Here is a 139,248-nt window from a genome sequence, read left to right on the forward strand (position 1 = left end):
TGTGTGTGTAGTGATGTGTGTGTGTGGGGTGTGTGTGTGTGTGTGTGTGTGTGTGTGTGGTGATGAGAGCCACGAAGGAGGAGTATTCTCTTGAGATCTGAGTGATCATGGAGGTCGTGTGTGTGTGTGTGAGTGTGTGTGTGTGTGTGTATGACGTGATGTTCATGTTGAGACCTAGAGATTGAGAAGGAGACTGTCATGTGGTCCACTGGTAAAGAGTTCCAGGCATAGACAACGGCCCAGATGAAGCTTCAAGGTGTAAGAATTTGACCTTTTCAAATAATCAGTGTTTCTGGAACAGAGATGGAGTGGGGTGTGGACCAGTGTGCAGAGTTGGATTTTCAGAGTTAAAGGCCCCACAGGGCTTTAAGTGGTGCACTTTAAGAAACTGTTGTATATTTATTCCATCATATTTATTGTTTTCCTTTACTTCAACAAAATTGCTATATTGTTATAAACAGCCTCACTGCATACTTTGTGTTCTATTTTCAGTAATGCCAGATGACAAAACATTTCTTGAGTCATTGTGGCTCCAAGTTTTAATTTGGAGACACTTTGCTCTTCTGAGCAAAGCAGCACTTAGATTCAGAAGTGAATCACAAATTTTATGCATCACACTCAAAAATTGCAGTGGGGTCACATAAGAGTTCCTGTAGAAATTACAAACATTTTAATTTTATCATACAGTTACCAGTTTTTTAAAGCAGCTTTATTGAGGTGTAATTGACAATGACTGGCATGTAGTAAAGTGTACCATTTGTAAGGTTTGATATATGTACATATCTATGAAACTATCAACCTTAAGGTCTTGAACATTCATCACTGTCCACCGTCATGAGAGCATACACTTAAAAGATGACCTGCCCCACCTTGCACTAGTCAGCTGCTGAGCTGGGCCCAGAAGCTTATTCTGCTGTGTCCTAATTTTGTTCTCTTCAGGAAATAAACCCATTAGCACCCTTGGGTGTGATGCTTGCTCTACCATTCTCTAGCTGTGTGACCTTGGGCAAGCTACTTAACTTCACTGCCTCGGTTTCTCATCTGTGAAAGATGGTCTGTGAGGCATATATAAGATTATATATATGATGATACATGCACATATATAAATTATCCAAATGAAAAGCCCTTAAGATAGTACTTGGCACAGGATGCAATAAATATTGGCCCTTGCTGTTTGATGCAGAGAGCTGTGTAAATGCATTTGCCTAGAAGTATCACACTGGGGAATACAGAAAGCCTCGTAGGATGGAAAGCTGAAATCTGTCTCCCTTCTCCAAGGGAACTGAACTGAGACACTCACCAAATGATGATGCTGTTGTCGGATACCGTGTGTGTCTAGTTAATGCCACTCTTAATAGTTTCTTCAGATCTGTGCATGTCCTGGGCTGGTCCTATCTCATGTTAAGTATGGTGCCTAGCAAATTACAGACTCTCCCAGACCAGGAGGGAGGAGCTGGCGTCTCCCTTAGACACTCAGGCTGTCATCAATTCCTCTCTCTCTCTCTCCCCATTACCAGAGGCTGTGGCTGCTGTTCAGAGAAGTCTCCCAGGTCTGTCCTCTGGCTTAAGGCAAGCCCTGTCCTCCTTGCCTTGCCCCCTCTAAGCGTTCTCCTTCCTTGCCAGCTACTTATGCAGCAGCCAAATGGTGAAATTCCAGAAGCTCAGTTCTGTTCCAGTCACAGCCCAGGTCTAAAGCATCTGATGGATCCCTGAACAGGATAATCAAATCCAAATCCTTTCCCTTGGCATTGAAGTCTCTCCATGGTCTTAACCCGGCTCACCCTTCTTGGCTCCAAGTCCCACTCAGAACCCTTATTTGTACTGTCAGAATAGCGCAGTGCTGTTCCCCAGCTCAGGACTTGGGAGAACAAGCCTGGAATTTGTTCAGAAGCAGAGAGACGCTGCAGTTCTATTATGATGACGGGGACATAACATTTAAAGAAACATGGACATCTCAGTACCTGGCTTTGAGCTGTTCTCAGAACGGACACCATCTTTGAAAAAAATATGTCAGGAAACACATTAGAGAGGAGTTTGAGATTTTCTGGGCAGGGCCTTAAAAGACGACGGCAAATCACCTGGCATGACACACAGGAAGACTTTTTACATCCTGAGGAAGGAGTGTGGAGAAGAGAAGAGGGCAGAGAGCTGGTAAGACGAAGAGCGGCTTGAATGATGGGGGCTGTCAGCACCTCTGTCTCCTGACCTCCTCCACACCCACCCATCTTTAGCCTCTAAACTCACAAACATGGGCAGGGGGGTTGTGAGTGAGTAACATTAATGCATGTGTGCAAGGGTGTGTGTGTGTGTGTGTGTGTGTGTGTGTGTAGGGTAGATCTGGAAGAAGGGGTTGAGCACATTATACAGGGACCCTTAGCCTCTGGGAAGCATAAAAGTTTTCGGGAGAGCTCTAGAATGCTACAGGCTGTCCAGTTTGGGGGATTTGAGCCTATTTTACCTGCTTTCATGATCATTTAGTTTCATTTATAATTGTTATTTTTGTCATTACCAAAAAAAATACCCTCTAAAAACCTTCTGTGAGAAACACAGAAGAAAAAACAGAATTTTGCTGCAAAAAGAGATCCTTTAGAAACGCTTGCTTGTCAGAAATATATTTTTCTTTTCTGGTTAGCTGACAAGTGGTTTGTGGAAGAGGGCCCTAGGAAACATCAGGCTCTGAACAAAGAAACGAAAATGGCCAGTAACCATCCTTTGGAAGTTCAGCCTCACCGCTCATCAAAGAAATGGAAGTTTAAACAGCAGCAAGGCATATTGTTTGCCAGCAAGGGCCAGGAGAGGCTGAATCTCTGCAGAAACCTCTGGTCGCTGTGCAGTGGAGAGAGAAAGTGCCATGAGGCCAGGTGACAGGTGTCTCGAACCTGGGTCCACGTCCCACTTGCAGCATTCACAAGAAGCACATCCCGCTATACACCCAGAGACAGGAGGCAGAGCTCAGAAAATTCCCCCCGTTAACCTGAGAGGGACCATCATAACCCCCAAAAGGCCAAACTTTTATCATATTAAGAGTTTTGTGTACTTTGTTAAAATATACATTATACATAGTAAAATTCTCAGTCAACTGATCAGTGACCACCACCCAGATGGAAAGAGAACATTTTCATCACCCTAAAAGGTTTCATGACAGTAGTCACGCCTTACCCATGGTTTCACTTTCCACCATTTCAGTTAACCTACGGTCAAAGTTTTAATATCCAAAAAATTCCAAAAATAACTCGAAAATTTTAAATTGCATGCCATTTTGAGTAGCATAATGAATTCTCACACCATCCTGTGTATCCCACCTGCTAGTCACTTAGTAACCATGTCTGTTATCAGATCAGTTGCCATAGTATTGCAATGCTTGTGTACAGGTAACTCCTATTTTACTTAATGGCCCCAAAGCCCAAGAGTTCAGTCGCTCAGTCGTGTCCGACTCTGTGACCCTATGAACCGCAGCACGCCAGGCCTCCCTGTCCATCACCAACTCCCGGAGTTCACCCAAACTCATGTCCATCGAGTCGGTGATGCCACCCCACCATCTCATCCTCTGTCGTCCCCTTCTCCTGCCCTCAATCTTACCAGGGTCTCTTCCAATGAGTCAGCTCTTTGGAACAGGTAGCCAGAGTATAGTGATGCTGACAGTTGAGATAACACCAAAGAGGCCATAAAGTGCCTCCTGAAAGGGAAAAGGAAAGGTCTCAATCAGAAAAGAAAACAAATTTTATGCTGAGGTTGCTGAGATCTAAGATAAGAAATAATCTTCTATCAGTGAAATTGTGAAGAAGGAAAAAGAAATTTGAGCTAGATTTGCCGTCACCCCTCAAACTGCAAGAGTTATGGCTGAGATTTCCCTGGTGGCCCAGTCGGTAAGGCTCTGAGCGCCCACTGCAGCGGGCACAGCTCTGATCCCTCATCCGGGAACTAAGATCCCACATGCATTGCAGCACGGTCAATAAAATAAAATAATAAATGTATTATTTTAATAAGAATAATAAATATCCTTTTAAAAGAGTTATTAAGAAAGAAAAAAAAACTTAATGGTCACGGTACATGACAAGTCTTAGAGCAGGTGGAAAAGGCATGAAATTTGTACAATAAGGAATTTTGAGAGAGAGGACGTTCACAAAAATTTTACTATAGTGTATTGTAGCCATTTCCTTCTCCAGAGGATCTTCCTGACCCAGGGATCAAACCCAGGTCTCCTGTACTGCAGGTGGATTCTTTCCCATCTGAGCCACCGAGGAAGCCTTACACATGTTTCCATCCAGTTTCAAACTGGGGACCTTTTGCTTGTGAGACAAATGATAAGAACTACACTATGGAAATGCTCACCTTAATTGTATTTTATTATTGTTGTTATCAATCTCTTAATGTGCCTAGTTTATAAATTAAACTATCACAGTTATATATGCATGGGAAAAAAATAGTATATGTGTGGCTCAGTATTGTCTCTGGTCTCAGGCATCCACCGGGGATCTTAGAACGAACGTGCCTACAGATAAGAGGCAAGCACTGCATTCTGAGCTGTCACTGCAGATGGGCTCAGCTCTTACTGTTGAACTCCACATCCATGGGGCCATATAGTATGTATATTTTTTGGTCTGGTTACTTTTGCTCATTGTATATTTGAGATTTATCCATGGCTATATATGTATCAGTAGTTCATCTGCACTGATGAGAAGCATTCTGTTGTTTGGATAGAATGCTGCTACTGCTAAGGCGCTTCAGTCATGTCCAACTCTGTGCGACCCCACAGACGGCAGCCCACCAGACTCCCCCGTCCTTGGGATTCTCCAGGCAAGAACACTGGAGTGGGTTGCCATTTCCTTCTCCAATGCACGAAAGTGAAAAGTGAAAGTGAAGTCGCTCAGTAGTGTCCGACTCTTAGCGACCCCATAGACTGCAGCCCAGCAGGCTCCTCTGTCCACGGGATTTTCCAGGCAAGAGTTGTTTATCCATTATCCTGATGATGGACTTTTGCGCTGTTTCCTATTGTAGTCTGTCATGAATAAAGCTGCTGTACAAATCTTTGTTTAAACATATGTCTTCCTTTCAGGGCTTCCCAGGTGCCCTAGTGGTAAAGAACCCAACTGCCAATGCGGGAGACATAGACACAGGTTCAATCCCTGGGTTGCGAAGATTCCCTGGAGGAGGGAACAGCTACAACACACTGCAGTAAAATTTATGTGAATGTCATCTCTCTTAAAATTCCTTACTGTACACATTTCATGCCTTTTTCACTTTCACTAAGCACTCCAGTATTCTTGCCTGGAGAATCCCTGTGGACAGAGGAGCTTGGCAGGCTCCCGTCCATAGCATCACGAAGAGTCAGACGTGACTGAAGTGACTTAGTGCGCACACATGCGTGCACATGGCTTTATTTCTGATCAGCAAATACCCAGGAGCGGGCTTACTCAGTCATAGCATAGGTGTATATTTAATTGCTAAACAGTTTTTCCTAGTTACTCCTTTCTGGGGCTTCCCCGTTGTCTCAGCAGTAAAGAATTCTGCCAGTGCATGAGACAAGGGTTCAGTTCCTGGGTTGGGAAGATTCCCTTGGAGAAGAAAATGGCGATCCACTCCAGTATTCTTGCCTGGGAAATCCCTTGGACAAAGGAGCCTGGTGGGCTATACAGTCCATGGGGTTGCAAAGAGTTGTATGCGACTGAGTGAGTAAACAATAGCAACCCCCCATTATATATGTCCACCAGCAAAGTGTATGAGTTCCGGCTGCCTGTATCTTTGTCAGCACTACATTTTGTCAATGTTTTTAACTTTAATCCTTTGTGGTGAATGTGTAGTCATACATCATGGTTTTAATCTTCATTTCCCTGAGAACTAAAAATGCTGAGCAACTTTTTATGTCCTTACTGTTTCAGAATTTACTGGGGCAGATCAAGAATGCAGAAAATAATGGAGTGAGATCCCCTGAGGGCAAAACACCTCCAAATGGAGGAGTGGATTTTCTTTTCTATCCCTTTTGCTTCTATGCAGTGATCCCAGGAGCCAAGGGAGAAGTGGAGGCAATTCTTGGCAGCCATGGTAGGGTGACAGTGGCCAGCCTGCCTGGCTATGCAGTAGTTGGCGTATCTGTTGCTCCCTGCTTCTTTGCTCCCTGGAGCATCTTGAAAAACCTCATTCTCAAGGCTGGGGCCCCTCATTCTGTCAGTTCCGTAAGGCCTTCTATAGCCTTCCTGTTGAGTGGGGCAACATTACTGATTCCTGGCTAATGGAAAGTGAAGGGAAGGTACAGACACAACTTCAGGCCCACAAAATCCTCCTGTGTAATCCTCCACTCTCTTCCTCTGTCTGCAGGCTGCTTATTGACTGCTGACCTCCTCGGAAGCCACGTGTGGAATGGTGGAACCACTTTGGGCCTGGGCATCTCTATGGCTGTGTGAAGCAGAGTTCCCCCCCCCACCCCCGCTGCTCCCCACCAACACACATACCCATACCTCTCAGGAACAGCCATTTGGGGCTTTATATGTGCAATAAGTAAATCTATGCTATGTAAGACTATTGCAATTTGGGGACTTTCCTAATACTATATCCTAACTGATAGAGACCACCAAAGCCAATTTCTGTTGCCTGCCATCAAAAACTCTGACTGATAAAACATATCTGGCCAGGAACTTCAGAGAGCCCATTGGATTAGCAAAAGTCATGACCCTAGGCTCTAGAATCATGACCTTAGGCTCTAGAGTCTTCCCTGAGCTACACTGCCCCCACCCCAGCAGTTCCTTCAGCTGTCCCTCATGTGTCAAGATCCTTCCCTGCCCCCCAGGACCCTTCCTCAGAGTCCTGTTTGTCAACAGCCACTCAGAGCAGGGCCCAGAGCTGAACACACTGTGAAAGGCTGGACCTCCTGGCACCCATGGTTAGCACATCTACGAGGCACTGGCAAGTCCACAAACGCAGGCCCCAGGACACTGGCCTGTGCCCCTCCCTCTGCTCTGATCCCTGTCCAAGCCTCCGCCTCCCAAGGCCTCATGGGCAGGGCCCTGGGTAGAAGGACCCCAGGACACAGTCTCTGCACCACCATTGGAGGCTCTGCTCTCCAACGGCTCCCAGTCCATTTTATATATGCTTTGTTTAGTTTGGGTCAGCAACGTGTCTGAATGGTCAGATAGACATCTCCTTTGGCCTGGTCCCAGCAGAACACCTAGCTAACCCAGGGAATTCATGGGGTACAGGGAAAGCAGATACGCCTACTAAGGGCTGGGTACTTTTTTTTTTTTTTTGGCTGTACCATAGTGCATGTGGAATTTTAGTTCCCCAAACAGGGATTGAACTTGTGTCCCATGCAGTGGAAGCGTGGTCCTAACCACCAGACCACCAGGGACGTCCCCAGGCACCTTTTACTTAAACTTCATACCTGTCCAGAAGAGAGGGGACACTCACTTCATTTCACCAGTGAGGAAACAGACTCAGAGAGGTTCAGTAGCTTGTCCAAGCTCACACACAACTAAGACAGGAGCACTGCCAGAATTCTAACCCAGACTAAATGATCCCAAGCCCACCATGTTCTTTCCAGGCCACCTCACACCTGCTTCTGTGGCCAAGGTCAGATAGCTGGGCCGTAAGTAACAGGGCCAAATCTTCACATGACCACTCTAACAAGGGAACAGAAAAACAGCTCCAGCTCCGACCAAACCTTAGATTCTTTTCTTTCTTTTTTTAAATGAGGAGTCAGGTTAACCATAGTTCAAGCATTTTGCTGAGTTTCTGAAAAAATTGTATAATTCACATACATTCCTAATTTTGGAATAAGGAGCCGAGACCTGAAAAGAGCCCATAGCTTGCAGGGTCACATACCATCTTCATGCAGGAAGGTAGTCTAGAACCTGAGCCTTGTAATTCCCAGCCACCAAAATGCCCTAATTACTATAGTAAGCTCATGAATAATTAAAAAAAAAAAAAACTTCTCATTGCAATATAATACATCCATGCTGCCGCTGCTATTTAGTCACTCAGTCATGTCCGACTCTTTGCAAACCCATGGACTGTAGCCCACCAGGCTCCTCTGTCCATGGGATTTCCCAGGTAAGAATACTGGAGTGGGTTGCCATTTCCTTCTCCAGAGGATCTTCCAAACCCAGGGATTGAACTCCCATCTCCTGCTTGGCAAGCAGATTCTTTACCACTGTGAGCACCTGGGAAACCCCATAATATACCGGTAGAAAATACAAAAGTCACGAGTGTGCAGTCCAGTGAATTATCACAAAGTGAGCACTTGTGTTTTACCCCTGTCTAGAATTGGAACATCGCCAGCTCTCCAGAAGCGCCCTGTGGTGCCTCTCAGTCACTGTGCACTCCCACTCCCCCAGCCCCCAGGGGAACGAACCGCTATTCAGATGTCTAAAACAGATCCACTTTGCCTCTTTGTAAACCCAGTATCAACAGAGTCAGGCAGTAGGTATTCTTCTGTGCCTTGCTTCTTTTGCTCAATATTAAGTTGGTGAGAATTATCAGTGTTGTTGGGTTGAACAGTAGTTCATTCATTCTCACTGCCATCCAGTGTGCGGTCCATTCTCCTATAGCAGCCATCTGCCCCACTACTGATGGACATCTGGGGGCACCAGAGGTCACTGCCGTCCTGCCGTGAGCCTTCCAGTGTACATGCTTTGATGCATGTGTGTTCATGCTTGTGTTAGGTACACCCCTAGGAGTGAAATTGCTAGTGGGCTGGGGGTGGCTTGCTCCTCTTGCCTTCCCCCTGCAACCACCCCCCGACCCAAGACACAGACACAATAGAGACTCCTACTTGTTGCTTTGAGAAATCCCCTGTGGGCCCTGCCCACACACATCCCCTGTTGCCCATGAGACCCTCAGGCTGCACTGTGGAGGCTTGGGCACAAATTTGCTGCAATGCAGCCATACCTTTTCTACCTCTCACACCTTTGTTCCTAGAATTCTCACACACACCCCCCCCCAACCCCCTGGCTGGCTCTGGCACATCTGCTGAGAAGTGCTCTCCTCAGAGCTCTTCAGATAACTCCTTTTAAACAAAGGCCCTACAATTGCCAGTCGGGAACCAGTCCTGTTCAGCCTGCCAGTTAGTGATAACCGCAGCTCATCTTACACCAGCCTCTACCCTGATATGGGGGCTGGAGCAACTGTAGCTCCTCCCAGGGCAGGGACTGCAGAGTTCCTCTTGCCATTATCTCCCTGCGGCTCATCATGGTACGTGGGAGGTGCTCATAAACTTTTGTGGGATTGGATCCAGCTTTCTAAAATGACAATGGGGTGATGCTGCTGAAAGTCCTGGTAACCTGTGCTGTGCTCAGCCTCAGCTCTGTGTCCGTTTCCTACAGCTGCTGTAACAGATTGCCACAGATTGAGTGGCTTCAAACAACACATATTCTCTTCCAGTTCTGGAGGTCAGAAACCTCCAGTCTTGCTGAACTAAATCAAGATATTGGCAGGACTGCATCCTCCTAGAGGGTCTAGGGGAAGGATCCATTTCTTCATCTTTCCCAGTTTCTAGAAACCGCTTGCATTGGCTCTTGACCCACTCTTCCCATCTTCAAAGGCAGCAGCACAGCATCTTCAAATCTCTTTTCATCTTCTTCTATCATCACATCCCCTCCTCTCATTCTGGTCTTCCTGTCTCCCTCTTATAAGGACCCTTGTGATTAGAGTGGGTTCCTGCATAATCCAGGATAAACTTCCTGTCTCAAAACCCTTCACTTACCCACATCTGCAAAGCGCCTTTAACTTGTAACATATTTGCAGGTTTGGGGTATTAGGACATGGACATCTTCAACAGCCATGATACTGCCAGCCACAAGCCCCAAGCCCTTAGCCTGCCAGTCAGGGCTGCAAACCTATGAACTTGCATTTCCTTCTGGTCAGTCCACACCCACACCCTCTTCTCCTGGCCCACATGCTCCTCCCTGGCCACTCTGCATACGTGGCACTTTTCTACCTCCCACACTTGTATTCCTAGAATTCTCACACCCCAGAACCTAGTGCCTCTCATCCAGTCTCTCCTTCAAGCCCCCACTGAAAATTCAGCTTCCCAGGAAGCCATTCCTGATCCCCCAGATGAGAGTGGCCTCCCCTCCTGGGTCACACCAGGGCGATGGCTCTGACAGGCAGCATTGCTCAGGTTCAAAGCCTGGCTCTGTCATTTGCTACCTGTGTGACCTCAGGCAAGTTAACGTCTGTGTGTCTTAGTGTCTCTTCATATATAACATCTATAATTTAGAAAAACATTTAATGAATAATAGTGGTGCTTTTATAAGGTTGTATAAGGGTTAAATGAGACAATGTACATAAGATGCTTCAGCACAGAGCCTGGTATGCAATAAAAACTTGATTTAAAAAATAGAAAAATTGTCCTGGGGACTTCCCTGGCTGTCCAGTGGGTAAGACTCGGCACTTGCACTGCAGGGGGTGTGGGTTCATTCCCTGGTTGGGGAATGAAGATCCCACATACTGCACAGTGCAGCCAAAATATAATAAAAATTAATTTTTAAAAAAACTTGCATTATTTAAAAGGAAGAAAGGAAGTCCTATTTCCATTGTTACTGGTGTGCAAGGCTGTAACTCATAAGTAGACCAGTGTTACTCATCCCTGTGCCCCCAAGGGGCCCCCTGGCACAGTCACAGATGCTGGGTGATCTGCATGAGAGGGATGGAGGGATGGATGCGTGGCCGCATTTATTTGCCATTATCTAGCTGAGTGTGATCAGACCCTTGGAGCCAGCAGGAGAAGTAGGCTCCTATGGCCCCAGGCTGAGCAGAAGTGACAGTTTAGCTGTCAGGGGCAGACAGGCGTCTCCATGGAACGTATCAAAGAAAGCTGGAGAATGTAGGGGTATCTGGAAAGCGTCCCAGAGAAGGTGAGTGTGGGAAGCTTGGAGTGAAGCGAGGCAAGGGGCCAGCTGGCCTCTCTCCCTGGGCCCTCCCTGTCTGTCTGCCATTTTATATCACCTTCTCCAGCCTCCCAGGCCCTGCAGTGCAAATGTTCTTTCAAACAGTGGCAAAGCCCAAGAGAAGTTGGTTTATAGGTGCTGAGAGGGTCTCTGGGGTTGAGATGGCTTTTTTGTGACTAGGGGTCCACAGAAGGCTGATCAAGGCTGTTCCCACTCAGCCAGGGTTGGGGCTGTTTCCTCCAGGCCTTCTTGGTGGCGGGGGAGAAGAGTCAAGGTCTGTCAGGGCTCTGCCTCAGAAAGACCCCCATAAAGAAAAGAGCTCCTAAAATTCTACCAGGGCAAGAGTGGTCTATTGGGGTGACCAGATTCCTATTTGGGAAAAGAAAAAAAAATCATTTTCTAGACACTTGGGCAACATTACAGAAAAGAGGCCCAAGTTCACTCACCTGAAACTCTGCCCTGCACTGAGTGTCTCTGGGCTTTCAGAGAACAAGCAGGGAAGACCCCGTTCCTGGGCCACCACACCTGCTCACCATGTGGCCGCAGAGGCCTCCTCTGGGCTCCCACCACAGCCCGGCTGGCCCTCGGCACTGGAGACCAAGGCCTGGATTGAAGGTCACACTGCCTGTGTTCTGATCCCACGTCCGTGAGAGCTAGCTGTGGGGCCTCGACATGTTCCACCCCTCAGAGTGTCCCTCCCTGGAGGATGGGTGATAATGCCTCCTGGCAGGGCTATCATGAGGCACGCATGAGCCTTGGATGAGGGTGCTTGGCAAGGCTCTGGGCACACACAGCACCAGGGTAACCTGCCTTCTGCCCTTGCTTCAGAAGGCTGGGGCTCCCAGCACCATTAGAAAGCCCTCACTCGCACCTGACTGTGAGCTTCTCTGGGTGCAGCTAGGGCCCTCTGGAGATCAAGGAGCAGGTCCTGGGAGAGAAGAGTGTCACCCCAACCCTGACAGGAGAGAGCCCCAGCCCGGCTCAGCCAAAGACTCTTCATCCCCCACAAAGGGCTCTTCACCCCCCACAGCCTGGCCTTGGAGGTTTGTCGTTGAGCAGCACACTGGGTCTGAGCCGGGAGCAGATTCTCCATGCTCGGGGGTTCAGCCCTCCTGGGGAGCAGCGCCGACCTGTCCCAGCCTGCCTGGGCCTGACTCCTGGCTGCCCGGGCCACTTGCCGGGATGCTGAGGCCTTGGCCGACTGTCTGTTGTTCCCACTCCTGGCCATCCCCTGGGGAGGTCACAGACACAGCCAGTCCAGGCAGATGCTGGCGAGGCCCCAGGCTCAGAGGAGACCCCACTGCCCGCTCCCTGATGTTGGGGTGTGTCCCAGAGGAGGGTCTTCCCAGGCCAGCGCTCAGGCTCAGAAAGGAGGACCTGTGTGCCCCTCCCCGCAGGGCACCCCTCTGTCCCTGTCCAACGCCACAGCCGCCTTCCCTTATGTCAGCCAGCTTATTTCCCCTCTCTGGACCTCAGTTTCCTCATCTGCGAAATGGAGGCAGAAAGCTGGAAGACGTCGACTCCCGGCCTTTCAGGTCTGAAGTCACGGACCTCACCCGAGTGCTCGCTGGGTTTCCGGGTTGAACTTTTGGAGCACCCTTGGCTCCTGCCCAGGGGAGGAGCCTCAGAAACAGTTGTGTATACCTTATAGTTACTGTCAGGTGAGGAAACGGAGGTTCTGAGACGTGACGGCCGTGTCCAGGGTCACACAAGCTGAAAACAAGTCATGCTGGCTCTCAGCCCCTTGCCCACCGCGGCCCACTCTCCCACCCTTAGGGGCACCAGCCCAGTGGGGTGCAACCCAGGCCACAGCGAGCACCCTCAGCCCTGAGGTTGGAACTGATGAGAGACCCTGAGGAAAGTTGTCCAAACCTCTGTTTTTCTCATGATGGCCTGCCTCTGTCCCAATTTACAGTTTCCCCGGGCTTTAGGGTAACAAAAATAATAAACATTCGTTCTTACTGAAAGCTTCCACTCTGTTGTAGGTGCTTTCTGTGTATTAACTCAGTATGACCCTAAGAGTTAGGAATTATTGTGACTCCATTTTACAGATAAGAACGCTGAGCCACGGGCTTCCCAGGTGGCACCAATGGTAAAGAATCTGCCTGCCAATGCTAGGAAACGTAAAATACCCGGATCTGATCCGTGGATAGGGAAGGTCCCCTGGAGGAGGGCATGGCAACCCACTCCAGTATTCTTGCCTGAAGAATTCCATGGACAGAGAAGCCTGGAGGGTTATGCAGGCTTGGAGGGTCACAAAGAGTTGGACACAACTGAAGCAACTTAGCATGCATTCACATTGAAGCACAGAGAGGTTAAGTGATGTGCCTAAGTCACACAGCTTGTAAGCAGCTGTCTCATCCCCATGTTCCCTAGAGAACAGAGCCTAAAGCAAAGCTTATGCTCTAAGGAAGGCTTTGCTGGGAGTGCATTGTAGGGCACAAAAGTGAGGAGAGGGGAAAGAAGGAAGGAAGAAAAGGGAGGAAAGCAAATACAAGGTAGGTAGAGCATTTCTGAGCTGGACACAATCCCACAGGAGAACACGGCTCTTTGCTACATCATGGAGGACGTCTGGACAGGCCCTGTGCTCTGCTCCTGGGAACATTTTGTTGAGGGGAGGAAGGGAGGGGACTCACTGCAAACTTTCTCCTGTGTGTCCAGAAGAAGGAGCCCAGGCAGAGTGAGGAGTGTGGTGACCAGGAAGGAGAAAGGACAGGAGAGGTGAGAGCCAGCCATCCATGTGGCAGACCGGATCCGGGTCCCAGCCAGCACCCTGCATCCTCCCGTGTTTAGTTGTTAACCTTGTCTTGGATTGTGTGGGTCATTTTGCTGTCCTTTTTGCTTCAGTTGGTATCATTCAGGGTTTCTGGTCCCTGGCAACCAAGAGTCCCCATTTTACAGATGAGCAGACTGAGAGTCCAAGTGGTAAGGTGACTCAGCCTGGGTCACATAGCTAATCCAGAAACCAGTGTGCTCAAACTTGGCCTGTCCCATCCAGACCCTGAGCATGAGGGTCACGCAGCCCTCCCTCCAGGCCTCTCTAGGTGAGGGAAGATCAGGGTAAGGGGAGAAGGTGTGTCCTCTGCAGACGTGGGGCCGGCATCTGGGTCTGCTCCCTTCCTTCTTCTCTGCCCTAACTTCTTCCACCAAAGGACTTGGTCCTAGGTGGCCCCGTCACCCCTTCCAGTCTTCCCCAACTTGTTATCTATAGAGTTGTCTATGCTCCTATGTTCCTCTGCTCTTGCCTTCAGAAAAGTTCTACCCTGGTGGCCTGAGTCTCTGAGAAGCTGAGTCCCTGGAGAGGAGACTGAACCTCAGAAATCCCTGTCTTCTGTCTGCAGCTGGAGAAAACTCGGCTCTGATTCCAGGACCGAACTCTGCATCCCCGCTCCCCCATTCATCACAGACAGGGACCCACCCGAGAGGATGTGGCTGCAGCCCGGGGCCACGGCGCTGTCCGGTGTACAGGGGTCTCACAGCTGAGACCTTGGGGCCCGATGTCCAGGGCACACTGCGGTGGCTGACACAGGTATCCCTTGGGGATGGAGGAAGACAGTTTCTGTGGGTGGGGATGGTGATGGCAAGATCCATGGATCTTGAGAAAAGAGAAGTTGGGAGGCACTGTGGCCAGCAGGGGTCAGCAGAGGCCCGAAGGTCTCCTGCCCTTCCAAGCCCTGGGCCCACGAAGCCTCAAGCCAGAGCCCCCAGGATGCAGCATTTCAAAAAAAAAAAAAAAGTTACATATGTAACACATATACATGGTAACAAAAATGTAGCCCAGAGGAACTGATACAGAAAATATACAGCGATGCTCCCCCTCCCCAAGCCCAGAGGCACCTGGTGGGGTGGGTGTGGGAGGTGTTTTGTATTGAAGTGAAGTCAAGTCGCTCAGTCGTGTAGGATTCTTTGCGACCCCATGGACTGTAGCCTACCAGGATCCTCCCATGGGATTTTCCAGGCAAGAGTACTGGAGTGGGTTGCCATTTACCTCTCCAAAGGATCTTCCCCACCCGGGGATCAAACCCAGGTCTCCCGCTTTGTAGGCAGACGCTTTACCGTTTGAGCCACCAGGGAATTTATTCATTTATTTTTATTGAAGTATGTTGACTTACCATATGGTGATACTGTATGATATCTCTCATATGTGGAATCTAAAAAATAATACAAATGAATGTGTACACAAAATGGTAACAGACTCACAAACAAATTCATGGTTGCCAAAGGAGACTGGGAGCGAGGAGAGACAAAAGAGAGGCATGGGGTTAGCAGAGACAAACTGTTTGGGTTTCTCTAAACTGTTTTTGTTCTTTTTTTCTAGCTGTTTCTTTAAACTTTTTTTAAGCTTTTTAAAAAGTTGAATTATAGTTGATTTACAATGTTGTGTTAGTTCTTTGAGGTATATGGCATAATGATTCAATTATATATAATTCTTTTTCAGGTTCTTTTCCATTATATGTTATTACAAGTTATTAAATATAGATATAAATACAAAATATAAATATCCCTGTACTATACAGTAAATCCTTGTTGCTTATTTGTAAAGATTTCTAGGTTTAGGGCTTCCTGGTGGCTCGGTTGGTAAAGAATCAGCTTGCAATGCAGAAGACCTGAGTTTGATCCCTGGGTTGGAAAGATCCCCTGGAGAAGGGAATGGCAACTCACTCCAGTATTCTTGCCTGGAGAATTACACGGACAGAGGAACCTGGCAGACTACAGTCCATGGGGTTGCAAAAATTCAGACACGACTGTGACACTCACTCACTCATTTCTATGTTTATCTATAACATCTCTTGAGAGGGCTCTACTGGTTTCAAGCATGTGCTTCTCTCTCTAGAGTTCGATTTGTATTTGCAAAGGACACCTGTGAACAATGATTGCGTTCATATACTTAGCTCCCCTCCACACTTCCTTCCAGTGCTTGATCACTGACTCCAGTTTTTTGTTCTACTATTCATTTCCTTAGCTCTAAACAAGGCAGTGGCAGCCCACTCCAGTCCTCTTGCCTGGAAAATCCCACGGACGGAGGAGCCTGGTGGGCTGCAGTTCATGGGGTCGCTAAGAGTCGGACACGACTGAGCGACTTCACTTTCACTTTTCACTTTCATGCATTGGAGAAAGAAATGGCAACCCACTCCAGTGTTCTTGCCTGGAGAATCCCAGGAACGGGGAGCCTAGTGGGCTTCCATCTATGGGGTCGCACAGAGTCGGACACGACTGAAGTGACTTAGCGGCAGCAGCAGCAAACAGCATCTTATCTCTCTTATCTCTTGTTCCATCCACCTGCCACAGTATCTTAAAACCCTCAGTGTAAGATGAAGGTCTGAGAGAACCCTAATCCCATCTATCCTGTGACTTCTGTCAGCTGGCCCTTAACTCTGACTTTGTTCAGATGAATAACATTTACATTCTTTAATGAAAACAAAATTCAAATTTCCAAGATTTTCTATAGCAGTTTCCAAAAGTATCCCATGAGTAAATATTATATATGTATATTATTATATATAACTTATATATCAAATATTATAAATCGAACCTGGGCTCCCTGCATTGTGAGCGTGTGGTACATGGACAAATACTTTACAAAACTGTTTTACATTTATTATGTATGCATGTATATAATGAGTCCTTCAGTATTTGTTTTCACAAATCTAATTGCTTAGGATGAAGCTAGAGTCAATTCCTAAATGTTAAAACTGAGTTAAGGTGAAGAAAAATATTAAATGATGGTAAACACCCAAGGCATGCAGATGTAGGAAAAATCATAAAAGGGCTAAGAAAGTGATTGGAAAACTGGTTTTGATTCTCAAATTAAAAAACTATTAATAGCAAGCACAGCAATTGCTTTGCTATGACAGTACTTCTCCTCTGCTGAGCCCAGCAGCAAACCACAATGATGTTTCCTTCTGTAATTGGGTGTCCCGGAGCCTAGAGACACCATTGCTTCTCAAGAAGCAACGTGCCAGCACTGAGAACACTGTATGGTCAGGCCATTCAAGATGGCTGTTCTCTTGCTCTCTGTACATCCCCTGCTAGACTCGTCCCTGCTTCATTCACGTGACTATCCAATCCTCTTAATTATAGGCCTTGCTTAGTCCCTGGTAACTAATTAGCCCAGCTGATGTCTGTTCCCCCTATTAATGGTAGCCTCTTCTCCCCAGTGTAACAGAGAGGGCTGCCACTTTCTGCTTGCCAGGTGCCGCTCACAGAGTGAAGTTGTCCCAGGACTCTTTGAGACATATAAGATCCCTTGCCTAATAGACCATCGATGTCTCTGCCACAAACTTCAGGCTCTTTCTTCCGTCTCAAGGCTGGGCAACTAGCCGTCTTGCAGACCTGCAGGATGCAGCCCAACCCACATATCAACCCTGTCCTCTTCCACTTAATTGTCTCCAAGTGTTTCACTTTCATTGTTGCACCATTTATTTCTGCAAGTTGTTTCTCTCAGTGTAATCACCCTTCTTTTTTTTTTGTCTCAAACAGCACATCTTCAGGTTTAATCATTGTCCCAGTCATCCCACTGGTTACATGGAGGGGCCCTTTTTGCCTGGAGACACCCAAGAACTATTGATTATGTTGCAGTGGTTAGAGGCCACATCTACACTCACAGATCAGAAGTCCTTCAGTTGATCTGCCACCGCCCCCCCACCCCGCCACAAGCCTCCTCCAGCTTGTGGAAGCCTGTGCCCCAGCTGGCCTGTGTGGGCATGTGTGCTTCAGGATGCTAGCGAAAGGAACACTTGCAGAGATGGGGCAGACACAGTGGGTCCAGCGACCTACCTCGAGGTCTTGGAGGGCCTCCTAGGGAGGCAGGGTTAGATGTAGCACTCCATGGGGATAAGAACACCAATAGTGGAGGCATCAGGGAACTTTTAATTTTCTTATATATACAAAATCTTATTTTTTATTTTCTTTTGTTTTCTTTTTTTTTTTTTTTGCTACTGTGTTTTGCTTTGATGTTTCATTTTTTTCTGATATATTTTTATTTTTCTAATTTTATCTTTTATTCTGTTGTTCTGCTCTTTTCTGTTTGTTGTCTGGTTTTTTTTGTTGTTGTTATCTGTTCATTTGATATTTTTGTGTTGTTTAATCTTGCTTTTATTTATTTTATTTTTTATTTTTGTTTTTGTCATTTTTATGTGTTTGTCTTTTATCCTCTTAGCTTTTCTTTCAGTTTTTAAAATTTTGTTTTCTGTTTAGGTTAGTTACTGGTCTTGATTTAGGAGCTCATGTTTCTTTGGGTTACTTGTTTTTGCTTTCCTTTTTTTTTGCTTGTTGGTTTGTTTTTTGGTTGCTTGGATTTGTTTTTGCTGTTTGTCTAGGATTATATTTTTCTGTTTGCTTTCTTTTTTGTTTGTGTGTTTGTTTTTCTTTTTTGTTCTGTTATATTTTTATCATTTGTTTTGGCCTTTGTTTGTTTGGGGAGGTTTTGTTTTTGTTGTTTGTTTTTTGCACAAACCCATGACTTGGAGGGTCTTCCCAGAGCAGGGGTCAGGCCTGAGCGCCCATGATAGTGCCTGTCCAAGCCACTGGACCACCAGAGAACTTCAGACTCCAAGGAATAGTAATCAGTGTGAGCTCTCCTGAAGGTCCTCATCTCAGCACCAAGACCAGGTTCCTCCCAACTGCCTACAAGATCCAGTGCTGGATGCCTCAGACCTAGCAATCAGCAAGACAGGAAAACAGCCCCATCCATTGCCAAAATATGAAACAACAGAAAAATATGTCACAGATGAAGAACTAAAGTAAAAACTTACTAGGCCAAGTGAATGAAGAGGAAATAAGCAAGCTACCTGAAAAAGAATTCAGAGAAATAAAAGTAAAGATGATTCAAAATCTTAGAAATAGAATGAAGAGTATAAGCTGAGAAAATAATGTTTAACAGGGACCTGCTTATTTAACTTCTATGCAAAGTACATCATGAGAAATGCTGGGCTGGAAGAAGCACAAAGCTGGAGCCAAGATTGCCAGGAGAAATGTCAATAACCTCAGATATGCAGATGACACCAACCTTATGGCAGAAAGTGAAGAGGAACTGAAAAGCCTCTTGATGAAAGTGAAAGTGGAGAGTGAAAAAGTTGGCTTAAAGCTCAACATTCAGAAAACGAAGATCATGGTATCCAGTCCCATCACTTCATGGGAAATAGATGGGGAAACAGTGGAAACAGTGTCAGACTTTATTTTGGGGGGCTCCAAAATCACTGCAGATGGTGTTTGCAGCCATGAAATTAAAAGACGCTTACTCCTTGGAAGGAAAGTTATGACCAACCTAGATAGCATATTCAAAAGCAGAGATATTACTTTGCCAACAAAGGTCTGTCTAGTCAGGCTATGGTTTTTCCAGTAGTCATGTATGGATGTGAGAGTTGGACTGTGAAGAAAGCTGAGTGCCAAAGAATTGATGCTTTTGAACTGTGGTGTTGGAAAAGACCCTTGAGAGTCCCTTGGACTGCAAGGAGATCCAACCAGTCCATTCTAAAGGAGATCAGTCCTGGGTGTTCTTTGGAAGGAATGATGCTAAAGCTGAAGCTCCAGTACTTTGGCCACCTCATGCGAAGAGTTGACTCATTGGAAAAGACTCTGATGCTGGGAGGGAGTGGGGGTTGGAGGAAAAGGGGATGACAGAGGATGAGATGGCTGGATGGCATCACTGACTCAATGGATGTGAGTTTGAGTGAACTCCGGCAGTTGGTGATGGACAGGGAAGCCTGGCATGCTGCAATTCATGGGTTTGCAAAGAGTTGGACACGACTGAGAGACTGAACTGAACTGAACTGAGAAGAACAAATAGTGATGAACAACGCCATAACTAAAATTAAAAATATATACTAGAGGGAATTTACAGCAGAAAAACTGAGACAGAATGGATAAGTGAGCTGGAAGATCGAATGGTAGAAATAACTGCTGCAGAGCAGCATAAAGGAAAAAGAATGAAAAAAAAAAAATGAAGACAGTCTCAGAAACCTCTGAGACAACATTAAATGTACCAACATTCAAATTATAGGGGTCCTAGAAGAAGAAAGAGAAAGAATCTGAGAAAATATTTGAAGAGATTATCCCAAACATGGGACAGGAAATATCCACCCAAGTCGATGAAGTGCAGAGTCTCATATAAAATAAACCCAAGAAGAAACATACCAGGCACATATTAAGGACATTAATAAAAATTAAATATAAAGAAAAAATATTAAAAGCAGCAGGGGAAAGTAACAAATAACATATAAGGGAATCCCATAAGGTTATGAGCTGACTTTTCAGCAGAAACTCTGTAGTCCAGAAGGGAGGGGCAGGATATATTTAAAGTGATACAAGGGAAAATCCTAAAACCAAGATTACTCTACCCAGCAAGGATTTCATTCAGATTCAGTGGAAAAATCAAAAGCTTTATAGACAAGCAAAATTTAACAGAATTCATCACCACCAATCCAGCTTTACAATAAATAATAAAGGAATTTCTCTAGGCAGGAAACACAAGAGAAGAAAAAAGACCTAAAAAAAACCAAACCCAAAACAATCAGGAAAATGGTAACAGGGACATCAGTTCAGTTCAGTTCAGTCACTCAGTCGTGTCTGACTCTTTGCAACCCATGAACTGCAGCGCGCCAGGCTTCCCTGTCCATCACCAAATCCCAGAGTTTACCCAAACTCATATCCATTGAGCCGGTGATGCCATCCAACCATCACATCCTCTGTCATCCCCTTCTCCTCGCCTTCAATCTTTCCCAGCATCAGGGTCTTTTCAAATGAGTCAGTCCTTCACATCAGGTGGCCAGAATATTGGAGTTTCAGCTTCAACATCAGTCCTTCCAATGAACACTCAGGACTGATCTCCCTTATGATGGACTGGCTGGATCTTCTTGAAGTCCAAGGGACTCTCAAGAGTCTTCTCCAACACCACAGTTCAAAAGCATCAATTCTTCAGCACTCAGCTGTCTTTATAGTCCAACTCTCACATCCATACATGACCACAGGAAAAACCATAGCCTTGACTAGATGGACCGTTGTTGGCAAGGTATGTCTCTGCTTTTTAATATGCTGTCTAGGTTGGTCATAACTTTCCTTCCAAGGAGTAAGCGTCTTTTAATTTCATGGCTGCAATCACCATCTGCAGTGATTTTGGAGCCCCCCAAAATAAAGTGTGCACTGTTTCCACTGTTTCCCCATCTATTTCCCATGAAGTGATGGGACTGGATGCCATGATCTTCGTTTTCTGAATGTTGAGCTGTAAGCCAACTTTTTCACTCTCCTCTTTCAGTTTCATCAAGACGCTCTTTAGTTCTTCAGTTTCTGCCATAAGGGTGGTGTCATCTGCATATCTGAGGTTATTGATATTTCTCCCAGCAATCTTGATTCCAGCTTGTGCTTCATCCAGCCCAGCATTTCTCATGATGTACTCTGCATATAAGTTAAACAAGGAGGGTGACAATATACAGCCTTGACATACTCCTTTTCCTATTTGGAACCAGTCTGTTGTTCCATGTCCAATTCTAACTGTTGCTTCTTGACCTGCATACAGGTTTCTCAAGAGGCAGGTCAGGTGGTCTGGTATTCCCATCTCTTGAAGAATTTTCCACAGTTATTGTGATCCACACAGTCAAAGGCTTTGGCATAGTCAATAAAGCAGAAAGAGATGTTTTTCTGGAACACTCTTGCTTTTTCAATGATCCAGCAGATGTTGGTAATTTGATCTCTGGTTCCTCTGACTTTTCTAAAACCAGCGTGAACATCTGGTAGTTCATGGTTCACATATTATTGAAGCCTGGCTTGGAGAATTTGGAGCATTTTGAGCATTACCTTACTAGCACGTGAGATGAGTGCAATTGCGCAGCAGTTTGAGCATACTTTGGCATACCCTTTCTTAGGGATTGGAATGAAAGCTGACATTTTCCAGTCCTGTGGCCACTGCTGAGTTTTCCAAATTTGCTGGCATATTGAGTGCAGCACTTTCACAGCATCATATTTTAGGATTTGAAATAGCTCAACTGGAAGTCCATCACCTCCACTAGCTTTGTTTGTAGTGATGCTTCCTAAGGCCCACTTGACTTCATATTCCAAGATTCTTCACATCCTGCGTAGCACTGGAGTGGAGAGCAGCAGCTGCGCAGTGCTAGAGTGGCTGAGAGGAGATACTCCACATCCAAGGGCAAAGGAGAAGCCCCAGCATGACAGTAGGAGGGGCAAATTTGTGTTCAGAATCAAATCCCATTCCCGCCAGAGACACTAAGAGGGCTCAAACAAACTGTGAGCACCAGGATCCAGGGACCTCACAGAGACTGGGACAGAACAGTGTTTGAGCATCTCCTGTGGAGGTATGGGTCAGCAGGGGCCTGCCACAGGGACCCGGGCTCTGGCTGCAGCAGACCGGGGTATGCCATACGCCCTCTTGGAGGAGGTTGCCATTAACTCCACTATAGAGCTCCCAGAACTTACACAGGACTGGGAAAAAGACTCTGGGAGGGCACAAACAGAACCTTGTGCACCAGGACCCAGGAAAAAGGAGCAGTGACCTACAAGAAACTGACCCAGACTTGCCCATGAGTGTCCAGGAGTCTCTGGTGGAGGCGTGGGTTGGTGGTGGCCTGATGCAGGGTCGGGAGCACTGAGTGCAGCAGTACATACATGGGATGTTTTGAAGGAGGTCGCCATTATCTTCATTACCTCCACCATAGTTTCCCCCCAGGTAAATAGCAGGAAGGGAACACAGCCCCACCCATCATCAGAAAATTGGATTAAAGATTTACATGGCCCCGCCCATCAGAACAAGACCCAGTTTCCCCCTCAGTCAGTCTCTCCCACCAGGAAGCTTCCACAAGCCTCTGATCCTTCTCCATCAGAGGGCAGACAGGCTGAAAACCACAGTCACAGAAAACTAACCAATCTAATCACATGGACCACAGCCTTGTCTAACTCAGGGAAACTATAAGCCATGCCGTGTAGGGCCACCCAAGACGGACGGGTCATGTTGGAGAGTTCTGAGAAAACATGGTCCACTGGAAAAGGGAATGGCAAATGACTTCAGTATTCTTGCCTTGAGAACCCCATGAACAGTATGAAAAGGCAAAAAGTTAGGACACTGAAAGATGAACTCCCCAGGTCGGTAAGTGCCCAATATGCTACTGGAGATCAGTGGAGAAATAACTCCAGAAAGAATGAAGAGGCAGAGCCAAAGCAAAAACAACACCCAGTTGTAGATGTGACTGGTCATGGAAACAAAGTCCGAGGCTGTAAAGAGCAATATTGTATGGGAACCTGGAATGTTAGATCCATAAATCAAGGCAAATTGGAAGTGGTCAAACAGGAGATGGCAAAAGTGAATGTCGACATTCTAGGAATCAGCGAAGTAAAATGGACTGGAATGGGTGAATTTAACTCAGATGACCATTATATCTACTACTGTGGTCAAGAATCCCTCAGAAGAAATGGAGTAGCCATCATAGTCAACAAGAGTCCAAAATGCAGTACTTGGATGCAATCTCAAAAATGACAGAATGATCTCTGTTTATTTCCAAGGCAAACCATTCAATATCATGGTAATCCAAGTCTATGCCCTCACCAGTAATGCTGAAGAAGCTGAAGTTGAACAGTTCTATGAAGACCTACAAGACCTTTTAGAACTAACACCCCAAAAAGATGAACTTTTCATTATAGGGGACTGGAATGCAAAAGTCGGAAGTCAAGAAACACCTGGAGTAACAGGTAAATTTGGCCTTGGAGTACAAAATGAAGCGGGGCAAAGGCTAATAGAGTTTTGCCAAGAGAATGCACTGGTCATAGCAAACACCCTCTTCCAACAACACAAGAGAAGACTCTACACATGGCCATACCAGATGGTCAACACCAAAATCAGACTGATTATATTCTTTGCAGCCAAAGATGGAGAAGCTCTATACAGTCAACAAAAACAAGACCAGGAGCTGACTGTGGCTCAGATCATGAACTCCTTATTGCCAAATTCAGACTGAAATTGAAGAAAGTAGGGAAAACCACTAGGCCATTCAGGTATGACCTAAATCAAATCCCTTATGATTATACAGTGGAAGTGAGAAATAGATTTAAGAGACTAGATCTGATAGACAGAGTGCCTGATGAACTATGGAATGAGGTTCATGACATTGTACAGGAGACAGGGATCAAGACCCTCCCCATGGAAAAGAAATGCAAAAAAGCAAAATGGCTGTCTGAGGAGGCCTTACAAATAGATGTGAAAAGAAGAGAAGCAAAAAGCAAAGGAGAAAAGGAAAGATACACCCATTTGAATGCAGAGTTCCAAAGAATAGCAAGGAGAGATAAGAAAGCCTTCCTCAGTGATCAGTGCAAAGAAATAGAGGGAAACAATAGAATGGGAAAGAGTAGAGCTCTCTTCAAGAAAACTAGAGATACCAAGGGAACATTTCATGCAAAGATAGGCTCAATAAAGGACAGAAGTGGTATGGACCTAACAGAAGCAGAAGATATTAAGAAGAGGTGGCAAGAATATACAGAACTGTACAAAAAAGATCCTCATGACCCAGATAATCATGATGGTGTGATCACTGACCTAGAGCCAACAGGGACATACATATCGATAATTACCTTGAATGTAAATGGATTAAATGCTCCAACCAAAAGACAGATTGGCTGAATGGATACAAAAATAAGACCATATATATGTTGTCTATAAGAGATCCACTTCAGACCTAGGACATATACAGACTGAAAGTGAGGAAATGGAAAAAGATATTCCATGCAAATGGAGATCAATAGGAAGCTGGCGTAGCAACGCTCATATCAGACAGCATAGACTTTAAAATAAAGACTGTCAGAAGAGACAAGGAAAGACACTACATAATGATCAAGGAATCATTCCAAGAAGAAGATATAACAATTGTAAATATTTATTCACCCAACATAGAAGCATCTCAACCCATAGGGCAAATGTTAATGACCATTAAAGGGGAAATTGACAGTAACACAATAATAGTTAGGAAGTTTAACACCCCACTCATACCAATAGGCAGATCATCCAGTCAGAAAAGTAATAAGGAAACACAAGCTTTAAGTGACACATTAGACCAAGTATACTTAATGGATATTTATAGGAAATTCCATCCAAAAGCAGCAGAACATACTTTCTTCTCAAGTGCACATAGAATATTCTCCAGGATAGATCACATCTTGGGTCACAAACCTAGCCTCAGTAGATTTAAGAAAACTGAAATCGTATCAAGCATCTTTTTTTACCACAATGCTATGGGGTTAGAAATCAATTAAATAGGAAGAAAACTGTAAAAAAAAAAAAAAAAACCATAGACACATAGAAGCTAAACAATATGCTACTAAATAATCAAGAGATCACTAAAGAAATTGAAGAGGAAATAATACATCAAAACAAATGACAATGAAAGCCCGGTGACCCCAAACTTATGGGGTGCAGCAAAGCAGTTCTAAGAAGTAACTTTACATCAATACAGTTCTACCTCAAAAAAAATACAAGAAAAATCTCAAATAAACAACCTAACCTTACACCTAAATGAGAACAAACAAAATTCAAAGTTAGTAGAAGGAAAGAAATCACAAAAAGCAGAGCAGAAGTAAATGAAAGAGGAACAAAGAAAACAACAGCAAAGATTAATAAAACTAGAAGCTGGTTCTTTAAGAAGATAAACAAAATTGATAAAATTTTAGCTAGACTAATCAAGAAAAAAAGGAGAGGATGCAAATCAATAAAAATTAGAAATAAAAAAGGAGAAATTACAACTGACACTGCAGAAACACAAAGGATCTTAAGAGATTACTACAAGCAACTATATGCCAAGAAAATAGGCAACCTGGAATAAATGGACAAATTCTTAGAAAAGTACAACCTTCCAAGACTGAACGAGGGAGAAATAGATAATATGAACAGACCAAACATAAGTAATGTAATTGAAACTGTGATTAAAAAGTCTTCCAACATACAGAAGTCCAGGACCAGATGGCTTCACAGATGAATTCTATCAAACATTTAGAGAAGAACTAACATTCATCCTTCTCAAACTCTTGCAAAAATTGTGAAGGAAGGAACATTCCCAAGCTCATTCTACAAGGCCACCATCACCCTAATACCAAAACCAGACAAAGATATCACAAAAAGAGAAAATTATAGACCAATATTACTGATGAACATAAACACAAAATACTAACAAACAGAATCCAACAACATATGAAAATGACCATACACCATGATCAAGTGCGATTTATCCCAGAGATACAAAGATTCTTTAACATGTGCAAATCAACCAATGTGGTACACCATATTAACAAATTGGAGAATAAAAACTATCTCAATAGATGCAGAAACAGCTTTTGACAAAATTCTACACTGATTTATGATTAAAAAAAAAAACCTCTAGAAAGTGGGCATAGATGGAACCCACTTCAGCATAATAAAAGCCATGTATGACAAGCATCATTATCAATGGTAAAAAATTGAAAGCATTTCTTCCAAGATCAGTAACAAAAGAAGAAAGTCCACTGTCACTACTATTATTCAACATAGTTTTGGAATTCCTGACCATGGCAATCAGAGAAGAAAAGGGAAAAAAAGGAATCCAAACTGGAAGAGAAGTAAAACTGTCACTGTTTGCAGGTGACATGATACTGTATATAGAAAAATCCTTAAAATGCCACCAGAAAGCTACCAATATTAATCAATGAATTTGGTAAAGTCACAGAATACAAAATTAATACAAATGAATCTCTTGCATTCTTATACACCAACAACAAAAGATCAGAAAGAGAAATTAAGAAGACAATCCCATTTATCATTTAACAAAAAGAAAAAATACCCAGGAGTAAATTTACCTAAGAAGGCAAAAGACCTGTACTCAGAAAACCATAAGATGCAGATGAAAGAAATCAAAGACATCACAGATGGAGCGATATACCATGTTCTTGGATTAGAAGAATCAATATTGTGAAAATAACTATACTTCCCAAAGCAATCTGCAGATTTAATGCAATTCCCATCAAATCACCAACAGCATTCTTCATAGAATTAGGATAAAGAATTTTACAATATGTGTGGAAACCCAAAAGACCCTGAACAGTCAAAGCAATTTTGAGAAAGAAAAACAGAACTGGAAGAATTTGGCTCCCAAACTTAAAACTATACTATAAAGCTACAGTAATCAAGACAGTATGTTACTGGCACAAAAACAGACATATAGATCAATGGAACAGAGTAGAAAGCCCAAAGATAAACCCATGCACCTGACGTCACCTCATCTATGTTAAAGAGGCAGGAATATACAATGGAGAAAAGACAGTCTTCAGTAAATGGTCCTGGGAAAACTGGAGAATTACAGGTAAAAGAATAAAATTAGAGGGACTTCCTTGGTTGTCCAGTGGTTAAGACTCTGAACTCCCAGAGCAGGGGGCCTGGGTTAGATTATCTGGTCAGGAAACTAGACCCTGCATGCTGCAACCAAGACCCAGCTGAGCAAAAAAAAAAAAAAAGGAAGAAGAAAAATGAAATTAGAACACTCCCTAACACCAACACCATACACAAAATAAACTCAAAACAGATTAAAGAACTAAATTTAGGCTGGACACTATAAAACTCGAAAAGTTAAAGTGAAAGTCACTCAGTCCTGTCTATTTGTGACCCCATGGACTATACATTCCATGGAATTCTCCAGGCCAGAATACTGGAGTGGGTAGCCATTCCCTTCTGCAGGGGATCTTTCCAGCCCAGGTATTGAACCCAGGTCTCCTGCATTGCAGGCAGATTCTTCGCCAGCTGAGCCACCAGGGAAGCCCTTAAAGGGAAACATAGGTAGAATGGTGTTTGACATAAATTGCAGCAAGATCTTTTTTGGCCCACTGATAGAGTAGTGAAAATAAAAACAAAAATAAATAAATGGGGCCTAATTAAACTTACAAGCTTTTGCATAGCAAAAGAAACCATAAGCAAGACAAAAAGACAACCTTCAGAATGGAAGAAAATATTTGTAAATGAGGCAATTGACAAGGGATTAATCTCCAAAATATACAAACAGTCCATGCAGCTCAATATCAAAAAAACAAACATGGGCAGAAGACCTAAAAAGATAAATCTCTTTTTAATATCTTTAATATCTTTATCTATTAAAAATTTTAATTTAATATCTTTAAATATCCAAAGAAGACAAACAGATGCCCAAGTATCACATGAAAAGATACACAACAATGTCATTCATTATTAGGGAAATGCAAATTAAAAAACTACAATGAGATTTCACCTCACACTGGTCAGGATGACCATCAGCTACAAAATCTACAAAGAATAAATGCTGAAGAGAGTGTGGGAATGTAAACTGATATAGCCATTATGGAGAACAGTATGAAGGTTCCTTAAAAAAACAAAAAACAGGTCTACCATATGACCCAGCAATCCCACTCCTGGGAATATACCTAGAGAAAACCATAATTCCAAAAGATACCCCAATGTTTATTAGCAGCACTCTTTACAATAGCCAGGAAGCAACCTAAATGTCCATCAACAGAGGATTGGATAAAGAAGATACAGTACGTATGTATATACAGTGGATTATTACTCAGCCATAAGGAATGAAATTGAGCCATTTGCAGAGACATGCATGGACCTAGAGACTGTTACACAGAGAGAAATCAGGAAAAAAAAAAAAGATACCATTTACTAATGCGTTCAAATCCTGAAAGATGATGCTGTGAAAGTGCTGCACTCAATATGCCAGCAAATTTGGAAAACTCGGCAGTGGCCACAGGACTGGAAAAGTCAGTTTTCATTCCAATCCCAAAGAAAGGCAATGCCAAAGAATGCTCAAACTACCGCACAATTGCACTCATCTCACATGCTAGTAAAGTAATGCTCAAAATTCTCCAAGCCAGGCTTCAGCAATACGTGAATGGTGAACTTCCAGATGTTCAAGCTGGTTTTAGAAAAGGCAGAGGAACCAGAGATCAAATTGCCAACATCTGCTGGGTCATTGAGAAAGCAAGAGAGTTCCAGAAAAACATCTATTTCTGCTTTATTGACTATGCCAAAGCCTTTGACTGTGTGGATCACAATAAACTGTGGAAAATTCTTCAAGAGATGGGAATACCAGACCACCTGACCTGCCTCTTAAGAAACCTGTATGCAGGTCAGGAAGCAACAGTTAGAACTGGACACAAAACAACAGACTGGTTCCAAATAGGAAAAGGAGTATGTCAAGGCTGCATATTGTCACCCTGCTTATTTAACTTCTATGCAGGGTACATCATGAGAAACACTGGGCTGGAGGAAGCACAAGCTGGAATCAAGATTGCTGGGAGAAATATCCATAACCTCAGATATGCAGATGACACCACCCTTATGGCAGAAAGTGAAGAGGAACTAAAAAGCCTCTTGATGAAAGTGAAAGTGGAGAGTGAAAAAGTTGGCTTAAAGCTCAACATTCAGAAAACGAAGATCATGGCATCTGGTCCCATCACTTCATGGCAAATAGATGAGGAAACAGTGGAAACAGTGTCAGACTTTATTTTGGGGGGCTCCAAAATCACTGCAGATGGTGATTGCAGCCATGGAATTAAAAGACGCCTACTCCTTGGAAGGAAAGTTATGACCAACCTAGATAGCATATTCAAAAGCAGAGACATTACTTGGCCAACAAAGATCTGTCTAGTCAAGGCTATGGTTTTTCCAATGGTCATGTATGGATGTGAGAGTTGGACTGTGAAGAAAGCTGAGTGCCGAAGAGTTGATGCTTTTGAACTGTGGTGATGGAGAAGACTCTTGAGAGTCCCTTGGACTGCAAGGAGATTCAACCAGTCCATCCTTAAGGAGATCAGCCCTGGGATTTCTTTGGAGGGAATGATGCTGAAGCTGAAACTCCAGTACTTTGGCCACCTCTTACGAAGAGTTGACTCACTGGAAAAGACTCTGATGCTGGGAGGGATTGGGGGCAGGAGGAGAAGGGGATGACAGAGGATGAGATGGCTGGATGGCATCACTGACTCGATGGACATGAGTCTGAGTGAACTCTGGGAGTTGGTGGTGGACAGGGAGGCCTGGCGTGCTGCAATTCGTGGGGTTGCAAAAGTCGGACATGACTGAGCAACTGAACTGAACTGATATGTGGAATCTAGAAAATGGTAAAGACGAACCTATTTGCAAAGCAGAAACAGAGATACCGACATAGAGAACAAATGTATGGACACGAAGCAGGGAAAGGGGAGTGGGGTGTACTGGGAGCCTGGGATAGACATATACGGGCTTCCCTGGTAGCTCAGCTGGCAAAGAATCCACTTGCAATGCAGGAGATCCCAGTTCTATTCCAGGGTCGGGAAGTTCCCCTGGAGAAGGGATAGGCTACCCACTCCAGTATTCTTGGGGCTTCCCTGGTGGCTCAGACAGTAAAGAATCCTCCTGCATTGCGGGAGACCTGGGTCGGGAATATCCTCTGGAGAAGGGAATGGCAATCCACTCCAGTATTTTTGCCTGGAGAATTCCACAGACAGAGGACCCTGGCAGGCTACAGTCCATGGGGTCGCAAAGAGTCAGACATGACTGAGCAACTAACACTTTTCACTTTCACATATACATATAGTTGATTCACTTTGTGGTACAGCAGAAACTAACACAACATTGCAAAGCAACTATACTCCAAGCTTTTTTTGAAAAGTTGTTCATTTGACCAACATTTATTTAGCACTTACCCTCTACCAGGCACTGTTTTGTTTTCTTTTTTTTAGAAGTGGAAAGGTTACATTTTATTTTCCAAAATGACCTCACAGGCCTTCTTTTTAGGAACCCAGTTTTAAGCAGTTGTATAATTATTTTTTTCAGTTAATTTTTATTGGAGTATAGCTAATTTACAATGCCCTGTTAGCTTCTGTGCATAGCAAAGCGGATCAGTGTACATTTATCCACTCGTTTTTAGATTAGTTCCCCATGCTATGCAGAAAGTTCTTATTAGTTGTCCATTTTATAGATAGTAATACTAGGCATTGTTCTTAAGAAAGGAACTAAAGAGACAGAATTGCTACCTTGTAGGAGCCTGCATCCTAGGGGACAGATAGATGTTGACACACAGAGTATCCTGAAATGAGATGATGGTGAAGGCATGGAGGAAAAATAAACAGAAAGAGAGTGGGGTGCTGGGTGGGGGTATAGGTTTAGCTGCAGTGGTTGAGGAAGGCCTCACTGAGAAGGTGATTATCTGAGTGAATGCTGAAGGGATGAAGAGGGAGTTAGACGATACGTGGGGACAGTGTGTCCCAGGCTGAGGGAACAACCTGTCCAAAATCTGTGGGCAGGAGGTAGCATATGAGCAGCAGGGAAGGGACGCATGGGAGGTGAGCTCAGAGAGGGGGTCAGGGCCAGATCAGACAGCCCTGTGGCCCCATGTGAGGATTTTGGCTTCTGTTCTGATAAGAGAAGCCTTAGACAGTTCTGGCAGAGTGCAGTATGCTCTCAGACTTCAGTCAGAACAAGGCCTTTGAGGCCTCAGCCCTGACTGGGGCGGGGGAGGTATGTGATCTGAGACCCACTGCTCAGGGAGGCTCACGGGGGCCCAGGGCCCAAAGGCTGGTCATCCACATCTGATGGGGTTGGGGCCTCCCCATCAGCACACCCTGTCCTGAATCCCTCTAGCTCCTCCCTTCCCATGTACTCCCTCAACTCTCACTCCACCTCCTCTCTTTTCTTATCTAATCTCAGGGGGAGGAACAACTGCTTCTGTGCACTCCTTTGCATCAACATGTTCTAGGTCAGATGTTTCTGGGAACCTCTGTTTCTGCCTTAGTGTGGACCAGTGGAAGGAACGTGGTGCCCACTGGGCCCCAGGGGAAGGAAAGAGGCAGAGAGGTAGGCACCAGATTATCATCAGAGACACAGCAGTGCCTCAAGAAAGCCCCAACCCACCCCGTCTCCCCAGTCTTCTAGTCCTCCTTACCCACAACTCCAAGAAGCATTGATTATTGACCCCCATAACTATGACAAAGCTCAGGCTCAGAGAGGTTTGATCCCTGCGTTGGGAAGATCCCCTGGAGAAACGCATGGTAACCCACTCCAGTATTCTTGCCTGGAGACTCCCTTGGTTAGAGGAGCTTGGTGGGCTGCAGTCCATAGGGTTGCACAGAGTTGCACACGACTGAACTGACTTAGCATGCACGCAGGCTCAGAGAGGTGGGGCCCTAGCCCAAGGTCATTCAGATCATAAGCAGAAGATGCAGAATTTGAACCCAGATCTGTTTAAATGCGAAGTTTGGGGTTTCCCACGTCCTGTGGTTCCTCACTGTCAGATACAGATCCTGAGGGTCTACAAAGAGCTAGAAGCCTTTTCCCCAAAAAAGGCAAACACACGCACACACACACAACATTGCCTGTGATGTCAGGGGATTTCCAGAGTCTAGTTAAGAACACCCATACCATCCTTGGGCTGTCTGTCTGAAAGGCACTCAGTGGGCTGGGCCCTCCTTGCAATGCAAAGCCCTTGGCCCCCAGAGCATCCTAGAGATCCCTAGAGTTCCTAGCCAGCAACCACATCCCCCTGCCTCCCACGTAGCCAAAGCAAGAGGAGAGTCCTCCAGCTGATGCAGAAAACATTTTAGCCTCACACACACACACACACACACACACACACACACACACACACGGAAGGAACAGATATTCCCAGTCAACAAACTGGGCAAAATTGAAAGTTTATTTTTCCGTAACTCCATGAATTTTTAAAATCTCTTCCCACTTCCTCCTATGACAGAATAATTAATGCATCCATTCCACACACAAAAAACTGTCATTTTCCAGTTTAAACTAAGTCGAGTCCCAGCAGTTCCACTTCTAGGGATTTATCTTAGAGCTAGACCAACTCGAGTGTGTATGGTGCAGAAATAAGATTGTTTCAGCAAAAGACTGAAAACAACCTCGATGTTCATTGCACAGGACAGATTAAATGCATCCCGGCCAGACCATCCATGGAATGCTGTACATCCCAACAAAAGCACTAAGAAGCCCTCAATACAATAGGAAAGGTTCTCCAGAGAACATTGTCAAGTATGAGAAACAAGATACAGAACTGTATACTGTGTTATCATTTGTAAATGTCTAGAATACTTCTGTGCTCAGTTGCTTCAGCCATGACTCTTTGTGACCCATAGACTGCAGCCCTCCAGGCTCCTCCATCCATGGCAAGAATACTGGAGTGGGTTGCCATGCCCTCCTCCAAGGGATCTTCCCAACCCAGAGATCCAACCTGCATCTCCTGCATTTCAGACAGATTCTTTACCTCTGAGCCACAGATGAAGCCCCTAGAATACTTCTAGAATGATGCAAAAGCAAGTTTTAACAGTGGTGGCTCTGGGAGAAGAAATGGGTGAGCAAAGGAGGGAGAAGGATGGAAGGAACCTTCATGCTTTTCACTGTGAAGTTCTCTGTGCCTCTTTTAAGAAAAGAATTTACTGAGAAAAAATTCACGTAGCATTACCATTTTAAAGTGCACAATTCTGTGTCATAGTGTGCTTCACCATGGTGTGCGTCACCGTTCTGTGTAGCCAGCACCTCTATCTATTTCTAAAACATTCCATCACCTCAAAAAGGAAACTTTGTGCCCGTTAAACAATCAACTCCCTTTGTACGTTTTATGTTCCTGCTTTATCAGTGAAGGTCCCCATAAGAAAGAGATGGCCCACTCAGAAGGGCAGTTAGAGAGGGGAGGGCAGAGTAAAGGGGGCCACAAAGGATGGGAAAGCCACAGCAGAAAGTTGGACCACTCCTGAGGTCCCAAGCCGTCTGGACAGGAGGTCAGACAGGACCTTCAGCTGCCAGGACCAAGAGGAAGCTGCTGCCAAAACTGCAGCCAGGGGGGAGAGAGCAGGAGGAATCAAATTCCCAATCTCCGTTCCGCTGCTGTCTGTATTGGCCTAACTCGACCAGAGGCCAGGGGCCTCGGAGATGCCCGTACAGGTCAGCTCCCGGGGGACCAAGCCCGTGGAGAGGGAATCCGGTGGCAGAGGCCGACTAACCAGCACATGGTTATAGACACTTTTTCAAGTGAAGTTAGGTAAACTGTTTTTAAAGCTCAGCGAAATCAGACTTTGCTGCTCCCTGTCCCACACCTTCTGTATGAGATCTGTGGTCCTGGGCCTCAGGTGGGGTCAACTCTTCCTGCTGGACCCACTGAGTACGCATTCCCCCATCAGCCTCTGTGGCCAGCGTGCTGACCCTGCCCTCTGCTCATGTGGACCCTTGCTCCACTGCTGCACCGAGGGGGGCCGCCCAGGCCCTCTTGGTTCCGGTGCCCTGGGCCTCCTCCTCCTCCGTGGCCTGTGCTTCATACTCTAGGGCCTTGTCACTTTCTTGGGAAGCCTCAGGCCCTACTAACTTCTTCCCTTCTTACTGCACAGGAAATGTACCCTAGGGAGCTCCTCTCTGAGCCCCACTCAGAGTCTGGCTTCCTTTTTGAAGTTTCTTCCCTTCTCAGCTCTCAAGATCCCTAAGAATCTGAGGGATGGGGCTGGGGGAGGGAGAATTTATTCTGCCACATTGCACATCTTTCCAAATCTTTTCAGGCTTTCATCTTAACCAAAGCTTTTGAGCTTAAGAATTAGATGTCTTTTTTCTCTGATTCAGTATCCCCTTGCGGCAGGGGAGTGGGGAGGCTCACCACTTAGCACTCACAATGATGTCCTTCTCGGCATACCCAGTAAGCCCATGAGCATGACTCGGCCCATCACCTTCTCATGTCCAGCTAGAGCTGGTAGCCACCTTGGCTAGCCTCCAAGCCATCACTCTTGTGATCTAAACAGTCAATTTGAGGCCCAGAGAGGGACAGAGGCCTGCCCAAGTTCACAGGGAGAAGAGGTGAGTGGAAGATTCAGGCCTCAAAGCCAGACTTCAGGCCTCCTGTCTAACGTGCCTTCAATGTATTGGGAGACAGCACCCTGGGGTCCACACCCTGAATTTTCATGAATGCTGACAAATTCTTTCTCAGCCACCTGTATCCACCGGTTAAGACGGTATTACCTGTGACCCAGCTGAACCTACTAACCACTTTTGGGGACATCTCGCAGGAATCTCCACTAATGCCTCCTGTAGACAGTTTATATTCAGCAGAATTATGTTCCCCCAGAAGTCATGCCCACCCACAGCCTCGGAATGTGACCTTATTTGAAAATAAGGTCTTTAGAGATATAATTTTTTAAGATGATGTCATATTGGATGAAGATGGGTCCTAGTCTGATGACTATCGTCCTTAAGGAGATATAGGGGCAAAGACATAGAGCAGGAAGACAGTCATGTGAAGACTCAGGCAGAGATTGGACAGATGCAGCTATGAGCCAAGGAACCTCAAGGATTGCTGGGAGCCACCAGAAGCCAGAAGAGAAAAAGAAAGATTCTTTACTGGAACCTTTAGAGCAAGGCCTTGCCAACGCCTTGATTTCAGACTTCTGGCCTCCAGAACTGTAAGAGAATACATTTCTCTTTTAAGCCACCCAGTTTGTGGTACTTTGTTCTGGCAAGGACTACCCAAGGGAGATTCCTGGTATTCTGAGAAAGCCCTCAGTTCGCCCTGCTGTATGTGAATTTCCCACGTTTGTTTACAGATGCTTGCAAACCCACCATCAACACCCTGCTTTCCTTTAACTGAAGGAGCAGATCCACACTTCTACTAGGTGGCCTTGGTGGTCATGCTTCTGGGTCCCTTATTACATCTGCTTCTGTGCAAATGCTCCTGTCAACTATACCGAAATCCTCTGTGTTGGCAATGTCTCTCTCCTTCCCCCAGACTGGAGTTCCTTGAGGGCAGGAGCCACGGGTCCTGCTCAGAGCTCCAGCCTTCAGCACAGAGCCTGGGGGAGGTGGGTTGAGAGGGTAAAACCCCTTCCTGGGTGCTGTGTCAACAGTGAGGCAGGTTTGCAGGGTGAGGTTAGCAGCTACTGCAGGATCTTAATCCAGACTGGTGCTGAGAACCCCTTGTGCTCTGACATGGCCTCTTAAAGCCAGTGAGGAGGTTTTCTGGGGACCCAGAAGCCCTGAGCCCATTGGCCAGACTTCCTGGGAGAACCAGAGCAGATTTGCATGAAAAAGAACACTGGCTTCATTGAAATTCTTCTCGTCTTGAGTGAAAACAAAGCCACAAAGAAAAGGAAAGTTTTAATCTTGAGCAATTTCACCGTTGAGGAGTGTTTTGAGTTTCTAAAAATGGAGAGGAAATGGCTCTCTTTGGGCCACTCCGGTCGCCGCCTCCCCCGGCCCCGGGCCCGCCCCCCTGCCCCGTCAAGGCCAACCTCCCAGGCTGAGGGAGACCGCTCTCTCTGGCAGATGCCCGAGGCTGGTGCCACACAGTTCTGGAGCTGGACGCAGCTGTCCCCCCTAGAACCCCAGCATGCCGGACAGCAGAGCAGCCCCGCAGGAGAGCCTGCTGGATGCAAGCCTGGGGACCACCCAAGAAAACTTGGGAACCAGGTAAGTCGGAGGTCGGGTCTCTGCCCACTGAGCCCATGGCCAAGTTCTGGACTTGACTCTGCTGTGCGACCCTGAGCAGGCTGCTTCACTCTCTGAGCCTCAGTCTCTTCATCTAGGAAACGAAAGAAAGGGGCTGGATGATCGCTAAATGGGGTAAGCCCTGGAGTGGGACATGTGTACTCCCCTGCGTGGCCCAGAGGGGCTCGACCGAAGAACGAGGGCATGAGTAGGGGGCTGCAGTTGGATGGAGGAAGAAGTTAGCAGACAATAAGAATGTTTCCCTGTCTTCTCAAGGGGGAACTTTGGCATGTGGGGTCAATGTCAGACAAGGACAGGGAAAAGCCAAAGAGTCCGGCTCCAGCTTGCTGTGTGACCTTGGTGGGTCCCTGCCCCTCTCTGGGCTGCAGCTTCCCTGTCTGGACATGAATGCAGGAGGTGACATTTCCCCAAAGCCCTTCTGCTGTATGTATTCTACTAATCTGGGTTTCCCTGGTGGCTCAGTTGATAAAAAATTCACCTGCAATGTGGGAGACCTGGGTTCAATCCCTGGGTTGGGAAGATCCCCTGAAGGAGGGCATAGCAACCCACTCCAGTATTCTTGCCTGGAGAATCCCCATGGACAGAGGAGCCTGGCGGGCACATCCCAATGGGGTCACAAAGAGTCAGAAATGACTGAGCGACTCAGCGCAACCTGTGATCCAGAGGAGGCAGATTCAATTTGTCAGTCATCACCAGTGCCCACTCTGGCCTAGGCCCTCCCCATTCAAGGATGGGGGATCCTGAGAAGTTGGGACCCAGTCCTGGCCCCAGGATTCCCCAGCAAGAGGGCAGGGAGAAGGCAGATACACAGACCTCCAGATGCCTGTGATCTGTGCCCAGGAGGGGTACAGGCCCAGAGGAGGCGAGAGGGGCTTCTAACAGTGGACTGTTTTGTTTGTTCTGGGGGGCGGGGTGCTGCACCGGCTTCTTAGTTGTGGCATCAGGATCTGTAATTGCAGTGTGCGAACTCTTAGTTGCAGCATGTGGGATCTAGTTCCCTGACCAGGGATTGAACTCAGGCCCCCTGCTTTGGAGTCTTAGCCACTGGACCATCGCGAAAGTCCGGAACATCAGACAGGCCTTGGATGGCCAGGAGGGCACTGACATTCAGAGAGGAAGAGCCGTGCAGCTAGAGGGAACAGCGTTGGGATGGTGAGAAGATGCGAAGAAAGATGTGGAACTCAGGGAGGGGCGAGGTCTGGCTGGCTGCAGTGCGCAGTGCAGAAGGGGAAAAGGACAAGGGAGAAATGCCAGGGGCTGAGCCCTCTGGGGAGAAGTTGCCAGTGTTTGAGATGCACAGTGAATGGCCATTGTTCTCATGGGAGTTATGAGGAAGGAAAGATGGAGCAAATGAAAGAAATGTCAATGTGATGGACAGACAGAGGACCACCCCCTCACCCCCACCCCGAGGCTGAGGGTCTGGGCCCTGCCCTGGGTCTCCAGAGAGCCCAGAATGGACTCCTTTCCTCACAGAAGCAGAGGCACCTTACCTGCAAAGCCTCCAAGACCTTGAGGTCCAGCCCCTCCCTGGACGTGGGCCACATGCAGAGGGTCAATAGGATTCAAGGGGGCTGGCTGGAGCTCCCTCACCCTGGGGAATGGGCTCACAGAGGCGGGGGCTTCTTTTGCAGACTCTATGAAAGGGAAGCCGAGCCGGGAAGGGTAGGTATATGAGGGGGCCTATGAGGGAAGAGAGGGCAGAAAACTCAGAAGGTCAGTCCCCCTCTTTTCTTGCTTAGCAACTTGGGTAAGTTGTTTAGCTTCCCTGAGTCTCGTTATCACTCTGTTCAACTCTCTGTTCAAAGGAAGACAAAAGCCTGACTTCTGTTGACCTTGCAGAAAATCTGTGCAGAATCTATCAGCTGGTGTGTATGAAATGCTTCCAAACGCACAAGGGCCACCCCTCACAGGCACAGTGAACCTCCTAGGCCTTGCAGAATAGCTACAAGGAAGGAGCTTTGAACCCTTGTTTAACACGTTCTAAAGTCAGCAGCCATTACCACGGCTGTGATGCTCCTCGTCCCTCCAGGCCGGCCCCAGGAGCACAGGGCTCCATCTCAGGCTTGCCCATCTCCCCAGGCCTTGTGGCCCCTGGCAGGCTGCTGCTCCTGGGGGAGGGTGGGTCTGCACTCCTCCAATAGTCTGGGAGAGGCCTTATCTTTCCCCTCTCCCCTTTCCCAGGGTTTTGGAAGGAAGGCCAGAGATCGGGGAGCTGGAGACTGAGAACAGAGGAGGGTTTGCATGCCAGGCTCACCCAAATGAGTTTCCTTTTGTATCACACCACTTGCAGGACTGGAGGGAGGGAGCTTCTGCGGGGCTGGAGCTGGGGCGGGTCTGATGCTGACCTGGCAGCTTGTGCTCTGTGTCCGTTGAGGCCACAGTTGTAGACTGTGCTGTCCATCAGGGGTACCCATCGGATATGTCCAGAGTCCTGTTAAACTCTTGGTCCAGTAGAGACACCAGCCTCCCTGAGCTGGAAGAAGTCCAAATTGGAGGAAGGACTTTAAAAGAACCAGAGAAGGAGACAGTTCATTCTGGTTTTGAAGGGCCGTGGATGCCCTGGTGGCAGGCAGGGGCATTCTGTGGACAGAAGGTGTGGTTGTGGAAGAGTTAAGGTGGCCATCAGACCAGTTAGATTGGGCCAGACTAACTGCTAGGTCTGGACAGGCCGGTGTGGCCAGACTAGGGGCCACCAGAGTCAGAAGAAGAGGCAAAGAGGAGACTTGGGAGGCACGGATGCAGCAGAAGCAGAAGAGGAGCCTAGTTTGTGGAGGTGGCTCTGGCAGCCGTGAATACATGCTGGAGTTGGGTGGGCTGGAGGCAGACGCCAGAGGAAGGGAAACTGCAGAGTTGAGTGTGGCCCAGGGGAGGACAGTGAACTCTGAACTGACCGTACTCCTGGACTCCCAGCTGCCTTTCCCAGCTCTGACTGCTCAAAGACTGGGTGCAGAGAGGAGACTCCTTGGAGTCAGGGGTGTGGGGCAGGCACAGGAGGCTGCTGCAAGCCTGGTGAAGAAGGCTGCTCTCACTGCTAAAGCTTCCTGTGGATGGTGGGGAGTGAGCTCCCCATCTCTGGGGTATGCAAGTCTGGGAGGAACAAACAATCACAGTGCAAATACTATGGAAATTATACAGGCATCCTTGAGAATATGGAATATCCAGGGCCTTCCAGTTTTCCCAACTTCCTTCCCCTCACTTCCCCATGATACAAAAAATGGTTATTCTAGTAGAATTACTTTCTTTTTCATATTTTGGATTCTTTGCTATTTATTGGTTTCCATAAGTATCCATTCGTCTATTGAAGATTCTTTCTTGTTGGGACTTCCCTGGTGGTCCAGTGGTTAAGACTCTGTGCTTCCAATGCAGGGTGTGCAGGTTCGATCACTGGCTGAGCAACTAAGATGCCACATGCTTCCTGGTATGGCCAAAATTTAAATAAATAAATAACAGCAGTGTAGTCTTCAAACTCAAAAATATATAATATTTATTGTTGAATAAATATTGTCCCAGAGGACATGGGAGTATATTATAAGTGCCACTGGGAGGCAAGGTCAGGAGTCCTAGGATAAAGGGCGGAGCACATCCCAGAAATCAGAGTCCGTGGGGCAAAATAGCCCTGTCCCAGACATCTGAATACAGATCTGGAGGCCTTCAGGTCAACCCAGGCCAGTGCTGAGTTTTTGCAGGGCCTACAGAGTCGTTAACTGGGAACAGTAGAACCCAGGCTGGCCTGGAGTCAGAACACTGAACCGGAAGCTGACTCACTCTGTCCCCAGGCAAGTTCCCTATTGACAGCCTCTCAGGCCAGTGAAGTTTTTCTTTAGGTCATTGAGTCTAACCCAACATTCACATATTATCAACCTACCCTGACTTGAATACCTCCAGGGACGAGGAACTCATTCACTCAACTCTTTGTCCCTGCAAAAGACAGGGACAGTGGTGGGAGAAAGTCCTGTATCACATTTGGTTCTAGGCGTGCCCCCTGCATCCTGGCTCTATAGCCCTTCTCCACAGGCAGCCCTGGTTCCTTGCAAAGGAGCCTGTGAGGAACATTTGAAGTCAGGGCTAGGAAGGTACTTTGGAAACTGCAAAGGTTGTGACCATGTGAAGGACATCTAGAACCTAACATGGACTCTAGCCCCAAGAAGCTGTAACATAAGAATTTACATCTGCAAAATGTAATGGGTTGTGTTTTTATTAATGGAAGCAAATTTTTCACTAGATGGCTTTTGACAAAAAGTATATACCCATGTAATCAACAACTCAATAGAAATATAGAATATTTTCATCATTCCAGAATGTTGTCTGTGCTTCCTTCTAGTCAACTCTCACCCCTACTCATCCTTAAATAACTAGATTTGGAAAGCCACTGTTCTGTCTGCTCTTGAACATCATACGAATGGAATACACTGTATGTGCTTTGCTATGCCTGATTCCTTTCACTAATCACAGTGTCTACAAGATTCCTCCACACTGTGAAGTGTTTCAGTAGTAGTGTTGTTTTCTACTGTTGGGTAAATTGCCGTCATGTTGCTATACCACAATTTGTTTATCTGTTCTCTTGTTGAGGGGATTTGGGTTGTTTCTGGTTTGGAGATTTTATGAATAAAGCTACTGCAAACACTCTTGTATAAGGTTTTTTGTGGACACGTATACTGATTTCCTTGGAGAAGTCTCTAGGTTGTTGTATCAAAAGATCAGTTCAGTTCTGTTGCTCACTCATGTCCAACTCTTTGTAACCCCATGGACTGCAGCACGCCAGGTTTCCCTGTCCATCACCAACTCCCAAAGCTTGCTTAAACTCAAGTCCATCGCATCAGTGATGCCATCCAACCATCTCATCCTCTGTCATCCCCTTCTCCTGCCTTCAATCTTTACCAGCATCAGGGTCTTTTCTAATGAGTCAGTTCTTCACATCAGGTGACCAAAGTATTGGAGTTCCAGCTTCAGCATCAGTCCTTCCAATGAATATTCAGGACTGATTTCCTTTAGGATGGACTGATTGGATCCTCTTGCAGTCCACGGGACTCTCAGGAGTCTTCTTCAACACCACAGTTCAAAGCATCAGTTCTTTGGCGCTCAGCTGTCTTTATAGTCCAGCTTTCACATTCATACATGACCACTGGAAAAACCATAGCTTTGACTAGATGGACCTTTGTTAGCAAAGTAACATCTGTGCTTTTTAATATACTGTCTAGGTTGGTCATAGCTTTTCTTCCAAGGAGCAAGCATGTTTTAATTTCATTGCTGCAGTCACCATCTGCAGTGATTTTGGAGCCCCTCAAAATAAAGTCTGTCACTATTTCCATTGTTTCCCCATCTATTTGCCATGAAGTGATGGGGTGAGATGCCATGAACTTAGTTTTCTGAATGTTGAGTTTTAAGCCAACTTTTACACTCTCCTCTTTCACTTTCATCAAGAGGCTCTTTAGTTCTTCTTCACTTTCTGCCATAAGGGTGGTGTCATCTGCATATCTGAGGTTATTGATATTTCTCCCAGCAATCTTGATTCCAGCTTGTTCTTCATCCAGCCCAGCGTTTCTCATGATGTACTCTGCATAGAAGTTAAATAAACAGGATGACAATACACAATCTTAACGTACTTCTTTACCTATTTGGAACCAGACTGTTGTTCCATGTCAGTCAAAAGATAGGTATACATATAAGGGGATTAAACGAGTCAATCCTAAAGGAAATCAATCCTGAATATTCATTATAAGAACTGATGCTGAAGCTGAAGCTCCACTACCTTGGTCATCTGATGTGAAGAGCCAAGTCATTGGGAAAGACCCTGATGCTGGGAAAAATTGAAGGCAAAAGGAGAAGGGGGCAGCAGAGGATGAGATGGTTAGATAGCATCACCGACTCAATGGACATGAGTTTGAGGAAATTCCAGGAGATAGGGAAGGACAGGGAAGTCTGCCATGCTGCCATCCTTGGGGTCACAAAGAGTTGGACATGACTTAGCGACTGAACAACAAATACATGTATAAGGAAGCCACCAGAGATTTTCCAAAGTGGTCCTAGCATCCTCACAGGAAGTTTCTGTTGCTCCACATCTTTGTCATCATTATCTATTGTTACTCTTTTTCAATTATAGCTTTTCTGGTGAGTGAATGGTGGTATTTCATTGTAATTTAAATTTCCCTGATAATGATGTTGAACATATTTTCATGTGCCTGTTGGCCATCTCTGCATCTTCTTTTGTGAAGTATCTATCCAAAACTTTAGCCCATTTTGTAATTGGGCTTTTATTATTAAAGCTTTTAGTATTGATTTGTAGAGATTTCTCCATAAATTCTTGCTATCAGTCCCTCTATGAACACATAGAACTCTTTCTCTATACGTTCTATGAGAAGCTTTATGGTTTTAGTTTTTATATTTAGGCCCATGATCCATCTCAAATTAATATTTTCCTTTTTCTCACATATTTATCCAGTGCTTCAAATGCCCTTTGTTGAAAATGATTTTTTTTTCTATATTAAATTGTTATGGCCCCTCTGTTTAAAAAAAAAAAAAAAAAAAAGCCAGCTGGCTACATGTATGAGTCTATTCCTGGATTTACTTCCACTAAACTATTTTTCTATCTTTACGTCAATACCACACTGTCTTCATTACTATGGCTTTATACTAGGTCTCGCATCAGGTAGTGTTTGTCTTTCAACTTTGTTCCCTTTTTTTTTTTTTAATAAACAAGATTGTTTTGGCTATCCTGGGTGCGGTAGACAGCCTCTAAGATGTTTCTCAGTGACTCTTCCCTTTTGGATTCTTGTGTAATTCCATATCCTTGAATGGGGACCAAAGTACTACTAGCTTATTTCTAAGAAGCAGAATATGGCAAAAGTGATGGGATTTCACTTCAGAGGTATGGTTATAAAAAGACCATGGTTTCATTTTTACTGCTTTCTCTCATTTTCTCACTTTCTCTGAGGGAGAGGCCCAGGTCTCTGGCCATCAGCCAGGGAGGGATTGAGATCCTCAGCCCAACAACCTGCAAGAAACTGACTTCTGTCCACAACCGCATGAGTTAAACCTTCTGCTGAGACTGACAGTTTGATGACAATGTTATGAGAGATTTTGAGCCAGAGGCACTCAGCTAAACCTAGATTCTTGACCCATAGAAACTGTAAGATAATAAATGCCTATTTTTTAAAAGTCACTACACTTGGGGATGCTTGTTATAGTATAATGGGTTAATAACACAATAGCTCCTTTTTGTTTGTTTGTTTGTTTGCTCGTTTAATATTTATTTTTATTTATTTATTTGGCTGCACCAGAGCTTAGTTGTGGCAGGCAGGATCTTTAGTTGTGTCTTTCGAACTCTTAGTTTTGAAACACAGCAGGACTCTATGGTCCTTGCCCCCCACCCACCCCCATCATGTTCTTTGCCTTCCTTTTGCCTGTGGAAAACTTTAGTCAAAGAATAAATTTAATCAGAGAAGTGAGAATTACTGAAACAAAGGAAAGCAGTCTAAGGAGACTAAATAATAATAATGTAATTATTAAGTCAAGGACCTTTAGTTCTTTCTCAAGGGCTGTAGATAATATTCTGAGCCATATCGTGTGAGCTGTCTTAAAGATACCAAAACACCAGATGGCAAAGTTAACTGCTCAATGACCAGACTGAGCCCAGGACGTGAGCTGCCACAATTCTGAAAACTGACCACAAAAAAAATGAGAACAAGTGCACCCCAGAATTGAAGACTAACCTTACCTAAAACAACCAAGATGATGCTAGTCAGACCACTGAAAGCCGATTGAAGATGACTGTTAGAGATGACTGTGTTGTTTCTGCATGTAACAGCATCCCCTACTCTGTCTATAAATGCTCTCACCCCATGCTTGTCAGGGGAAGGAGTCAGCCTTTGGACAGATATCCACCACCCTGCCCCCACAGTTACCAGCACCTCAAATAAAGCAAATTTTCCTTTCCACCGATCTGGCCTGCTTATTGGCTTTTGAGGGGCAAGCATCTGGACCCTCTCCCTTCCCTGCCCCCACTCATTTCCATAATAGTTTCAGCATGTGGGGGTCTAGTTCACTGATCAGGAATCAAATCTGGGACCCCTTCGTTGGGAGTGCAGAGTCAGCCACTGGGGCACCAGGGAAGTCCACACAAAAGCTCCTTTGTATTCTCATGCAAAATTTAGAATTATCTAGTTATGGGACTTTCCTGGTGGTTAGGAGATAATGAATCTGCCTGCCAACGCAGGAGACTCAGGTTCAATCCTTTGTTCAGGAAGATCCCCTGGAGAAGGAAATGGCAACCTACTTCAGTATTCTTGCCTGGGAAATCCCACGTATAGAGGAGTCTAGCCAGTTATAGTCCATAGGGTCGCAAAAAGTCAGATAAGAATTAGCAACTAAACAAGTCAGTCTCAACAAAAAAGACTGTTGGAATTTTGACTAAGAACAAATTGAATCTATGTTTCAAACTGTGGAGAATTTCCTGATCAATGAACATGGTATGTATTTCCATTTATTTAGATCTTTGATTTCTCTCAGCTATAAATTGTAGTTTTCAGTGTAGATGTCTTACACACTTTTTTCCTAAACCTGTTCTTTAGAATTGTATGTGTTTTGATACTATGTAAATTGTATTTTGTAATTAATTTTCTGATCATTTGTTGTTTGTATAGAAATACAATTGATTAAAAAAATATATTGGGCTTGAATCTTGTGGTCTTACTTAATTACATTTGTTAGTTCTAGTGCTTTTTTTGGTAGATTCCTTTGGATTTATGCATACAAATTTGTCATCTATTTTAACAGATAGCTTTATTTCTTCTACTTGCTTCCAGTCATTTCACTTTTTAATTTGTCTTGCCTTGGGCACTGACTAGGACCTCCAATATAATGCTGAAAAGAGACAGTAAGAGCAGATATCCTTGCCCTGTTTCTAATATATTTAGCATTTCCAGTGATTTTTATTCCCTCTTGTAGATCTGTTGCAGGAAGGGGGACCCCTTCCAGGGCCTGAAACTGGGCTCTTGTCTAACACTAGGAAATGAATTGTCCGAGGAGACACATGTGCTGACAAAGCAAGAGATTTTATTGGGAAAGGGCACCGGGAGGAGACCAGCAGAGTAAGGGAACCCAGGAGAACAGCTCTGTCAAATGGCTTGCAGTCTTGGGCTTTATGGTGATGGGATTAGTTTCTGGGTTGTCTTTAGCCAATTATTCTGACTCAGAGTCCTTCCTGGTGGTGCATGCCTTGTTCAGCCAAGATGGATGCCAGAGAGAAGGATTCTGGGAGGTGATCAGACATGTGATGTCTCCTTTTGACCTTTCCTAAACTCTTCTGGTTGGTGGAGGCTTATTAGTTCCGTGTTCCTTACCAGGACCTCTTGTCCTAAAACAACTCACGCAAATGGTTGCTATGGTGCCTGGCCAGGGTGGGCACTTTCAGTCAGTGTGCTTCCCCTAGCAGGTCTATGTTTTCATCTGGTGTAATTCCCATTATAAACCTGAATAAACATTATTCCCTGAATAAACTCTTGTAGCATTTCTTGTAGTGAAAACGTTGTGGTTATTCTTTCTGCCTAATAAGTCACTCAAAACTGTGGTGCCTCAAGCCAACACCAATTCCTTATCAACTCTCATGGTTTCTATGGGTCAGTAATTCAGGAGCAACTTAGTTAAGCGATTCTAGCTCAGGGTCTCTCATGAGGTTACACTCAAGATGTCAGCCAGGGTAACACTCATCTGGATGGAAGATCCTCTTCCAAGCTTATTTATAAGCTCTGTTCTTCATCGGCTGTGTTAGTTTCCTGTTGCCACTGTAACAAATCACCATAAGCTTAATGGTTTAAAACAGAATAAATTTATTCTTTCGTAATTCTAGAGGGCAGAAGTTGAAATCAGTTTCATGGGGCTAAAATCAAGGTGTCAGCAGGGTTGTGCTCCCTTCAGAGGCTGTAGGGGAGAATCTCCTCTTCTTTGCCTCTTTCCTTTTTCCTCTTCTTTCCTCTACCAACATCTACTCTTGGCTTGTGGTTATACCACTCCAGTCTCTGCTCTGTGCTCACACTGCCTTCTTCTCTTTTGTGTGTGTGTCATATCTCCCTCTACCTCCCTTTTGTGATACACGGGACTGCAATCCAGTTCAGTTCAGTTCAGTTGCTCAGTCACGTCTGACTCATTGCAACGCCATGGACTGCAGCACGCCAGGCTTCCCTGTCCATCACCGACTCCTGGAGCTTGCTCAAACTCACGTCTGTGTCGGTGATGCCATCCAGCCATCGCATCCTTTGTTGCCCCTTCTCCTCCTGCCCCCAGTCCCTCTCAGCATCAGGGTCTTTTCCAATGAGTCGGTTCTTCACAGCAGGTGGCCAAAGGATTGGAGTTTCAGCTTCAGCATCAGTCCTTTCAATGAATATTCAGGACTGATTTCCTTTAGGATTGACTGGTTGGATCTCCTTGCAGTCCAAGGGACTCTCAAGAGTCTTCTCCAACACCACAGTTCAAAGCATCAATTCTTCAGCACTCAGTTTTCTTTATACTCCAGCTCTCACATCCATACATGACTACTAGAAAAACCATAGCTTTGACTAGATAGACCTTTGTTGGCAAAACAATGTCTCTGCTTTTTAATATGCTGTCTAGGTTGGTTATAGCTTTTCTTCCAAGGGGCAAGCATCTTTTAATTTCATGGATGCAGTCACCATCTGCTGTAATTTTGGAGACCAAAAAAATAAAGTCTGTCACTGTTTCCACTGTTTCCCCACCTATTTGCCATGAAGTGATGGGGTGAGATGCCATGAACTTAGTTTTCTGAATGTTGAGTTTTAAGCCAACTTCTTCACTCTCCTCTTTTACTTTCAACAAGAGGCTCTTTAGTTCCTCTTTGCTTTCTGCCATAAGGGTGGTATCATCTGCGTGTCTGAGGTTATTGATATTTCTCCCAGCAATCTTGATTCTAGCTTGTGCTTCATCCAGCCTGGCATTTCACATAATGTACTCTGCATGGAAGTTAAATAAGCAGGGTGACAATATATACTGTTGACATACTCCTTTCCTGATTTGGAACCAGTTCCATATCCAGTTCTAATTGTTGCTTCTTGACCTGCATACATTTCTCAGGAGGCAGGTCAAGTGGTCTGGTATTCCCATCTCTGTCAGAATTTTCCACATTTTGTTGTGATCCACACAGTCAAAGGCTTTGGCGTAGTCAATAAAGCACAAGTAGATGCTTTTCTGGAACTCTCTGGCTTTCTCGATGATCCAACAGATGCTGGCAATTTGATCTCTGGTTCCTCTAACTTTTCTAAAACCAGCTTGAACATCTGGAAGTTCACAGTTCACATATTGCTGAAGCCTGGCTTGGAGAATTTTGAACATTACTTTGCTAGTGTGTGAGATGAATGCAGTTGTGCTGTAGTTTGAGCATTCTTTGGCATTGCTTTTCTTTGGGATTGGAATGAAAACTGACCTTTTCCCGTCCTGTGGCCCCTGCTGAGTTTTCCAAATTTGCTGGCATATTGAGTGCAGCACTTTCACAGATCTTTTAGGATTTGAAATAGCTCAACTGGAATTCCATCACCTCCACTAGTTTTGTTCATAGTGATGCTTCCTAAGGCCCACTTGATTTCAGATTCCAGAATGTCTGGCTGTAGGTGAGTGAGCATACCATCGTGATTATCTGGGTCATAAAGATCTTTTTTGTCTAATTCTTCTGTGTATTCTTGCCACCTCTTCTTAGTATCTTCTGCTTCTGTTAGGTCCATACTGTTTCTGTCCTTTATTGTGCCCATCTTTGCATGAAATGTTCCCTAGGTGTCTCTAATTTTCTTGAAGAGATCTCTACTCTTTCCCATTCTATTGTTTTTCTCTATTTCTTTGCATTGATCACTGAGGAAGAACTTCTTATCTCTCCTTGCTATTTTTTAGAACTCTGCATTCAGATGCTTATATCTTTTCTCTTCTCCTTTGACTTTAGCTTCTCTTTTCTCGGCCATTTGTAAGGCCTCCTCAGACAACCATTTCACCTTTTTGCTTTTCTTTTTCTTGGGAATGGTCTTGATCACTGCCTCCTGTACAATGTCATGAACCTCCATTCATAGTTCTTCAAGCAGTCTGTCTATCAGATCTAATCCCTTGAGTCTACTTGTCACTTCTACTGTATAATTGTAAGGGATATGATTTAGGTCATACCTGAATGGTCTAGTGGTTTTACCTACTTTTTCAGTTTAAGTCTGAATTTTGCAATAAGGAGTTCACGTCCATCAAGATAATCCATGATCAACTCCTTGTCTCAAGATCCTCAATTTAATCACATCTGCACCACCCCCCTTTATTGGATGGGGGGCATATAAGGTAATATTCAGTTCTGAGAGATTAGGAGATGAATATTTAGGTAGGGGGCATTTTCAACTGACCACACTTGCCATTCACCAGAGACCTTAGTTTTGCCAGTGGACTTCTCTAGTATACTCTGCTAGAGTGTCTTTTTGACATGACAACTGGTGGCTGGGCCTGGGGTTGTCTCAAGTGTTCTTTACTCATATGTCTGATGCCTGAGGTGGTGAGACTCAATAGGCTGGGGTTTGGATCAACCAGGAAGCCTCAGTATCTCTTCTATTTAATTTCACATGGTCTCCTTCATAGTGGCTTCAAGGTAGCCTGACTTCTGACATGGTAGGTCAGGGATACAAAAAGTGTGTATTGTGAGAGAATCAGGTGAAAACTGTACTACCTTTTATGAGCTAGCCTTGGAAATCACATAGTGTCACTTCTGCTACATTGTAGAAGCTGGGCGTTAAGGCCATCTCATATTTAAGAAAAGGAGAATAAGACAACTGATTGATGAGAAGAGTGTAAAGAATTTGCAGACATGATTTCAAGTCATCACATAAGTGTGCTGATGAAAAAACTCTCATATTTCATTTAGATATCATTTCACTTTAAAAAAATTATTGAAAATGGTTGATTGACAATGTTGTGTGAGTTTCAGGTGTACAGAAAAGTGATTCAGTTATACATATATGTATATGTATACATATGAAAAAATATACATATATACACATTCTGTTTTCAACTAGTTTCCATTATAGGTTATTAAAAGGTATTGAATATAGTCCTCTGTACCAACTATAGGTCCTTGTTTGTATCTATCTCATATTTACTTTCATTTTGAAAGATATTTGATGTTTTACAGGTAGCTGAGGCTCCATTAATTTTTTTAATATAACAGCTTTATTGAAATATAAATTGCATACCATAAATTTTACCCATTTAAAGTATAAAATCCAAAGATTTTTAGTATATTTCTAGATTTGTGCAAACATCACCACAGTCTATTTTAAAGTATTTTCACTACCCGAAATGAACCCCTAACCCATTAGCATTTCCGTTTTCCCTCAAGCCCCCAGCCCTAGGCAACCACTAATCTAAGTTTGTCTATATAGATTTGCTTAGCCTGGATGTTTCACTTAAATGATCTGATATGATATATCATCTATTGTGAATGGCTTCTTTTATTCAGCATGTTTTCATGATTCATATTCATGTTGTATCATGTATCAGTACTTCATTATTTTTATGGCCAAATAAATTCCAATGTATTGACATGCCACAGTTAGTTTTCCCATTTATCAGCTGATGAACATGTGAGTTTTTATTTTCTGGCTATTATGAATAATGCTCCAATAAATATTTACGTATAAGTTTTTGTATGGACATATGTTTTATTTTAGATATAAACGTAAAAGTGGAATTGTTCGGTCATATAACTCCATGCATAATCTTTTGAGGAACTAGCAGACTGTTTTTCAAAGCAGCTGCGTTACCTACCACCAGCAGTGTACAAGAGCTCCAATTTCTCCACATCCTCACTTGTGGGATCTTGGTTCTCTGACCAGGGGCTGAACCCGTGCCCTGGGAAGTAATGGTGCAGAGTTCTAATCATTGTGCCATGAGGGGATTCCCAGTATCCATCTTTTTTATACAGCCACTCTAGTGGGTATGAAGTGTTACCTCCTTCTGATTTTGATTTGCATTTTCTGATAGCTGATAATGTTGGACATCACACATTTCTTCTCCATTTGTTTATCTTTGGAAAAATGTCTATTCAAATCCTTTGCCCAGTTTCAATTGGGTTACTTTTCTTTTTTGTTGAATTATTAGAGTTCTCATATCAGGATAAATGATTTGCTAATATTTTCTTCCATTCTGTGGGTTATCTTTTCACTTTCTTGATGATGTCCTTTGAAGCATTAAGAGATTTAATTTTTAGGTAGTCCAATTTGTCTATTTTTCTTTTGTTTCTTGTGCTTTTGGTGTCATAGCTAAGAAGATTTTACCTAATTCAAGTCTATATAGATTTATTCTTATGTTTTCTTCTAGCATTTTTACAGTTTAAGCTCTTGCATTTAAGTCTTTGATACATTTCAAATTAATTTTTTGTGTATAGTATGAGGAAAGTGTCCAACTTTATTCCTTTGCACGTGGACATTGAGTCGCCCCAGTACCACTTGTTGAAAAGAATACTTCCCACATTGAATTGTCATGGCACCCTTGTTGAGAATCAGTTCAATTGTTCAGCCGTGTCCGACTCTGCGACCCCATGGACTGCAGCACGCCAGCCCTCCCTGTCCATCACCAATTCCCGGAGTTTACTCAAACTCACGTCCATTGTGTCGGTGATGCCATCCAACAATCTCATCCTCTGTCATCCCCTTCTCCTCCCACCCTCACTTTCCCAGCATCAAGGTCTCTTCAAATGAGTCAGCTCTTTATATCAGGTGGCCAAAATATTTGAGTTTCAGCTTCAACATCAGTCCTTCCAGTGAATATTCAGGACTGATTTCCTTTAGGATGGACTGGTTGGATCTCCTTGCTGTCCATGGGACTCTCAGGAGTCTTCTCCAACACCACAGTTCAAAACTATCAATTCTTTGGCACTCAGCTTTCTTTACAGTCCAACTCTCACATCCATACATGAGTCCTGGAAAAACTGTAGCCTTGACTAGACAGACCTTTGTTGGCAAGTAATGTCTCTGCTTTTTAATATGCTTTCTAGGTTGGTCATAACTTTCCTTCCAAGGAGTAAGCGTCTTTTAATTTCATGGCTGCAATCACCATCTGCAGTGATTTTGGAGACCCCCCAAAATAAAGTCTGCCACTGTTCCCACTGTTTCCCCATCTATTTGCCATGAAGTAATGGGGCTGGATGCCATGATCTTAGTTTTCTGAATGTTGAGTTTTAAGCCAACTTTTACACGCTCCTCTTTCACTTTCATCAGAGGCTCTTTAGTTCTTCTTCATTTTCTGCCATAAGGGTGGTATCACCTGCATATCTGAGGTTATTGATATTTCTCCCAACAATCTTGATTCCAGCTTGTTGAGAATCAATTGACTATAAATGTGAAGGTTGATTTCTGGATTCTATATTCTGTTGCATTTATCTGTATGTCTGTTTTATGCCAGTACCACTTTATCCTGATTATTGAAGGACACACTGTGCGTGCGTGCTCTGTCACTTCAGTCGTGTCTAACTCTTTGTGAACCTATGGACTGTAGCCTGCCAGTCTCCTCTGTCCATAGGGTTTTCCTGGCAAGAATCCTGGAGTGGGTTGCCATTCCCTCCTCCAGGGGATCTTCCCCACTCAGGGACTGAAACTGCGTCTCCTGCATTGCAAGCAGATCTTTACGGCTGAGCCGCCATGGACACAGGACACTGTAGGTTTATAGTATGTTTTGAAATCAAGAAGTGTGGATCCTCCAACTTGTTCTTTTTCAAGATTATTTTGTCTATCTGGGTCTTTTGAAATCTCATAGTAACTTTATACCAGTTTGATAATTTCTGTAGAAAAACCAGCTAGGATTTTGATAGGGATTATGTTGACCTATAGATCAATTTGGGATCTACAATATCAAGTCTCTTGATCTTGAGATGCCTTTGCATTTACTTAGCTTTTTGTCATCTTCTTTCAGCAATGTTTTGTTCTGTTCAATTAAAAAATCTTTTTCTCTCTGCTCTTTGGATTGAATAATTTCTGTTATTCTATCTTAAGGGGAATGAACTTTCAGGTATATGAACTTTTCAATCTGCTGTCAAACTCATCTGGTAAATTTCTCATTTCAGAGATTGTATTTTTCTTATACTTTCTGTTTTTATGGTGTGATTTTCCATCTGTTCATCAGCTGTATCATTTTTTCTTTAAATTATTGAACTGTTAGTAACCATTTTAAAGTCTTTGTATGCTTATTCCAGCGCTTCCCAGGTGGCTCAGTGGTAAAGAATCTGTGTGCCAGTGCAAGAGACAAAGGAGACTTGGGTTCAAGCCCTGAGTCGGGAAGATCCCCTTGGGTAAGAAATGGCAACCCACTCCAGTATTCTTGCCTGAGAAATTCCATGGACAGAGAAGCCTGGTGGGCTATAGTCCATAGGGTCACAAAGGGTCAGACAGGACTGGGCAATTGAGCATGGACGCATGCTTATTCCAACATTTGTGTCATGCCTGAGTATGTTTCTATTGTCTATTTTCTCCCCTTGATTTTGGCCCACATTTCCTGATTTTTCAGATGTCTGATCATTTTTTATTACATGTTGGATATTGTAATGACATGTCAGGAGTATAGTGATTTGAAGAATTTCAAATTACATGTGCGTTAAACTAGTGTCTCAACCACAGAGCTCTGCCCTTCTGAGTCAGTTTCTCCTACCAAATCCCATGTTGCTGAAGTGTGTGGAGAGGAATAAGGAGCCTCAGAGAGCCTCACTCAATTTTAGGCAGTACACATTATGGTTCATAACATAAAATCTGGAGCCTGATTGCCTAGATTTGAATCCTAACCCTTCTAGTTACAAGCTCTGTAGACTTTAGCAAGTTACTTCATTTCTCTGTGCTTCATTTGCCTCTTTCATGGGGATTATAATTTAGTACCTGCTTTATAAGATTGTTGAAGTAAGTAAATGTTGTTGACACGTATGACATTATTGGAACAGGGTCTGACACATACTAATTGTTCAGTAAGTATTAGTTCTGTTAGTAAAGTGAAATGATGTTCTCCTAGGAGATCAGTCTTGTGTGTCCACACTGCACAACACCCTTGCCTGCCGTGCTCACAGATGCCTCTTGTGTGTGTAGGCCATATATGTGTCTGTCTCCTTCATGCCCATCTTTAGACTGTGGGTTCCTCCAGGACAGGGACTAAGTCTGGGAGCCAATATCCATATGCTGCAAGGGCACAACACCCCTGCTGGCAGAAGTCTAAACCCCAACCTTGCCCCCATCCTGACGCCATGAAGTTTCTCTGGCTAAGAACTGGTCCAGAACCTGAAAAATGGCAGTGTTCTTCCTTCCTCTCATCTCCTTAGTAGAAACGTGGAAAACTACCTCTCATCAGAGCTGGAATTTAGAGACCATCCCTTCCACCCCTTCATTTTATAGCTGGACTAACTGGAAGCCATAACAGGAGAAAAAGTGTAACGCAAAGTCAGACTTGCGGGCCTTCAAACAAAAGCAGCGAGTGATGGGAGACGGCAAGCTTCTTTGCTGTGTGTCAGAACTGTGTTAACTCCAAGTTTCACACTGCCCTCCCAGTTATGATGCAAAACACCAGTTGACAGTTCTCTCTGTCAGTCATCAATACAACAGGAGAAAATGGTTTGAGGATTTAAACCTTGCTTCTACCCCAAAATTTTTCAAAATTTTGCAGGAAGGGTGTAATAAAAACGTCTAATGATGAATGCTCGGGAGTGGGAGTTCAGAGGACCATGGGACGCCCACCTTTCTACACCTCACTCGCTTTGGCCCCTGCCCCACCCACTCAAATCACCCAGCAGGCCTGAGACTATCAAGTACAGCCTGTTAACAGCATAAACACTGAAGCTGCCCAAGTTTGCATCCTACTCTGCTAACCAAAAGACCTTTGGCAAGTTACGTAATTTCCTTGTACCTCAGTTTCCTCATCTGTAAAGTGAGGATAGGGATAGGAGCTGTTGAGCTGTTGATAGTGATTGGCTGTTGAGAGGACTGAATGTGTCAATATATGTATAAGGTGCACAGAACCCTGCCTGGCACACAGTTAGTAGTGCAAACGTGTTGATTATTAGCCATTACTAACATTATTCTTGCCTTGTTCTCCCCAGCTTCTCAGGCCTTGGAGTCCAGAAACACCCAGTCCTGTAGCCTTGTCCTTGCCTGGCACACCAGAATTCCAGCCCAGACATCCAAATTACCAGTCATAGACAGAAAACTGGAAAGCCCTCTGCCTGTGACTTGCCTAGGGAAACTGAGTCCCAGAGAGGACCAGAGACTTTCCCAAGGTTATCCAACTGAGGTGGAATTTGAACTAGAATCCACGTGTCCCAGTGTCCAGGGACCTGTCTAGGGCGTGACCAGACTCCTCCTAGGCCATGCAGAGGACCTTGGTGTGACTCTGTAGGCTGTGTGATTGGCTTGAGAAGGTTAAGCATTCGGTGCTGCAGATTGGGTTAGAAGTCAGCTGGCTGGTGGGATGCCCACATCCACCATGGCAGGAGCCAAGATAAAGCTGAGACAAGCCCTTGGCCTCTCAGCAAGCACTCCTGTTAGGCAAAGATGGAGGAGAAACACTGATCCTCCTTGCACTGGGGATAAGTCACAGTCAAGGGCCCTGGGTGCCTGCCCCGAATATGTTCCTTCTGATGGACCTGGCAAGATATGTCTTGGGCCACTTCTGCCCTGCCCTCACCCTTTCTGAGAGACCGTGTGTCCCCAGAAGATCTCTGCCTTGGACGAGTTCCCTCTGTGGGCTGGGGTCCCAGGCCTGGGGGTGGTCCACAGCCTGAGTCTGTGACACTTGGACACTCTCCTGTCCGCACCAGCTTCCTCTGCTCCACCACTGCCTGGGGCACTTGTCCTCTGCCTCATGTTAAGTAAACCTTGACCCCTATCCAACTTTCCTCCTTCAATTTTCTTGTACTCTTACCCCAGCCTGGTCTGGTGACCCCACAGTGACCTTGAAAGCATCTTTACTTATTAACTGTCAATTCCATCATCTCTAAGACTTTGAGGCAGGGACCAGCCTCTGCCTTTGAGACAAGGGTTTGCCTCTGCCCCAAAGTCCCCCAGCGATGTCTGCAGAGGAGGTACTCAGTAATTATAGTAAGAAGGAGGAGCCTCCTGGAGCTGGCAGTCATGGGGCAGGCAGAGAGCACTTCCAACTCTGAGAATATGGACTTAAGATTTGTATTTCATAGTAAACAATTCGGTTTAAAAAAGTAACACCCAGCCTCTAAACGTTAAGTGCTCTGGGATGAACACAGTCAGCATGGCTCCAGCAAGAAGCATTAGAGCTGGGGGTCCTTCCCAAAGGGCTTCCTGGAGGAGGAGGGGTCTGCAGAACAGTAGGAAACATCTGCCAGGGAAGGCAAGCTTGCAGTTTTTGAGAGGGGATGGAAAGGGATGATGACACATTTCCCAAGTCCTCCTGCCTAGAATAAGCCCATTTGCCCAGCCTCCTCATCAGTTTGGAAACTCTCCATTTAGAGGAGTTGTGAGCTGCCTGGGAGGAGCTGAGGGATCTGGGCATGCATTCCTGCTAGCCCCGCAAAGTGAGGACATTTCTCCCGCCATCCCCCCCAACTTCGACCCCCAGTGCCAACTCCAACATCAATGCTCTATCCTCCCCAGGAAAGTGGGAGGAAGAGGAAAAAGTGGGGCAATCCACACTCTCTTTAGGACAGAGGAAGGATCCGCATTTCTTTCTGGGGTTCATTGGGGTTGGGGGTGTATGGATTTCCAAAGCACCCTGGGTGCCCTGAAATGGCAAGAGCATTTGGGCACATTGATAGGGGTGAGCGGAGGGCTTCCAGCAAGTTCTCAAAGGGGCTCCTGATCCATGAGAGGCTCAGGGGCAGCACCCCAGACCTGAATTGTCAGGCGCCCTGAAGTGGTAGTGGGCGAGGATCACTGTCAAGAAAAAAACTGTTAAGAAATTGGAATTTGAAAGGGGAGAATTCTCTTGAAGTTGGTGTGCTGGTAGTGACATGCCAGCTTAGTGTAGCAATCTGGGAGTCAACTGCCATCTGAGTGGGTGGAGAGCCTTGGAATAACCCCTGCCCCATCCTGCTGTGGTGCCCTGCACCTGAGCCTTCAGTTTAGGACTTGCTTAAATGTTCCCCTAACACCCAGTGGCCTCTGTTTTTTCACCTCTTCCAACACCTGCTCAGCCCAGAGGCAATTGGCAGGTGACAACTCAGGTGGGAAAGGGATTTGGGGTTGGAAGGTGAAATAGCACAGTGATTGGCAGGGGCATTTCCAGAGAGCAGGGCCCAGGTTTTAGAAGATGCAGATATAATGCCACAAACCCAAGAGTCTCTGGAATGAGGTGGAAGTGGTGAGGGCATTAGAGGACAAAGGGCAACGTGCAGAGATACTGTTTCCATGGAAGAGGGGCTCTCTAGAGGCAATGTGAGATGGAGCTGTCAGCCGAGTTTTACGACGCAAACAATGGTCAAATTCAGCTTACATGGTGTCCTGGTTTCAAAGTCAGTTATGGAAAGCTGGATTTCAAATGACATCTCTGCCTCTTGCTGGGCGTGTGACATCGAACATGTCTAAAGCTCTCAGGTAGCATTGACATATACACCATCATTTGTAAAATATATGGTTGGTGGAAAGTTGCTGTATAGCAAAGGAGCCCAGCCTGGTGCTCTGTGATGACCTAGAGGGGTAGGAGGGAGGTTTAAGAGGAAGGGGATATATTTAACCTTTCCCTTCTCCAAGGGATCTTCCTAACCCAGGGATCGAAACCAGGTCTCCCACATTACAGGCATATTCTTTACCAGCTGAGCCACAAGAGAAGCCCATGTATATATACAATTATTTTTTTTGTATATATATATATATATATATATAATTATGATTGATTCATTTTGCTGTGCAGCAGAAACCAACACAACATTGGAAAGCAATTATCCTCCCATTAAAAAAAAGGGGGGGATAAAAGAGGAAGGAGAAAAAAATAAAATAAAGCTCTCTGGGCCTCTCACCTGGAAAATGGCACCATTAATCCACATTGGGCTGTTGCAAGAAGCGAAGAGCCAACACACATAAAAACGCTGGGTGCAATATGTGTATTTACTAAAGAAAAGTTTGAAAAAACAAACAAAAAGGTCAGGTTGCCTGCCTAACCCTTGGGGCCCAGCACCAGCTCCAGGCAGAAAGCCCTGCAGCAGGAACAGTGTCTTCCTGCGTCTCTGCCAAGGATGACAGACAACACACCCACTGGCATCCGCAGGCTCCTCCCTCACCTCCCGCCCCTCTTTATGTGAGCCTCACAGGTGGGCAGCAAGGACCTGTGCCAGGTAGGTCAGAGGTATCTGTGGCCACACCTCACCAGCAGTGCCAGGGCAGACTGGGGCGGGTCCCCAGGCCCGCCCAGCCCCACTGCCTCATCACCTGGGACCAGGGACCCTGAAGCACTGGCTCCCACACCTACGATGCCTTAGCTGAAGGAGCACAGCGAATGCTGTGCCCTGTGCCTACCAGCCCCAAAGAGGAAGGTGAGCACCCTGTGGCAACCAGACCCTCCCTGGAGGTGCACAGTCCATCACTGTAAGTCCTCGGTGGGAGTCTTCCGGCTGGGAATTAGGGATCGCAGGAGAGATGCCTGGGGAGCCTTATCTTTGAGATGAGACAGGCAGGTCAGGCCAACTAAAGAGCGGTAATGGAGTGTGGGGTCTGCTGTGCGGGGCAGCAGGGAAGCCAGTAGGAAGTCACTGCCGTCAAGAGCTCCAGCTGTGCAGAGGGACCAGTCTGTGCGCCCAGGACAGTGGGATCAGAAGGAGGCACAGTTCCCCTCCCTGCTCAGGAGGTTTTAGGATTGGGGAAAGTATTTGGACAATGCCCTCAATTGAAAATACCCTGCAGCACGAAGAAGACAGGTTCTCCCTTTGCCCCCAGGACAGAGAGAGGCGAGAACCAGAACAAGAAAGGGATGGGAAAGAGTGGTGGTGGTGGTGGTGGTAGGGGTTTACTAACAGTTGGCAGGAGTCAGGAGGCCGGGAATCTGATGTGTTTGCTCATCCTGGTAACTGATTGGCCCTGGGGCCCAAGGCAGCCATCTTCTGCGAGGCTCTGTCGTTCCCAATGTGATCAGAACATGTGGGCTTAGGTGATGGCGAATTACAGACAGGTACCGAGGCCAGGAACCAGTGAGTCATGCCCTGGAAGGAGGGCCGTCGCCCCAGACCTGGCCAAGCCACAGGGTGACTCCCTCTGTGTCTCTGTTGCAGGGCGGTTTGGAGGTGCTGGGCCTCTCTGGGGCTGATGCGGCTCTCCCAGGGGACGCCTGAACAGGCTCTCTGAGGTTCTCGTTCTCTCCAGGGTGAGCTTGCAGGGTGTGGCCACCTCCGGGGACCATGCCAGAGGCACTCCTGCTCAGGTCTGCCAGCTCCATCCTGAGGACCATGTAAGGAACAAGGATCCTACCCCCCCTCCCACCTCCTGGCTCCCACACTGCCTTCCAGGAAGAAGAGTTCTTGGGCTCGGCAGGGTACCTGGACCCCCAAACTTGGACTGCGACTTTTCACCCTGTTTAGTAACCCTCCTAATCTCACCAAAGAATTTCCTCCTACTTATTCCCCAAAAGATTTGTGAGAGCCTAAGCATTACACGTATCCTGTTATCCTCACAATAGCCATAGGATTTAGGCAGAAAACTTGAGGCTCAGAGAGGTACATGACTTGCCAAAGGTTGTATAACAAGTAAAGTGACTTGAACCCAGGCAGGCCAACTCTGGTAAATCTGAGTGCTCTATTGTTTCAAGAAAGCATTTATGGAGTACTTACTGCATACAGAGCAGAGTGCTAAATGGGAAGAAAGGGCAACAGAAACAAATAGGAGCTGGATCTCCATCCATGAGGGGTTCATATGGAAAATGAAGGCTGCCCTTGACTTAAATGTCACACACATAGTGACGACTTGAGAAGGATTATATCCAACCAACATTTACTGAGCTCCAACTGCCTGCCAGAGAGCACTTAGGGCCAGAGGACAGGGTCAAATCAGGCATGACCCCTGCTCTCAAGAAGCTTCCCAAGCTACGGGTGGCCTTCAAAGCCCAAACCTGTGTGTTTGAGGACTACAAGGGTGAGAGGGTGTTGGGGATCATCCAGGAGGGCTTCCCGAACGAGGAGCTGAAGGAAGCTATTGGCAGGCTCTGTCTTTAAATGGTTCCTATCAGATCTTCTGGAAAGTTAGGAGGAGAAAGGAGAGCCAGTTCAGGGAAAGGAAAGTGCAAGCCCTCCCAGAAGCCTCTGCTTACCCCCCACACCGCAAAATATACCTGGTCGTATGTGACCTCCAAATGTTTCTTGCTGTCCGTGCTACTATTGGGCAGATGCTGAAGGAGTTTTTGCTTCTGTGAAAGTGAGTAAGGCAATATGCTCACAGTCCGTGTGTGTGAACCGGGGCTGACAGCAGTTTGCATCCTTGTGCTAAGTCGCTTCAGTCACGTCCGACTTTGCGACCACATGGCCCATAGCCCACCAGGCTCCTCTGTCCATGGAATTCTCCAGGCAAGAATACTGGCGTGGGTTGCTGTGCGCCTCCTCCGGGATCTTTCCGAATCAGGGATTGAACCCACATCTCTTATGTTTCCTGCATTGATAGGCGAGTTCTTTACTACCAACGCCACTTCTGCTTCCTCATCAGGGATCCTTTTCGGATTTTCCTCTTTCTCCTGGGAGTGGAAAAGCAGAGGCAAGTCAGTCCCCTTGGGCTTTCCCCTCATCATCACTGTCATTCTGCTACTTAGGAAATTTCTCCTGTGACACTGAGCCAAGTTCTGGAGTGCCACGTTCCAGGTGTTAGTAGAAGATTCCAGAATGATGGGAACACTGTGTTCCTCACCTTTGACAGGCTCCATGGGTTGACTATATAGTATTCACACTTCCCCTGTCACAATGATTTGCCAGCCACTTGGAGAAGGAAATGGCAATCCACTCCAGCACTCTTGCCTGGAAAATCCCATGGACGGAGGAGCCTGATAGGCTACAGTCCATGGGGTCGCAAAGAGTCGGACACGACTGAGCGACTTCACTTTCACTTGTGATTTCTGGAAGAGCAGCAAGAATCAGAAGGGGCCCAAATTGCTCTTGAGGAGTCAAAACAGAAGGGATTTCTCCCCAGATCTCTTTTCTTTGAGGAAAACATTATAAATTCCACTTTGGAAGCCATCTCCTCTGCCTTAACAATTCTAACAAGCTTGGCTATTTTATTTACTAGTCTGCTACCGAAAAAAACCCCGCAGAGTAGGAGGGAGGTGAGCCACTGCGGGCCAGCACAGTGATGGAGGCACCAACTGACCACTAGTGACGCAGGTGAGGATTAAAGACCAAAGACAGCCATGGCCAGCAGCGGCCCGTGAGGCAGCCGCCACCTCAGAAAAGGGCAGATGGCCCTCCACGCCCTGCAGTTTGACTCACTTCTGTGTTACAAGCCAAACCAGTAGATTTTGTTACTAGTCTGACCCTGGGTGAGCAGGAAAAGGTCACAGGAAGGTCCAGCACATTCTCTTTCAGTCGATGGGCAAGGGTGCCCTCCCCTTAAGGGGACTAAATCTTGAAGGTTTGAGCCAAGTGGCAGAGTACTCTTTACTCATTTGGATAATTAGATTTTGGCCTTGTCTTAAGCATCCAATATTCTTCAGGCCCATAGAGGGCTGAGTATGACCCTCCGTGGGCCATCCTCAAGGGGTTCTTGTCCCACCACCAAGTACAGGCAGGGGGACAGGATCCACCCTGTCCTTGAGGGAGGGAAAGCACAGGACACAGGAGAGGAGAGGACAGCAAAGGTGACTGACTGAGTCCCAAGAGGCTTGCTGCTGCAATGGGCAGGGGCGGCGGGCAGACGCTTCCCGAGAGGCCCTCACAGGAAGTTGCTTCCTACTGTCTCTCCTCCCCATAGACTGAAGAAGGTTCTAATCTGATGGTTAGCCTTGGCCCTTGGCTTCCTGAGGTGTCCTTTCATTTAGTGTTTGATTAGCTATTTTAAAACCAGAACCGGTTTACACAAATTTGATTAGGTGGCAGAAACGCTGCCTCTACCTTTTGATGGTGAGGATTTAAAAACAAGCTTGTTTGAGAGGCAGCAGTTAAGATGGTGGGAGATTATAGCCAACGATGGGCTTGGCCAATTTGGGGGTGGCTACCCAGCGGGTGTTTCAAAAGTTGATCACTTTAAGCAGGCAGCCCTATCTTTTGAGGGTAGGGACCAAGATAGAGCATGGATGTTATACCGAGTTCATGGGATACCATCCCCCACCCCCAGACTCTCAGTGTGGGACCCTCAGCCTAGCTGGGTGTGTGTCCCCCAGCTTGCCCTGTAATTGCCTGAGCCCAGAGCTCAGGGGTCATTTGGTGACATCACAGTCTTCTTCGTCCCAAAGTGGAGGCAGCTTTTACTCAACGACCCAAGAGAGTAGTGGTAGTGCCCAGTGATCCAAAGTCACAGGACGTGTCTTATGGTTTTCAGATGCCTCTGTTTTCCTCTGCTGGCACAACAGGCCTCATCCCAGAAGCACGCTTTTCAGTCCTTCTGGCAGCCTCCTGGAGCAGGTTACCATAGCAACAGAAGGGCTGCTCCAGCCCTGTGGCCCAGCCTTGCTCACAAAGTTCCCCAGAAGGGGACCAGCCTGGCGCCCCACTCCTTATCTCCCTCCTCCTCCCCCTCCCCCTTTCAAAACCTCATGATGTCTTTTGTTTTCAAACCTATCTCAGGTTCTTAAACAGACTACCGCCAGGTGGGCCTGAGTGTGTTCGCAAACTCAGTTTGAACCTGCGGTACCAGCAAGAAGTAAGACCGAATGTGAAAAGCAGGTAACTGAGCCAGGTGCCTGGGAACTGGGCAGGGATGGGACCAGCTCCACCCTCTCAGACAGGTGAGACTCTGAAGCCAGGGTCCTGCCTCAGGGCTGCCAAGACCAGCTGCACAGGTTACACACTGCACAACTCCAGGCTCTGTTTATATAGCCTATTACTGTGACACTTGTCCCCAGAGGTGAGTAATACCATAGCCTTGTTTGTCCCTGAGGTGTACTGAACCCTATCTGCTCATCCACCCAGAAGGTTGAGGTCTGGCAAGATTCCTCCGAGGAGGAATCATGCGGAGGATCAGTGAGGCTGAGTATATAGCAGAGGCCCAATAACCCCTTGGGCTGTGTTGACCACAAGAGGATTCATTGTGCGGGGCCACCAAGCCTTGAAGGCAAGGGGATCTAGACCAGGAGTGAAGACAGATGACAAGAGCCCCAGGTTTCCCTGGTCCCATGCTTCTCCTCTCCTCAGGGAATGGGCCCAGGGCACCCTCACAGACACCACTGGGAAGAGGGCTTCATTTGGGGGCCAGCTTAGGAGCCAGGAGAGCTGTAGGAATGTCCTCAGCTCTGCATGAGTTTCTAAGAACGGCTGTGCTCAGTGCCTGAGGGCTGGTGGGTGTGGGAGTGAGGGACTTGGAGACATCTCCCAACCCTCAAACCTTGCATGCCCGACTCCAAACCTTTCCCTGTCCAGATGGGGACACTGAGCCCAGAGAGACCACTCATGTGCTTTCCCAGAGTCACACAGCAAATTAGAGTAGAGCAGGGCTTGAGTTTTCTTTCTACTGAGCCCTTAGAAACCGAAGGGAGAGCGTGGCATGGGGGTGAGGTTAACGCCTGCAAATAGTAAGGTCTTGTCCTCCGAGCCCCCTAGGATGCAGCCACGCCAGTATCACCCCCAGGGGTGCTTGACGCATTCTGGGCCAGCATCCGGAGCCCAGGCCAGCCTGTCATCTTTTAACAATTGTTTTCCCCTTACCCCTCCAGCTCCCTGACTGATGGGCAGACGCTCTCCAAAGAGCCCCTAAGCCATGCTCTCAAACTCTCGACCCCAGAGAAGGTGAAAGATGCCCAGCTGAATCCTCCAGGTGAGCTGGCTGGGAGGCTGCCGGGCAGGACTGGGTGGGCGGGGCAGGGATGCAGATGTACTGGGAAGGGGGGCGGTAACAGAACACTACGAAGCAACCCAGGTGACCCACAGGACAAAACCTGGGGGAACAGGCCAGGTAGAAACACTGATCTCCATGTCCCCAGGGACCCCACTACGTCCCTTCTCCTTCCACGGCCATCGGGGCCAAGCTCAATGGAAGGCACTGGGAGGAAGGTTTTTCTCTTTAGCAAGCTTGGGAAGAAGAGAGGTCAGCGATGGAAAGACACCTGGGGCCTCATTCGGTGCACATGTTGTGTACCTGGGATCTAGGCTTGGGGTTGGTAAAGGAGAAGAGGAGGCCCAGATAAACGAGGCCTTGGAGTTTCCAAGTGGGTTGAGGCAGTTTCTTGCTGGGCCAAGGGGCAGGATGGCCGGCTGGCACTGGCAGAGTTGTTTTTGAAGCTTTGGGAGGACACATGCTCTTCTAATGACGTTCACTTCCAGATAATTGCACCTTGAGGGAGGCATTTACCCTGGCGAGTCATCAAAATGATAGTAACAACACGGCTTTTGTTCACTTTTATTGGCTGTACAACGATATTGTAGCAACAATGGAAGTTTAAAAAAATGGAAGTGACCGGTGCCCAGGGGAGCGGGTCACTGCTTCCCCGGTTCTGAGATGTCCTTGGGACAGTCCATTGTTGCCATCGTGTCTCCAGTCTGTGTCAGCTGCTCGGGGAGATGAGATCCCTCAGAGGTGCTGGTTTTCTCAGAGTTTTCCCAGCTTCCTCCAGAGAAGCCAGGGTTAGGGGTAGGTCCCTGAGGCCCCCCGCGGCTCCCTCAGGGGTTTGGGTGGGAGCTGTCCAGGGAGATAGCAAGTTGACTTTTAGGTGGTTGAGTATTTTGTAGGATGATCTCCAACGTGGGTACATCTGGTGTCTTCAGACAGGGATTGTGGGTTTAGGGGTAGCAGGTGGTAGCATTTGAAGTAGCAGCTGGGAGGCCAGTTCTAAGGGTCCCCGAATGGGGCAGTAAAAGAGGCCAGAATCAGGGACAGGAGGAAGGGGAAGAGGACTGGGGCCTTTATTCCAAGGTCTCTTCCCTCAGCTTTTCTTCTGACATGGATTTCCTGGGGAGAGGACAGGCCTGGTGTGAGGGCAGGGACAGAATCAGGACCTCTCTGCTCTGCCACAAACACTGTCATGGACTGGAGGCAGAAACTGGGCCCAGATCACCATGCTCCTTGTTGGTGAGGAAGCTGAGACCGAAGAGGTGGTGATGCCAGCCCAGGGCTCTGGGTACGCCACTCCCTCGCTGCCTGGCGACCTGGAGACCAAATGCCACTCCCCGCACCCTGGTGGGGCTTGCGGCCGCCCCTCTTCCAAGCTGGGTGTCTCGGAGTGGCCTTGGCAGGGATCTGGCCTGTAATGTGTACTTTCCTGGACTCGGCCTCTCTGCTCTTCCTCAGAGATGAAGAGAGACTAGGACCAGGGAAAGGATTGACTGATTTCTTCTTCTTTTTTCTTTTATTTGACTGCTTCAGGTCTTAGTGGTGGCATGTAGAATCTAATGCCCCAACCAGGGATTGAACCCAGGCCCCCTGCAGTGGGAGTGTGGAGTCTTAGTCCCTGGACCATCAGGGAGGCCCCAGATTGACCGATTTTTGAAGGGAAGCATTAGAAAGGCACCAAGAGAGCCCAGGAGAGGGGCCAGCTGGGCCCAAGCAACTCCAGCATCTCGTCCTGGGATCCAGGGCAGAGAGCTGACTTGCTGTGTCTCACCTCTGGCAGGTCCCATTGGCTTGCTCAGGCTTGCTTTCCTGACTAGATAATTCTGTCTCCACAGTGTTCACACAGCAGCCATTAGCACCTGGGGAACGGGCACAGCAAAACCCTGGAGCTCAGAAGTCTTGGCTGTGGGTGATGGCTTTGGTGTTTTGCAACTTGAAGGGCAGGAAGGGAGCTAAAGTGGTGCAAGCTCAGTGTCCTCAGAGCATTCAGTACCCAAAGTGTTTCCAAGAAGGAATGAGTAACCTCCAACCCTGTTCGCTGTAATCACTTAACCTGAATTAGTACCTGGCAGCCCTGCAGCAGTAGGGAAGAGACTAAGCAGATTTCAAACAGGTGGGTAGGGAATCCCAGAGAGGGTCCCGTCAGTGAGGGCTGGCAGCCAGGGGCCAGGCCAGAGTGAGGTGGGGGCAAGTTACCAGCTTTAATGGAGGGATGGGGAAGGAGGAGGAGTAGGGGAGGCAGCAAGTCCATTCAGATTTGCCAGGACTTCCAAAAGCTGTAGGGACAGCCAGGCTGGGGGTGCATCTGGACTGCCCATCCTTTGTACAGGGCTAGGCTGCTGGGGATACTGAGATGGACAGGTTTCTTTCCTGCCCTCCAAGAACTCCTAGTCTGAGGGCAGACAGGCTCTGGGTGAAGGACACACTGAGGCTGAAGAAGGAAGGCGTGCTATCTAGGAATTGGGTGATCAGGGTGGACTTCCTGGATGAGGACAATTTCTAGCTGGTCTCAGACTTTTAAACTCCCCGTAGGCCTAGGCCTGAGCTGAGTGGTCTGCCCTTGGGAGTTTAGCATCTAGAGCTGGGGATTAGGAGACAGGGACAATCTGGGAGGCACAGTTGCCCAAGGGACCCCAGGCACAGGGTCCAAGGACAGTGCCAAGCCGGCCTCATTGACTCCCACAGACCTGGCCCATGGGTCATGCTCTGCCCAACTCCATCTCATGCAGCCTCCAGGGTTTTGAAGTATGGAGGGGGAGGCTCTGGAATGCAGCTGCACTAAGATCCAGATTCACCACGGCTTGAGTGCCCACTGGGTGCCAGTCTGGCCCTGGTTCTTAGTTTCACAATTCCCCAGAGACTCCAAGAGGCCAGTCTCTGTGTGGAAGAGGATATTGGAGCAGCCACGCATGGGGAGGGGCCTCAAAACTGCCATTTCCATAAAACTGAGAAAAAGCAACTATCTGCACCAAAGCCTGTTAGGAAGAAGGTTTCAGGGGATTATGAGATGGGTTAAATACCCACACATCTGCCCTCTATTAATAAAAGCAGCTTTTGCTAGGCTTGGTGCCGGGCTTCCTGGGTGGTGCTAGTGGTAAAGAACTCACCTACCAATGCAGGAGACTAAGAGATGCAGGTTCAAGCCCTGGGTTGGGAAGATCCCCTGGAGACTGGGATGCCAACCCACTCCAGCATTCCTGCTGGAGAGTCCCATGGGCAGAGGAGCCTGACAGACTACAGTGCACAGGGTCACAAAGAGTTGGGCATGACTGAGGCCACTTGGCACAGGCTCTGTGCTAAGGGACTGGCTTGCATTCTCTCATTTTCTCTTCCTGGCAGCAGTAGGGTAGGCACTTCTATCGGTCACACTTGGTAGGAAACTGAGCTCAGAGAGGTTCCGTGATTTTTCTGAGTCACATCTGGTCTTAAAGTCGGAACTGGCACAGCTCTCTTTGGGACTGTTTAGGTGGGGTCTCCTCCCCTCCTGCACACCCTGGCAAGCCCCTGTCTCCTAACTGCGGAGCTGCAGCCTCTCTGGGGAGCTCTTGGAACCTTGCCTGCAGGATTCAGTGTTCACCTGAGTCTCCTCAAGTTCCCAAGGGGCTGGGGAGTCCTTGAGCTGTGCTCCCCAGGCTGGGCTCTGAGCAGCCCAGATGGCTGTTTCTACTGTGTCAGGCTGCAGAGCTGTGGGGATCTGACCTCCATACAAAGGCAGCCTTGTGCTGAACCTAGACATACATTTTTCCCTAGCCCTTTCTAAGTTGAGCAGGAACCCCAGCTGGAGCAATGCAATGTCAAGACCACAGGGAGTGGAGGGTGTCCAGGGGGAGCAGCTGCTGAGGATGGGGCTGATAGAAGTGCTGGTCAGGCCTATTCCCCACACCCACTCTCCCTAGGCGACTCTCACATCCACAGGGGAGCTTTCAGCTGGAGGTCAGGAGTCTGGGAACTCAGCCAGGCTTGGTTTCCAGGCCTCCCTGTGTCCCACGCTCCTACCCTCCCACACGTTTCAAGGGCAGACATGGTGTTTCTGCTGGAAAGAGCTCAGGGAGCTCAGACCCCGCGGTTGGAGCAGGCAGGGCGCGGCTGGAGCAGGCAGGGCTCCTGGAGACATTGTGAGGTAGAAGATGGGCTATCATTTCAGCCTGAAGCGAGTGTAGGGGAAGGTAAGAAGGACTTCGCAGAGGTCAGAGGAAATGGGAACTTGTGGTAATCTTAACCTTACCAGTCTAAAAAAGCAGAGCCTCTGGGGATACTTGTGGAAAACTTACCTTAATGAAAATCTCCAGTTCTGCCAATTATAGGTGTGCCTGGGGCTGGATACACTGCTGTGGCCCAGGCAGGTCTTGACTTTAATCTCTTGTCGGGTCCTGAAGCCACCATGGCCTCTTTGCCTTATATATCCCTGGAGTGTCTGGCAGGGCTAAATGGGTTCCAAAGACTCTTAGCAGAGGGTCCCTGTGTGAAGGGGCATCCTCCTGGTGCTGGTCACCAGACGGGCCTTTGCAGCAGAGGCTGTGGGATCCGGTACCCTGAAGAGAGGTCTGTCCTGGGTGGAGAACAACATGGATTGATCCAGGATCAGAGTTTCCCTCCTTCTGCTTAATCTGCTTCGTTCTAAGGCCTTTCCCACAGGTTTCAGAAAACACTCTGGGTTTCTCCTCTCCACTCTTGCTCTCCTGTTTCGACCTTTCCCAGTGAATTAAGAGTGACTTTCTCTGCTGTTTAGAAGCCTTTGTTCCAGAGCCCCAGAGAACACAGCTCCCTGCCTGCTCAGTCACCCGCAGCATAAAGGGCGATTGATAAGATGTAGGACTGGTCAGGCCAAGAGGAGCTGGAGCAACATGAGAGGGAGGGAGGGAGGGGGAGGCGGGGGAAGGAGGAAGGCAGTACAAAGTGCAATCTGGGCCTTGGGAAAGCCCACCCCAAGACTCAGCGGACACTCTCTGGATGTGTGCTTGAGGCTGTTGGTCTGACTGTTGGTTGCCTTCTAGAATTAGGTCTGTTGTGGCTCTTGGGTGCCTAACTAGGTGACAGGGACCTTGATTGGGTCCTGGCCATGTTTTGGCTATGATGACAGCAGTGAGCTTGGCTGGGCACAGGGCAGACGTATGACCCTGTTGAGTTTCAAGGCAAGGAGATGGGGACAACTATAAGGGCCTGGCAGCCCATTCTGATTTCTTACATCTCTGCTATCCTCCAAGAACTCACTCCTGGGAGGCAGGCTGAGAGGTACCACAGCAGCCCTGAGCCCCTTCATGACCCCTCCCTCCTGCTCACTTCTGAGCAGGTCACTTTGTGCCAGAGGGTCGGGGGACCCAGGCACCACTCTTCTCTTCCCCAGGGGAACAGACCATGGACCCCCAAGGCCTAAACCTCATTCACTAACCAGCCCCCTAGCTCCTGAACTGACGCCTTGTCCCAGTTCTGCTCCTAACGTGCTGTGACGTTGCCATTCTTGCCCACTCTGAGACCCTGTTCCTTCTCCTATGTACTGTGTGTAGGAATGCCCTGCCTCTACTCAAGAATGCCCTCCCCTTCCTCCCAACCCTGAGGTCTCAGTCGATATCCCTGCTGGGCAATGTATGTGTAGTTTTATTCATTCTTTTGGCAAACATTTATTGCAAGTCCAACACTTGCATCAGAAGTTCAGAGTCTAGTCAGAAAGGCCAGAGAGCTATTTCTTGAGCAGCCAAAATGTGCTAAGCTTTTTAACAATATTACTTTGATGCAAATCTTTTCAGTTTTATTTATGTATTTTTATATGCACTTTTATTTGCTCCTTTTTTTAACTTGAAGTTATATTGTGAATATCTCCTTGCATTATTAAATATGTTTGAAATACTTTGTTTTGATGACTGCTTATGAATCCATGATATGGCTATGCTCTATCGAATTTAGCCAGTCCCCTATTATATCGATTGACACTTTCGCATGACACAGTGCTCTTGCCACAGTACAAAGGCCAACTCTTGTCTGTTTATTTATTACAAATCTTTGCTACTTCATGTTCTTTGATTTCAGGAGAAACCCAGGTACATAGGAAGGTAGGTGAGTTCAGATGGCTTTAGTGGGTGAAGGTTACTGTGAGGACAGGCAAGGAAGAAAGGAAGCTTAGAAAGTGGCTATGTGGGGGTGGGCGTGGCAAGAAATAGACTCCATGGTTCCCTACTCCAGTGGCAACCACCACTGCTCAAACCTAGCCTCTCTGCCTGGCTGAAACCACCCGCTTCTCTCTGCTCCCTAAACCGTGCTCAGACTCCTACCACGCCATGATCTCTGCAGGAGGGACCCACAAGGAGTATTCCTACAGGGCCCTACACAGTGACCTCATGGCCTCTGTGCAGGTGGGTGGGGTTCTGGTCTCATCGCTGTGGCCAGGGGAGTGGGGCCGATGTCTAAGAGTCAGTGCTTCATAGGCAAGGGACCCTTCTGACTGCTCTGCCCACCTCACTGATAGCTAAGACTGGATCTTCCAACACACTTGTCCAGAGATTTATCCTCTGACAGAGATGATGAGATTGGGAGAGGAAATGGTGTGAGCAAAGGCCCAGAGATGGTGATGCATGGGTATGAGAAGACAGAACATGAGAAGGGAGGACGGATGAGACACCTCAGGCAGGGGGACTCATCTACCTTCCTTCCCATCCGCTCCTAAGCCCAAGGCCACAGAGCTATGGTGGACTCAGGAGGACACTGAGCAAGGTTGGGTCTTGCCAGCCCTACCTAGGGGCGCTCAGGACAGAGGTTCAGCCTGGCAGGGGCTGCTGGAGCAGGAACCTGCTCTGGGGGCCCACCTCTCTCTATACCTGGGCAGCAATGTGTCCTGCACCACCCTCAGGCCACCTGGGGAGAAGGGAGGCAGGGAGGGAGGGGCAGCCCTGGGTCCCCTGGATACACAGTCATTCGGTCCAGTCCTCTGGGATCGGGATGGGACAGAGGCTGACTCCTGCTTCCCTGAAGGCCCCCTGACCTCTGCTCAGAGCCAGGCTTCTGTGATCAGGACCCAGGGAAGAGTCAGATCTGCCTTGGAAAGCCACTAGCCTGATGGGAGAGGCAGATCCGACCAGGACTCGGCCCGCAGTGAGGCTTGGGCACTGAAGTCCTCAGTGAGGGGGTTGCACTTGGGGCCTGAAGGGCAGGAGAGGGCGATGTGATGGAAGAAGGGTGTTCAAGGCAGAGTCACAGCCTGGGCAAAGGCACGGGGCGGCCAGGAATGCAGAGCTCTGGGAGCAGCTCAGGCTGGCCATGCCAAGGTGGCAAAGGCTGGCAAGCTCTTCTGGGGAGGGCCTTCCTTAGAGACCATGGTAAGGGCACCACCCTGTGGTCAAGGGGAGATATGGGAGGCTTTGAGCAGGTCAGATATGGGTTAAAAAAAAAAAGGGTGGTTCTGGGAAACTCTGGAACGTAGGAAATGGAAGTGGCCAGAGATCATGACTGCTGAAGGTCACTGAGCCTGAGCTTGAGCACAGGACTTGGGGAGGAGACAGGATGGTCCTTTCCCAGGGGAAGTGTGGGTATTGGGGTCAGCCTGGAACCCTACTGCAACCCCAGCGTGGGTTTGGGAGTCAGACTGTGGGTGGGGATCCCAGCTCTGCCAGCTGTGGCTTAGCCTTTCTGAGAGTCATAGAGTGAGTGATGGCACAATATGGAAGGTGGTTCCGTGTGAGGTCACACATCCAGATGGTACACAGCCCACCTAGCACAGGTGGGTGCTCAGTAAACAGGAGCTGTGATCATTTTAACTCCTTAATGGGAAGGGCAGTGATCTGGGAGGCCGGGGCAGGGTAGACCCCTTCCCACCAAAGTCTCCCCTTCTGGTGGTCTGGGGGTTGCAACAGCTGAGCCTGTGGGGTGAATGTAGAGAGAGAGTGCCAGGCCAGAGCCAAGCTGCCCGGTCATACTTCCTGAAGGGTGTGGTTCCACCAGGGGCTAGGGCTCTCATCCCTGTCACAAAGCAACCAGGCTAAGAGGAGACTGAACTCACAGACCAACTGCCTTTCCTTCCCTTGTCTGTTCCTTCTTTTCTTCTAAGAAGGAGGAGAGACAACTTATCCCTAAATCATAGGCACCACGGATAAAAAGAGAGGTGTGTGTGTGTTAGTTGCTCAGTCGTGTCTGACTCTTTGGACCCCATGGACTGCAGCCCGCCAGGCTCCTCTGTCCATGGGATTCTCCAAGCAAGAATACTGGAGTGGGTTGCCATTTCCTCCTCCAGGGGATCTTTCCAACCCAGGGATCCAACCAAGGTCTCCTGCATTGCAGGCAGATTCTTTACCATCTGAGCTAAAAAAAAAAAAAAAAAAAAAAAACCAATGCAGCAAAAAGACAGAACCATGTAGTCTGTGGGAGAAAAGAAATCAGATAAAGGAACTCTATCCAAAATAGCCATCAAAATTTAAGTGCTTTTTTCTTCAGATGCAGTAAACCCACTTCTAGAAATCCATCCTTAGGAAAGCCTAGAACAGGGCTGAAAGCTGGAAATCATTTGAGTATCTTTCAGTGGGGAGACTGTTATGATATGTACATTATGTTATGAAATGGATATGGCCAATGGCGTATTATGTAGCCACACACACACACAATGAGGGAGAGAAAGAGAGATTTTTTTTAAGTTAAAATCTTTTGTTTTACTAGATTTCTAAACTTTAATATTAATTTATTTGGCTGCACTGGGTCTTAGTTGCAGCCCTTGGGATATTGCATTGTGATAGATGGGCTCTCTAGCTGCAGCTCGCCAGATTAGTTGCTCTGCAGTACATGGGATCTTAGTTCCCTGACCAATGATTGATCCCATATCCGCTGCATTGCAAAGCAGATTCTTAACCACTAGACCACCAGGAAGTCCTGAGAGATAGATATTAATGTCACAAAAGCTAAAGATGGGTGATTTGGATAATGATAATGTTTGATTAGGTCCACATAACATTTTTTTTAAAGTGTAAACAACATTAAAAAAATCAAATGATTGTTAAACACCCAGATTTCAGGTAGCTCTTGGTTTCCATTCCTCCTGGGCACCAAATCCTAGAGCCAAGGAGCAGCTGCCCCCTTTAGAGGCTTGTATCCCCCTGCCAGTCTCTGCTACTCCCTGTTACCTCCCTGGCCCTGAGTCTGGGGTCGAGACGATGGTCCCTGCCCTTGTATTACAGCGTCCCTTAGCGAAATATTTCACTATTCTCTGTCTTTGTCAAAAACAGAGAAACAAAAGACAGACTACAGGAGCCATGTGTCTCAAAGAAAATGAGAGGGAGCCTATTTCTTTGTGAAAAGCAAGACTGCTTCTGAGTTTCACTTGCAAATCCTGGGGCAATTCATTTATTTATTGTTTAGTATTATACATTATTTATTATTGATGTTGATACATTACCTACTGGCCCCCATGGGGTCGCACAGAGTCGGACACGACTGAAGCGACTTAGCAGCAGCAGCAGCATCCTCGATCAATACAATAGTAACATGATTCTTTTTTTTCCCCCTTTGGTTAAAAAGACAACAGCCACAAAATTAAAACGAATTCCTTGTGCATATATTTGTATACACAGTGTGTGCGTGCGTGCTAAGTCACTTTAGTTGTGTCCGACTCTGTGCGACCCCATGGACTGCAGCTGCCAGGCTCCTCTGTCCATGGGATTCTCCAGGCAAGAATACTGGAGTGGGTCGCCATTCTCTTCTCCACGGGGATCTTCCCAACCCCGGGATCAAACCCATGTCTCTTAGGCCTCCTACCTTGGGAGGTGGGTTCTTTCCTAGTGTCAGCTAGGAAGCCCCTGTATACGTAGACACACACCAAATGACAACAGTGATTACCTAGACTTAAGGAAGACCTATCCATTTTTATATTATGTACTTCTAATGTTTCCTGTTTCTTAGAACAAACATATAGTTTTGTAATTTTTTTTTTTTAAAAAGGTTATACTTAAAAAGTGATAAGTGAAAACTCTTGGCTGAGGGAAGCTTTCACAAGAGGTTGTAAGACTTCTCTCTCATTATCTTGGCAAGCCTGGGGGACCAGGTAATGTTACAACCTCACCAGAGCCATGACAGGCTCAGAGAGGTGCACTAGGCCAAAAATAATCCCTGAGTCATGCTTCCGGGGCTTCAGAGAGATGATAACTCTGGCCAATCAGAGGGATGATAAGTGGCCAATTAGTAAATACCAGGAAACCCCTGCACCCAATCAACCCTTGCCAACTCCCTGTCTTTGTTCTAAACTTATAAATACTGCTGAAAATCTGGGCTCAGGGCTCTTGTTCTACTCCACTGTGTTGGATGTGACAGGAGCCCTGGCTCAAGCTAGCAATAAACCCCTTTATGCTTTTGCATTGCTGTGGATGCCTTATTCTCTCAGTTTTGGGAACTCGGACTCTGGGCAAAACAGTAAATGTTGTGGAACCTGAGCAACTAGAATGCCCACAGGAAAACACACCTTTTCTGTCCTAAGCACCAGGAAGAACCTGTACTAGGGACGGGAAGACAGCTGCCAGCTACTGGAAAGTGACTGCCAGACACTGGGCACTCTGGTTGGCCTACCTTACAGAATTCTCATGCCAATTTGGGGGTGGTGTTAGCATTCTTCCTCCTTTTTTTTTTTTTTCTGGCTGCATCTCATGTCTTGTGGGATTCCTGACCAGGGATCAAACCAGGGCCCTTGGCAATGAAAGTGCAGAGTCCTAACCACTAGATCACCAGGGAATTTCATTTCCTCCCATCCTCCCATTTTTAAAAGCAGTTTTATTCAGGTATACATTATATGCCATTGAATTTGCCCTTTGTAAATGCAATGATTTTTCACTTTTTCATTGAAAAAAGTCACCTTTTCAATGATTTTTAGCAAATTTGCAAATGTACCAGCTTCATTGAAACTCAATTTTAGAACATTTCCATCAACCCAAAAAGACCTTGATGCAAATTTGTGGTCACTCCCCATTCCCAAGTCCCACTCATCTGCTTTCTACCACTCATCTGCTTTCTATCATTTCCACCTTTTCTGGACATATCATATAAATGAAATCAGACAATATGTGGTCCTTTTGGCTTCTTTCACCAGATATGTTTTGAGTTTCAGTCATGGTGTTGCCTGTATCAGCACTTTGTTCCTTTGTAGAGCCAAATAGTGTTCTCTTGTATGGAGAGGCCATAGTTCACTCACCAGTTGATGGACATTTGTTGTTTCCACCTCTTGACTGCTGTAACTCATGCTGCTATGAATGTTCCTGTACAAGTCTTTGTGGGGTATGTATTTTCATTTCTCATGGATAGATACCTAAGAATGGAGCTGCTGGGTTGTATAGTAGAGTTACGTTTAACTTTTTAAGAAGCTGCCTAACTGTCTACCAACATGGCTGCACCATTTTATATTCCTCCCACCTGTATGAGGCTCTGGTCTCTCTCCCCAGCCCTTTGCGCTTAAAGAGTATTCAAATGGAGCTGGGAGGAGAAAGACTCGCCAAAGTCAGGCAACAGGGAGTGGCAGAACGGAATTTGAACCCAGGTTGACCTGACGCTACAGGCTGTGTCTTTACCCTGGTCTGCTCATGTGAGCGGACTTGCACAAAGTGCAGGGGTTGGAGACTGTAAAGAGGTTGATCTCTGGGGTCTGCCAGGCTGGGGTTCTAGGAAGAAGAACTTGGAAGAAGGGGCTTGGAGAGGTCTAAGGAGCAACTGGAGAGGGGGCGCGGGCATCCAGCAGCAGCTGGTGATGGGCCTCTGTCAGAGAAGGCAGCCATGGATGCCAGCCAGCCTGGTCTTGGCCTTCAACAGTACACAGTGCCTGGCACTGGGTGACCTTCTCTCTGCCCCAGCCTACAGTTCCAAGCAGCCATGCCCCTGCCCTAGACATTCTGTTTTCCTATTTGGGCCTGGATATGTCCCCTTTTAATGGCTTCTCTGATGGCGCAGTGGGTAAAGAATCCATCTGCAATGCAGGAGACACGGGAGACGCGGGTTCAATCCCTGGGTCGGGAAGGTTGCCTGGAGGAGGAAATGGCAACCCACTCCAGTATTCTTTCCTGGAGAATTCCATGCACAAAGGAGCCTGGCGGGCTACAGCCCAAAGGGTCCCAAAGATTCTGACGCGATGGAGCAACTAAGCACGCATGTCCCCTTTTCCCCGATCCTTGGCCTCCATGGGAGGAAGGATGGGCTCTTCTGTCCCAGCCCCAGGGCCTCCACTTCTTTCTGCCAACTTCAGGGTTCACATGAAACCCTAGAGTATTGAAGGAAGAGACAAGGTCCATCTGCTGGCTGCCTCAGAAGCGTCTGTCATACAGCTCACTGTTGGTCTTGCCTCAAGATGGATGTCCAAGGAAGTGGGACCTCTCCATCTCAGAGCAGGTTGGCCAGCAGGTGGCGCAGTAGCCCTGTGGTCCTCACTCCCTCACTCATGATTCACCTTCGTAGAATGACTGCTCTGGCCCCAGAAGGCAGCCCCATGGACAAATGTCTAGACCACCCATCCCCTTTGCAAATGATCTGGAAAAAGGGAGGAAGAACAAGGTGTGCATTTATTAGGCACCAACTACATGCCGAAGCTCTCATTCTTTTGACCCTCATAACATCCCTGAGAACTAAATCCTCAGCTTTCCCCTGAAAAACCAGACTCAGAGGTCAAATAGCTCACCCCACATCTCACGGACTAGATGGTAAAGCTCTGTTTCATCTGTCACACTCAGTAAACTTAACGGGTAGATGTTGCCTGGGAGAGTGTCAGGCATGCCTTTCCCACTGTGTGACATGGGGGAAATAACTGAGCCTCGCTGAGCTGCAGCTGCCCCATCTGTAAAAGGGGGCTACCAGACCCGTGCTGCGCAGATGAGATTAGATCCCCACTTGAGGGTTTCGCATGGGGCCTGGCCCTGGCAGGGATGAGCAAAGAGATGGTTAGATTATTTCGTGGGACTGGGAAATGTTCCAGGCTAGTGATCAGAGCCTGCTAGTTTCCAGTCTCCTCTAGCCCCCTGGAAGTGTTGCTATTTTTGATGTTTTGATATTCTGCCATTTGGGTCTGTCCCCAACCACTTCTCAGGAGACAGAGGAAGGGTAGAAACCCCAGAGGATCTGAGACTCCTGCTCTTCTGGGACAACCCCCCAATCCACTGCTGACTGCCCAGCCTCAGGGGGCAAATTCCAGCTGGCATGATGGACCCTAGCAGAAAAATGTCTAGGGTCCCCAAGGCCTCCTTCTGCCCTCCCTCTTCACTGCTGCCTCCCTAGAGCCTTGCGCATCCTTCAAGGCCGTCAGGAGGCCCCCTCGAGGCAGCCTCCTCGCGAGTCTGCCAGTCAGTGCTCAAGGCATTGTGGGAACCAGAGGCCTGGGAGCTCTGCCCAGGGAAGGAGCAGGGGTCCCCTGGGGACAAGCCCTGGCTGGCACGATGCAAGCTGTGGTCTCCCTGCAGAGGAGGCGCTATGGACGACTCGGGCCGACGGGCGCGTCCGCCTACGCATAGACCCCATCTGCTCGCAGACTCCTCGCACTGTTCATCAGATGTTCTCCACGACTCTGGACAAGTATGGGGACCTCAGTGCCATGGGCTTCAAGCGGCAGGGCACGTGGGAACACATCTCCTACACCCAGTACTATCTGCTGGCCCGCAAAGCCGCCAAGGGCTTCCTGAAGGTGAGGAAGCCGCCCAAGGCCTGACCTCTCCGCTCCGCAGCCCTGCCCTCAGTTCTGGCCTTCACAGACTTCCTTCCGATACCCGAATGGGCAAGCCCTTAGACAGGATCACTGTAAAACCGTCCCGTTCATTGAGCTAATGGTCCATTCTGGCCTGGGGCTGAGGGTTTACGTTCATTGGACCCTTACTATGTGGCAGGATGTGGCATGAGCTTCTCATTTGTTGTCCCGCTTGAGGAGGGCTGGGAAGCCTGGTGCACTGGGCTGAGGGGTGGTCTCCCTGGGAAGGCCTGGGAGGGTTAGCAAGGGCTGTTGAGTGGCTGGTCCCCCAGGGCACACTCTGACCTGGAAGGGGGAAGGGGGGTTTGGTGAGAATGAGAGGCCCCTTTCCTGCTGGTTGACCCGGCCTGTCTACCTTTGGCCTGGAGCTCGGCCTGGAGCGGACCCACAGCGTGGCCATCCTCGCCTTCAACTCCCCGGAGTGGTTCTTCTCAGCAGTGGGCGCAGTCTTCGCAGGGTGAGTGGCTGAGGGAGGGGCAGAGTCTCCAGTGGGTTGGAGGGGGGCAGAGAGTGAAGGGAGGATTGTTATCTCTTTTTAGGGGCCCCCAACCCCTCCCCAACATCCTATCTCTTCCCTGGGGCCCTCTCCAGAGCCGCTTTTGTCCCCTTCTGCCCAGGGCAGCTGTGCTGAGCTGCCTGGCCGGCCATGGGAGCTCTCTGGGGTCAGGGGCTGTGGGTGTGTTGGGCAGGGATCGGAGCTGAGGGGGTGGGCTGCTGTACCCGCCCCGACACACATCCTCCTGGGTCTCTGACAGTGGCATCATCACCGGCATCTACACGACCAGCTCCCCTGAGGCCTGCCAGTATATCGCCTATGACTGCCGCGCCAACATCATCGTGGTCGACACACAGAAGCAGCTGGAAAAGATCCTGAAGGTTTGGGGGAAAGGGGGCAGCAGCCACGGGGGTCAGGCTAGGCATCCTCACAGACCTCCGCCTTCCCTGCCAGAGTCACCCACCATCTTCAAAACAGCAACCCTCCCCGGCACGCACACATCAGCACAGCAGGGCAATGGCCGCTGACCCATTTGTTGGGTCTGAAAACTGAGGCCCAGGAAGCTCAAGGAACATACCCCTCATCCCCCACAGCCAGCCCATGGCCCTCCATGGTTTTCCCTTCAGGGAAGGGTTGAGTGCCCTGAGGGTGGTTCAGGGCGCTGACATGTGAGCACCCACGTCTGAGTCTTGGTGGGGAATGGGGGTATGGGCTGCCACAGGGTGGGGCTTGGGCCAAGCCAGAGCAAGTGCTGCAGCGTCTCCTAGAGACCCTAGGGCACAGTAGGAGCTCAAAAGTGCCTCTTGGGGCAGCTGGCACCTTTCTGGAGCACTGATGCCTCCTAGTCCATTTAAGGCCCCTTCCTGACTGACCCTGTCGCATGAGCACCACGCTGGCATTCGGTGGCCTGAGGACACCTCTGTGCCCCAGCTGTACCCAACAGCCTGCAAGGCCCTCCATGGCTCCTGGCATCTCAGAGAGGCTTCCTCCAGGTTGACTTGGCCCTGGTTCCGGAGCTGTCACCTGGACCTCAGTGACCCCCTGCACCTGAGGCCAGGGGAAGTGGTCTCCAACCTCCTGGGACAGTGGGACCTGGAGCCCTGGACTGGCCAGATTAGATGGCCTCCCTCAGCTCAAGTGGAGAAGGCCTTTTCTGTCTCCACTCCTTTGAACCCCGTGTTTTCAGGGTTCCCTCATTGTGGGAGCCTCTGTTCTATCTGACTCGGATCAATGCTTGAGTTGGGGAGAGGTGGTCTGGGTGCAGAGGAGGGGGTCCGGAGTGAACTGCTCTGAAAGGCTGCGGTGAGCCTGGGCCGTGCTTAGCACCCTCTTCCTTGCCCTCCCCAGGCACTCAGGCCCTTCACTTAACAGCATGTCCCAATCACTTCAGTTGTGTCCGACTCTGTGCGACACTGTGGATTGTAGCCTGCCGGGCTCCTCTGTCCACAGGAATTCTCCAGGCCAGAATACTAGAGTGGGTAGCCTTTTCCTTCTCCGGGGGATCTTCTCAACCCAGGAATCGAACCGGGATCTCCTGCGTTGCAGGCGGATTCTTTACCAGCTGAGCCACAAGGGAAGCCCTCAATAGAAAGGTGACAAATATTTAGAGAATAGTGCACAGCAGGGGTGTCCCAGGCCCCTAGGACTCAGTGGGGCCCTGATTCAGGGGCCCTGATTCACTGGGGTTTAGATTCTTCATAGATGTCAGAGGCCCCTTACCCAAGTTCCCCCCAGGCCAGCTTTCCCGGAGACCCTAGTGTTTAAGATTCCTTGAGAACCAAGTTGGCAGGAGCCTCAGCTGCTAAGTAGCGATGGTTAATTCGCCTCCTCAGCCTCGCCCGAGGGAGTCACACACCCCTCCACATGGGCACTCAGATTGGGGAGGGTGGTAGAGCTATAAAAACGCCCCATAGGGGTTTCCCTGGTGGCCCAGTGGTTAAGACTCCACGCTTCCAGTGCAGGGGGCGCAGGTTCGATCTTTGGTTGAGGAACTAAGACCTCACATGCTGCAAGGCCAAAAAAAGAATTTTTTGAATTAAAAAAGCCCCCCCCCAATAGATTTTGCCCCCTCCCTCAGGGAGACAACCCCCTCTGCATAGATGGTTGATCTGATCCAAATGCCCTTCCCCTGCCCCATTGACCACTGAAGAAACTGAGGCCCAGGCCTACTGAACCAGAAATGTCCGCCCTAGGTAATCGCTTAAAATCTGTGTTCTGAAACTTTCCAGACAAACATAAATAGAGAGAAGAGTATAGTGGACCTTCATAGAGTGATCATCCATATTTAATAATCATCAATGGTTTTTCATCACACCCATCAGTATGAAGTATTTGAAGGCAAATCTCTGATATCACAGCATTTCACCCCCTAAACAGCTCAATATTTATAAGATATAAAACAGTTTCTTCATCACAGCAACTTTATCACCTTTATTTACACTAGTCAAAGAATTCTTTCCTATCATCTAATACCGACAATGTGTTTTTCCAGGCAATTCGTTTGAATCAAGATCTAAACCAGGCCTATGTGTTGCATTTGGTGGTGTCTCTTAGGAGTCTTTTAATTCAAAACAAAGCCCTCACCTTTTGTCCTGTGCCATAGACCAGTGCGGTCCAGGACCAGTCACATCACCTGGAAACTTAGTTTCAGAACCCACCCAGACCTACGGACTCTAAACAACAGGGTGTGGGGCCCACGCCACCTGGTGATTCTGACACAGGCTCAAGTGGAGAGCCTCTGTCATAGACATGCTGCAGAAACTAGGTCAGCCGTCCTGAGCTGTTGTGTAGCTTGTCCCTGTGGCCTCCACACTTCCTGTTAGATCACAAGCTTTGATGCCCTTCAGATTAGATGCTAATTGGCAAAAACACCCCGTAGGTGGTGCTGTGTGCTTCCCATTGCGCAGCTTCAAGAGGCACGTGATGGCGGGTAGTACTGCTTATACTGATGCTGAGCTTCATTCCCTGGATTCGGGGGGCCACCTGCTCATCCACTGCAACGTTCCCCATCGCTCTCCACTGATGAACTTTGCCTGAATTAATTATTATTGAATACATGAGCCATGGGAAAACATTGGTTTTCTAATTGATCAGCTAGGATTCTTTTCCAAAGAAAGAACTTTCTCTCACCACCTGGGGCTCTTTGCTACCTGAAACACCCTGTTTGTACAAAGTAGATGTGGTAGATAAAAAACTGGCCTATGTTGGTGACTGTTCCATGCATAGTTGAATGAATGGGCATTCTTCAGTTTGTTGGGTAGAATAAATCTATAAATGTTAATAATGTCAACTTGATTGATATGTTGTTTAACTCATCTATATCCCTGTTAATTTTCTGTTTGTTCTAGTGCTAACAAATATTGAGGGTTGAAATCTCAATTATTATTGTGGATTATTTATTTATCCTTTTAAATCTGGTTTTGCTTTGTGTATTTTGAAACTCTATCATGTATGCACATAGTTACGTTGTTATGTCATCTGGATGACTTAACCCCTCTATCATTAAGAAATGTCCCTCTTTACCTCTGAGAACCATTCTTCCAAAGCTACTTTGTCTTATATTAATATAGCCACTGCAGATTTCTTCTGATCAATGTTTGCATGGTATATATTTTTGCATTGTTTCTCTTTTAACCCACATATGTCCTTATATTTAAAGCAAGTCTCTTTAGACAGCGTATAGTTGAGTCACACTTTTTATCTAGTCAGACAAAATTATCTATAAAACTACCACTTGGTTCTTTCCTATTTGTTCTTTGATCCCATCCATCCCTTGATCCTTTTCTCCTCTCTCACGATTTCTTTTGATTGGAGTTTTTTGTTTTTGTTTTATTTTTGAGTATTCCATTCTATGGGTTTCCCTGGTGGCTCAAAATTCTTCAAGCCAGGCTTCAACAGTACGTGAACCATGAACTTCCAGATGTTCAAGCTGGATTTAGAAAAGGCAAAGGAACCAGAGATCAAATTATTAACATCTGTTGGATCATCAAAAAAGCAAGAGAGTTCCAGAAAAACATCTATTTCTGCTTTATTGACTATGTCAAAGCCTTTGACTGTGTGGATCACAATAAACTGTGGAAAATTCTGAAAGAGATGGGAATACCAGACCACTGACCTGCCTCTTGAGAAACCTGTATGCAGGTCAGGAAGCAGCAGTTAGAACTGGACATGGAACAACAGACTGGTTCCAAACTGGGAAAGGAGTACGTCAAGGCTGTATATTGTCACCCTGCTTATTTAACTTCTATGCAGAGTACATCATGAGAAATGCTGGGCTGGAGGAAGCACAAGCTGGAATCAAGATTGCTGGGAGAAGTATCAGTCACCTCAGATATGCAGATGACACCACCCTTATGGCAGAAAGTGAAGAGGAACTAAAAAGCCTCTTGATGAAAGTGAAAGAGGAGAGTGAAAAAGTTGGCTTAAAATTCAGCATTCAGAAAACTAACATCATGGCATCTGGTCCCATCACTTCATGGCAAAAAATGGGGAAACAGTGAACACAGTGAGAGACTTTATTTTTGGGGGCTCCAAAATCACTGCAGATGGTGATTACAGCCATGAAGTTAAAAGACACTTGCTCCTTGAAAGAAAAGTTATGACCAACCTAGACGGCGTACTAAAAAGCTGAGAGATTACTTTGCCAACAAAGGTCCATCTGGTCATGTATGGATGTGAGAGTTGGACTATAAAGAAAACTGAGTACTGAAGAACTGATGCTTTTGAACTGTGGTGTTGGAGAAGACTCTTGAGAGTCCTTTGGACTGCAAGGAGAGCCAACCAGTCCATCCTAAAGGAGATCAGTCCTGACTATTCACTGGAAGGACTGATGCTGAAGCTGAAACTCCAATACTTTGGCCACCTGATATGAAGAGCTTACTGGGAGTTGGTGATGGACAGGGAGGCCTGGCATGCTCAATTTATGGGTCACAAAGAGTCGGACACGACTGAGCAACTGAACTGAACTGATGTCAGATCTTAGTTGCAGCACTTGGGATCTTCGATCTCCACTGTGGCATAGGAGCTCAACTCTTAGTTTTGACACGTGGGATCTAGTTTCCTGACCAGGGATTAAACCTGGGCCCTCTGCACTGGGAGAACAGAGTCTTAGCCACTGGACCCAGCAGAGAAGTCACTGCAATGTAGTATTTAAATAGTCATGTATCATTCAAAAATTTTTTTAAAGAAAGGGAAGATGTCTTTTTGTTTTACCCACATATGTGCCATTTCTGGCTCCCTTCATCCCTTCGTGTCCTCCCTGAGTTTTCATCTGTTTCATCTTCCTTCCTCCTAAAGAACTTTCTTCAACATTTCTTGGAATACAAGTCCAAGGGCACTGCCTTCTGTCAGCTTCTCATTTTTGCCTTCATTTTTCAAAAGGTATTTTCATTTGGTTTAGAATTCAGGGTTGATGGGGTTTCTTTTTTTTCCCTTTTAGCTCTTTAAAGACTCCATTCCAATGTTTTGTACTTTGCACAACTTCAGATAAATAGTCTATATTTTTTTTATCTTTGTTCCTTTCCGCATGGTATATCTTGTTTCTCTGACCTCTTTTAAGATTTTTTCCTTTATCACTGGTTTTCAGCAATTAGATTGTGTCTTGGGATGGTTTTTCTTTGTGATTATCTTGCTTGGGATTCACTGGGAGTCTTGAGTTGATGGATTTATAGTTTTAATCAAATTTAGAAATTTCTCAGGCTTTTTTCAATTAAAAAATGTTTCCTGGGACTCCAATTACAGGTATGTTAGGTTTCTTGGTTTTCTCCCCCATGTTAATTTATTCCAGTTTTTTTCTCTTTCTCAACTTTGTTTTGAAACTTGTGTTTAATGAAGCCTTTCAGGGCAGGTTTACATAGCCTTTCCTCTAAGGCTAATTTAGCCCCATAACTAACACTTGTCACTTCTGAAGTCTGTATTTCATACCTCCTAAGGGCCCTTCACTCTGGCTGATGGAAACACAGATATCTCTGGCCCCGTACAAGCTCTTGTTTGTCTTCCAGCCCCAGCTATTGATCTTCCTCCAGCATCTGTTCTTCCAGTTTCATGAAGTTTCACCTGTGCCTGTGCGGATTCAGCTCAGTTCAGTTGTTCAGTCGTGTCCGACTCTTTGCGACCCCATGAATCGCAGCATGCCAAGCCTCCCTGTCCATCACCAACTCCCGGAGTTCACTCAGGCTCACATCCATCGAGTCAGTGATGCCATCCAGCCATCTCATCCTTGGTCGTCCCCTTCTCCTCCTGCCACCAATCCCTCCCAGCATCAGTCTTTTCCAATGAGTCAACTCTTCGGAAGAGGTGGCCAAAGTATTGGAGTTTCAGCTTCAGCGCCAGTCCTTCCGATGAACACCCAGGACTGATCTCCTTTAGAATGGACTGGTTGGATCTCCTTGCAGTCCAAGGGGCTCTCAAGAGTCTTCTCCAACACCACAGTTCAAAAGCATCGATTCTTCGGTGCTCAGCTTTCTTTACCGTCCAAGTCTCACATCCACACATGACTACTGGAAAAACCATAACCTTGACTAGACGGACCTTTGTTGGCAAAGTAATGTCTCTGCTTTTGAATATGCTGTCTAGGTTGGTCATAACTTTCCTTCCAAGGAGTAAGCGTATTTTAATTTCATGGCTGCAGTCAATATCCCGCCAAAGACTCAAGAAGACACCTAAAGAAAATTCGTCAAACTCTTTCTCTGCCAGTTCTCTCCTGTCTGGTATTCTATCTCACAAATTCTAGACACCCCAGCTTTCCTGAACTCTGACCTCTGACACCTCAACTTAGCGAGATAACTGAGTTCTGATTTCCTCTACCCCTTCCTCCATGCTTCTCTCTTCCATAGCTACACAGTCCTCTGCTCCGTTCAGCCACGCCCCAGCTTGTCTGGCTTTCCTTTAATAGAAGTCATTCCCTGCTGCCTGTTTATTCCACCTTTGATGCTCCAAAGTTCTCATGATGGGAAATTGGGCGTTAAGGGTGGCAGGTGTCCTGCTGAGTCAAAGGTCAGTGCTGGGGACCAACAACATTTGCCACAAAGTTCCTGCCAGGCTGGCAGACACCGGGGGATGGGACTCTTCTTAAGAAGTGCCTTTTATTTTTAATGAAACCCCACTTATTTTCTCTGTCCACACAGATCTGGAAACACCTACCACATCTGAAGGCAGTAGTGATATATAGAGAAGCTCCTCCAACGCGGATGCCCAGCGTGTACACGGTACGCGTAGAGGGGCTTGGGGGGCAACAGGGGCCTGTGTGAGTCCACCCAGCTCACCAGGACTGCCCCTACTCTCCCACCTGGTGCAGATGGAGGAGCTCATGGAGCTCGGGAGTGAGGTGCCTGAGGAGGCCCTGGACATCATCATCAACGCCCAGAAGCCTAACCAGTGCTGTGCACTAGTCTACACGTCGGGCACTACTGGGAACCCCAAGGGTGTGATGCTGAGTCAGGACAATGTAGGATGGATGCCCAGATGTGTGGGGTGGGCTGAGGGTGGACCTGGGCAATGGCCTTGCCCCAGCAGCCCTTGAGGGGGCTCCTTCAGCCCCTCTGTTCAGGGATCTGAGATAAGTACAATGGCTCTTAAGTCTGTGGTCCAGACTGAGCCCAGCAAAGTGGAGGGGGATGGAAGGGCAAGGCCTGGCCCAGAGGGATTCCTGCAGAGATGCCCAGGAAGGTGTTCAAAGAACACTCCAAAGAAGTACCCCAAGCCGCTAGGGTGGCTCCAGGTATGGGCACTTCCAGAGCTGACTTGAAGATACTGCCTGGGGCGCATCTGCCCATCCTCCAGATCACGTGGACAGCACGGTACGGCAGCCAGGCTGGTGACATCCAACCTGCGGAAATCCAGCAGGAGGTGGTGGTCAGCTACCTGCCGCTCAGCCACATCGCCGCCCAGATCTATGACCTGTGGACAGGCATCCAGTGGGGGGCCCAGGTCTGCTTTGCCGAGCCTGATGCTCTGAAGGTCGGTCTGCCTCTCTGCCTCTCTGTGTGCCCATGTGTGTGCTTGTGTCTGTGGGCCCTGTGCGAGCATTTGTGAGCCTGCCAGTCCCCTGTGTGTTCACAGCCTAACTCAGATGACCAAACAAGAAGGGAACTCAATGATATTACGTAAAGCGAAGTTGAGTCAGAGTGGTTCTGTGGGTCTGCAACACCAGCAAGGACAGGCCACCCTCAGTGTAAGGATGGTCACAGATGGCCACACCCCTGCCCTACATCACGGTCTCATACACTACACCTGTGCTGGGGCTCCTTCTTTTTACCTTGCGGAGCACATCCCCAGAAGCCCTCTAGCTTCTTCCTCCCCCTACATTGGCCCAAATCATGTCCCACGTCCATTCCTCAGTCACTGCTTGTGTGTGTGCGTGCTAAGTCGCTTTAGTCATGTCTGACTGTTTGCGACCCTATGGACTGTAAGCCACCAGGCTCCTCTGTCCATGGGATTCTTCAGGCAAGAACACTGGAGTGGGTTGCCATGCCCTCCTCCAGGGGATCTTCCCAACTCAGGGATTGAACAGATTTAGCAGATGGGTTCTTTACCACTAGCACCACCTGGGAAGCCCAGTCACTGCTTAGAGTAATAGGGTAACCATGTCTGAGTTAGACTGATAGAAAAATCACTGCCACCAGGACTGGCCACCCTGGCACCTGAGCAACATCAGGGTTCTGTTAACAAAGAGGAGCGGGGAAGGGGTGGCTATTGAGTCCTAGCCAATAGTATGGTACGTGAGTTGCATGGTGTGCACCTGTGTGAGTGCCTGTGTGCAGGGGGCCTGCACGGGTGCACGCTGACTCTGGGGACAGGCCTCCTGGCTCCCAGCTGGCTCTCCACCACAAGCCTGTCTCTCACTGGTGGCGAACAGGGGAGTCTGGTGAACACGCTGCGGGAGGTGGAGCCCACGTCCCACTTGGGAGTGCCTCGGGTGTGGGAGAAGATCATGGAGCGGATCCAGGAAGTGGCGGCTCAGTCTGGCTTCATCCGGCGCAAGATGCTGCTCTGGGCCATGTCGGTGACCTTGGAGCAGAACCTCACCTGCCCGAGCAGGTACAGGGGGCCAGGGGACAAGAGGCCTGGGGAGGCAGCAGGGCTGGCTCATAACCCCAGGATACAACCTAGGATCTGAGAGGCTGGGCTTATCCCGACCCCTTCCCAGAGGCCCCATCAGTGGCTGGGCTTGAGCCCCTGTTCTCCTCCCAGATCCCACAGGAGACAGTAACCCCATCTTTGCGTTCTGACTGCAAAGACTGACTTGCTCCCTCTGGAGTAGCACGCACCTCCCTGGGAGCAGCTTCTGGCAGTCTCCTGAGGGGAGACTTGAACTTCAGAAGGTGGTTCAAGTAGAGGCCACAGTGATGGGGGCTTTCCCAGCCTTCTCAACATCCCAATCTTCCACCCACAGACTTTTGATTGCTTTTAGATTCTCACCCAGTGCTGTAGGAGGGTCAACAGCATAAATCTGGCCTGTTTCAGTTTGGAAATGTTTTCCACCACTAGTGTGTCTGTGAAACTGTATCATGTCACATCCGATGTGTACACATGTCTGTACCATTTCATTTGCATGGATGTGAAAAGTAAATACATATAAACGACTCATTCAAGGGTTTCAAATGGGATCAGACACGTGTGTTCACGTGTCTACGCATACATACTTCAAGTGTCTACATGTGCATATTATTGTGTGTGCACTTTTGTGCATCTGTGTTGTCATACACAGCTGAATCTGTTTTTCTGACTTCTTGCTCAAGATGTATTTGTACAAAACTACACGTATACAGCCATGTGTGCATGCATGCTCATAGGAAGGGCCAATATTGAAAATATCTAGTGATGGATTCAGCATCAGCACTAGTCAATCAGAGTAGATAACTGAAGTTGCCATTCAGGGTGCCCACTGGCCACCCCGCTCCCTTTCAATGCATGTGTGTGCACGTGTTGTCTTCTGCGAGCCATTCTCTCTCTCCCACCAGTGATCTGAAGCCCTTCACAACCCGACTGGCAGATTACCTGGTGCTAGCCAAGGTCCGCCAGGCGCTAGGCTTTGCCAAGTGTCAGAAGAACTTCTACGGGGCAGCCCCCATGACTGCGGAGACACAGCACTTCTTCCTGGGCCTCAACATCCGCTTATACGCAGGCTACGGCCTCAGCGAGACCTCAGGCCCCCACTTTATGTCGAGCCCCTACAACTACCGACTCTACAGGTGTGTCCCAGGTTTGGGCACAGATGCTGGCCTGAACATCTTTGCTGATGCCTGTCGGTGCCTATCTGCTGATTAGGACCCTGGGTCCAGATCGCTGGACCATGGATCCCTGAGTGCCAACAGCTCTATCTTGGGCCAAGTCCCTTTGCCAGGCCTGAGTCTTGTGGGGGTGGTCCCTATGACAGTGTCACATGGGTCTGTGGATATAAACAGCCTTGCAGCTCAGGGGCTCCCTGAGCAGGGTTCTGAGGGAGGAACATCCCTTTGTTCCCTCCCTCCAGTAGCATGGGGTGTGTTAGAGGGTGTCGCAGCATTGTTGATGGCCCAGGCTCCAACTGCGATGGGGGCTGGGGTTGGGGGAGCGGCTGGGCTAGTCCTCTGATGAACCGGGAAGGCAGTCAGCTCTGGGGAGTGAGTTGAAAGATTCTCTGTTGTACTTAAATATCTCCCCTCCCTGCCTGCCCATCACAGCACTTGAAGTTATCCCATTAAGATTTTGCCCATTCATTCATTCATTCACCTGAAAACCTTTAACTGGCCCTACCTCTTAGCTATGCTGCTGCTGCTAAGTCATTTCAGTCGTGTCCGACTCTGTGACCCCATAGATGGCAGCCCACCAGGCTCCGCCGTCCCTGGGATTCTCCAGGCAAGAAGACTGGAGTGGGTTGCCATTTCCTTCTCCAATGCAGGAAAGTGAAAAGTGAAAGGGAAGTCGCTCAGTCGTGTCCGACACTTAGTGACCCCATGGACTGCAGCCTACCAGGCTCCTCCGTCCATGGGATTTTCCAGGCAAGAGTACTGGAGTGGGGTGCCATGGCCTTCTCCACTCTTAGCTATGAGGACCCTAAAAATCCCAAGAGGGGACATTCCAGCTGTCGATGAACACTGAGAGGTTGGGGGTCCCAGGCTCTCTGTAGGGGCTGATCCAGGCCTTGGAGGAAACTGCTCCCTCTAACCATGTCTCCTGGCCTCTCTACACCCAGTTCCGGCAAGGTGGTGCCAGGCTGCCGGGTGAAGCTGGTGAATGAGGACGCAGAGGGCATCGGGGAGATCTGCCTGTGGGGCCGCACCATCTTCATGGGCTACCTGAACATGGAGGACAAGACGTGTGAGGCCATTGACACTGAGGGTTGGCTGCACACGGGAGACACTGGCCGCCTGGATGCCGACGGCTTCCTCTATATCACGGGGCGTCTCAAAGGTGAGTGCCGCCAGCTGGGTTCGAGGCTGTGGTGGGACGTGGAAGCAATTATACTGCCACCACTATTTATACCCACTATACGTATTGAACTCTTAGTTAATGCCACATGCCTTGCCATCGAAGAACACTTGAGAAGTTGGGGACCCCAGGACTCCCTGTGGGGTTGATCCAGGGCTTGGAGGAACCTGCTTCCTCTGACCACGCCTCCTGGCCTCTCCACCCCCAGCTGCAGCAAGGTGGTGGGTGCCAGACTGCCACAGAGCTGAGAGGTAGGGCCAGTTAAAGGTTTTTAGGTGAATGAATGAATGGCCAATGAAAAATAATGAACGAATGACATTGTTTTACTTACTGTTGTCTCCTGTGGGAAAGATACTGCTATTACTCCAACCTAACTAATGAGGACAACCAGAGAGGTTATTTGCCCAAGGTCATACAGCTAGTAAATGACAAAGCTGGAATTCAAATTCCCTCTGTAAACAAGGCAAGCCTTTCCAGAAAATTGGAGGACGTAATTTTCGGGGGGAGGGAAGGGTGGGGCATGCTGCTCGACTTGCAGGATCTTAGTTCCCCCATCAGGGATTGAACCTGGGCCCCAACAGTGAAAGCACTGAGTCCTAACTACTGAGACATGAGGGGTAATATTTTGTATTTCTATATGCAAACATGGATATGATGCCGAGTAGAAAACAAATTAGACATAAAATTTAAAATAAAGCATGAAACTTCAAATTTCCCATGAGCAACTTGGCTCCCCCAGGGAAGAAAGCTGGGGACACCTCCGGGGAAAAGGTGCTTTCTTCATGTTGCCCAATGCCCACAGCATCCTTGTGGGAACCCCACACCTCAATTTCCCAGGGGAAACTGAAGCTTAGTGAGTGAGTGAATACCTTTCTGGAGATCATGCAGGCAGGTGTGTACACGATCAAACCTGGGTCCTTCTGGCCAGAGGGTCAGCTCTCCAGGCAGAGTCTGGGTGTACTTGTCCTGAGCCCCTGGACTAAAGCCTATGCGGGCGGCCTGGCCTTGCCTCCTCAGAGTTAATCATCACGGCTGGTGGGGAGAACGTGCCCCCTGTGCCCATTGAGGAGGCCGTGAAGACGGAGCTGCCGGTCATCAGCAATGCCATGCTGATTGGAGACCAGAGGAAGTTCCTGTCCATGCTGCTCACCTTGAAGGTGTGTCTGGGGGGTGGGGGAAGGAGCAGCCGGTGGCTGGCCTGTGGGTCTGGCCTCAGGCAGAAGCAATGTTTGGCCAAGACAGTGCGGATGTCACAACCATATTCTGGAATAAGTAGTCAGTTCTTCCTGTACTACGGGGCAGCTGTGGCATACAGGAATCCCTTCTGCCCCGTTTTAGAGTTAGTAATGTGCTGTCTTGGTGATCCTGTGTTTTCTAGTACAGACCAATGTACAAAGTGCTGTAGATACCTCCCAGTTTGATGTCTGGTATCTGATTCTGGGGTAGTAGACGGGCCCAGAGTTGTGGCCCCTGTTTTAAAAGATGATCTCATTGGCTGAGGTCATCTAAATCTCTGTCCTCCCTTCCTTCCACCTGCCCTAAGGGGCTCAAGCAGTCTGAGTAGCACGTGCTATTCATTCTAGAACCATCTCTCTCAAACAGCTCACAGTGATCCACATCCATGATGATCAGCAGTGAGACCTCCTCCAAGGCCCGGGCACGTGGCCTGTGGAGTAAGGCTTGGTTCTGATCTGTCTCCGGCTTTTCAGTGCACTCTGGACCCTGACACCTTTGAGCCCACGGATAATCTGACGGAACAAGCTATGGAGTTCTGCCAGAGGGTGGGCAGCAAAGCCACCACGGTATCTGAGGTTGTGGGGAAGAAGGATGAGGCCGTGTATCAGGCCATCAAAGAAGGGATCCAGAGAGTCAACATGAATGCAGCTGCACGACCCTACCACATCCAGAAGTGGGCCATTCTTGAGAGGGACTTCTCCATTTCAGGTGGAGAGTTGGGTAGGTGTTTTCTCTACACAATTGCAGGGGCTGTGCAGGTGGGCAGAGGCCATGGCAGAGCCTGGGAGGTGCCCACTAGGAAGCAGCCTTGGCAAACCGAAGGTCCCTAATGGCACTTCGGTGACACCTACTTCCTTCCTGTGGGAGGACCTTGACTGCTCAGTGCCTGGGCTTCTGTTTGGGTAGATCCTGTTGAATATACATGTGCTGGAACTTATTCATTTGAACATACGACATTTAACTTTGCTTTGACTAAGGAATCGTTTTCCTCTGAAAGCACAATGGGACCACCAACCAGACACCAAGGCCCTGTTAGAGTTTGGACTAGAGTTTCACCTGGCTCCAGGGAGTGAGAACACCATAATCTTTTATAAAGGCAGCTCATGCAACAAGTAAAGGGATGAAACCCTTCTGGACCAATGGTCCACAGAATCAGAAAAGACCTCTTATGTGGCCTCAGCCAGATGAATGAAGTCGCTCTTGGCTGTAGCATCTTGGGGTGTTCATGACACAGGGTGAGGTGGAAATGGCTTTTTCAGTGAGACTCCCTCCAACCCGTCAAGGCTGAACCCAGAGGCAACTATCTACAGTAATGCTGAGCTGCTATCAAAGACCCTGAGTTTATCTGGCTGTCTGGCGCTAACAAATTGAATGTAAGGTCAACCAGAGAGAGGTCCTCTCTAAGCAGTTTCTATAAATGGCTTTGATCTTGAAGTCTCCAGTTACACAGCCAAGTGTGAGTTAGCACAAAATGGAATCGAAGCTACTCAAAGCAGAGCCCTTTCAGCCTTGCCTGAGAGGAGAGAACGAAGGCCAAGAAAAGTGATACAAGGAAGACCTCTCGTAAAGACCATGGCAGAGGCCCTCCCTGGCCAGGTCTTTCCTCTGCCCCCATCACAAGCAATCAAAGCGTAATGTCCAACATCGTGATCACTGAAATGCAGGGATGATCTGCCTATTAGTTACGTCATGTAAACCACCCAACTTCCTCTATATTAGACCAACCCTGGCACAGTGTGGGAAGGAGCCACACAAGGGGTATGACTGCCAGGTACAGGGATCACCATGGACCATCTTGGAGGCCGGCTATTCATTGGTCTGGCTTAGTTCCAGAGTTATGGAACTTAGTGAGTCTAGAGCTTTACCACATAACCTTCACAGACATCTCAGAGCCCAGGCCTCACTCATCTCTTCCAATTTCTCTTAGGTCCCACAATGAAACTGAAACGGCTTGCAGTCCTGGAGAAGTACAAAGATGTCATTGATTCCTTTTACCAAGAGCAGAAAAAGTAAGCAGGGGTCATCCCTCCCCAGTTTCTCCTTAAGATGGCAGGTTGAGCGTCTTCCTGACCCCCAGGTCCTCTTTGGTCTGGGCACATGGATTTCTGGCAAGTCTCTTAGGTTCTCCAGGTTAGGCACAGTCCTAGTATCTGCCAGGTCTTACACCACCAATAGCCGACAATCCCGAGAAGCTTCACGTGTGGACGGTTTTAAGAACTGCTTTTTGTTCAGGTGACAATGAGATTAGCTCTCCTTCTCAGAACTAAAGGGCTGACAGTTTGGGACCTTAGTTTCAGGTAGATTTAACAGGCTGCTAGCTCACTTCACCAGCCAGCTAGAGGCAGACTGAGTGCTGAGGGGAGGGAGGAGAGGGAAGACGGCTTGGGTGAAGTATGCGGTCGGGAAAGCGCTCAGTTGTGACTCCCCTCTCAGCCTGGGCTACTGTGGACTCTCACTGGATGCTGCCACTCCCATCCCATTACCAGGCATTCCATCAATGCACACGCCCACTGACTCTGATGCTTAATAAAACTGCTGCTGCCTTTTTGATTGTATTTAATGTGTAACTTGAAATTAAACTTTTTAACAGAACTGTCAACAAGCAGCTGATTTTGTCAACTGAGCAACAGATGAGTCCTGAGTGGTGGGTATTCAGCCCACAGGACAGTGTGCGATGGGTATACGAGTGACCTTTAGTGCCCTGGAATAAGCAAAGGTGAGGGAGGGGGTCAAGGGGAATGTTCTCATGAGAGCGGTTAACTGGTGCTAGTCTGTCGCCCCTCTGCCCACTCTGAATACTTCGAGCAGCCATCCTTAGTGGCAAGCTGAGCCAAGATGAAACCAGGCATCTAAATGGGTAGAGGAAAGCATACAGCTCAATTCGTTTGGGAATTCTTTATTTGTGTAAACCGAAGGGTCACCGATAATTAGCACAATTCAATAAAACAGAAGCAGCAGCAGTTTAAACAAAGTAAAATACATATAAGATTATTTGTCTGGTTACGAGCTTCAAAAAAGGACCCAGACAGGAGTATTGGTTGTGATTAAAAACTCCCTTGTGACAACGCAAAGCCGCAGGTTAGAGATGTTACACAAGGGCCAAGGAGGACATGAGTTGCCTTTGGTGTTGGACCAAAGGGTTCATGAAAATAGTGACTCAGTTTCTGAAGATTAAAGACAAATCATGCTAAAGGTGAGGACTGGAGGAAGGATGGGGAGGTGCCTGAAGGTCAAAAGCTGAGCCAAGCCCCAGGGTGGCACGATTTTGTGAATCAATTCAGGCTGAGTTTGCAGCTCCTCTTTCCCTGGTGGTGCTGAGGCAGAGGGCGGTGATTTGGTGCTTTGGGGAAGGAGAAGCCAGTGAAATGTAAAATTAATAGCCAGTACTCCAGGTTCCTCAATTGCAGTCAAAATTTATATGGTGAGGCCTGTTAGCCCTATCAGCGGGAGTGTGGTCCACTTCCAGACAGCGACAGACAGGTTGCGGAAGAGGGACTGCTCCTAGGTCCGAGTCAGGGTCCCCCAAGGGACCAAGGGACAGGAGATCGAGGGCTGTGTTATGCACCATGCTTGATATATGTCCAATGAAAAGGAAGGACCACCCCTTCACTTCATTAAAAGCTCTTACCAAGAACAGTAAACCTCAAGATAACAAAAATAACTGAACACACAATCCACTTGTGTCTTTGTACCCGATATATTACCTGTATGCTATGAACAAAAATTACATCTCTCATTATATATTTCTCCAATCCGAAGTCTTTATTCATACTCAGTAATTCATGTAAAGTACAAATTAGTCTTTACTTTCCATATCACTAAGAAATATACCATATTCACTGTTTTTGATGTAAACTTTCCCAGGAAATTTCTCTTGTGCCCATTTAGTTTTATAAGAATATCCTCTCATGCTATTATGCCAACATTCTACTTTATCTCCATTATATTTTTTTGTAAACCAAGAATATCAATCTTTTTCTTTAAAAAGTTAGATGTTTTCTCTTAGTATTTCTGTCTCATGATATTTACAGTGAAAGAAAAACTATTTTAACTGAAGCATAAAATGGTTAACAACAGCAAATGATAACAGTTCACTTGAGAGTTTACAAAAAAAAATGTATACCAGATAGACGTTTAATAAATAAAACAAGCACTTGGAAGAAGTCCTTTGAAAGCAGGTATAGGGACATTACCTGCATCCTCTGCACAGATTTTAAGAAAAAGGCCAGGTCTAAAAATGTACTCTGTCAAGAAACGAGCAACAAATGCATAAATGCATACATAACGGGAAGTACTCTAACACAGGCTGATGTGGCGTCCTCTAGGAGTGACTGGTGCAGATACCATCTGTAGAAGCCTTAATCTAAATCTTTTACTCGGCGACAGATTTCTTCTGTGAAGTCCGAGCATTTTGAATTGCCTCCCAAATCTTTGGTTAAGCTCTGAGAAAAGGAAAGAGCAAAGACAGAAAATGTACCCACATGTTAAACCGAAGCAAAAAACATTTTTATTTAAAGTCCTCAGTGAGACACCGGCTGAGTGAGTTACCTGGCTACTCTTTCATTTAGTTCCTCATTTCAAAGTAAGACAGGCTCTACCACCATCCACCTGCCCCAGGCGGACTTAGAAAAGCTAACTGGATAGTGTATGCAGAAACATGGCGAGAACAAGAACAAGTCTCTTGGGACTTCCCTGGTGCTCCAGTGGTGAAGAATCTGCCTTCCAGTGCAGGGGACATGGGCTCAATCTCTGGTCAGGGAACTAAGATTCCAGGAGCTGCAGAGCAACTAAGCCCGTGGACCACAACAAGAGAACCCCACTAGCATGCCTCAGCAAAGACCCGGCACAGCCAAAATTAAAAAACAAAACAAGATGCTCTCACCCCAAAGGGAAGGAGGGATGCCCTCCAAAAATCTTCCCTTGATCTGTACAATAGATTCTAAGGAAGCATCTGATCATGGACATTTCATTGACAGCAAATCTAAACAAAAGGTTGCATAAATCTCTTGGGAAATTTAAGTTTGTTTTTTAAAAAACACATTTTGACCTATTTTGGGAGGCTGAGAAACCAACACTAGGGAAGTATTTAAATTACTAACTCTTCAACTCCCCTCTTTAGGAGAGAAATCCTCCCATTTCCCCTGTTTTCTACCAGCTTATGCTCTTTACTCCCAAACAGAGCTTAATATATTTAATTCTCTCATCTCATCACATCCTATGCAATTTAAAGAGCCTACTGTGTAATTTAGGCATCTCTCTGCTGGGTTCTATGAGTAGCTTCTCTAATACAGTGTCAGAACAAAAAATATATATAATCACACGCCCTTCTATATGACTATATCAGGCTGTTAAAAACAAGCTTGGGTTTCTTATATTTTGGCCACAGAAATTTCAAGTACAGAATTTAAAAAAAAAAATAAGCAGCAAACCTTGAAGATAAACCTTGTCCTAAGTGAAGTAAGGCAGTCAGAACAGTACAAGTGTGTGATTCAGCTTACGTGAGGTGCCTAGAGCAGTCAGATTTACAGAGACAGAAAGTAGAATGGTGCTTGCCAGAGGGTGAGGCAACAGCAGAAAATAGGGAAATCACTGTTTAATGGGGACAGTTTCAGTTCAGGAAAATGAAAAAGTCTGGAGATGGATGGTGGCGAAGGTCATACAACAATGTGAAAATACTGGGTATTCTATACCCAACAGACTGTGCATCTCAAAAATTATTAAAGTGGTCAATTTTGTATTAGGTGTACTTTATCCTTTTTTAAAATAGTAACTTAAAAAAAAAAAAAATGAAGAGATCTCAGGCTAAGGATCAACCTTTTGGGCCCAGTCTTGTAAAGCCATGATCTCTTCCATTCTCCCACCTTCAGAATAATCGATCACAACCCTCCCACGGGCCACAACCACTTATGGAAACAGTGAAGCTTGTTGGGTAAGAGCCAGACTAGGTGTGAACCCCAACTCTGCCAGTTAGGAGCTGTGAGACCTAGGACAAACTTCCTCATCTATGTGCTCAGTCACTTCAGTCCTGTCTGACTCTCTGAGACCCCATGAACTATAGCCCGCCAGGCTTCTCTGTCCATGGGATTCTCCCGGCAAGAAAACTGGAGTGGGTTGCCATGCCCTCCTCCAGGGGCTCTTCCCAACCCAGGGATCGAACCTGCGTCTCCTGCACTGGCAGGTGGGTTCTTTACCACTAGAGCCACTTAGGATGCCCTCATCTCCAAAATGGGCTTAATTACAGTATCTACGCCACAGAGTAGTAGAAATGTGCTGAGATTTTATATATATATAAAGAGTATAAGATCATGTAAGTATTCAAGTATCAGCCATTAATACATCTATAAAACTTCTATATTACTTTTATATCACAGATGCATTTAAAGTAACACAGAGCACCACTGTATTACAGACAAGTCTACATCTGTGTCTACTGCTAGATTTCCAGCTCCTTGAGGTCTGAGACCTTACTTTATTCCTTATTTTATTATATCCTCCATACTTTATAATGTATGCAACAGATGTTTGCTGGAAAGAGGAAAAAGCTACTGAGAAAAATTACTGGACTTAGCCAAGATCCCATGGGTAGCAACAGGATAACCAGGTCTGCCCTGCTCTGACTCCCACATCACTGTCCTTCCCACTGCACACTGGTGCCCCTGCCTTGGTGCTTCTCAACCCTCCCCTGAGGAAACAACATGGGTCCTCCCTTCAGAAGATGCAACATGTGCACACCCTCTGAGTTCACCCAGGGAGCCTGCATTAGGAACGCCTACTTGATGTCCAATCCTTTGGCCCTCTTGAAAAGAACCATCATCTGTCCTTCACATACAAAACCCAAGGAGGAAATGAATTTCACCCAGCCCAAGTGTGGCAAGATCACGGATACCTTTCCATCCTTAATTGTAGCAAAACATGCCGTCTCAATCTTCGCAGCGTGGTCAAAAAGCCCCATGTGGCGCAGCATCATCACAGCGCTGAGCAGGAGGGCCGTGGGGTTGGCCATGTCCTTGCCCGCGATGTCCGGGGCAGTCCCGTGAACCTGCGGGGTTGGGGGTGGGGCACAGTCAGAAGGGGGACAGAAACAAACAGTTCTCCTCTGGGGAAGCTGGGCTCTTAATCAGCTCTCCCCTCCGATGGAAAATAGCTACAGAACAGCTATCCAGACACAGGTTTTAGAAATAAAGCCTCAGAAAAATGAAGAGCTTAAGTAATCTTTTGTAAGTGTAAAAAGATGAACAATCTTATCCAGTGAACTTCTGGTAAAATATTTCAACTGAGGAAGGAAACACAATAAATAATAAGGATACAAAAGAAACCAGAGGGAAATGAATGAATCAACTGAGCTTATACAAAAAGCTAAACAAAGCTTCACTTTCTTTTGACAACTGGAAAAACACAAGAGTTAGCAGATGTTCATGCAGATAGCCCCTCTCGGGCTCTCACGCCACTCTGGCTTGAACTCAGCTCCAGGTGTCACCAGGCTCCTTACCGACTCGAAGATTGCAACTCCATTGGCTCCAATGTTGCCGCTTGGTGTCACACCAAGACCTCCAATCAGTCCCGCACACAGGTCACTGGGGGCGGAAAAGCATTTCAAAGGGCGTTTTGAAAAACAAAACAGCTTACCTAGTGGTCAGACTTCTGTCTTTACATACCATTCTCCACTAAGAGAACCCTGGGCTCCTTGAAGAAACAGCTGCTTTCAGGACTAGTCAGGAACATATAGGACGAGCCTGAAGCACCTTACTGTGCCAGAGCACAAATAAGGGGCAGTGTCAAGAGAGTACAGACACAGCTCAAAGGGACTGAGACTGGCCAAGTCTGGGCAGTCTGAGCACCAGTATCAATGATGATAATGAGGGACAGAACCTCGAGTAAAACAAGCTGAGAGTCCAAACGGACGTAGGTGAGTCAGTAAGCAATTAAGACAGAAAGAGAAGCTTATCCTTCCAGTAGAATGCCAACCAATAGATGTAAAAGAGTGATGGATTTACAAAAGCACCATTTGGCCACCAGCATGCGTATGTGTGTAGAGACAGAGAAATGAGGAGGAGGCAGGAGGGAGTAATAAAGTAAGTCTGATAAAAATGTTAACATTTGGTGAATGCGGTGCTGAGTACACAGGATTTCTTTGTACTGTTCTTGCAACTTTCCTGTAAGTCTGAAATTATGCCAAAAGTTACCCCCCAAAAAACCGTGTAAAAATTAACACCTACCTTCCTAGCTATACATGATAAAACACTGAAATCAACCAACCAACCAATAAAATATGTGTAAAGTGGGAAGAGGGAACTAATGGTCAGGGAACTACAGTCCAGAGCTAATTTGGTAAATGAACAAAGGAATAACCTACCCAACATGTAACCATTATCACCACCTGAACTATCAGAATTCAACTCATATCTTCTAACAAATGCTATTTTTATAACCCTTGATTAAAATTCTTAAGCCACAATTTATTTTAGAACATTTATAAATAAACTGTAGGCTAAAAGGGTGCAGCCAGACTTACCTAAGGATGTCTCCATACAAATTTGGCATAACAAGAACATCAAACTGGGACGGGTCTTGGACCATCTACAAAAAATGCATTTGTGCATTCAGCATCAAAAACTGCACCACATGTACACACTATACACCACAAAGCAGAGCAGGTAAGTGAGAATATATACTTACATTCAAACATACTGTATCAAGGTACATCTCATTAAATTTAATATCTTTACAGTTTTCTGCAACTTCCCTGCATTTTTGCAGAAAAAGCCCATCTGACATTCGCCTGTATTTAATCAAATAAAAATTGTTGAAAGCAAAGACTTGCAGAGAGAAAAAGATCAAATCAGAGAAGTAAAGTTCAAGAAATTCAAGTTCCAGAAGCCAAGATGTCTGATTTCAATTACAGTAAAAAAATTTGGGGGGTCAATCAGTAAAATGCAAATTTAAATGTTTTGGGATACTTCTGGAAGCACAGAAGGGTAAAAAATGTAAAGTAGTTTGATCATAATGAAGACTGTATTTTTGTAGTGTTATCTAGCAAGAATTAAGAAATATCTATTAATAAGGAAATGTTAAAATTGCCTTAAAAAGCTTAACTTACTCAATTATTTAAATAGTTTTACTATTTTACATGCTCAACACTTTTCTTAGGTTAGGAAACCTGCTTCTTAACACACCGAGTTAGCCTTTACTGCACTAGGGACGAGGAGAATTCAAACTGCTAGAATGATACATCAGATCAGATTAGCACTATGAGCACTATTTTCAGCTCCTGAACAGGTGGCCATTTCAGAAACATTCCTGCTATTCCCCTCCTAACACAGGAACGACTGGCCTTTTATAGACATGACTTAGCTAACTGGCCACCTCATCTGGGGACCTGGTCTCTCTGGCTTCCTTCTCTTCCCCGGCCTTAAACTGCCAGGACCTGAATTCCTGCTCCTTCCAAACTTGTTCATCACCCACCCAAGGGAACACATTAAATAGGAGACTCTGACACAAGAGCAATGCCCGACCCTCTGACTGGCTGCAAGGCCATCTTCCAGAACTATCAGGAAGCAGTGAGCAAGCTGCAGAGAGGAAAAGCAAGCCCTGCCACTGCTTGGCACCCACACAGCTGGAGGGAGCACCGCCCACTGGGACTCACATGATGTTGGCTTTGTGCACGGCCGTGACGTTGCTCCGGTGGTTGTTCCGTGCGTATTCAAAGGCAAACTCCGCGATGCGCTTGCTCGCCGCCTCGGTGATGAGCTTGATACTCTGCACAACTCCATCCACGATCTGAAAGAGAGGAAGTCCTGTCTTGTTGAAAGGGTGTGGCTCTAGACCGCCGGTGTGTGCGGACAACACCATCACCATCTGTGCCAGGCCTGCACGGCGCCAGCTGCCAAGGCGAGCACCATGCATATGGCATGTCGGCAGGGTGAGTCATGTTCACCCCAGCCCGGTGAGCCACATATTATAAACTCCACTGCACAGATGAGGAAAACCGAGGTTCAGAGATGGTCACCCATGAAGCTGAGGATTCAAACTTCAAACAGAGGACAAGTTCCCAAGCCTGTGCCCTGAAGCACCACGCTCCCTCCCCGAGGCATCCGTTTGAGGCGACAAGACAAATACCCACAACTCCTCACTGAGTGAAAGGGAACTGTCTTTGGGAAATATTTTCACCTGGGAATTTGAACAACAGTCCCAAGTACATAGAAAGCAACCTAACTAAAAATGAAAAAGTATCCAAATGAACATACCACATGCTCGATTCCACTGTATTCTCCTTCTGTGTTCTCTCGAATGGTGACAATATTTACATCATGGTAAGGGGTTTTATAGCCTTCGATTGAGACGCATGGTCGGACATTTGCATAAAGGTCAAATGTTTTACGCAGCAATAAATTCATAGATGGGTGACCAGCAGCTATCGGTGTTTTTAAAGGGCCTATAATAAAGAAGAATATGCAGATGACAACAAAATACATTCTGGTCTTTTCTTTTTCTTTATAAACACAAGCTCATAATGTTGACACTTGTCCCCCAGCATCAAAACGGGGAAGGGACCTAGCAGATACCAAAATCCATGGATGCTCAAGTCCCTTATAAAATGACACAGTATTTGCATATAACCTATATACATCCTCCTCTAAATCATCTCTAGACTATTTACAGTGCCTAACACAATGTAAACAACTATGTTAATAGTTGCCAGTGGAAATACTCAAGTTTTGCTTTTTGGAACTTTTTGGAATTCTTAATATTTTCAATACATGGTTGGTTCATGTTATCCATGAACGCACAATGCATGGATATGGAGGGCCAACTGTATTTGAAATTCTAATTTTCATTTTTTCCACTATTCCATCAGAGCTATATTTAGGATCCTTTCTTTGGACATGAAGTAGCTGTGTGACATGTCTACCATGCATGCTTCATGAAACGAGGGACACTTTTGCCAGCATCATTTGAAAGGACAGACAGGGGCTCTGTTTCTAAGTCTGACGCCCTCTTCATAAATGAGCCCACGCATAGCTGGTCACTCTCAGGCAGCACTGAGCACATGCTACACACCCTGTAAAAATGTGTTCTGCTCTAACTTGACCCTCTGCTTCAGATTCAGATATGGAAGAAGTTTCCTCAGTGAAGCTTTCTGCAATATCAACTGCACTGAACACCGACTGACTGAGGACCAAGCCCTGTATCAGGTCTCTGACATTAGCTAATCCTATGACTCCACCTCCCTAGTGCTTAATTCCAAGCTGTCACATGCCAGTATTTTGAATCATGGCCTGGAGTGTGTATAAGCTAAAATTAATAAAAACGTAAAAATCATGCGAAAGATAAACCCAGGTAAAGATAAATATAACATCTGTCACAGAAATCAATAATAACGATCATACCACATCAGCACTACCTTTCAAGCCCATCTTGTTCTTATCCATGGACTCTTTGGCTTCTGGAGGGATCATCCACTTGCCGCCCGGCCCTTGAATGGCGGTAACGTTTCGCTCCTCCCACTGAATAGGAGCCTAGATGCCACACCACAGAGCACAGTGAACTGGAAAGAACTATACGTGACTCACATTCACACTGCAGCTATAAACAACCTTCTTCAACTTTGGATGCAACTGGTGAAAACACATACAGTCAAGGTCCAGAAAGTTCCTGGCATGCAAGAAGAGAGGTCATTCTCCAGCATGCCCAGAGGGATTCTCCACATTACCCTTGTCCAGTCATCACTCCTAGCTGCCACCTGCCCACTTCTTGTTTTCACAATGACTCTTAGCGTGGCTATAATTAGAATATCATGAGGAGCAGAGAAATAGGATTCATAGAAGTATCACATAGTACTGATGCGTGGATGAACTTGGAAAACATTATGCTAAGTGCAAAGAGCCAATCATAAAAGTCATGTAATTTTAACACTCTATTTATATGAAATGTCCAGAATAGGCAGATCTACAGAGAGAGAAAGTAGATCAGTGGTTGCCTAGGGCTGGTGATGGGAGGGGGTAGGGTGGGAGAGATAAGGGTCATGGGGAATGACTGCTGATGAGTATGGGGTTTCTTTTTGAGTGATGAAAATGTTCTAACATTAGTTTGTGGTAATAATTACACAACGCCATGAATGAAATGAACTGGATACTTTACATGATGAACTGAACAGTATATGAATTAAATCTCAATAAAGCTGTTAAGGAAAAAAAAAAGAAATATTATATAACCTATAAAGGCAAGAATTTTAAGGTATATACCAGGGTTATCCTTTCTTTTCAACCACACTTTTCATTGTGTACACACACATCTGACAACCAACGGGGAATGCGCAAGGAAAAGGAACCAGAGCAAGACTTGGTCCTGGCTCATAAGGAGCTCACAGCTGAGAGTGAGCATAGCTCACCTCCCTCAGGGAACACTTTTACATAAGCATCATTTCCTTTGTAGGAGTTTTAATTAGAAATGCATATAAAAAAACAATGTATATTTAGCATAAATAAATTGAATTCCTTGACTTTTATCGGTTGGTATCAAAATTAACCACTTATTTAATTTTATACATTATTTCACCTAGCAGCTATAAATAGCAATAATAAAGCATCAGGTCAAACAAAATCCAACTTTCCTAAATTCCCACTTTTGAATATCTACCTGCATTGAAGGATAGACTATTTGACAATAATACCTCATATTTGGTATTACCACACCCAAGAAAAAAAATCTTTCAAAATCTCCTATATATCAATAGTGTTTTGAAATATCTATTCTGTTTTCTTTCTTTTTTTGGCAGGAAGGTAGAAGAAGGTAGCATGAGGGAGACAGGTGACTTGGCAGGACTTAAAGACCTTAAACCAAGGCAGAGTTCAAAACTCCATAAAAATTACAGTACTACTTGGATTCCTTTATGCATAACTGATGCCAATGCAGTAGCTTAAACCATCCACAATGATGGCAGCAACAACACTCTTCAAGTCAGAATCTGTGAAGTTTTAATGAGAGACCTCACCAACTTCATACAAATGTGAACAATTCATCCTAAGAGTTCATAGACTCCAAAGGGCTAAGAAAACTTTTGTACAATTTATTATCAAAAGTATGTAAACCCACTTACTTTGGCAGCATCAAAAATCTTCATAACTGCAGCAGAAATTTCTGGGCCAATTCCATCTCCTGGAATTAAAGTTACTGTCTTAACCTGAATATAAGAAATCATCAGAGGAGACAGTCAGAACTGATTTTTGAAGGTTTAAAAAAAGAACATTGTTCAAAAAGAAATCCAGTTTAGGGGTTCTTAACTCATAATAAATCCCTTTAAGAAAACAGACCTACCTCCCAACGGCTCATCAAAGTGGAGGCAAGAATCAAGAGATGCCACAACTCTACTTCCTAGCTGAGTCCAGAGGTTTCAAAAAGAACTTAAGCAATGCTCTCCAGAGAAAACAAAAATAAACTACCAAGTAAACCTCCCACCTGAAATTTCTTTTCAGACCAACTACAAAGAGACCACTTGAACTAAGTCCGTAAAACCAAGGAGAGCAAAACATTTCAACCGTGTTCTCTCACTAAAATTTAGAGGGTTTCCTATGAAGGCAGGCATATTCCTCTCCAACAGGAGCCTAGAAATTTCCATTTCTCATATAACTCATTCAGTCTTACAAAACACTCTCAGACACCTCCAGAGTAGCACTGTGGTCTATTTTAACACACAGAAAATCAGACTTCACATCAAGAGAGGGTCTGTTTTCCTGAGTTCCTTTATAAAACTGGCCCCTAATGACAGCAGTAATCCAAATAAGCCCAGTGAAGTTTATTTGGAACCATTAAGAATATGGTATGTGATCATGCCTGCAATGTCTGAATCACACATCGAATGACAAAGTGTATCTATAATGTAACATCAACTATGTAGTGCAAAGGCTTTCAAACACAGGGGAAAAAAGTATGTAAAGGGAAATGATGAAAGGATTTAAGTGAGGACTTCCATGTGGAAACTAAATATGTCATTATTTGTGGACTTTCCCCTACCTAGAAGTTTGGCCCAGACAATGGTCCCTGGCCTTTCTCAGTTCTGGTTGCCTATGCTGGTTTGGCTAGGCTAGAGAAAATAATCTAGGATGGAAACAATTTTCTCTAAGAATTAAAAAAATAAAAACTTTGATTAAAAAAAAAAAAAATCACTGATTTGTTTCCCTGGTCTTAGCTTCCAGGGATGCTGCCTAAGGGGCTTCCCAGGTGATTCAGTGGTAAAGAATCTGCCTGCCAGTGCAGGAGATTGGGGTTTGATCCTTAGGTTGGGACTATCCCCTGGAGAAGGAAATGGCAACCCACTCCAGTATTCTTGCCTGGAAAAATCCCATGGACAGAGCAGCCTGGTGGGCCACAGTCCATGAGGTCACAAAGAGTTGGACAGGACTCAGCAAGCACACATGATGTTCCCTAAGCAGGTGGACTAATTATTTCTGAATTTAGCTATACAATGGAAGGATTCTTTTAAAAAATTAGTTTCTCTTCTTATTTCTCTCAAATATAACCACCTTCCCACCAGGATAACATATATTTTAATGGAAAACCTGAAAATTAAGTAATAGCAGAGAGCAATGATCATCTCATTAGCTTTCAGAATGCATTTGAAATGCCAACAAGCCTCTTTCTGCATCTTTTGTAGCCAAAGCAGAGCCAAAAGAACCCCTTTGGCTTCTTCTTCCTGTTCTCCCAACATGTAATACAAAATGTCATCAGGCCACCAGAAAAATCTACTTTACTTCCAGAGTTCAGAAAGTAAATGAAAAAAAAGTACTATGCTCTTATAAATACCTCATGGGGTAAGATGTTATATGGGAGTATAGGAATTATGAATCCAAATCAGATTCTGTAAAAAGGAGGTAAAATAAAAACATACAGGAAGTCACTGACCCACAGTCTTAGAATGCTCTAAAAATGTGGTATCAGTTTTTAAAGCACAGAACTCTAATGCAGGGAATTCTAAAAGCAGCAGATTTAATGAGAAACAGATGATCTGTTAACAGGAGAGTCTATGAAGACTATGTAAGGAACGTATCAATACATATAAGCCTATAGGGCTTATAGATATTTGAGGCATTCTTAATTGGTAATCAATCTACTGGTTTCAGGGAAGCTTACAAAATAAAAATACGAAGCAGGTTTTGAAGCTTCTCAACAATTTTCTCTCAACTTGTACTAGTTTGGAAAAAAAACTGTCTTATCCAAATGAGACTGCAAAATAAAGTAACAGGCTCAAGGGTAATTTCTATCTATTTTTAAACAAGCCTCCTTCAAGATATCAATGTGACAGGCTTATATAGCCAGCTATAATACAATCTTTTTTAAAATGTACAAGTTACCTAATAGATTTACACATGTTCATCAGTAACTTAAATATATAAGTATGGCCACTTTTCCCCAATTTTAAATAAATGGAGATTAAATGCCATATAATAAATGTGTTAGAGCACTTTTCTTGAGAAACTTCTAAAAGGGAAAAAATAAAAGACATAATTATACTCACACCACCAGCAAAACCTCTGGTCACCTGTTTTTGGTTGTGGAATGCCCCCAGCAGCCGAGAGACCTACATTTAATATCAACAAAGAAATGTCATGCACAGAATTAACCACATAGTGTTAAAAGGCAGACGTGGCACCGTCTCTGACAGCTGACAATGCTGCAGCTTCACACAGATATATTCAGGAATTTCCGAGGAATATTTTTCTCATGTATTAGCTCAACATAGCAAGCTCTCTTGGATTTGAAAACCAAAATTTTCAGTTTACCTTTGCTTTGAGAATTTAAGTACTATAATATGTACTTTTAAAGTCGATTTTATCAATATAAGTCGTCAAAAGATGTTGAAAATAGAATGAAACTCTACTTTCTTAAAACTCAAACAATGAATTTTCCTCAGATGATCTGGACAGTTTTATGTCCACATTCTTGACTACTGGATCAATTTGGGGGTCACATATACCCTAGGAAAACTATCACTAATTTTAAGAGCCAGCAGGGTCCTTATGAATCCCAGAGCCCAACTCACTCATTATACAGTGGAAACAGTGGGTCCAAAGAGTAGGGATTTGTCTAAAGCCACAGAGACCACAAAGAGACCAGAATCTGGGTCTCCTAACTCCTATTCCAGGGCTCCTCCAGTTACACACTCTGCCGATTCTTTTCCCATGAATATTAAGAAATTATACTTTGTAATAAAAATCTAACAAAGTTTATTGAATACCATCTTGACATGCATCATACAGAATGAAGATTTTAAATTATCTACTTCTGATAATATAGGTAATTCCATTATTATTATTAATTGCTAGAATGGGGAAAGATACAATAAATAAATAAATAAATGTGATCTACTAACCCCATTTGGAGAAGGAAATGGCAACCCACTCCAGTATTCTTGCCTGGAGAATCCCATGGACAGAGAAGCCTGGCGGGCTATAGTCCATGGTGTTGCAAGAGTCGGACACAACTTAGTGACTAAACCACCACCGACCCCACTACCCAAAGATGTTGCTGTTGGTACATCTTTTTTCCACTTAACACTATGACACACCAGAAATATAAATTCTAAAGGGTTATTTTGAACTTTAATAATTCAGTTCTTGAAAACTGGTACAAAGTCACATTACAACACACAGAATATAATCAAAGAAACTGGCTACATAGACCAAAGGTATTAAAACTAAAATTCATTAAAAGTTTTAAAGGTTAACTTTTTTTCATGCTAGATACTTGAGCAAAGATACATTTGTTATATCCTTAGTCTTCCTTTTTCAGGACAGTTCTTAAAAGTCCTGAACCTTTGGCTGTAATATCAGCATGTAGTAAAGAGACACCAACAGCCAAGGAGCTGAGAACAGGTTGTATCCTCTAACCCAGCAACTAGTTATCTCTCTGGACTGAAAATAAAATAAAAGATAGGGCATGACCCAAAAGAATATGCTATGCCAAAACCACTGGCCAAAAACTCAATCCTAGAGCGTGGTTCATCCACCAGCAAATGAGCTATTGGAAGGAAGGGAGACCACTTTAAGGCCATGTTATAAAATTTGCGTGAGTCCTTCTCCCCACCCTTCAAAAAGAGACAAAAAACATTCACTCAAAACAGGCCCATGTCTTTGTGGCAAAAGACCCAACCAAACTAACTGACTTAAAATATAAATCCACAAGGCAAAGATTTTCATGTTTTGTTCACTGCTTTTCTATCTCCAGTACCTAGAAAGTGCCTGGTTCTGAGCACACATAGTAGGTGCTCAGAATACTTTTGGAAAAACTGAAGCCAGTCTCAAGTATCGCCCTATCTGAGAAGTTCCCACCCACTCCAGCAAACAGCTTCAATACTTGAAATAGTTTTCTCTTAACAACCAGTCTTTTCCATATTTGTCATCTCTCCTTTGTGACCTTAAAGTAAGGCAGTACTGCATCTAAATCACCCAGAACTTAAAGTAAAACAAGATTTTTTAAAGCACAGACTGTCTTCTACTTTATATTGTACTTGTATAATATACATATATAGTTATATGTATTATATACATATACTACATCATTTTATTTTTTATAAAACCTGGGGAGATTATATTAGTAGCCCTTTTCAGGTAAGGAGACCAAGACCAGGCTCAAAGAATATGGACTGAACCTGTGACTTCACCCATAGCACCTCATTTCCTTTTTTACTTTCATCCTCCAACTTAAAAACATATAAATACACTCTTGAAAGTATTACAGGTACTCAATAAAAGCCTGCTGATGGGAAACTGCCTCATTGTAATTATAGTATTTTAGAGCCTGAAAGGTCTTTAGAAACCCTTTAATTTTCTCTAAATAAAGCTTCTTTAGGGGGAAAAAAAAAAAAAAAATATATATATATATATATATATAAAGCTTATACAGATCTTTATCAAATAGAACCTGAAATGGAACTCTTAATAGAGGACTTATTTTGACTGAAACTCACAACCAGCTCAGCATCCTGGGACGTCAACTTCCAAGGCACTGCCTACTCCAGTCCCTAAACGGAGCCTCCAAGGCACCACCTACTCCAGTCCCTAAAGGGAGAAACTGGCCCACAAAGGTCAAATGACTGCCAGAGGTCAAATGACTGCCAGAGGTCACACTGGGAGTCCATGTCAGAGAACCTCATCGTCTGATTCCACAACCCAACACTTTGTGAATACCTACGCATCGTTTTTTTCTTAGAGACTATGCTAAAGGAAAAACAAATTTACTAGCACTTTACTAGCTGTTTTAGTCTCTCATTCTGAACTCTTATGTATCGATCAAAGATAATTAGGTGTTAGGTGTAAGCTCAGTGATTAAAGGATTGACTTCTGTTTAGACAATGACACAGAAGTTGCTTTACCTTCAGGAGTGAATGTGAAATAAGTTACCATTACACACAAGTCCAGGTCTGAAGAGGGTAACAAAGCAGAACCCAGTTACTAAATAAAATGCAGCTACTGATGCCCAACTGTCTGCTTGAAGGCTGTAAGATAAGTATGTTGATAGGTAGGAGAGCTTCAGACTTTTGTGTGGCTTCTGTATGTATTAGGTGCTCTCACATTATTTTATTCAATCCTCAACATCTCTGTGAAGCAAGGATAGATATTTTACAGATGGCTTATTGAGACTCACAAATGTTAAGTAATTTACTCAGGGTCACATGATCAGTCAGTGGCATTACCAAGATTTAAACCTAAGTCTCCTAAATTCTGGTGTAGAGTACTTTTCACTAAATTAAACGTATGCAAACCTCACTTTATACTCAAAGCAAGGGAGAAATACAGTATCAAACTTTCTAGAGAAAAATTAAACTGCTTATGGTAGGTTTTTACGGGGTCATTCTCTAAGAGCAACAGGAGACCTGAGGGCCCATTTTTCCCTCTGCCTATGGAGAAGGCGATGGCACCCCACTCTTGCCTGGAAAATCCCATGGACAGAGGAGCCTTGTAGGCTGTGGTCCATGGGGTCTCAAAGAGTGGGACACGACTGAGCGACTTCACTTTCACTTTTCACTTTCCTGCATTGGAGAAGGAAATGCCAACCCACTCCAGTATTCTTGCCTGGAGAATTCCAGGGACGGCGGAGCCTGGTGGGCTGCCGTCTATGGGGTCGCACAGAGTTGGACACGACTGAAGCGACTTAGCAGCAGCAGCATGATTTGTTGTCTGACCTTGACCACAGAGAGAGCAGGCAAAATGGGACTTGGAACTGGTAATCCTGAGACACCTGAGTTCCTCTTCCAGTTCTGACAGGGGTTTCCTGTGTGACCTTGAGCAATTACGTTTTCAGGCAAAGTTAGTTCCACTGAGGAACCAAGGAACTGCAGACGGTCTGCAACCCTTTCCAGCTCTGGCAGCCATCCCAGCTGTCAAGGTGAGATCACAGGACTCTCACCAACACAAGGTAAAGGAAAGGCGTTGCTGGTCTCCCTCTCCCAGTCTCTGGGTGCTCAGGTTCCAAGGTGCAACGTGTCCCGTGTGCTTTGAAGGGGAAATAGCTACAACAGTAGACTGGGAAGCGCTCCAAGGGAGAAAAAAATCTGGCAGGAAAATGACCCCGGGATTCCCTCACCTGAGAAAACCTCTCAAGCCCAACGCACGTGCCGGTGGCTATGGAGGTTACCCGGCCAGGGCCGGAGTAGAGACCGGGGGAAGGCCCAGGTCGTGCTGAGGCGGACTCTGTGCGCGATCAGCAGGCTGCAGGGCCGCAGCTTCGGAAATAGCCGGGATGGCGGAGCCGGGCCGGCGGCTGCGGTGACCTTCCCGGGCTCCGCGCGAGGCCTGGGCTCCGGCCGGGACAAATGCCGGCGGTGGCAATGGGGTCTCATCGGGAACAGGACCGGCGCTCCCCGCCTTGACCTTGATGCTGTCCCCGCCCCAGGCGCGACCTTCCGGGAGCGGGGCTGCCTACACACCGCCTGCGGGCCACCCAGCCAGGCGCACGGGCGGCCGGGACCGGCTCCCTGACTGTTCCCAGCCAGTCGCGCGCCGCCGCCTTCCCATCGGGGCCCGCGCGCCAGCCCCCGCCCAGCACCCAGCACGCCCGCCAGCCACATGCGGGCCTGCCCGGCGCTCACCTTGGAGATCCACGCGGGCCCTGCCATCGCGTCCACTCCTCTCACCCCGGCGACAGCGGCGGCAGTAGTGCGCAGCCGCCCAGCCAGCGTCTGGAGCCCGCCCCCTTTTGGCCCCGCCCCCTGGAAGCCCGCCCCGCGAGTTCGCGTAGGGGATTTTCCGAGCACTCTCCTGGTCCCGGCCCTGGACCAATTGGCTCCGCTGGCCAATCGCCGGGCTCGTCTCGCAACGGCGGGCAGAGCAGCGACCCGGAAGCTGCTGGCGGGGATCTCTGGTCAGAGTCCTTCCTCTCCCGCTTCATTCATAGATTTCAGTGTTTAGGTGGGCTGTTTGTTCCGCGTCTACTGGATGCCAGTCACTCTTATGGATTTGGAGGATATAGCTTCTCTTACAGAGTTTACAACCTCAGGGAGGGAGATAGATCATTTACTCGTTTCACAAATGTTTTATTATTTTAACAGCTTTATTGAAGTATAACGTATACGTGTAACATATACAATAAAATTTACTCGCTGTAATTTCGCAGTAATTTTCAATAAATGTAAGCACTTGCACAACCATCACCACAGTCCAGTTTTCCAACCTGTGAAAATGCTCCTTGTGCCTATTAGCTGTCCGCCCAGCTCCCATCCCACGTCCCAGCAACTACCGATGATCTACTGTCTTCAAAGCTCTAAACATTTCTGAGTACCGCCTAGTTACCAGGCACTGTTCTCAGTGCTAGTTTTAGAGTCCAGTTGAAAAGACAGACGCCAATCAAGTATGACAGAAATATGTAAATGAAAACTGTGATAAGTATCAGGAAGGGAAGGCGCAAGGAGCAATGAGAAGGTAAAATCAGGGGACCTGATTCAAATCTAAGAAAGAGGGCAGAGGAAATAACGTCATATTCCCCTCCCTCCTCATCTTCTCAGCAACCAGAGTCCTGAAGCTCTGCTGATCACAGGTCCCATAGTTGGGTGTCAGGGTGATTTAGACCAAGTCTCCCCACACCACACCCTGAAAAAGGTTCTTTCCAGAGAAGAGCTACCCATCTACCTAGAAACGTGGTGAATTCGATGCACAAGTGATGCCATTGACTTTGATGAGGTAATAAAGTACTGCTAAGTCTGTGGCTTCATCAGGATACTGGGACCTCATCACTCTCTTCTTGGCCTTTGCTCTCATCAGGCCCTGGCAGTTCCAGCCTAAGGTGTTCTCGGCAGTACCCCTCCACTCCATCCTCACTGCCGTCACTGCCCTCCTTCAGGACTGACCATCTCATGTCCAGACCATGGCAGCAGCCTCCTCCCCCAACAACCTGCCCCTTCCAATCTTTTCTCCACACAGTCCTCTCCTCTCACAGCTCTGACCACAGCCCATGCCGGCCCTAACACCTCTTGGCTCTCCCATTCATCTCTCACCACTGTCTTTTATTCAGCTGTATTTCCTGTCGCTCCTTCCAGCCCCAAAGTCCTGGAGTGCCCGCCAAGTAGGGCTCCTGGCCAGCCCACAAATGCTTCCCATATTTTACCCGCCCTATGCTCATGCCATTCCCTCTACTTGAATGTTCTTTTGTGCCATTTCCACCTGTTGAAATTCCAGCCACTCGTCAAGACTCAGTTCGGATGTTGATTCCTTTGGGAAGCCCCTCAGACTCACGCATGTGTTCCTTCTCCATACCTGGAGCCAGTAGAACTTGGTTCCCACCTCTTCCAGGAGCTTTATCGCTTTCTCCCCTGCTGTGAGAAAGAAGAGCCTCCTCAAGTTCAGAGACAGTCTGTTATGTCTTTGTTTCTGGAATATAGACTGAAACTACTTGCTGTTCATTGATTAAAAAACAAAGTGTGAAATGATTTTCTTCAAGGTCTATTTAATCCTCACAACAGTCCTGTAGGAAAAGTGAAGTATAGCTAGTAAGTGATGATGCTGACATTGTACTAGGATGCTTCCTAATTACCAAGGCAGTTCTCCTCACTGTTACACTTCCCCTGGGAAGGAGGGTCATTCAACTCAACAAATCCTTCCTAAGTGGGGTCCCTCTCAGGTGCACTGTGCAGACAGGGAATGAATCAGCCCCAGCCTTGCCCTTGGAGTCTAGTGAGGGAGAAACACAGAAGAGAGTCAGCCAGGTGCTCTAACAGTTTGGGGAGGGAATGCGGTGCAGGGCGAGAGGGGGTGTTGATGAGGGAAGATTCCACTGCGGGGATGGCATTTGAATCATCCTTGAAGAGATCGAGGGCTTCCCTGGTAGCTCAGATGGGATCTCAAAGAGTCGGACAGGACTGAGCAACTAACACTTTCACTTTCACTTTGAAGAGATCAAAAAGCTCAGCAGCCTGAGATGGGGCCCTGAGGAAAGACCAGGGCCAGCCAAGACTTTGAGGCAGAAAAGTGACAAATCCTTGGAAGCTCGAGCTCTGGGGATTGCCAAGACCTCAGAGGTTTCCTAGTCTAACTCCCATATCAAGGTGCTTCCTGACTCTGGAGCAGCTGGAAGGACAGCAGGGAGAGAGAAAGCTACCTCCCCCGCAGCCAGGACCTGTTCCCTGAGCCCAGAACTGCCAGCCACTATCCTTCATACATGTTCCAGAGTTCCTCCAACATGCAGGTCACTCTCCTCTGGAAAAGCCCCCTTGTCCTGTCTCTTGTCCTCTGCAGTGTCCAGAGATCCCATCGGCAAGCTGTGTTTGGACCAGACAGTGGGAAAACTGCCCCTCAGGAGAAGGATCTGTGAAGTGAAAGTGAAAGTGAAGTCGCTCAGTCGTGTCCGACTCTTTGCAACCCCATGGACTGTTGCCCACCAGGCTCCTCTGTCTGTGGGATTTTCCAGGCAAGAGTACTGGAGTGGGTGCCATTTCCTTCTTCAGGAGGATCTGGAAGGTGCGCCCTTATTTGTGACGACAACAGTACCCGATCCAGGTGTGCTTCACTCTAAGTAAAATTTTTGTAGCCAAGATGGCAATTTTTAAATTAGTAAAACTGGAATATAATTATTCACATACCAAAAGCTTTTCAAAAAATTTTTACCAAAGGGACACAAATCTATTTTAACAGAATATCGCTGGTTTATTTTCCTATTAGGGCTTCAGTAAATAAATGGGAAAAGGTTCTGAATAACCAGTTCACAGTCAAAGAAATGCGAACAGTTTATTTTTAAAATATTTATTTATTTAATATATTTATCTTTGACTGCATCAGGTCTTAGCTTCGGCACACGGGATCTTCGTTGTGGTGCTCAGGCTTCTCTCTAGTTGTGGTGAGGGCTTCAGAGCACACCGGCTCAGTAGTTGCAGCGCAGGAGTTCTCTCGTTGTGGGGCACGGGTTTTCTAGTTGAGGTTCATGGGTTGAGTAACTGTGGCAGGGCCTTAGCTCCCCCCTTGCATGTGGAATCTTAGTTCCCCACTGAGCAATTGAACCTGAATCTCCTGCACTGGAGGGTGGATTCTTAACCACTGGACACCACGGAAATCTCACAAATAAACTTAAAAATTTTTTTCTTTTCTTTTTTTTAATTTATTTTTTTATTGAAGGATAATTGCTTTACAGGGTTTTGTTGTTTTCTGTCAAACCTCAACATGAATCAGCCATGGGCATACATATATCCCTTCCCTTTTGAACCTCCCTCCCATCTCCCACCCCATCTCATCTCTCTAGATTGATACAGAGCTCCTGTTTGAGTTTCCTGAGCCATACAGCAAATTCCCATTGGCTATCTATTTTACATATGGTAATGTAAGTTTTCATGCTACTCTTTCCATACATCTTACCCTCTCTTTCCCTCTCCCCATGTCCTTAAGTGTATTCTCTATGTCTGTTTCTCCACTGCTGCCCTGAAACTAAATTCTTCAGTACCATTTTTCTAGATTTCGTATATTTGCTTTAGAATATGATATTTATCTTTCTCTTTCTGACTCACTTCACTCTGTATAATAGGTTATAGGTTCATCCACTTCATCAGAACTGACTCAAATGTGTTCCTTTTTATGGCTGAGTAATATTCCATTGTGTATCTTTATTCATTCATCTGTCTATGGACATCTAGGTTGCTTCCATGTTCTAGCTGTTGTAAATAGGGCTTCAGTGAACAATAGGATACATGTGTCTTTTTCAATTTTTGTTTCCTCAGGGTGTATGCATAAGAGTGGGTTTGCTGGGTCATATGGTGGTTTTATTCTTAGTTTTTTAAGGAATTTCCATACCATCTTCCATAATGGCCATATCAATTTACATTCTCACCAACAGTGCAAGAATGTTCTCTTTTCTCCACACCCTTTCCAGCATTTATTATTTGTAGACTTTTTGATGAGGGCCATTCTGACCGATGTGAGGTGATATCTCATTGTAGTTTTGATTTGCATTTCTCTAATAATGAGCGATGTTGAGCATCTTTTCATGTGTTTGTTAGCCATCTGTATGTCTTCTTTGGAGAAATGTCTGTTTAAGTCTTTCCCCCACTTTTTGATTGGGTTGTTTGTTTCTCTGGCATTGAGTTGTATGTGCTGCTTGTATATTTTAGAAATTAATCCTTTGTCAGTTGTCTCCTTTGCTATTATTTTCTCCCATTCTGAGGGTTGTCTTTTCATGTTGCTTATAATTTCCTTTGCTGTGCAAAAGCTTTTACGTTTAATCAGGCCCCACTTGTTTCCTTTTGTTTTTATTTCCATTACTCTAGGAGGTGGATCATAGAGGATCTTGCTTTGATTTATGTCATCGAGTGTTCTGCCTATGTTTTCCTCTAAGAGTTTTATAGTTTCTGGTCTTACATTTAGGTCTTTAACCCATTTTGAGTTTATCTTTGTGTATGGTTTAGGAAGTGTTCTAATTTGATTCTGTTACATGTAGCTGTCCAGTTTTCCCAGCACCATTTATTGAAGAGACTGACTTTGCCCCATTGTATATTCTTGCCTTCTTTGTCAAAAATAAGGTACCCATAGGTGCATAGGTTTATTTCTGGGCTTTCTATCTTGTTCCATTGAGCTATATTTCTGTTTTTGTGCCAGTACCATACTGTCTTGATGACTATAGCTTTGTAATATAATCTGAAGTCAGGAAGGTTAATTCCTCTGGCTCCATTCTTCTTCTCAAGACTGCCTTGGCTATTCAAGGTCTTTTGTGTTTCCATATGTATTGGGAAATTTTTTGTTCTAGTTCTGTGAAAAAATGCCATTGGTAATTTGATAAAGGTCACATTGAATCTGTAGATTGCATTTGGTAATATAATCATTTTCACAATATTGATTCTTCCTACCCAGGAACATGGAATATCTCTCCATCTGTTTATGTCATCTTTGATTTCTTTCATTAATGTCTTATAATTTTCTGTATACCATTCTTTTGTCTCCTTAGGTAAGTTTATTCCTAGATATTTAACTCTTTTTGTTGCAGTGGTGAATGAGATTGATTCCTTAGTTTCTCTTTCTGATTTTTCTTTGTTAGTATACAGAAATGAAAGTGATTTCTATGTATTGATTTTGTATCCTGCAACTTCACTAAATTCTAAATTCACTGTTTAGCTCTAGTAATTTTCTGATACTATCTTTAGGGTTTTCTATGTACGGTATCATGTCATCTGCAAATGGTGAGAGCTTTACTCTTTTCTGATCTGGATTCCTTTTATTTCTTTTTCTTCTCTGATTGCTGTAGCTAGGACTTCCAGAACTATGTTGAATAACAGTGGCAAAAACGGACACTTGTCTTCTTCCTGATCTTAGGGGGAATGCTTTCAATTTTTCACGATTGAGAATAATGTTTGCTGTAGGCTTATCATATATGGCCTTTACTATGCTGAGGTAGATTCCTTCTATGCCCATTTTTTTGAGGAGTTTATGGTTTTTCCTGTGGTCATGTATGGATGTGAGAGTTGGACTGTGAAGAAGGCTGAGCGCCGAAGAATTGATGCTTTTGAACTGTGGTCTTGGAGAAGACTCTTGAGAGTCCCTTGGACTGCAAGGAGATCCAACCAATCCATTCTGAAGGAGATCAACCCTGGGATTTCTTTGGAAGGAATGATGCTAAAGCTGAAACTCCAGTACTTTGGCCACCTCATGCGAAGAGTTGACTCATTGGAAAACACTTTGATGCTGGGAGAGATTGGGGACAGGAGGAGAAGGGGACGACAGAGGATGAAATGGCTGGATCGCATCACCGACTCAATGGACGTGAGTCTGAGTGAACTCTGGGAGCTGGTGATGGACAGGGAGGCCTGGCGTGCTGCGATTCATGGGGTCGCAAAGAGTCAGACACAACTGAGTGACTAAACTGAACTGAACTGAATCATAAATGGGGGCTGAATTTTGTCAAAGGCTTTTTCTGCATCTATTGAGATGATCATATGGTTTTTATCTTTCAATTTGTTAATATATTGGCAATTATATATGACAATGTGACAATTAAATCACATTGATTGATTTGCATATATTCAAGAATCCTTGTATTCCTAGAATAAACCCAACTTGATCATGGTGTATGAGCTTTTTGATGTGTTGCTGAATTCTGTTTGCTAAAATTTTGTTGAGGATTTTTGTGCCTATGTACATCAGTGATATGGCCTGTAGTTTTCTTGTGTTGTCTTTGGAGAATTCCATGGACTGTATAGTCCATGGGGTTGCAAAGAGTCGGACACGACTGAGTGACTTTCACTTTCACTTTTGTCTGGTTTTGGTATTAGGGTGATGGTGGCCTCATAGAATGAGTTTGGAAGCGTTCCTTCCTCAGCAATTTTTTGAAAGGGTTTTAGAAGGATAGGCATTAGCTCTTCTCTAAATGTTTGATAGAATTCTCCTGTGAAGGCATCTGGTCCTGGGCTTTTGTTTTTTGGGAGATTTTTGATCACAGCTTCAATTTCAGTGCTTGTAATTGGGTTGTTCATTTATTTCTGCATTGTCTGCTGTAACCTCTCCTTTTTAATCTCTACTTTTGCTGATCTGATTCTTCTCTCTTTTTTTCTTGAGTCTGGCTAAAGGCTTGTCAATTTTGTTTATCTTCTCAAAGAACCAGCTTTTAGTTTTATTAATCTTTACTATTGTTTCTTTCATTTCTTTTTCATTCATTTCTGCTCAGATCATTATGATTTCTTTTCTTCTACTAATTTTTTGGGGGGAGGGGTTGTTGTTCTTCTTTTTTCCAGTTGTTTTAGGTGTAAAGTGAGGTTGTCTATTTGATGTTTTTCTTGTTTCTTGAGGTAGGATTGTATTACTATAAACTTCCCTCTTAGAATGTTTTAGCTGCATCCCATAGGTTTTCAGTTGTCGTGTTTTCATTGTCACTTGTTTCTAGAAATTTTTTGATTTCCCTTTTGATTTCTTCAGTAACTTGTTGGTTATTTAGAAATGTTGTTAATTTCCATGTGTTTGTGTTTCTTACAGTTTTTTTCTTGCAATTAATACCTAGTCTCCTAGCATTGTGGTCAGAGAAGACGCTTAATATGATTTCAGTTTTCTTAAATTTACTGAGGTTTGATTTGTGACCCAAGATGTGGTCTATCCTGGAGAATGTTCCATGTGCACTTGAGAAGAAGGTGTATTCTTCTGAATTTGGATGGATTGTCCTGAAGATATCAATGAGATCCATCTCATCTAATGTATCATTTAAGACTTGTATTTCCTTATTAATTTTCTGTTTTGATGATCTGTCCATTGGTGTGAGTGGGGTGTTAAAGTCTCCTACTATTACTGTCAATTTCTCCTTTTATGTCTGTTAGTGTTTGTCTTATGTATTGAGGTGCTCCTATATTTAGGTGCATAGATACTTACAATTGTTATGTCTTCCTCTTGGATTGATCCCTTGATCATTATGTAGTGTCCTTCCGTATCTCTTGTAATCTTCTTTATTTTAGGGTCTATTTTCTCTGATATGAGGATTGCTACTCCTACTTTCTTTTGCTTCCCATTTGCATGGAATATATTTTTCCATCCTCTCACTTTCAGTCTATATGTGTCTTTCGGTCTGAAGTGCGTTTCTTGTAGACAGCATATATACGGGTCTTGTTTTTGTATCCATTCAGCCAGTTTGTGTCTTTTAGTTGGAGCACTTAATCCATTTACATTTAAAGTTCAGTTCAGTTCAGTTGCTCAGTCGTGTCCAACTCTTTGCGACCCCATAAACTGCAGCACGCCAGGCTTCCCTGTCCATCACTAACACCCAGAGTCCACCCAAACCCATGTCCATTGTGTCAGTGATGCCATCCAACCATCTCATCCTCTGTCATCCCCTTCTCCTCCTGCCCTCAATCTTTCCCAGCATCAAGGTCTTTTCAAATGAGTGTGCTCTCCACATCAGGTGGCCAAAGTATTGGAGTTTCAGCTTCAACATCAGTCCCTCCAATGAACACCCAGGACTGATCTCCTTCAGAATGGACTGGTTGGATCTCCTTGCAGTCCAAGGGACTCTCAAGAGTCTTCTCCAACACCACACCTCAAAAGCATCAATTTTTCGGCACTCAGCCTTCTTTATAGTCCAACTCTCACATCCATACATGACTACTGGAAAAACCATAGCCTTGACTAGACAGACCTTTGTTGGCAAAGTAATGTCTCTGCTTTTTAATATGCTGTCTAGGTTGGTCATAACTTTCCATCCAAGGAGCAAGCATCTTTTAATTTCATGGCTGCAATCACCATTCGCAGTGATTACATTTAAAGTAATTATTGATATATATGTTCCTATTGCCATTTTCTTAATTGTTTGGGTTGATTTTGTAGATCTTTTTTTTTTCTCTTGTGTTTCTTGACTACAAAAGTCTCTTTAACATTTGTTGTAAAGATGGTTTTGTGGTACTGAATTCTCTTAACTTTTGCTTGTCTGAAAAGCTTTTTATTTCTCCATCAGTTTTGAATGAGGTCCTTGTCAGGTACTGTAATCTTGGTTGTAGATTTTTCCCTTTCAATACTTTAAATATATCCTGCCATTCCCTTCTGGCCTGCAGAGTTTCTGCTGAAAGATCAGCTATTAAGCGAATGGTGTTTCCCTTGTATGTTACTTGTTGCTTCTCTCCTGCTGCTTTTTTTAAAAATTTATTTATTTTAATTGGAGGTTAATTACTTTACAATATTGTGGTGGTTTTTTCCATACTTTAACATGAATCAGCCATGGGTGTACATGTGTTCCCCGTCCCCTTTTAATATTTTCTTTGTGTTAATCTTTGTTAGTTTGATTGGTATGTGTCTTGATGTGTTTCTCCTTGGGTTTATCCTGTATGGGACTCTTTGTGCCTCTTGGACTTGATTGACCATTTCCTTTTTCACGTCAGGGAAATTTTCAACTACAATCTCTTCAAAAATTTTCTCATACCCTTTCTTTTTCTCTTCTTCTTCTGGGACCCCTGTAATTTGAATGTTGGTGCATTTGATATTGTCTGAGAGGTCTCTGAGACTATCCTCAGTTCCTTTCAATCTTTTTACTTTATTCTCCTCTTCAGAAGTTATTTCCACCATTTAATCTTCCAGCTCACTGATTTGTTCTTCTGCTTCAGATATTCTGCTATTGATTGCTTCTAGAGTAGTCTTAATTTCAGTAGTTGTATTGTTTGTCTCTGTATGTTTATTCTTTAATTCTTCTAGGTCTTTGTTAATTGATCCTTGAATTTTCTCCATTTTGTTTTCAAGGTTTTTGATCATCTTTACTGTCATTATTCTGATTCTTTTTCAGGTAGTTTGGCTATTTCCTCTTCATTTATTTGGACTTCTGTGTTTCTAGTTTGTTCCTTCATTTGTGTAGTATTTCTCTGCCTTTTCATTATTTTTTTTTAACTTATTGTGTCTGAGATCTCCTTTTCCCAGGCTTCAAGGTTGAATTCTTTCTTCCTTTTGGTTTCTGCCCTCCTAAGATTGGTCCAATTGTTTGTGTAAGCTTCATATAAGGTGAGATTTGTGCTGAGTTTTTGTTTGTTTGTTTGCTTTTCTTGTAATGGGAAAGGCTGAGTGAGGTGGTAATCCTGTCTGCTGATGATTGGGTTTGTATTTTTGTTTTGTTTGTTGTTTACATGAGGGGTCCTGCACAGGGTGCTACTGGTGGTTGAGTGATGCCAGGTCTTGTATTCAAGTGTTTTCCTTTGTGTGAGTTCTCACTATTTGATACTCCCTGGGGTTCGTTCTTTGGTAGTCTAGGGTCTTGGAGTCAGTGCTCCCACTCCAAAGGCTCAGGGCTTAATCTCTCTCCAAAGACCAGCCTAGGTCGACTCTACCAAGAGGAATTTCACCCCAAATGAAAGGGCCTTTACTTGAGTTCCAAAAGCCAGTGCACAAGAAGACAACAGAGATCTCTGACTCAGCAGAAACTTGATATTGCCTGCCACGTGGACAGGCCTCCTTGGATTGCCACAGATTACTAGAGGGTCTGTCCTTGGCAGTGGTCAGCAGAACTCTAAAATTTTTAATTTAAAATTTTTATTTGTTTATTTTCGGCTGTGTTGGGTCTTCATTTCTGCGTGCAGGCTTTCCCTAGTTGCTGTGACTGAGGGTTTCTCATTGCAGTGGCTTCTCTTGTTGCAGAGCACCGGCTCTAGTTGTGCTCTGTAGTTGTGGTTCATGGGCTTAGTTGCTCTCAGGCACGTGGAATCTTCCCTGATCAAGGATCGAACTCCAGGTTTGACCCACATTGGCAGGAGGATTCTTAACCCCGGACCACCAGGAAAGTCCCATAAATAAACTTTTTAAAAGTCCAACCTAACCATAATCAAGTACATGCAAAAATTTTTTTTAAATTTGAAGCTTTTACTCCTTTTATTAGAAAGTGTAAGTAAAATGCTAATATCCTTTACTATCTAATTTATGGTGAAACTGTCACACTCATAAGTTTTGGCTGGCCTTATTAACTGCCACAATCTTTGTAAAAACAGTTTAGCAATGTGTCTTTAAGAGCTATTAAGTGTTCTTACTCTTTCACCTAGTAAATCTATTCCTGAGACTTAATCCCTTGAGAAATCTAAGAAAAATCCACAAAGACAAAGCACAGAGATATTCATTATAGGATTATCTATCATTTTAAAAGTAAAACTGAAACAGTCTAGAGAATTACAAGGAAATGATTATGTAATTTAGGGTAAATGAATTGAATGGAACAGCACACAGCCCTCAAAAGTGGTCATTATGAGGACTCTTTAGTATCTCAGTGTTTATGGTTAAGCGTTCAGGAAAAAATTATCAAATTTATAATGTTTGCTCTGCTCTGTATAATGTCTTTTTATGAGGGAGCAAAGACTAACAGGGAAACTACTTCCTCCCACAGTCTTCCCTCTCTTAATAAAATCCAGAAGCAGTCTCCCAGTTGCTCAGACCACAAGACTTGACGGGGAGCTCTATTTTCAAGATAGATCCAGAATCAGACACTTTTTCCCACCTCCACTGCTCCCACCCTAAGAAAGCGACGTCACTCAGTCATGTCCGACTCTTTGCAACCCCATGGACTATAGCCCACCAGGCTCCTCCATCCATGGAATTTTCTAGGCAAGCGTACTGGAGTGGGTTGCCATTTCCTTCTCCAGGGAATCTTCCCAACCTAGAGATCGAACCCAGGTCTCCCGTGTTGTGGGCAGACGCTTTACTGTCTGAGCCACCAGGGAATCCCTGGTCCATATCAAAGTCACCTCTTGCCCAAGTGAATACAGTAGCCTCCAAACTGGTCTCCTTGCTTCCACAATTGTCTTCTTACAGTCCATCTCCTGCCTTATGGATTCTTTTAAAACATAAGACAAATACATCCTCCACTGCTCAAAAAAAGGCCAGTGACATTAAGTGGTATAAGGCCCTACACAATCTAGTCTTACTGCAGATGCCAAAAACTTGGCCTCTTTGCACCAATGCTGAATGGAATCTTGTATATAAGAGTTTGGAGTGAAGTAGAAGAGAATAGCTTTCTTGCTTTGCCAGGCAAAAGCAGACACAGCAGGCTCCTGCCCTTGAAAATTGTGTGTCCCAAACCAGAAGGATTCGGTGAGGAGTTTTATAGCAGTGATTCAAGGGTGATTTGCTGATAAGATTAGGGAGTGTGCATGGATTGCACTTCTTTAATCTGGTCTCAAGTAATTGATGTTTTTAGACTGGCTCTGCAGCATGTGGGAACTTCCTTCCTCAACCAGGGATCAAACTTGAGCCCTCCTGCAGTGGAAGCATGGGATCTTAAGCACTGGACCACCAGAGAAGTCCCTCAGGTAATCTCTTGATGAGCTTCTCTGGTTAACTTAATTTGGCCTCAGGTGGTCTTCTGGGGTGTGAAGAATGCTGACATCTTCCATTTCTTGCATTTTTAGTTCTATGTTGTTGTTCAGTTGCTAAATTGTGTCTGACTCTTTGCAATCCCGTGGACTGCAACATGCCAGGCTTCCCGGTCCTTCACTATCTCTCGGAGTTTGCTCAAACTCATGTCCATTGAGTCAATGGTGCCATCCAACCATTTCATCCTCTGTCACTCCTTCTTCTCCTGCCCTCAGTCTTTCCCAGCATCAGGGTCTTTTCCAATGAGTCATCTCTTCCCATCAGGTGGCCAAAGTACTGGAGCTTTAGCTTCAGCATCAGTCCTTGCAATGAATATTCAGGGTTGATTTCCTTTAGGAAGAACTGGTTTGATCTCCTTGCTGCCCAAGCGACTCTCAAGAGTATTCTTCAGCACCACAGTTTTGAAAGCATCATTTCTTTAGCCCTCAGCCTTCCTTATGGTCCAGCTATCACATCCGTATATGACTACTGGAAAAACCATAGCTTTGACTATATAGACCTTTGTCGGCAAAGTAACATGTCTGCTTTTTAATACTGTGTCTAGGCTTGTCATAGCTTTTCTTCCGAGCAGCAAGCATCTTTTAATTCCATGGCTGCAGTCACCATCTGCAATGATTTTGGAGCCCAAAAAAATAAAATCTGCTACTGTTTCTATTTTTTTTCCCATCTATTTTCCATGAAGTGATAGGACCAGATGCCATGATCTTAGTTTTTTGAATGTTGAGTTTTAAGCCAGCTTTTTCACTCTTCTATTTAAGCATCATCAAGACGCTCTTTAGTTCCTCTTCACTTTCTGCCATTAGGGTGGTAACATCTGCATATCTGAGGTTGTTGCTATTTCTCCCGGCAATCTGGATTCCAATTTGAGCTTCATTCAGCCCAGCATTTTGCATGATGTACGCTGCATAGAAGTTAAATAAGCAGGGTGACAATATACAGCCTTGCCGTACTCCTTTCCCAATTTTGAAGCAGTCCATTGTTCCATGTCCAGTTCTGTTGCTTCTTGACCTGGATACAGTTTTCTCAGGAGGCAGGTAAGGTGGTCTGGTATTCCCATCTCTTTAAGAATTTTCCACAAAGAGCTTAAAGATATTGTTATGTGTATCACTTGAAGATTCTGTTAGGTCCATACCATTTCTGTCCTTTATTGTGCCCATTTTTGCATGAAATCATCCCTTGGTATCTCTAATTTTCTTGACGAGATCTCTAGTCTTTCCCATTCTATTGTTTTCCTCTATTTCTTTGCGTTGTTCACTTAGGAAGGCTTTCTTATCTCTTCTTGTTATTCTTTGGAACTCTGCATTCAGATGGGTATATTTTTCCTTTTCTCCCTTGCCTTTCACTTCTTTTCTCAGTAAGGCCTCCTCAGACAAACATTTTGCCTTGTTGTGTTTCTTTTTCTTGCGGATGGTTTTGGTCACTGCCTCCTGTACAATGTTACAAACCTCTGTCCATAGTTCTTCAGGCACTCTATCAGGTCTAATCCCTTGAATGTATTTCTCACTTCCACTGTATAATTGTAAGAGATTTGATTTAGGTCATACCTGAATGGCCTAGTGGTTTTCCCTACTTTCTTCAATTTAACTCTGAATTTTGCAATAAGGAGCTAATGATCTGAGCCACAGTCAGTTCCCAGTCTTGTTTTTGCTGACTACATAGAGCTTCTCCATCTTTGGCTGCAAAGAATATAACCAATCTGATTTTGGTATTGACCATCTGGTGATGTCCATGTGTAGAGTCATCTCTTATGTTGTTGGAAGAGGGTCTTTGCTATGGCCAATGCATTCTCTTTGCAAAACTCTGTTAGCCTTTGCCCTGCTTCATTTTGTACTCCAAGGCCAAACTTGCCTGTTACTCCAGGTGTCTCTTGACTTCCTACTTTTGCATTCCAGTCCCTTGTGATGAAAAAGACATCTTTTTTTGGTGTTCATTCTAGAAGGTCTTGTAGGTCTTTATAGAATTTTTCAACCTCATCTTCTTTGGCCTCAGTGGTTGGGGCATAGACTTGGATTACTGTGATGTTGAATGGTTTGCCTTGGAAAGGGACAGAGATCATTCTGTTGTGTTTGAGGTTGCACCCACATACTGCATTTTGGACTATCTTGTTGACTATGAGGGCTGCTCCATTTCTTGTAAGGAATTCTTGCCCACAGTAATAGATATAATGGTCATATAAATTAAATCCACCCATTCCTGTCCATTTTAGTTCACTGATTCCTAAAATGTTGATATTCACTCTTGCCATTTCCTGTTTAAGTGAAAAAAGCTGGCTTAAAACTCAACATTCAAAAAACTAAGATTATGGCATCTAGTCCCATCACTTGATGGCAAATAAATGGGGAAAAAATGGAAATAGTGACAGACTTTATTTTCTTGGGCTTCAAAATCACTGCAGATGGTGACTGCAACCATGGAATTAAAAGATGCTTGCTCCTTGGGGGAAAAAAAAGCTATGACAAACCTAGACAGCATATTAAAAAGCAGAGACATCACTGTGCTGACAAAGCTATGATTTTTCCAGTAATCATGTACAGATGTGAGAGTAGGACCATAAAGAAGGCTGTGCACTGAAGAATTGATGCTGTTGAACTGTGGTGTTGGAGAAGACTCTTGAGAGTCCCTTGGGCAGCAAGGAGATCAAACTAGTTAATCCTAAAGAAAATCAACCCTGAATATTCATTGCAAGGACTGATGCTGAAGCTGAAGCTCCAATACTTTGGCCACCTGATGGGAAGAGCTGACTCATTAGAAAAGATAGTGATAGTGGGGAAGATCGAGGACAGGAGAAGAGTATGGCAGAGGATGAAATGGTTGGATGGCATCATTGACTCAATGGACATGAGTTTGAGCAAACTCTGGGAGATAGTGAACGACCAGGAACCCTGGCATGTTGCAGTCCATGGGGTTGCAAAGAGTTGGACATGACTTAGCAACTGAATAACAACAACACCAAATCATTTGAGGCAGTACCAGTACCCTGCCCCAATCTGCACCATTGTTTCTAGGTTGCTCCTCCCTTGTCTCTGTATCCCCTTCCTTCTCTGACTAGTAACTGTTCGAACCTGCCCCTTGGAACTCAGGGAAGGTCATGGAGGCTACAGGCCAGTCCCCACACACAAGGTACAGAAGACACAGAAAGGCTTCTGTGCCCAGGAGCCCCACAGAGTCCTGCTGGGTTTCACTACCCGATCCCTTTTCTCATCTCCCACCACTGTCCCTGTCATCACTCTCTTCTAGAGACACCTTCCTCCTTGCTGTTTTTGATCAGACCACACTTCCTCCCACCTTAGGGCCTTTGCACTTGCTGTTCCCAGTGCCTGGAATGCTCTTCCACATGACTTGCTCCCTCAGTTACGCCTCATCCCCCTACCATTCCAGTCCCTAGCAGCTTTATGTCTCTATGTCTTCACCTGCACTGTGCATTTCATATAAATAGAATCATTCAGTTTGTGTGCTTTTTGTGATTGGCTTCTTTCACTTAGAAATTGAGTATAATGTGTTTAAGATTTATCCATGTCTATTGGAAATACCTCAGTCTTTTCCCTCCTGTGCCTCTCCTAACCCTTACACTACTGCCATACCCACAACACTTCTAACACTTCTAGTCACAAAGTGTAGGGGGAGGTTTCCCCACCAAGCACTTCTCTGAGACCCCAGCGGGGTGTTCTGCAATCTAACTCAGTTCTAATGCCACCTACCTGGAGGCGGCATCGGTCCCACAGGACTGCTCCCAGCTCACTTCAGATGACGGTCGCCAGCCCAGGTTTCACCTGTGCTTCCAACCAATGGGCTTTAAATCTGAAGTTCCCAAGATCTCCTCCTCCGTTTCAGTTAATCTGCTGGTGTGGCTTCACAGAACTCCAGGAAACACTTACTACCAGTTTATTAAATTAACCACTTTAGTAACCAGTTTATTAAAGGATCTGATAAAGGATACAGTTGAACAGCCAGATGAAGAGGCATTTAGGGTGAGGTCTGGGGGGGTCCCAAGCACAGGAGATTTGGGGCGTATCGCCCTCCTGGTACATGGATGTGTTCACCAACCTGGAAACTCTGCAATCCCCACACCTCCGGGCTTTGTTTGGAGGTGTCATCATGTAGGCATGATGAATCATTTACTCCATTTCCAGCCTTTCTCCCTTCCCAAGAGAATGGGGAGCAGGGCTGAAAATTCCAAGCACTAACCATAGTGCCCAAATATAAAATTCACCAGAGAAAATTTGAAGATGTAATTGACTCTAACGGAGAAGGCGATGGCACTCCCCTCCAGTATTCTTGCCTGGAAAATCCCATGGACAGAGGAGCCTGGTAGGCTGCAGTCCATGGGGTCACACAGAGTTGGACACGACTGAGCGACTTCACTTTCACTTTTCACTTTCATGCATTGGAGAAGGAAATGGCAACCCACTCCAGTGTTCTTGCCTGAAGAATCCCAGGGATGGGGGAGCCTGGTGGGCTGCCGTCTATGGGATCGAACAGAGTCTGACACGACTGAAGCAACTTAGCAGCAGCAGTGATGAATGAATTGAGCAGCAGCCCATCTAGGAAATAGAAAGGAGCACCGTTGCTGATTGCTCTAACTGATGGAGACTAGAGATGGAGTCCCATCCCCTATCTCGAGGGAGCCCCCACCCTCTGAGGGTCTGAGCAGGTACACAGATCACCACAGAGGGGCACACACCTGCACTGTGAGCCTCTCAGTGCCTGCAGATCTATCCATCCCCCACGGAGCCACTTGCAATGTTTACTCAACAAATGGATGAACTCACACTCTGACTATACTTCCTGCTCTTCAGTGGCAGCAGTCTAGGCCTGAAGAGCCACTGCCCCTCAAATTCCAGGGCTCTCCAAACTTCTACATTGAAAACTGAACTCATCACTCACTCCCCTAAACTGCCCTCCTCTCTGTGTGTCCCATCTCAGCCAAGGTGTTACCCTCAACCCCTTCATCATTCAGAAGAGATTCTCTATGCAGTTACTATATGCCAGGTCCCTGCCAGGCACAGGGGAGGAAGCAGTGACCCAGGGGAGGCGAAGTCCCTGCCCTCTAGGGCTTTAGTGTGGTTCTCAACACTGTCAGATAGGACCACCCCTTTTAATTAATATTTTTAACATTCTCCTCTTTAAATTCACAGATAATATAACCCACTTATACATATATTGAAAAAGCAATATAAGATAATGAATATAAAAGGGGAATAAAAGGGACAAGAGAATAAAATGGGCCTCAATCTGTAAATGCCCAGGAAGTGCCACAATGGTAAAGAAGGAAGAGATGCAAGAGACGCGAGCTTGATCTTTGGACTGGGAAGATCCCCTGGAGTAAACTGCAACTCACTCCAGTACTCTTGCCTGGGAAATTCCACGGACAGAGGAGCTTGGTGGGCTACAGTCTACGGGGTCACAAAAGAGTTGGACATGACTTAGCGACTAAACAATGACAACAATAAATATACCAGAAAACATAAGGAAACAGTCACATGCTTACACCTACAGAGAACAAAGAAGTCTGGACTTAAGAGAGGGAAGACAGGGACCTCCCTGATGATCCAGTGATTAAGAACCCACCTGGTCATGGAGGGGACATGGTTCCATCCCTGGTTGGGAAACTAAGATTCCACGTGCTGTGGGGCAACTAGGCCCCGCGCCACAACTAGAGAGTCCCACAACAAACACAGACAGATCCAGACATCCCATGGTCAAGCAAAATCCTCAAGCAATTAGATTTGTCAGCAGGCATCTGGGTGAGTTTCTTCTTTCTCAATCGTAAGTAATGTTGCCATCATGGATGTGATTTTCCAAAGTGGTGATAAGTCCTTACTATCATAAGAGCAAAACAAAGTCTGAAAGAGCAAAGATAAGTCTGAACAAAGCAAATCTTGGTCTCCCCTTGATTTATACAGTGGTTGCATTCCTGGAAAAGTCAGCATATGTTAAAGCCAAGCCAAAGAAAATACTGAGTTTATTTGTGAAAGAGTTCATTTCCAAGCTCAGTTAACTACAATAGACGTGTTACCCACAGGAACATCTGGTCGGACTTCTCAAAGTCCTGTGGGAACATTCTCTGCTGGGCAGGAATGTCCCAGTATTGCTGGACAGCCAGCATCCCCAGCCAGTGACCCCTGTCACTGCATCCACTGAAATACCCCATGCAGTTTAAAGCATTCCTTAGGGAACAGTATCCCTTTCATGAGGAACACTGGTCTAGAGGGTCAACATGCAAACAGTTGATCCCAACCCAGTATAACACATGCTCTGATACAGATTGTAGGGTCTATAGGAGTGCCAAACCTGGGGTATCTCAGCAACTGTGGGTTTAAAGCAGACAGATTGCTATAAGCAGATAAGACTTAAGGGAGGCCAATTTTGCAGGCAGAAAGACGGGAAGGAAAAGGGGGGCCAGGCAGAAGGCCTTTAGATGAATGACAATCTATGAGGTGTGTGGGAAATACAAGGATTAGAGCCCAAAGGGTCAGGTGGTGAGAGGCTGGAGGAAGAGGCAGGGTCTAGACCCTCCCACACCTATCTCAGAAAGCAGTTTGGACTCTGTTCTGGGGAGGATAAGGGGAATCATCTCATGTATGATGTGTTTTACTCATAAGTGTATTACTTTTTAATGAACTCTGATCAAAAGAGTTGTCCCCTTGAGGCCCATTTTGGGGATAGTATCTTACTTCTCCAGAAGTAAGGCCTGGAAATGCAGGTGCTGATCGAACCAAACTGACCTGACCTATTCCTATTTGCTTACTCTGGGGCCTGGCTTTGCTCCATCTGCCATCTATAGGTTAAGTTCTGAGAAGTTATTTAAACAGTGATAAAGCTTCCCTGGAACCAGATCATGACTCCCAGCACAGCCCTCCCCCTAGGAAACCCAGCCAGTGGGCTGCGAGGTTAATGGCATAGGCTCCAGAAAGCCTGTTCCCACAGTCCCCATGGGGGACAGAAGAGCTCACGACCACTTGTAAGGGACAGTGCCCCCTCTCAGTGAAGGTGTCAGGGCAATAAAGGCAAGATCCCCAGGCAAACCTGGTCCCCAGTCTCACCACACAAAGGGTTCTGAAGATTCTGTGATTAATGTGGCACCCTATAACATCTTTTAATATGCTTGAACAAGCAGAAGCTAGTATATTGGCAAAACACCTGTTGAATTCCCCCATCCAGCTGGATTAATCAGAAAAATGCAGGGAAGTGAACTAAATCAGTCTTCCTACACAGACTTCCAAACAGTCTTCCAAACACAGAAATGAATATTGGATCATTCGGGGCTGCACCATCAGCTGGGTATCTCCACAGAGAATTCTGGGAGACAGTTCGTGTCAGGGTAATGGGGTTTGAGAAGGATTGGGGTTCCCACACAGATTCCTTTATTTTTTTTTTGTATAAACCATCATCCTAGGGCCTCTTTACAACTCGCTGGGGCTTTCCAAGAGGTCTTCCTGAACCATCTTTCTATGTGATTACACCTTCCTCGCAGTAAAACAGTGAAAGCAACCTGACTTCAAGCAGTGTGGGACCTAAGGCACTTGGACATCATTTTACCCCACAGACACCCCCACCTCCCTCTCTGATACTGAAAGTTTGGGAGGGACCATAAAGATTATTTCACAAGTGAAGAAGTTGATGCTCAGAGAAGGACAGTTGCTTGCCCAAGGTCACAGTGAATAAGTAGGAATTGGAAACCCAAGCCTAGGCTTATCACGTACACACAAGTGTGTTAGTCACTCAGTTGTGTTCGATTCTTTGTGACCCCATGGACTGTAGCCTGCCAGGCTCCTCTGTCCATGGAATTCTCCAGGCAAGAATGCTGGAGTGGGTAGCTATTTCCTTCTTCAGGGTATTTTCCTGACTGAGGGATCAAACCCACCTCTCCTGCATTGCAGGCAAATTCTTTACCGTTTGAGTCAACCATTTGCATGCAAAACCACGCATAAATATATCTGTGAAAGTCCTCCTTGTCCCCAGGGCAGTGACTAATTGAACTGTCACTAAGAGGGAGTTGTTCACACAGTGAAGAAATGAATGTTCTAGATTCACATTCAGTGCTGAAACCACTGGCCATGTATGGCTATACTTGAAATGTAGCAAGTTCAAACTGAGACCGGTGTTAAGTGTGAAATGCACACCGGATTCCAAAGGCTTAGTCAAATGAAAATGTAAAATATTGCCTTAGGAATTTTTTATATTATTACTAAAATTACAGTGTTTTAGATATATCTGGTTAAATGAAACTATTATTGAAATTCACTTCACCTGTTTCTTTCTTATTTTTTCACTTTTTAAAATGTAGCTAATAACTATGAAGAACAGTATGGAGATTCCTCAAAAATTGGAAATAGAACTGCCATACAACCCAGCATTCCCACTGCTGGGCATACACACCGAGGAAACCAGAATTGAAAGAGACATGTGTACTCCAATGTTCATTGCAGCACTGTTTACAACAGCCAGGACAGCAACCTAGATGTCCATCAGCAGACGAATGGATAAGAAAGCTGTGGTACATATACACAATGGAGTATTACTCAGCCATTAAAAAGAATACATTTGAATCAGTTCTATTGAGGTGGATGAAACCGGAGCCTATTATACAGAGTGAAGTAAGCCAAAAAGAAAAACACTAATACAGTATACTAATGCATATATATGGAATTTAGAAAGATGGTAACAATAACCCTGTATGCAAGACAGCAAAAGAGACACAGATGTATAGAACAGTCTTTTGGACTCTGTGGGAGAGGGCGAGGGTGAGATGATTTGGGAGAATGGCATTGAACCATGTATAATATCATATGTGAAACGAATTGCCAGTCCAGGTTCAATGCAGGATACAGGATGCTTGGAGCTGGTGCACTGGGATGACCCAGAGGGATGGGATGGGGAGGGAGGTGGGAGGGGGGTTCAGGATGGGGAACACGTGTATACCCGTGGTGGATTCATGTCAATGTATGGCAAAACCACTACAATATTGTAAAGTAATTAGCCTCCAATTAAATAAATTTATATTAAAAAAAGAAAAATAAATAAATAAAATGTGGCTAATAGAAAGTTTAACATTACATACGTAGCTTGCACTCTGTATCCATTGCATAGAGCTTCTACAGGCATTGAGGATATACCAGAGCACAAAACAGACAAAAGTCATGCCCGCCTGGAGTTTACCCCTGGGGAGGAGAGAGACAACAGATAAGCAAGTGAAATAAGTGCTCTGGAAAAATAAAGCAAGGAAGCAGGTTAGAGGAGGAAGGAGAGGTTGACATTTAAAATAGGTTTATCAGGACTTCCCTTGTGGTCCAGTGGTTAAGAATCTGCCTGCTAATGCAGGAGACATGGGTTCAATTCCTGCTCTGTGAAGATTCCACCTGCCATGGGGCTCCTAAGCCCATAGGCCACAACTGCTGAGCCCATGTGCCGCAACTGCTGAAGTCTGTGGGCCCGAGAGTGTGTGCTCCACAAACAAGAAAAGCCGCTGCAGTTGGAAGCCCATGTATCACAGCTAGAGAGCAGCCCCACTCACCACAACTAAGGAAAAGCCCACACATAGCAACCAAGGACCCGTGCAGTCAAAAATTTAAAAATAACAAAAATGATAATAATATTAAAAAATAGAATGATCAAGAATGGCTTTATTTATATTAGCCTTCAAGAAAATGGAAGGAGAGACAACTTCATCCCCCTCTAGGAGGGTTGTAATCACAAAGACAGGTAATAACAAGTGTTGGAGAAGATGTGGGAAATTGGAACCCTGATAACACTGCTTCTAGGAATGTAAAATGGGGCAGCCACTTTGGAAAACAGTCCAGCACTTTCTTAAAAAGTTAAACAGAGTTACCATATGACCCGGCAATTCCCTCTTGGGTATTTACCCAAGAGAAATGGAAACATGTCCATCAAAAACTTGTACATGAATGTTCATAGCAACATTATTCCTATTAGCTAAGAAGTGAAACACCCAAATGTCCTTTAATTGATGTGGTATGTCCATTCAAGAGAATATCATTCCACCCTAACAAAAGAACGCAGTTCCAAAACATGAATCTTGAAAACATTATACTCAGTGAAAGAAGTCAGTCACAAAAGAGCATATAGTATCTGATTCCATTTAACCATTCCATCTAATTGCATGAAATGTTCAGGATAAGTAAATTCATTGAGACAGAAAATAGATAGGTGGGGAGGGTTGAGGAAACCAGGGAGAAATGAAGAGTGACTGCTAATGGGTCTGAGGTTTCTTCTTGGGGTGATGAAAAATGTTCTAACTGACCATTGTGAGGGTCGCACAGTTCTGTAAATATACTAAAGCCCACTGAACTGTATACTTTAAATGGGTGAATTGCATGGTATATTAATTATAGTAATAAAACTGTTATGAAAAAAGAAAGACTTCACTGAGAAGCGATATTTGAGCAGACATTTGAGTGAGCTAAGGGGCTGGGGGTGTGTGGCGCCTTCCAGGCAGAGAAAACAGAAAGTATAAAGGCCCTGAGGAAAGAGCAGGCTTAGCTTTTAAGGGACAGGCTAGAGCAGGATGAGGGGGACAGCAGGAGTTGAGTCAGAGGGATGGGGCAGCAGGTCATGTAGGGTGCTCCAGGCCATGAGAAGGACTTTGGTTCCTCTGCTGCTGCTGCTGCTAAGTCGCTTCACTCGTGGTTGACTCTGTGCAACCCCATAGACGGCAGCCCACCAGGCTCCACCATCCCTAGGATTCTCCAGGCAAGAACACCGGAATGGGTGCCATTGGCTTCTCTACTGAATGAGATAAGTCACTCGAGGCTTTAGAGCAGCAAAGGGCCAAGACGTGATGACCAGTCTGGCTGCTGTGTTGAGAGTAGCCTTCAGGGGTCATGTACAGAAGCCATGAGAAAGTTGTTATATTGTCTGAACATTCCAGTTGAACTAACATGATATATATCTGTTATAGGTTTGAACCGCTAGAATAGGGAGTGTGTGCATACACGGTCACTCAGATGTGTTTGATTCTTGGCTACCCCATGGACTGTAGGCCACCAGGCTCCTCTGTCCATGGGATTTCCCAGACAAGAATACTGGAGTGGGTTGCCATTTCCTTCTCCGGGGGATCTTCCCCACACAAGGATCAAACCTGAATCTCCTGAATTGACAAGTGGATTCATTACCACTGAGCCACCAGGGAAGCCCCCTGACTAGATGATTCTAAGTTTTGCATAGGAATGCAAAGGAGCTATTGTGGGGACTTCCTCGGCAGGTGGATTCTTTACCACTGAGCCACCTGGGAAAAGCCCACTGTAACCTGGGGGGCGGGGGTAAAATTCAGCCCACCACCTATTTTTGGCCAGCCTGTGAACTAAGAATTACTTTTATATTTTTCTAAATGGTTGACAAAAATCAAAAGAATAATACTTCATGAGACACGAAAATCATATGAAATTTCAAACCTCAGTGTCCATAAGTAAAGTGTTACTAGAATACTTCCAGGCCCATTTATGTGTATCGCTGCTTTCACAGCAGAGGTGAGTAGACGGAACAGGGACAAGAGACTGTGTAGCCTGCAAAGCCTAAAACACTTCCCATCTGGTCCTTAACAGAAAAAAATTGCTGAACCATACAACAATTCCCAAACATTTTGGTCTCAGGGCTATTTTTCATCTTAAAAATTGAGGATCCCAGATTTTGTTCATAGAGGTTATCAAGATTTACCATTTAGAAATTAAAAGTGAAGCAAATGGCATTTCTTCATTCTTTTTAAGCACAGGGAACTCTGCTCAGTGTTGTGTGGAAGCCTGGATGGGAGGGGAGTTTGGGGGAGAATGGATACACGTATTTGTATACTACTGAGTCCCCTTTTCTGTCCATCTGAAACTGTCACAACATTGTTGATTGGCCATACTCCAATATAAAATAAAAAATTTTTCAAAATGTGCATGTGATTTCCTACAAGTATTTTTAAATATGTAGTAAGTAATTAAAAAAATAATTAACCCACTGCAACACTGAACCTGGTTTTGATGAACTGGCTTACTCATGTCATGATGTAACGAAGTGCTACAGAGTTGGCTGTAGACAGGCTGGCTTCTAGACATAATAGGCTGTGCTAATGCACCAAGTGTGGGGTGTGAGGAGAAGAGAGGAATCGAAGATGCCTCCAAGGATTTTAAAGGTTCTTAAAGGGATCAGTGGGGCAGCCTGTGGGAGAAACAGGTTGGTTGGTGAGACTGACCCCTCTCCCTCAACAATAAGACAGTCACCATCAGGTTGGGGGTCTCATTCTAAGCCATACAGGAACATCCAGAGTAGCTTCTGGGCAAGGGTCTAGAACAGGTCCAAAGAGGTGATTCAGGAAGGGAGAAAGTGGGTTCACTCAGCTTGCTCTGTATGAAAGGGCTTAGGCAGGAATTCCCTGGAGGTCCAGTGGTTAGGACTTCAAGCTTCCACCACAGGGGGCCCAGGTTCAATCCCTGGTTGGGAAAATAAGATCCCGCATGCTGTGCAGTCAGCCCCCTGCCCCCTACCCCCCAAAAAGAAAGGGCTTGGTCACTCAATCCTCCAGGAGGAAACTCTATTCCAAGTCAGGTACATTTGGGTAGCTATTTGATTCAATGTGTAAACAGGTCCAGAAAATGTATTCTTTTAAAGAAAGTTGATTCAGTATTTACTAGGACCTTGTCCTAGAGCCTGGGGATAGAACAAAAAAAAAAAGAAAAGAATAATGTGGTGCCAGTCCTCCTGAATCTTAGTATTTGAGAGGACACGTCACTTTTTCTGAGATTATTTTTTTCATCTGTGAAATGGGATAATGAACCAAACTCTACAGACTTGTGAAGTGTTCATGGAATAATCCTATTCAGTAAACATAATGGATCCAACACAATCCTGGGCACAGAGTAAGTAATCAATGCTTCTTCTCCCTCTCCTCACTCTTCTCTCAAGCACACATCCCTCTTTCAAAAAAGATGGCCCCAAGCTATGTATGCGTTCATCCACCAAATATTCATGAAGAATCTACTATATGTAAAATGAGGGAGATACAGGAAAGTTACAAGACACACTGTTCACTGCTAGAATATGTGAAGTGAAGTCGCTCAGTCATGTCCAACTCTTTGCGACCCCATAGACTGTAGCCTACCGGGCTCCTCTGTCCATGGGATTTTCCAGGCAAGGCATCTGTGTGCGTATGAGATGAGATCGACCAAGTAACAGCTGATGGAATAGAAACAGCAGCTATGTCAGGGGAGAGGCCAAAGTAAGTGCTCTCTAAACAAAGATAAGATTCCAGGAGGAATGAGGTTTAAATTATCCCTAAGATAGAAAGGACTCAGATGAGCCAAGATAGTTAGAGGTTACTAGTAGGTGGCCTGAAGCTGATAAAAATTTTAGAGGTAGGTTAACAAAAGATTTCAGAGAAGGCAATGGCACCCCACTCCAGTACTCTTGCCTGGAAAATCCCATGGACTGAGGAGTCTGGTGGGCTGCAGTCCATGGGGTCACACAGAGTTGGACACGACTGAGCGACTTCACTTTCACTTTTCACTTTCATGCATTGGAGAAGGAAATGGCAACCCACTCCGGTGCTCTTGCCTGGAGAATCCCAGGGACGGGGGAACCTGGTGGGCTGCCGTCTATGGGGTTGCACAGAGTCTGACACGACTGAAGCAACTTAGCAGCAGCAGCAGCAGCAGCAGCAAAAGATTTCAGTATAGAAGAGAGTGACTCACTGGGCTCATGGGAAGATTTACTGTAGGAGATACTCTTGCCCCGGCCCTGGGCCCAGAGCACCTCATCTCTGCCATAAAGATACACTTGGATTCTAAGTCCTATTAATAGATTAACAACCTGCAGATCAAGGACATTTCAGCACAAAGAATAGGTAGTCATTGAGGAAGGACCTTGGAAATGTTAGGTAGGTAGAATAGGGAAACGGAGTCCAAAATGGCGGTGGCTAAAAAACAAGGAAGGTCAAAGGAAGGTCCGAGGACCAGAGTGAAGACTTCAGGTAGAACAAACAGCACTCCTGGCTAAGCCCAATTTGCATAGGGCAGACCCAGGTGGAAGAAAACATAAAAGGAGAAGCCAAAGCCCTCTCTCTCTCTCTTCCTCTCCCACGTGCATGCACTCTCTCTTTCTCTCCCCCTCTCTCTCTTCCTCTCTCCCCCTCTCCCACACGCTCCTCCACTCTCTTCCCTTCAAATCTTTGGGTTGGCATGCCCTCACACTTTGAGAATGGATTCTCCTGCTATCTTCTAAATAAAATAGAGCTGTAACACTGATTTGCCTAAGAGCTGTAACACGGTTTGTCCAAGACCTGAGAGCTGTGACGCGCCGAGGGCTCTAATGTCCGTTGCTCCAAATCTTTGTTGTAATGAGACAAAGAACCAGGGAACATACACTCGTGTGACAGAAAGAAGAAAAGAAATCCATGTTTTCTTATGTTTACTCAGACCTTTAACTCCTGCCTAGTTATTCCTTGGGCATTTTGTAGCATTCATCCCCCCTGTTTTCCTTCCAAATTCTACAAAGTGCCAAGAACCCCTAAACTACTCCTTGTTGCTACCTTCTGATGTTACGTCATTTACAAAGACTGCAATTGCCCAGGACTTGGCCACCTTTAAACTTCAGTAAGCACATGTTCCCCTGCCCCTAGACAGTGTGATCAAGACAGCCAGGACCCAGATTTAAATCCACCCATCACCAGCTGCATGACCTTGGGCAAGTCATCTTTTCTGAGATTATTTCTTCTTCTGTGAAATGGGATAATAACACCAAACTCTGTAGACTTAAGAGGTGTTCATGGAATAATCCTATTCAGTAAAGTATCCAACACAATCCTAGATGCAGAGTAGGTAATCAGTTTTTCTCCCTCCCTCCACCCTCCTCTCAAACAGAGTTTTTTTCAGGGACCACACCCAACAGCTGGAAGCAGCAGAAGCACCATCTGGAATCAGAGAAAGAGGTGAGAGTCCTGCTTTGCCCCTTCCCAGCTGAGCCTCACTGAGCCTTGGGTTTCCTATCTGTAACTAGGGAATTATATGCCATGCCCCTCCCCCCAGCATTGCTGTAATAGTTCAAAAGAGATGGCCTCTTTTAGGGCGATGGCAATAGTGATCACAAAGGATTTAATGAAGTATTCCCCTCAGGTTGCTTGCCTCTATTTATCACCTGTGAGAGGAGGGACTCCCAGAACTGAAAACACAGTCCTCTTTGTAGAAGGTCTGGCTTTACTGCCAGCAATACTTGGCATGCAAATGAGTATCTTGTTCTTAACTGTAAAAGAATGTATCAGAGCAGGATGTGAGCACACAGAATTCTGGCCTCTTGGTGGGCAAGGGGGAATCTAAGATGCTTGTTAATAGTGATTGTGTGGTTCAGAAAAGGTTTCTGTTTCCTCAATGCTAATGTGGGAGAAAGAGGAATTACAGATGAAAAGAATCTTATAAAGGCCTGTCTCTGCTCTAAAGTTCCACATTCCCTGAACCTCTGGTCATAGATATGGCCTTCTTTCCCACAGCTGTCCATTATAAATGTCCAATATAAATGAAGGATGGTGAGGCAGTCTCTGAAGGCTGATCAGCCATCCCCTGGGCTTCCGAATTGTTTCCTGCCCATCTGATAGCAATTGATTATGCCTCTGATGACTCTTCCCCTATCAACAGGGAGGCTTGTCTGTTTAGCTGATGGCTGCTACTTTCACCAGAGGGTGGCAAAATCGTGTCAGAAAACTCCAACCAGGAACCTCAGATACAAACGGACAATGTAGAAATACCAGGGGTCGTCTGCCAAACTTAGATCCTTGCTCCTATTGGAACCCGGACCTTCAGCCTTAGCGACTCAAAGCCAGGGCCAGGAGCATCAGTATCACCTGGGGCCTGGTTGCCCGCCCACCCTCTTCACCCCCGGAGAACTAAATCAAGAGCCTCCCAAGGGGTTCTGAGGCACTGCTCTCGGTGGTTAAAGAACCAAACCACCCATTTTAAAGCATGAAGTCCCGGCCTTCTCATCGAAGTCCAGGTGTGGGCTGAGCCAGTGCTGGAGTCCAGCTCAGGTTCTGCTACCTCCCAGCCGTGGAACCCTGGGCAAGTTACTGAACGATTCTCAGCCTGTTTCCTCACCTGTAAAATGGAGACAATACCTACAGAACCAGCTGTCCTGGGATTAGAAATAACCAGTGTGTGAGCTGGACTCATAAAAGGTAACTAGTCAGCGGTGGCTCCATTTGCTGCAGTGGATGGCATTTCTTTAAAAGCCCCAGGAGACGCCCTGGCCTTTGTCACAATAAGCCTCTGCACACAGGCTTTTAACCCCCCTCAAGTCCCACGTTTGGATCCAAAGGCTCAAAGAAAGACAAGCAAATCCCGTCCTCCTCCCTAAGGGACCCAGAAGGCCTGAGATACGCTGTCCAGGCCGTGGTCAAAGGCCAGATCAGGCCAGGAGAGACCTTAAAGGTCATCTCGAGAGACTCCCTCCTTTTCCGCGGAGGGGCTGGGCCCAAGGTCAGGCTGTGAGATGCTGGCAGAACTGGGCCCTGGCTGCATCCACGCACTCACAGTCCAGGGCTCTCCCCCTGCTCCGCGCTGACGCCCTGCGCCCCAGCTGCAGGGGCGCCAAGATCACCCACTTGCCCCCACTGCACCCCTCAGATGGATCGGTCCGGGCCCGGCACCCTCAGCCCCGCGTCCCCTGGACTCCCGGCGGCCGGAAGTTCCCGGGTCCGCCCAGCCGACTCGGGCGCGGGCGCCAGACGGGCCAGGCAGCACCTCCCGAGACCAGGCCGCCCCCTGGCGGGCCCGGGGGGCGCGGCAGCCGGGAGCCGGGCGCCCGCCCTCTCCCGGCCGCGGGGCGGAGTCGCCGCGCTCCGGGTCCGCTTCCCCGCCTCCCAGGCCCCCGCCCCGCCCCCTTCGGTGGGCTGCGGGGCGCGGCGCGGCGCGGCCGGGCGGG

At 45.9% G+C, this 139,248-nt stretch overlaps 2 protein-coding genes across 4 annotated transcripts; one reads left to right on the forward strand and one right to left on the reverse strand.

Annotated features, from left to right (window-relative positions):
* The first annotated feature begins 36,129 nt into the window (after window positions 1–36,129).
* Window positions 36,130–102,309, forward strand: ACSBG1 (acyl-CoA synthetase bubblegum family member 1). Of its 3 annotated transcripts, XM_040257362.1 has the most exons (16): window positions 57,264–58,743; window positions 62,054–62,152; window positions 63,139–63,239; window positions 76,649–76,869; window positions 77,298–77,386; window positions 77,685–77,805; window positions 84,550–84,630; window positions 84,720–84,869; window positions 85,205–85,381; window positions 86,280–86,461; window positions 87,385–87,615; window positions 88,599–88,816; window positions 89,852–89,991; window positions 90,544–90,790; window positions 91,998–92,079; window positions 92,661–93,222. In XM_040257362.1, the coding sequence occupies exons 1-16, from the start codon at window positions 58,694–58,696 to the stop codon at window positions 92,758–92,760; spliced, it is 2,289 nt and encodes a 762-aa protein (XP_040113296.1). In that variant the 5' UTR covers window positions 57,264–58,693; the 3' UTR covers window positions 92,761–93,222. The 3 variants fall into 3 exon arrangements, with proteins under 3 accessions (XP_040113298.1, XP_040113297.1, XP_040113296.1); XM_040257363.1 differs by lacking the exons at window positions 57,264–58,743; window positions 62,054–62,152; window positions 92,661–93,222 and adding exons at window positions 36,141–36,303; window positions 101,172–102,309; XM_040257364.1 differs by lacking the exons at window positions 57,264–58,743; window positions 62,054–62,152 and adding an exon at window positions 36,130–36,303 and having other exon boundaries at window positions 91,998–92,669.
* IDH3A (isocitrate dehydrogenase (NAD(+)) 3 catalytic subunit alpha) lies at window positions 92,951–110,268 on the reverse strand. The gene is made up of 11 exons (XM_040257365.1): window positions 110,154–110,268; window positions 105,582–105,644; window positions 103,167–103,250; window positions 101,472–101,586; window positions 100,315–100,502; window positions 99,714–99,847; window positions 98,747–98,849; window positions 98,583–98,647; window positions 97,560–97,644; window positions 96,957–97,109; window positions 92,951–94,512 (listed from the first exon to the last, which is right to left on the reverse strand). Exons 1-11 carry the CDS (start codon window positions 110,178–110,180, stop codon window positions 94,429–94,431), a joined length of 1,101 nt encoding a protein of 366 aa, XP_040113299.1. The 5' UTR covers window positions 110,181–110,268; the 3' UTR covers window positions 92,951–94,428.
* Window positions 110,269–139,248: the final 28,980 nt, after the last annotated feature.

This window comes from Oryx dammah, unplaced genomic scaffold, assembly GCF_014754425.2.
Source record: "Oryx dammah isolate SB20612 unplaced genomic scaffold, SCBI_Odam_1.1 HiC_scaffold_16, whole genome shotgun sequence".
Classification (NCBI taxonomy): Eukaryota; Metazoa; Chordata; class Mammalia; order Artiodactyla; family Bovidae; genus Oryx; species Oryx dammah.

Bases quoted from the DNA above. Each gene is read 5' to 3' on its own strand.
- ACSBG1 (XM_040257362.1), top strand. From the start codon at position 58,694: ATGCCAGAGGCACTCCTGCTCAGGTCTGCCAGCTCCATCCTGAGGACC. The intron at 77,387-77,684 runs GTGAGTGGCTGA...GGTCTCTGACAG, and splicing joins GTGGGCGCAGTCTTCGCAGG to TGGCATCATCACCGGCATCT. The intron at 86,462-87,384 runs GTACAGGGGGCC...CTCTCCCACCAG, and splicing joins AACCTCACCTGCCCGAGCAG to TGATCTGAAGCCCTTCACAA.
- IDH3A (XM_040257365.1), bottom strand. From the start codon at position 110,180: ATGGCAGGGCCCGCGTGGATCTCCAAG. The intron at 101,587-103,166 runs GTAAGTGGGTTT...TGTGGCATCTAG, and splicing joins AGATTTTTGATGCTGCCAAA to GCTCCTATTCAGTGGGAGGA. The intron at 98,850-99,713 runs GTGAGTCCCAGT...GATTAAATACAG, and splicing joins GTGCACAAAGCCAACATCAT to GCGAATGTCAGATGGGCTTT.